The sequence below is a fragment of the Hemitrygon akajei genome, chromosome 12, assembly GCF_048418815.1.
Source record: "Hemitrygon akajei chromosome 12, sHemAka1.3, whole genome shotgun sequence".
NCBI classification, from domain to species: Eukaryota; Metazoa; Chordata; class Chondrichthyes; order Myliobatiformes; family Dasyatidae; genus Hemitrygon; species Hemitrygon akajei.
Window position 1 is genome coordinate 46,736,882 of NC_133135.1, and position 144,179 is coordinate 46,881,060.

The window sequence follows — 144,179 nt, forward strand, 5'->3', positions numbered from 1 at the left end:
AGCCTCCCGCAACCTCCGCTTTGTTGTCCTTATCTCAAGAGTCTTGCTATTTAGCCACTGCCTGTATGCAGGTAAAAAGAGGACAGCCAGGTGGTCAGATTTCCCAAAATGCAGACTAGGGATGGAATGGTAGGTATTCCTAATCATAGTGTAACAGTTTGCTGTCAAACTAGCAAACCAGTAAGTGTTGCAGCCATGGCTCTGTTTCTAAACAGTTCACCAGCATATTTTTTTTTATTGTTGCTTCATTTCTACCCATGTTATTACCATTGTCAAGCTACTCACCTGAGAATTCCAGAGACAAACACAATTGATCAATAGTCTAAATGTTGATTATGAAAACCTTGTGTAGCATTCCAAAAGAGAAATGCAAATTCTGCATGATTGCTATTTATTGCTGGCATGGGAATTTTCTCTGGAAAAAAAATCCATGTTGGAGTTTGGGAATTTTTAGCTTACACCAATTAAAATATAAAAAAATCAAGCCCTACTTATAATGCAGCCTCACTTCAGTGCACAAAGACATACAACTAACAGTGTAACTTGGTGGTTGATTGGATTTGATGTTTGATTGGATTTACACTTGATTGATTGTTTTGGACAACGAATGTGAGACTCTTAACCTACTGGCAGTAGACGCATATATGCTCCAGCTTGCTGTAAAGCTGCACTTCAAACAGACTGTTTTGTTTCCTTGGAATGACCTAATGTTGGCATATTGAATGGTCTTCTTTGTTCTCATTTAACATTAAAAATTTCTGCACTGTTGTGAAAGATTGATTGCTTTAAAATCAGAACCATAACTGTAGTCTGATTGTTGATATTTTAGAGATAGCCAGACAATTGGCTACTATTATACAGAATATATTATATGTTGCTATACAGCAGCTTGTAGTTTATTAACATGATACTAGCAATGCATTTATAAATTCTATGTACATTTTTATGAAATTTCAAAATGATTTATTTAATCAAATTAAAGAGACTTGCTGTTGTGTTATTTGCATACTAAATTTTTATATGACAACTTTTCACATTTTAGATAAAATATAATGTTGTCAGGAAATAGAGCTTAATTATAAATTTGTGTGCATTTGTTATTAAAATCAGTTTTAACTCTGGACCTCCTCTGATATTAATTATTATTTGACTGTATTTATCACAATGGGACATTTTATAAAGTATGAATCCACCATTATTTTCTGTTCCAATTTCATACTCAATGGCCTCCATCTCCTAACCCTTTAGCCAAAACCATTTTGGAAGCATCTTTGCCACAAAGATTGAAGTGATTCAAGAAAGACTATCAATACATGCTCAAGGGAAACCCGAAGTGGGCAAAAAAGTACCAGCCTTATTATATTGTCATTTCTTACCCTAACACAATCTGTGTAGATGGATAGAATTCACACCAAGCATGCAGTTTACCTTCAGAACAGATTTCCCCTTTATTACAATCTGATGTCAGCAGGGGAGTCACTCATCCTAGAACAAGTGCTCCCATTCCAAAGTTTTCATTATTCTTAAACTATTTTTGTCTACCCCTTCCCCCCAGTCTGTCTCTACCCCACATGTACTGTGTATACAGAGCTGAACCTTTTGCTGTGTCAAATATCACCACCTATGTGCCACGTGAGCCTTCAAGCTTAAATGCCTTGTGTGCTGCATAAGCTGTGTTCAGCTCTGTCTTTTACCCTGCATGTACAATGGCATGCTCCCATTCTGCAGTTTATGGAGTTGTTAAACAAGCAAGCAGGCATGAATTTACTATAGTTCAGTTTAGCCCGCAGGTTGTGGTTTGGGCTGGTTTGAACTTGATCCAGACTTTCTATCCATGGTACAACTGTGTCGAGTCCTCCGATAAATCTCTGCTCCATGGTCATCCCCTATTCTCTATTACTGAACCACAGAACCAAGAATTCTATATTCCCTACTACACTTTGGATCAATATGCATATACAATCCATGGGCTATATACTGTCTATGACTTGAAAAAGTCAGAACGAGCACAGATGTTAAATCTTATATAGGAGATCTTTGTCAGTGTATCAACATTTTTGCTGAGAAGCATTATTGGCTTTGGTTGCCTGCATCAATTGATCTATTGGTTGGTCTTCAACGCTGCTCAGTGAAGACATTTTTTTAAAAATGAAGATAACATCAGATAGGCAATCTTTCACTTGAGGAAAATACATCACAGAAAAAGTATTTTTTGAAAAAGTATCAAAAGTTAAACATTTCTAACGTTATGTGACCATTTGTCTTTACAGATGATTCAACATGATCTGTAAGTTTACCATTTTTCATCCAAATGGATGTTATTTTTGGTAACTGAAATTTAGTGCTTTAACATTGTCTATAAAATTTTTAAGTCCTTGGGTATAATCTTTACTGCTGAAGTAGTTAAGCTCAGAGAGTTAGTCAAGGAAAGTTTTATGAATTAAAAGTACTTCAAATATGGCTGGTGAAAGTATTGCCTTTTCATTGCCTCTGGAATAAATTCTATTATAACCTTTTGTAAAATCAAGTACATTCATTAATTGTAACTCAAATAATAAAGTTCTTAGAATCATAGAGCTATACAGCACAGGCAAAGGCTGTTCCACCCATCTAGTCTATGCTGATCAATATGCTACATCCAAGATAGTTCTATTTACCAGTGTTTGGCCTGTAACCCTCTAAACCTTTTCATTCCATGTACCTGTACAACTATCTTTTAAAAGTTGTATTGTACCACCCTCAACCGTTTCCTCTGGCAGCTTAGTTCCTGCTTAAAAAAAAGCTGTTCCTCAAGTTCCAATTAAATCTTTTTCCTGTCACCTTCAACCTATGCACTCTAGTTCTTGTTTCCCTGACTCTGGGAGCATGATTGAATGTATTCACCCTCATTATTTTATACACCTCGATTAGATCACCTCTTACAATAAGGGTAAGGAGAAGGTATGTGCAAAATCCTTGCTATGATCTAACTAGTTTTCTGACATAAAATGGAATAAGGAGTAAAGAAAACAAAACTTAGTGCAAAAACACAAAAAAATACAGATTTTTTTTATCAGTTATCCACTTTTTAATATATGTGCATATTAAGAGAGTCTATCCACTTGTTATTGGTGTTCAGTAGCATTATTTTTGATAAGTCTCTTGCAGATCACTGTTGACCAAATACTCAACTGGACCAGCCCTATAAATATTATGGCCTCAACAACAGATTAGACACAAGATGTTCCAGGTTGAGTGACTTGCTCCCTGACATCCAAAGTGCTTGGGCTGATGAAGAGAATGTTAATATAAATACAAAAGACTTAAATGACATGGTAAAGCTATTCAGCAATTGGGTCTTTCTGGAGATATTAAGTTTATATTGTCAATCACATAATAGAGGTTAACAAACTAATTGTTATCCAGATTCCATTACATATTGGTTACAATACAATAGAATATGCTTTATTAGCTACAACCTGACACATGAAAATAATAAGTAAATAAAATTATTGCTAGCCAATTTCTTTGAAAATGACTGAATTAGTAAAGGCCCTGTAAATACTTTAATTACTGGTATAACCAACTAAAATAAATGTGGGGTTATGATAAATACTTGTAAGCACTGTGTGTATGAAAGTAAAAGTCATGTAAAATGTGAGGATATACTTCTAAAATGTTCTACTTACAAAACCCTTTAATGATTTAACAAATCAAAAAGGAAGTAGTTTGTTGAGTAAGAAAGAATTTATTTCTTTATGAAGTATTGATTATGTAGAAAAGATGTAGGAAGAGTTGCTTTGAAATCCATCTCAACTTAGCTTGTTATTTTAATCAAACCAAAATCTCAGTCCATTTTATGGTATCTTCCTTTAATGGGATTATGTTATGTCTGAATGGGCTGTCACAAAAGCATTTGACCATCTTAATAAGATACAAAAACAAACTGCTGTTACCAACACATTTCAAAAGCCCTTCACTAATTTGCTGAGAGTTTCCCATGTTTCTGTTTTTATCTTAGATTTTTGGAATCTGCAGATTTTGGTTCAAAAGATTACTTATATAATTTGCACATAGTGTATACACTTTTTTTTACTACTACACTGACAATCACTGCTGTGCTTCTTCATGAGTACCAAAGACACAGCAGACAGTGGGTGGTAGCTTCCATTTAATCTCAAACTCTGAAACAACAGTTTTTGGTGTCCCAAGTAAGACCTACAATTTTGAACTATTTAAGTGCTTCTCAAAAAGAATTCATGAAAGTAGTCATATTCTATTCTCATGCCATGGATGCACTCGCTGGAAATTTCATAATTTCATGGTCATGTAGACTCTGAACTTCCTCGACACTGGATCTTTTCAAACAGTTGCAGCTGTGACGCTTATCCCTTAAAGGCTGCAATTTTGGTGAAATGATCGTCTCTAACTAGTTATCAGTGGGGAGAAATTAGGACCCAGGCACTGGGATTTGCTCAGGCTCAGACTGCCGGCTTTCCAAATGTAGGGCAGCTCTCATGCCATTGAGACCCTTAATACGGTACTTAACAGAATGGCAGAAAAGGCTCTCATTTCCTTAATGTGCAGTGAGATGTGGACACAAGAAGATTCCTCAAGGCCAATAACATGTTTCCAGGGGGAGCATATGAGTCCTTTGCCAACCATTTTCAATAACCAGCACTAAAGATCCTGGAGAACAAGGGCTACTTCCCTGGCTCCTCACACAAATTCACACCCCACCACAGGATCACGGGCTGATTACAGCATGGAAAAGAGCTGTTTGACATCCACAGTCAGCAACCCCTGAACAGAGGAGCCATGGATCATACGGAACCATGCATGGGGTTTCTTCATCGAGGGACATCTCAGGATGAGTCTGCAAAGTCATAGGCCCCAAAGCAATTCGGCGATCCTCTTCACTCTCCTCTGTTTCTACATTCACGCAAATAACGTTATAATTTTAAAAGTGTAGTGAATTACCTGGTGAATATTTAAAGCATTTTGTTGGGAAGAAGAGGGAGTCAGAAAAATAACAGATCAGACAGGACAAGAAATGTTAAAACAAAATGAACTTGGAACATTAAACTGGAAGAATGTAAAGGAACTGAGTACAATTGTTTTTATTTGTTCTATTTACAATATTTTTAAGTCGCTAAAAAAAAGCATTATTTTAATTGAGTTACTCCTGGAATTAATTATCTTTGTTCTTGCAAAGCTGGTGTCGATTTAATTAATATGTTACCTGTAATCTTATATGTTTGAACCTGTCAATAACAGAAAAGTTAATTCTTATGGAGTTGTTGCCGTTAACCTACTGTTACAAACAAGTATTTCACTGAAGAGGTACAAAACCAGTCCGTAAGTAATCAACACGACAAAAATTATCCAAAGTATCCCCAGCAGAAGACATTAACTGCCAGTAGGATTAAAGCATTTATATCACACACATTTTTCCAAAAGGGTTCTTCTTCAATGCTCGTTAAGCGTTCCCGTATGGCATCATTTTCTTCTTCTGTGAGTTCAGGCTCCTCCTGTACTGACAGGCCACAGAGGCAAAAGCATGTTTTCTTCCACCTAGAGAGTGCAGCTGTTTGAAGATAAAGAGGTACACCAACATCAAATGGAGCAACAGCATCAAATGTAATGCATTCATTCTCATTAAGGGGTAGGAGCATGGAGTTTCCCCATAAAGCCCTTCTTCCCTTTGTACCTGATGTAAGATCATAAGATATAGGAACAGAATTAGGCCCTGTGGCCCATTGAGTCTGTTCCATTATTTTATCACGGCTGATCCAATTTTCCTCTCAGCGCTAATCTCCTGACTTCATGCCCTGACTAATCAAGAATCAATCAACCTCTGCCTTAAACATACATAAAGACTTGGTCTCTACAGCTTCCCATGGCAAAGAATTCCACAGATTTACCTCTCTCTGGCTAAAGAAGTTCCTCCTGGAATTTGTTGAGATTACAAGTAGGATAGATAAATCGGATGCAATGGATGTTGTATATTTGGATTTTCAGAAGGCCATTGACAAGGTGCCATACATGAATCTGCTTACCAAGTTAAGAGCCCATAGTATTACAGGAAAGTCACTAGCATGGTTAGAGCATTGGCTGATCGGTAGGAGGCAGCAAATGGGAATAAAAGGATCCTTTTCTGGTTGGCTGCCAGTGACTAGTGAAGTTCCGCAGGGGTCGGTGTTGGGACCACTTCTTTTTATACGGTATATCAATAATTTAGTTGATGGAATAGATGGCTTTGTTGCCAAGTTTACAGATGATACAAAGATTGGTGGAGGGGCAGGTGGTGTTGAGGAAACAGGCAGGATGCAGAAGGACTTAGACAGATTAGGAGAATTGGTAAGAAAGTGGCAAATGAAATACAATTTTGGCCATGCACTTAGTAGAAGAAATAAATGTGCAGACTATTTTCTAAATGGGGAGAAAATACAAAAAATCTAAGATGCAAAGGGACATGGGAGTCCTTGTGCAGAACACTCTAAATGTTAACTTGCAGTTTGAGTCAGTGGTGAGGAAGGCAAATGCAATGTTAGCATTCATTTCAAGAAGTCTAGAATATAAGAGCAGGGAAGTGATTCTGAGGCTTTTTAAGGCACTGGTGATGCCTTACCTTGAGTATTGTGACCAGTTTTATCTACAAAAAGTGTGCTGGCTTTGGAGAAAGTTCGGAGGAGGTTCACAAGGATAATTTCAGGATGGAAAGGATTATAATATGAGGAACGTTTGATAGCTCTGGGCCTGTAGTCACTGCAATTTAGAAGGATGAGTGGGCATATCTCATTGAAATCTTTCAAATGTTGAAAGGCTTGGACAGAGTAGCTGTGGAAAGGATGTTTTTCATGGTGGGGGAGTCTAGGACAATAGGGCACAGCTTCAGGATAGAGGGGCATCCATTTAAAATGGAGATGCAGAGAAATTTCTTTTGCCAGAGGGTGACAAATTTGTGGAACGTTACCACACGTAGTTATGGAGGCAAGGTTGTTGTGTCTATTTAGGGCAGAGATTGATAGGTTCTTGATTGGCCAGGGCATCAAAGGTTACGGGGAGAAGGCCGGAGAGTGGGGCCGAGGAGGAGTAAACCTCATCTGCACTCTTTACAGCTTAATGGCAGTAGGGTGACCAAAACTGCACTACTGTGAGAGAGTGCACCAGTGACCAGAAACTACATATCAGTGCAGAGTCTGGGTAAGCACATCCCTGACTTCCCAGAACTGATCCATCATCAACCAGGTTTATAAAGAAGTGATGGAATTCTTCCTAATTACCTAGATGAGTGTGCTTCTGTCAACTGAAGAAATTCAACACTACTCGAGACAAGGCAGCCCACTGGATCACTATCCTTCATTTTAAACATCTGTCTCTTATAAGACAGTCCAATAGGCTTAATGACTTGCTGCATTCCAGTTCAGTGGGTTCTGGGATGGCCGATGAAGCCAATGTGGGACCGTAGACTCTAGGAGGAGCTTGATATCGTGACCTGCTGGGTGGACTGTAAGATTGTGCAGTCCTTCCACTTTTTAATACGGGCTTCCACATGCTTCCCCCTCACTGTAAGAAGTTAAGGGCCAAGGATTCCCATGATGTTACTCTTTTTCAAAGAAACCTTCAGTGTGACCTTGAATTGTTTCCTCTTATCTATTTGATTATCTCTTACCAAACCAGAGTTCAGAAGTTTAATTCATTTCCTCTATTTCATTCTGCTTCTTCAAAATCCCTGTCCTTCTGCATCCACAAAATCATTAGATAAGAAAGCAGACTGTCTGCCCTGCTATTGACTGAGATCCCAAGAAATACATTGCTTTGCTATGCTCTTACAACATTGCACTGCATTATGAAACAGTGCAATATTTTGCAGGACAATCTGTAATTACCTAATTTCTATTGCAGTCTTCAATATGCCATGATGTCTTCTATTCTTTATTTACATTTGATACTTTTATTCATTGATCCACCTCCCACCCTTTCTTAGCTCATTGTTTTTGTAATAGTTAAGTGGGATCTGATATAACTGAACCACCAACTACAAGTGTAAATGCTGCTTCAGGAAGGAAACATGGAGAAAGGGCAATAATAGAGGAAAAATTAGGTAGGTAATATGCATACAATAGCTGCTTTCTTGGTACCTTGGTACCATGACCATATGTTCATGGTCTTCTGCTAGTGTGGCCCATCCACCTTAAGGTTCAACTTGTGGTGGGTTCAGAAATGCTCTTCTGCACACCAGTGTTGTAAAGTATGGGGGTTTTTTTGTCCACAGAACTGCCCATCACTGGATTTTTTTTGTGTGCTTTGCACCATTCTCTGTAAACTCTGAAGACTGCTGTGCACGAAAATCCCAGGAGATCAGCAGTTTCTGAGATACTCAAACCACCCTATCTGGCACCAACAATCATTCGATTGTCAAGGTCACTCAGATCACATTTCTTCCCCACTCTGATGTTTGGTCTGAACAACAACTGAACCTCTTAACCTTGCCTGCCTGTTTTTTATGCATTGAGTTGTCTCATGTCTGGCTGATTCGATATTTACATTAACAAGCAGTTAATGAAAAGGTACCTAATAAAGTGGCCACTGTGGGTATTTTCAAAGAGTAAGTGCCTTATGTTCCTAACCCTGTTCACTCAGTGGTTGAATTTTGTGCTTGGGATTGTGGTGATGCAAGCAGTGTGCATGATGAATCCTGTAATAAAAACAGCAACTGGCGGGGAAACCCAGCTGTCAAGCAGCAGGTTAACAGAAACGGAGTTAACATTTCAGGCCATAGCTCTCCAAAACTTCTTTACCTGTTTCTTGCAGTTCATCGTCCTCTGTGATAGATAATGATTCAGCGCTTCTGTCAATCAGCTCGGAGATTGTCTTTGGCTGGTTCCAGTTATCGTCCAAGTGTTTTGTAGAAATTTTGATGTTTCTAGTCCACCAGGTTAATCGAATTAGCTTTGAAAATATAAGTAATTCTTATTGTGTGAACTAAAGAGATCAGTAAACTTTATGTACAGTTGACAATTTTGCAAAATAACAAAAAGACAGACTTACTTACTGTGTGTTCTGTAATGTTATTGAGAAGGTACTGGCCATATATTACTGCAGTAAAATAAGGAGGTTGTGTTACCTCCGGATTCAATGGGGGAAAAGGTTGAGTAGACGGAAATTAGAGAAAAGACACATTGTAGCAATGGCAGCTCAATATTAAACAATTTCAGGGAACTGTCTTTTTTTTTGTTCTACACAGTGTTCTCTCAGCTCTAACAGCCTAGGTTCAACCCTGACCTCGGTAAGTTACACCCTGTGCTGTCATTTCCACATGAACAGCAAATGCACTACACTATTTTGAAAAGCACACACAGTTAGATCATTACTTCATTTAGAAAAATTCTTGCGACTGTAAACAGATGATAGGGTTGAAATAAAAGCACAGGTTTTATGTCTGCAGTTCTATAAGAGGGTGCTATGGGAAGGGGCTATATATTCCCAAACCTCTTTGCTTCTCAATCCAAATTAGTTGAACATTTATCTGACTTACTCTCCCAATCAAAATAAAACATCTTGTACTTCACCATACTGCGCTAGCCTGCAAAGATATTCACTTTGCAGTTTTAATTTTAGGAGCTAAAACTTCTATTTTGATCTCTGCAAATGTTGTTACCTATTTTTGAGTCAATATTGAGCATGAGTTGCCCACTTTTTTTTTGCCAGTACAGGAAACTTCTGTAACCCGTTAATATCAATTTTCTATTTTATAGCTATATTTTGATCCTATACTGCTACCTGCCCATTTATTCTATAAGATATGCTCTTTGCCATCATTTACTTACTTGGCACATTATTGAAATTTTTCTTTTTGTAAAATTTAAAAAAAAATATTTATTAAATTTTAGAAATTACAAGGAATAAATGTAATAATAAATTGAAGCTTTTCTGAAAACAAAATATATAACAGGTCCACTCTACTATCTGCCAATGTATTTTCACATTAGGGTAAATTTACTGATTGATTGACCATGAGCTCTCTCAGAAATCATTGCTATTTTATTTGATATCCTCCATCTTGAGATGTTGTATTATCTTGCCCATTACTGACACTAAGACAATTGGTCTGTAGTCCATGAATTAATTCTTTATTGGTCGAATAATTGTTATATTCTGCTGTAATCCTGGAACTACAGATATTATTCCAAATTTCAAGAAAAATAGTGATGTTTTAACTTCAGGAATAGTGAAGGAAATATTCAAATATTGTGTCAGTTCAACAACTAAAATCTGCTTATAAAACACATGTAATATTCTTTGTTTGGGATATCAAATCAAATTAATTTTTCAATACACCAGTGAAATAGTTGAAATCAACATGAAACCTTTCATTGCAATTGAAGTAATTATGTCACATCAGTGCTGGTACCTGTGAGACAGTAAAAACTTAAACAATTGGAGCAGAAGGCCCCTTATCCCCTGAATCTGCTCCACCATTCAACAACACAGTTGACTTTCCACATCAGCTCTACGAATTTGCCTAGTGTCTAGACGTATATCAGTCACAGTCTTATATGTACTCATTACTGAGCATTCCCATTCTTCCAGGACAGCAGAAACTCATGTGGAAACAACATTTCAGCCTACCAAGTCTGCACCAACCATTGTTTTAACACGTCCTATATTAACCTATTTTATCCTTCCCAAATTCTCATCAACTCCTTCCAGATTCTGCCACTTGCCTACATATGGGGCATTTTATTATGGTCAATTAACCTATCCACCAGTACAAAGGAAACTAGAACAGCCAAATGGGAACATGCAAACTCTACACAGGAAGCAAGAGGTCAAGGGTGAACCTGGATCACTGAGGTTGTTTATCTGCATGACTGTTGGAAGAAGATTAAAATTAAGCAGATGCTAAAGCAACCACACTTGAACAATTAATGGTGGTGCATGGCAATAATGTAACTTGTGGAGGAAGAGACATGCAAGGATTCAAGTGCTAAAGAAGAGCAGTCACCATTATTTACCTATTTACACGTTTGAGGTATAAGTATTTCTAGAAGCCTCTGCATGAGCTGAAAGTAAATGTACTCGTACACATTACCCCTTCAATTCCAATTGCTGGAAGTCTTTGTTTGGCTGAGGTAGCTCTGCAGACTAGGATGACCATGTGACAGAAAGGTGTAAGCAATGGGAGATGGCAACCTTAGGGGCCAGTAGCAGCTGATGAGCTGCCAGGCATTGAAGATCTCTGCCTGATAGCCACCAACATATATTGTGCAACTTCACTGACAGTAGAAGTAACAGCTGTAGGGCTGCCAGACTGCAAGAAAGTAAAACTTGTTTGCCCGCTTCCCTTAAGCAATGTCACACATGAGTTCAGCTCTACAGGACTCGGATGAGGACAGGGGGCATTATACACACAAATGTGGTTGAGCATGAATGTTGAGATGCTGGTGTCTGGTCTGATATCTAATAAAACCCTCATGAAATGTCCTTTATATGATTTATATGAGGCCCTTACTTCCAGCTTGTAAATGGTAGCAACCGCACATAAATAATTACATAAATAATGACACAGCAAGTGGTGGCTGACGACAAGAAGGTACACAAAGGGCTACCACAGGAGTCCAGACTGCTGCCATCATGGCTCTGGATGAAGTGTCTGAAGGGCCTTGAGGGTTCCAACAGGTTATTAAGTTTCTTGGGGTCCAGGTCATGTAAGTGGAAATGGTCTTGTAGAATAAAAATCTTCTTTTCTCTCAGGATGACCACATACATACATGCCAACTTTTCCATTTCCAGTCAACCAGCTGATTTATATGGTTTATATTGTTTACAAAAATTAAATCCAGCATTCAACTTGAGTTAGGCATTCAACTCTGGGAGAGTAACTCAGATAACAACTGGCTCACCTAACCTCACTCTTCTTAAAATCTTCTCCTGATTAATATTCCACCTTCAGAATTGATTTGCTTCAGTTACTGAGTCACTCAGTTCACCTTTGACTTATCTTTTGTCTTTTTACACAATTGTGATTAATGCAACCTTAAGCTCTAGCACCATATCGAACCCGTCATCAGAATCTGACACTGCATCAATAAAATGTTTGTATATGAAAACTAATAGAAACATTCCTGTACTGAGAAAATAAACCAATTACAAAGAACAGAAAATGTGCAGATGCTGGAAATCTGAGCAACACACACAAAATGCTGGAGGAACTCAGCAGGCCAGGCAGCATCTATGGGAAAAAAAAGTACAGTTAACGTTTTGGGCCGAAATAAACCAATTAGTGTTTTTTTTTCAAAATAAAATCTAACCCTATTAGAGTGCTCTGGATGGACATCAAGGTTAAAATAGATCAAGGTTAATCAAGGTTAGTCCTGGACATCAGTTCAGAGGTGATGGTTAACTGATGTTAATGGTTGATTTTAAAATTGAGTGGACCAAAGAAAAACTAGTCTGTGTCTTACAAATAGCACAGCTACAAAATATAAGGAAAACATGTTCATTTAATTTTTTTATGGGGATCCTCTAGGGAATTCTAAGCATGATCTTGGAATACCTTACTGTAGTAGACAAACTAAGGAAGAACTTAAAAGGTGGATTTTTTTGAGAGATGTACTAATATATCAATATCCATCACTTACATTTTCTTCCTGGATTGCTGGCGTCAGTAGGCTGACGACGGTGATAACAATTGCACTTATTCCACATAGAATCAAAGCAAAGTAAAGGTAATGCACGTCTTTGAGGAATGATGGTCTTTTATCCTCTTCACCACATGATGGCACTCCGTAGACAAACTCCATGACCATTCGAACAAGGCCCAGAATCAGCCCAACCATCAATCCCCAAAAAGCACCCTGTAACATATATAAGAAAATCTCATCAAGATGCTTTAACTACTTATTAATCTCTACTAAAGAATCCAGGTATAACATATACACTCAATGTACAATTTCCTTTAGGAAAACAGGTTGAAATATTATTATTTCAAAGAAACCCTGCGTGCATTTTATTGCTTACACATGTTATAATCTTTATGCTAGGAATGTAGTTACATAGAATGTGACATGCTGTTCCTAATCAGTCAAGAATTTTCCTGTTTGGCAGACTAGTAAAAAATTTAGGTCAATGTTCATGAAAATGATCGACTTTCATGATTATCCGCGCCAATACTATAAATATAATGTGTCATGATGATTTCATGATATCCTTTATACTGAGCGATAGCCTACTGTTTGCTGGAGTGAGAACATGTTAGATCATTCTGCCTTAGAGCCTTTTAGTTAATTCAAATGCAACCTAAGCTGTTTTATAATCTATATCTTCTTAAATATGACTCTGGCACTTATCATTAAAAGGAAATTGGATGAAGGATCCATAATCTCAAGTAGGCAGTTGGCCTCAGGGGTGTCAATCTGAGTATATATTAAAACGGATGGTATTCAGCACTATTCTGTGAAACTGTGGGGGGGAAATACTCATAGAAATTGATTTAAAAAAGGATTTGGCATGACTGTATTGAAACAATAATGTTTAAACATGAACTTGAATAATGGCCACTTAGCAGGATTACTCAACAGTTGGACACATAGGAAGGAGATAGAAAGTCTGGCTGAGTGGTGCTACAGCAACAGCCTCTCACTCAATGTCAGCAAGACCAAGGAGCTGATTCAGGAAGAGGAAAACAAAGATCCATAAGCCAGTCCTCTAGGGGATCAGAGGTGGAGAGGGTCAGCAACTTTAAATTCCTTGGTATTGTCATTTCAAAGGATATGTCCTGGGTCAAGCATCATAAGCGCCATTATGATGAAAGCACGGCAGTGCCTCTATTTTCTTAGAAGTGTGTGAAGATTTGACATGTCATCTAAAAATTTGACAAACTTCTATAGATGTGTAGTGGAGAGTATATTGCATCACAGCCTGGTGTGGAAACACCAACGCCTTTGAATGGAAAAGCCTACAAAAAATAGTGGATACAGCCCAGTCCATCATGGCAAAAACCTTCCTCATTGTTGAGCAAATCTACATGAGGCACTGTCGTAGGAAAGCAGCATCCATCATCAAAGACCCCCACCTTCCAGGCCATGCTCTCTTCTCATTACTGGCATCAGGAAGGAGCCTCAGGACCCACACTACCAGGTTCAGGAACAGCTGTTGCCCCTCAACCATTAGGCTCTTTAACCACAGGGGATAACTTCACTCAGATCCACTTGCCTCATACTAAACTGTTCCCACAACCTATGGACTCCCTTTCAAAGACCTTCATCTCATATTCTTAAGATGGCAGAGAAACATCAGTTATAATTGATGCCTATACCTGGCTGGAAGCCCAGGAAGACTTTATTAATCTCAGGGTTGCATATCATTTCATATATGTACTTTGATAATAAATTTATTTTGAACTTTGAATAAGTTTGTACATTGCATGCTGGGTTATGGAATGGGGTAATACTTATCAGGAACATTTCTAACTCCAAAGAAAGTGTTCTTTCAGCAAACTGGATTACTTTAAGTCTTTGTAGAGCAGTTTATGTTGATATTTATACATTTTGAAATGCATCATTTATGAAGATTTAATTCTGGTTTCAGCAGATTTTCTACATTAATGGGCTATTAAATGACAGTAATTGCAACAGCTCTCACTGGTACTGGTTCTCACCGGCTCATTGACTCTTGTCCAGAAGACTGCCATAATGAAAAGTGCTGTGATAGGTGGTGCTAAGTAGCTGGTAACAGACTGAATGTAGTCAAATAGCTGGCCACTGTTGGCTTTCTGAATAATAGGGATCCATACTATACTGACAGCAACCATGAAAATAATAAATACCCTGCAAAACAAATAAAAACAATGACAGGTTAATTAAAAAATAATACTTGGACACAGCCAAAAGCTCTCTGCTTCATGTCCATTCAACCACCTTTATTTCAAGACACTTCTGTAATATTGATCAATGCATTACCAATCACTTCTTGTTACAAGCAGCAAATATACATATTCAATTGGAGAGAATTTCTCTTCTGCAGTTATGGAGTTTTTGAACAATAAAGTCCTTGTATTACAACTGCACAAATAATTGCCCATGAACCGATATGCAAAAGAAGTAGTGTGAAAGATACACATCAACAGCCCCTGTTTATACTGAGTTTTAAAATCTCAAGGATCCCACAAAATAAGAATATGTAAAATGGGCACTGAGCCCAGAGAAAGAGTTACCAGGAGGCTTGTTGATAATATTGAGAATTTAAATTCAGTTAAACAGAGTAAATTCGGAACAAAATGCTGGTATCAGAAAATAATCACAAAGCAAGCAGTTTGTTGTGAAATTCAATTGATTCATTACGTTCATTTGGAAACCAGCAGGCATATCAGGTTAAATTCAAGCTGGACATTGGAAGCAATATGTGAATGGTAAGTGAATGAACAGAAAAGCTAGAAACGATTGTTTATAATCAGAGGGTCAGACAGCATCAATGGCCAGAGGAAAAAACTTATTATTTTCAGGTTAATAACCATTCATTACAATGTACAAAAGGCAGAATTATAGCAGGTTTCAAATGCAGAGTAAGAAGAGGAAGGCTAGAACAAAAGGGAGTCAGTAATCGGGTGGAAGGCAAAATGATAAAGATCATGCAAAAATTGAGTATTGTTTTAAGGAAAACAAGATCAGTCTAGAAAGGGTATAAATGGCAACAGCAGAATCATTGCCAATAAGAAAATGGCTGAAATAAGAGAAACATGGTTTCCTTTGCAGACGCTAGCAGATATATCATCAGACAGACATGTTCAGTTGCCTGTCTGATAGATAGATAGATAGATAGATACTTTATTCATCCCCATGGGGAAATTCAACATTTTTTCCAATGTCCCATACACTTGTTGTAGCAAAAACTCATTACATACAATACTTAACTCAGTAATAATATGATATGCATCTAAATCACTAACTCAAAAAGCATTAATAATAGCTTTAAAAAAAAGTTCTTAGGTCCTGGCAGTTGAATTGTAAAGCCTAATGTCATTGGGGAGTATTGACCTCTTCATCCTGTCTGAGGAGCATTGCATCGACAGTAACCTGTCGCTGAAACTGCTTCTCTGTCTCTGGATGGTGCTATGTAGAGGATGTTCAGGGTTTTCCATAATTGACCGTAGCCTACTCAGCGCCCTTCGCTCAGCTACCGATGTTAAACTCTCCAGTACTTTGCCCACGACAGAGCCCGCCTTCCTTATCAGCTTATTAAGACGTGAGGCGTCCTTCTTCTTAATGCTTCCTCCCCAACACGCCACCACAAAGAAGAGGGCGCTCTCAACAACTGACCTATCTCACTGCAGCATCTCACTGCAGACATTGAATGACGCCAACCTTCTAAGGAAGTACAGTCTGCCACTCTCCTCATGCATGTGCAAGTACACCATTTCACCAGTACATTTCCTTCTACAAATGAAAAATGCTGATGCAAATCTGAGAAATAACTCCCTGCACTAAATGTCCGTAGAATCAGGCCTTCTGCAGATTTTGCAGGTGCATTGAAACAGATGGCCTGCACACCTATTAGCTAGAAATGGTCCATATTAAGTAGTTAAAATGGAGTCCTAAGGTAATGGACCTCTATGCACTTCAGTGCTTGTGCTCAGTAAAATGGAGTGTGTAGTCTCATCACCTGTTGGGTACTGGTGCCAGCTCAGTTCGTGGAAAAGTTTTCAGATCCTGTTAGCTTCCTCACACTCTCTCTCAAGTGTGGACAGAGAATTGATATTCAATAGTGAGTGAGTGGCTCATCTTCTAGCATTCCAAAACCTTTTCGACTTCTACAAAGTAGACAGCAAGAGTGTGATGGAATACTCTGCATTTGCCTCGATGAAACCATTTTCTTCAATTCCTAATAAGCTCAATTCCATCATGACAAATCATCACAGATCATGCCTTTATTTTCTCCTCTGCTGGTGCACAATGGCTGTGTCTACCATCTATAAAATGCAGCCAGTTATCATGCAGGTTCTCTTCCTGATTTGAAAATATAACATTTATAATGCTCTCTAGAAATCCAATTCTAATTCTATTCAATTTTTTTTGTCAATTAACTGCATTTCTCAACACAATGCAAAATATAACTATCCTCCAATTCCACTTGCGAAGGATATTAGGCAGGGTTTATAATGGGCAGGTTATTCAATATCTCACACTTCAGCCTGGCAAAGTTCATGATTTTGGTGACTGAAAGAAGCTACAGAAAGTTGTAAAATTAGTCAGTTCCATCTTGGGTAGTGTCCAAGACATCTTCAAGGAGCAGTGCCTCAGAAAGGCAGTGTCCATTATTAAGGACCCCCATCACCCAGGGCATGCCCTTTTCTCATTGTTACCATCAGGTGGGAGGTACAGAAGCCTGAAGGCACAGACTCAGTGATTCAGGAACAGCTCCTTCCCCTCTGCCATCTGATTCCTATATGGGCATTGAACCCATGAACACTAATTCACTTAAAAAAAATATTACTTCTGTTTTGCACTATTTTCAATCTATTTACTATACATACATATAATTGCTGTAATTACTTGTTTATTTATTTTTTCTTTCTATATTATCATGCATTGCATTGTACTGCTGCTGCTAAGTTGACAAATGCTGGTGATAATAAACCTGATTCTGTTTCTAATTCTAACTCTGAATGTTCCACAATGCCAAAGATACCCTGTTAGTTCCAGCAAATAAACTTTTTATTAGGACGACTAAAGGGAAATGTCAAGAGGGGAAATAATTGTGATGAGAAAGTGATTATACACCTGGATAAGTGGGATACCTTTTAATATCTTGATGAAGAAGCTATTTTCCACTTGTACCTTTCTAATGTACCATCAGTAGATCAGCACCACAGCATGCCTGCAAGAGACTGATGCCAATTTCAGGCCAGAGCGGAGCATAATTGCCCTTCTACATCCATGTCTTATGTTCATGGACTGGTTGCACAAGATAGTAGAACTGTCTGCTGATCTGCCAGTTAGCAGTTAGCGTCGGTGTGGGCAGCGGAGCGGGAGTAAGGAGTGCCCGTGATCGACATACGACTGGAGATCGGAGGATCAGCCGTTGTAGGTAGGCCGAGACCCTCGGACCTACCTGGAGAATACCTGAGGAGGAAGGTAAAGCTGCGCAAGCGCGGGTGACATCAGCGACGAGCGCGGGCTTTAAAAAGCGGCCCACTTTCAGGAGCGGGCAGCATCGGTGCGGGCAGTGGAGTGCACAGTAGCAGAGTGCTGGGCTTTGGCTCAGCGGGCTTCGGCGCAAGAGGACTTCGACAAGAAGCTTGTTTTTCATTTATTCTGACTAATCTAGGATCAGGTAATGGGGGAGACAGTTAGAGCAGTGGTGTGCTCCGTATGCAGTATGTGGGAGGTCAGGGTCAACACAGTTGTTCCTGATGACCACACCTGCAATAGGTGCATCCAGCTGCAGCTCCTATCAGACCGAGTTAGGGAATTGGAGCAGGAGCTGGATGAACTACGGATCATTCGGGAGGCAGAGGCAGAGATAGATAAGGGTTATCGGGAGGCAGTCACACCGAAAAGACAGGAGGTAGGCAAATGGGTGACAGTCAAGAGAGGCAGGGGGAGCAGACAGAGAGAGAAGAGCACCCCTGTGACCGTTCCCATCAAAAATAAGTATACCGTTTTGGATACTGTTGGTGGGGATGACCTACCAGGAACAAGCTGCATTGGTCCTGTCTCTGGCACTGAGGTTGGACCCTTGACTAGGAAGGGGAGGAGGGAAGAGAAGAGAGCGGTATTGATAGGGGATTCTATAGTCGGGGGGTGGATAGGAGATTTTTTGGGGAAGATCGGGAGTCTTGGATGGTATGTTGCTTCCCTGGTGCCGGGGTCTGAGACATCTCAGATCGGGTGCAGGTTATTCTCGAGAGGGAGTGCAAGAATCCAGATGTTGTGGTCCATGTAGGGACCAATGACGTGGGTAGGATGAGTGAGGGGGTCCTGCTTAGGGAGTTCAGGGAGTTAGGTGCAAAGCTGAAGAGCAGGACCTCCAGGGTAACAATCTCAGGATTGCTACCTGTGCCACGTGTGAGTGAGGCAAGGAACAGGAGGGTTATAAAGATTAATACGTGGCTGAGAGGATGGTGCAGGAGGGAGGGCTTCAGGTTTGTAGATAATTGGGCTTTGTTCCAGGGAAGGTGGGATCTGTTCCGAAGGGACGGTTTACACCTGAACTGGAGCGGTACTAACATTCTTGCAGGGAAGCTTGCTAGTGCTTCTTGGGGGGGGTTTAAACTAAATTTGCAGGGGGCGGGGATCCAGAATGTGAGAGAGGATAGCGAGAGGAAGAATAAAGGACAGGTGGGGACTACACGGTTCCAGAATATTAAGTGTGTAGTAGAGGAAGGTGGGGCGGAACAAGTGATAAGGAGGGCACATGTACAGAGGGATGGTCTGACGGAACATGGAGTTAAATGTGTTGAAAGAATAAGTAAATTTAGGAAGGACAACAAAATTCTAGGGCGTATAGCCCGATGGGAGTTCGGGGAGCTGGGTTAAGCACAATAGGCAGCGAATCAAACAGAGAGAGGAGAAATGGGTTAAAAATTCTATATCTGAATGCACGGTGTCAGAAATAAGGTGGATGAGCTTGAAGCCCAGGTGCGAATGGGTAACTATGATGTTGTTGGGATAACGGAGACATGGCTGCAGGGAGATCAGACCTGGGAAATGAATGTACAAGGGTATACGTGCTATCGTAGGGACAGAAATGTGGGCAGAGGGGTGGGGTGGCCCTGTTGGTGAGGAATGAGATTCAGTCCTTTGCAAGGGGGGGACATGGGTCAGGAGAAGTAGAGTCTGTGTGGATAGAACTGAGGAACAGTAAGGGCAAAAGGACCCAAATGGGTGTTGTTTACAGGCCACCAAACAGTAGCATGGATATTGGGTGCAAGTTGAATAGGGAGTTAACATTGGCATGTGGCAAAGGTAATGTCGCAGTAGTTATGGGGGATTTCAACATGCAGGTGAACTGGGAGAATCAGGTTGGTGCTGGACCACAGGATAGGGAGTTTGTAGAGTGCCTACGGGATGCATTCTTGGAACAGCTTGTACGAGAGCCGACCAGGGACAAGACTATTCTGGATTTAGTGTTATGTAATGAACAGGATTTGATAAGCGATCTCGCAGTAAAGGAGCCATTAGGAGGTAGTGATCACAATATGATAAGCTTTTATCTGCAATTTGAGAAGGATAAGGGCAGCTCGGAGGTGTCAGTGTTGCAGATGAACAGGGGAAACTATGGAGCCATGAGGGAGGAGCTGGCCAAAGTTGACTGGACAGATAGCCTAGTAGAAAAGACAGTGGAACAGCAATGGCAGGTATTCTTGGGAATAATGCACAAGGTGCAAAATCAGTTCATCCCCCAGAGAAGGAAGGATTCAAAGGGGGGAAAGGGGACACAGTGGTTGACAAAGGAAGTCAGAGATTGCATAGCATTAAAAAAAAAGGAAATATGACAGAGCTAAGGTGAGTGGGAGGACAGATGATTGGGAAGTTTTTAAGGAACAACAGAACTTAACTAAAAAGACAATACGGGGAGAAAAAATGAGGTACGAACGCAAGCTAGCCAGGAATATAAAGGAAGATAGCAAAAGCTTTTTTAGGTATGTGAAGAGAAAGAAGATAGTTAAGAACAATGTTGGGCCCTTGAAGAATGAATTGGGTGAAATTGTTATGGGAAACAGAGAAATGGCAGAAGAATTTAATGAGTACTTTAGATCTGTTTTCACTAAGGAAGACACAAGCAATCTCCCAGATGTATGGATGGGCCAAGGACATAGGGTAACAGAGGAAATGAAACAGATTGACATTCAGAAGGAAACGGTGATGAGAAGACTGATGGGACTGAAGGCTGACAAATCCCCAGGTCCAGATGGTCTGCACCCTAGGGTACTAAAGGAGGTGGCCCTGGAAATTGCGGATGCATTGGTAATCATTTTCCAATGTTCCTTAGATTCAGGATCAGTTCCTGAGGATTGGAGAATGGCTAATGTTATCCCACTTTTTAAGAAAGGAGGGAGGGAGAAAACAGAGAACTATCGACCTGTCAGCCTGACATCGGTGGTGGGAAAGATGCTAGAGTCCATTATTAAGGGTGAAATAGTGGCATATCTAGATAGCAGTGATAGGATTGGGCCGAGCCAGCATGGATTTACCAAGGGTAAATCATGCTTGACTAATCTGTTGGAGTTTTTCGAGGATGTAACCAGGAAGTTAGACGGGGGAGATCCAGTGGATGTAGTGTACCTCGATTTCCAGAAGGCATTTGATAAGGTCCCACATAGAAGATTGGTGGGTAAAATCAAAGCTCAGGGCATCGGGGGGAAGGCATTGACATGGATAGAAAACTGGTTGGCAGATAGAAAGCAAAGGGTAGCGGTGAATGGGTGTTTCTCAGAATGGCAGGTGGTGACTAGTGGGGTGCCACAGTCCTGGTGAGACCACACCTGGAGTATTGTGTACAGTTTTGGTCTCCAGGGTTAAGGAAGGACATCCTGACTGTAGAGGAAGTGCAGCGTAGATTCACGAGGTCAATTCCTGGGATGTCTGGACTGTCTTACGCAGAGAGGTTAGAGAGACTGGGCTTGTACACGCTGGAATTAAGGAGATTGAGAGGGGATCTGATTGCAACATATAAGATTATTAAGGGATTGGACAAGATAGAGGCAGGAAATATGTTCCAGATGCTGGGAGAGTCCAGTACCAGAGGGCATGGTTTGAGAATAAGGGGTAGGTCATTTAGGACAGAGTTAAGGAAAAACTTCTTCTCCCAGAGAGTTGTGGGGGCCTGGAATGCACTGCCTCGGAAGGTAGTGGAGGCCAATTCTCTGGATGCTTTCAAGAAGGAGCTAGATGGGTATCTTATGGATAGGGGAATCAAGGGATATGGGGACAAGGCAGGAACCGGGTATGGATAGTAATTGATCAGCCATGATCTCAAAATGGCGGTGCAGGCTCGAAGGGCCGAATGGTCTACTTCTGCACCTATTGTCTATCGTCTATTGTCTATTACCACAGACATCCTCAAATGGCCACATCCTGGCAAGTGCAGCCAAGCAGGCAACACTGGTCCTGGTTACCTTGCTATTACTCATGCAATAACATGAAGTTACATGAGAATGCAACAGCATGAATTTAATTTCATAGTATTATGTGAGAATATTCATGATATTTTTCATTGTTGCTCGCTGCCGCTTATGCGCGGGAGGGGGGAACTGGGGGGGACTTTGGGGTTCTAACATTTAACTGTCGTTCATCCTTTGGGGCACTCCTCTGTTTTCGTAGATGGTTGCAAAGAAAAACCATTTCAGGATGTATATTGTATACATTTCTCTGACATTAAATTGTACCTTTGAAAGTAAGTTCATGGGTATACTGCCACAATTTTTAATTTTTCTTGCAAACCCTCCAGCATAATTGTGTGCAAGGCATTCATATATCTATGTGTCGACTCTGGGATGGTTGCAGGTATTACTGTTCTTGAAAAGAGAAGCATCCCCAACAAGGTCTGCAAAGCTGAGGTTCACTGTACCTCATCTGCAAACATTGGGTCATAGATGGACAGAGAAGAGAACAGAGATTTCCCATCACAGCCAGACAACCTAACATGCTGCTACTGGAAATGAAAATCAGCAGAAATAAAGGAGACGGCTGGCTTGTAATGGACGAAGTTGAAAATCTATTCTTTTTTTATGTACATTGTTTGGTGCTTTTACACAAACCCTTTTTGAATACGACAATGAAGCTCTCAGCTGACTGTTTAAATCATGGTACACCAAAAACACTCACGAGTTACTCTTGGGCAAATTAGTGACTCCAATTCATGTTTACCCTCCCCAACCACACGATGGGATGGTAAAGGAGCTGAAATACTCCCTTTTTTATCGGTTATCAGTCTTGCTGAAATGAAAAGGTACCTGCCGACAATCATCAGCTCCTGTTCAGTGGCATTTGTGCGAAACCTCTGCCAGATATCCAAGGTGAAGAGTGTGCTGCTGCTGTTAAATATAGAGGTGAGTGAACTCATTAAAGCAGCCATCATTACTGCTATCATCAGCCCCCTCAAACCTGGTTCAAAACAAACACAGAAAGAAAAAATAATCATATTTAGGTCATGTTTGTCAGGATCGAGCGTAGTAGAAAAGGCGGACAATATCACAATTTTTGTAATGTCCCTATTATTAGGAGATTAGGAGAACGGACGAAGGAGTGGCAGATGGAATACAGTGTCCAGAAGTGTATGGTCATACATCTTGGCAGAAGAAATGTAAGGGTTGGCTATTTTCTAAATGGAGAAAAATACAAAAAAACTGAGGTGCAAAGGGACTTGAGAATCCTTGTGCAGGGTTCCCTAAAGGTTAATTTGCAGGTTGAGTCTGTGGTGAGGAAGGTACATGTAATGTTAGCGTTCATTTCAAGAGGACTAGAATATAAAAGCAAAGATGTAATGTTGAGACTTTATAAAGCACTGGTAAGGCCTCACTTGAAATATTGTGAGCAGTTTTGGGCCCCTTATCTTAGAAAGGATGTGTTAAAACTGGAGAGGGTTCAAAGGAAATTCACAAAAATGATTCCAGGATTGAATGGCTTGCCATATGAAGAGCATTTGATAGCTCTGGGCCGGTATTCACTAGAATTCAGAACAATGACGGGTGACCTCATTGAAATCTATTGAATAGTGAAAGGCCTTGATAGAGTGGATGGGGAGAGGGTGTTTCCTGTGGTGGGGTGTTCTTTTAGAATGCAGATGAGGAGGAATTCTTTATCCAGTGTGGTGAATCTGTAGAATTCTTTGCCTCAGGCAGCTATGTAGGCCGATTTTTAAAGTATATTTAAGGCAGGGATTGATAGATTCTTGATTGGTCAGGGCATGAAGGGATACAAGAGATGGGGCAGGAGATAGGGGCTGAGAGGAAAACTGGATCAGCCATGATGAAATGGAGAAACAGACTTGATCCACCAAATGGCCCAGTTCTGTTCCTGTGTCTTATGGTCTTAGATATCAATAAATAGATATCAATCATTGTCCTTTTCATAATTTCAAGCACAAATGATCAAATCACATGTCTTATACAGAAGAATTTATTGTTGGACAAATTGCTCTGTGTAATTAATTCCCCTATATCAGACACCCATTCACCTGTTACATTTAGTCTGTATTATTTGTTTCAGTTTCTGTGTGAGGTTTTCAAGGTGGTAGCAGATTGATGAACAATCAGATAGATAGATAGATAGATACTTTATTCATCCCCATGGGGAAATTCAACTTTTTTTCCAATGTCCCATACACTTGTTGTAGCAAAACTAATTACATACAATACTTAACTCAGTAAAAAATATGATATGCATCTAAATCACTATCTCAAAAAGCATTAATAATAGCTTTTAAAAAAGTTCTTAAGTCCTGGTGGTAGAATTGTAAAGCCTAATGGCATTGGGGAGTATTGACCTCTTCATCCTGTCTGAGGAGCATTGCATCGATAGTAACCTGTCGCTGAAACTGCTTCTCTGTCTCTGGACGGTGCTATGTAGAGGATGTTCAGAGTTATCCATAATTGACCGTAGCCTACTCAGCGCCCTTCGCTCAGCTACCGAAGTTAAACTCTCGAGTACTTTGCCCACGACAGAGCCCGCCTTCCTCACCAGCTTATTAAGACGTGAGGCGTCCCTCTTCTTAATGCTTCCTCCCCAACACGCCACCACAAAGAAGAGGGCGCTCTCCACAACTGACCTATAGAACATCTTCAGCATCTCACTACAGACATTGAATGACGCCAACCTTCTTAGGAAGTACAGTCGACTCTGTGCCTTCCTGCACAAGGCACCTGTGTTGGCAGTCCAGTCTAGCTTCTCGTCTAACTGTACTCCCAGATACTTGTAGGTCTTAACCTGCTCCACACATTCTCCATTAATGATCACTGGCTCCATATGAGGCCTAGATCTCCTAAAGTTCACCACCATCTCCTTGGTCTTGGTGATATTGAGACGCAGGTAGTTTGAGTTGCACCATATCACAAAGTCCTGTATCAGTTTCCTATACTCCTCCTCCTGTCCATTCCTGACACATCCCACTATGGCCGTGTCATCAGCGAACTTCTGCACATGGCAGGACTCCGAGTTATATTGGAAGTCTGATGTGTACAGGGTGAACAGGACCGGAGAGAGTACGGTTCCCTGCGGCGCCCCTGTGCTGCTGACCACCGTGTCAGACCTACAGTCTCCCAACCGCACATACTGAGGTCTATCTGTCAAGTAGTCCACTATCCAATCCACCATGTGAGAGTCTACTCCCATCTCCGTTAGTTTGTGCCTTAAGATCTTGGGCTGGATGGTGTTAAAGGCACTAGAGAAGTCAAGGAATGTAATCCTCACAGCACAACTGACCCCCTCTAGGTGAGAGAGTGATTTGTGCAGCAAATACGTGATAGCATCCTCCACTCCCACCTTCTCCTTATACGCAAACTGAAGAGGATCCTGGTCGTGCCTGGTTTGTGGCCTCAGATTCTGTATTATCAGCCGCTCCATGGTCTTCATAACGTGCGACGTCAAGGCAACAGGTCTGAAGTCATTCAACTCCTTTGGTTGTGGTTTCTTCGGTACCGGGACAATACAGGATGTTTTCCACTGTCTGGGTACTCTTCTCTGCTCCAGGCTCATGTTGAAGATGTGCTGTAGTGGTTCTCCCAGCTCAGTCGCACAGGCCCTCAGTAATCGTGGGGAAACTCCATCCGGTCCAGCCGCCTTGCAGTGTATAAGAACAATCAAAAGATATTGATTTTAATGGTCAATTTCTATATTTTTCTAAATTTGGAGTATTACTCCCCATCTGCAGAAACATTTGCTACTTTGTTTTGGTTATTTGAGCCAGAGAGAAGGGATATTGCCCAGCTGAGATTTAACCCCTTGTCTGCCACATTGCTTCAAGGTCTTCAAGAGCAACTTCTCCCTAACAAACTTTTGTTTCAAGTTATCACTTGGTTACATTTAGCAGTGGTGTTCTTGATAGTGAAGGTTACAGGTGGGAGAAATACTTATAATGCAAACATAGTCTTCTCATTTGGAATGATATTGTAAGTTCTTGATTTTAGCAAAGATGGATGGAGACCAAGCAGCTACTCATGTGCCACTTTGGCAAACAATGACAGACAGACATACTTTATTGATCCCGAGGGAAATTACACCCACAAGGGTTTGAATGATTTGCCTGGTTCATTCCTCATGGGAAATGGGCACCTTAATCATAAGGGTGAATAAATGGAGGCTGAAATACACTTCAGGAATAATTGTGAAATAAACGAGCAAGGTGCTGTGTTTATAATGGGAGCTGACAGGTTGAGCAGGTGACAAGAATAGATGCACCATTCATCGGTATGCAAGATGGTAATAAATACAGCCTCACCTACAGGCATAAGTTCCACTACCAGCTTGGGGTAGGCAATGTTTGAACATCCTACTCTGGCTCCACAGACTGACTCACAAATGTCAGGATCCACACAGCCCACCTGATCTGGAAATATTCAACGTAAATTATTAACAAAGGAAATACTTCAGAAATTCAAGTGAATACCTTCTATACATTTTAAAACAGTTAACGCTAATAGAGTTGATGCTAAAGTGATAACATCAAAGTTACCTGGGACCTGGTACTTCCACAGAATGTGCTGAATAGTTTTTTTCTCTCCATTGAAAAAATGAAACATCGTTATTCCTCCTGCCACATATTTATTCATTAATGTACTGTACATAGATATTATAAAGATACTTAAATATTTAATTATCTTTCTGTGGAAAAACATGGTTTACAACAATAATAATTGCCTGACAGTTTTATACCAAAATCTCCAAAACACAAATTTTATATACACCTGGATACAGTGTTCTGCTGATCATGCCAGGCCAGACAATGAAGAACATGGGCAACATCTTCAGATAACCTCCCAAAACTGATCCCCCTTTGGCATGGGAAAGAGTTTTTGCTGAAAGGGACCTCTGTACGATTACCTAATGAAAGGAAACAATTGTAAGTAAATTATATGTAAATTACAGGACAACATATCAAGTCATTAGGGTCTGTTAGCTGCAAACAGCCAGTATTTCTACAGTAGGGGTGATTCCAATGCCAGCCACCATATTGGATTGGATGACCAAACAGCTGCTCGAGTAGCCAAGCAAAGAGGTTTCGGCATTGGTCAGTGTAAATAACATCACTTCAGGACTTACATAGTATATAGGATTCTGCTCTCATTTAAACCTATTGAATTTTGAAAAGCCTAGATAGAGTGGATGTGGAAAGGATGTTTCCAATAGTAGGGGAGTCTAGGACCAAAGGGCACAGCCTCAGAATATAATAACATCCCTTTCGAACAGAGATGAGGAGGAATTTCTTTAGCCAAAGGGTGATAAATCTGTGGAATTCACTGCCACAGATGACTGTGGAGGGCAAGTCTTTGGGCATATTTAAGACCGAGGTAGATAGGTTCTTGATTAGCAAGGGTTACATGGGAAAGGATCAAAGGGTTAATAAATCAGTGATAGTGGCATAGAGGTGCAGAATTGATGGGCCAAATGGCCTAATTCTGCTCCTATGCCTTTTGGTCTTATGAATCCAACACCACACTAGATCTACAAATACTTCATTGAATGGGGAGAGTAGGACTGGAAGGAAGAAAGGAAAATAGCATGTAATGTCTTTTTATTAAATAATTGCTTCTATATTTTCCATTATTTACAAATTCTTTCAAATGATTTATTTAATTCCATGTCAGAAAGTTCTCCGGTGGAGGCATTTTACCAGCTTCCAGACTTTCAAAGGAGGATCACCTTCAAGTCTTGTACTTCCTCATTTTTATCACTCTGCCATGTTTTCTGAGGCCTTGCCACCATCCAAGACTCCATCACCTGGCTCTTGGCCAATCAAGACCCCAGAAATCATTCTTCCTGATCCAAAGGAGGTGAGGTTGTAGAATGAGGAAAGGAAATAATGAGCCAGGACAATAAATTCGATATAAACAACATTGCTACTTTTCCTATGGTTTGCTCTACCTGCCTTTAGGACAATGAGACATTGACTCTCACATTATATCATCATACATCCTCTGAATGAATTAAGTTCAAAGTTCATAGTAAAAGTTATTGTTAGAGTACACACATGTCACCACACACAACCCTGATGTTCTTTTTTTACAGGCAAATTTATAGAACAGTAACTGTAACAGGATCTGTAAACTGTAAATATCAGGAACTAAAAACTGTAAACAAACTGTGCAAATGCAGATAAAAAAATAAATAGCGAACATGAAAAAATGAGATAAAAGAGTCCTTTAATGAGTGTAGTTACCCCTTTTGTTCAGGAGCCTGATGGATGAGGGGTAGTAACAGTCCTTGAACCTGGTAGTGCAAGTCCTGAGGCTCCTGTCCCTGAATGCAGCAGCAAGAAAAGAGCATAGCCGGCGGGAGGGGGGTGGTGAGGATCTTTGATTAGCTTGAATGAGTTCTGTTGTAATTTAGTGAACTTTAAATGGCTTAGTGTTTTCACTCTGAGCTAACAAGCAGAAAATACCAGTTCCAACAATAAACATCTCAGGTCATCGTCATTTCAGGGTCAGTAGGAGTCACTTCCATTGGCAATGATGTTGGGTATATTCTTAACATTTCTAACAAATGCTCGTTATGATAAGGAAGAAATATGGTACAAGTTAATTCACCATGTATCTGCTATTATCATCTGCATTAGTTTAAAGCCATACAACAAGGGACATACAAGGAAGTCCAGATTGCCATCAATAATAACACTGATTTAACACAATAGAGAATCTGACTTGTTTAATACCTACCCTTTTCCAAGAAACAACATATCAATCTTAATTTACTCATTAGGGCTCTAGCAGTATGGGAATACATTTGGCGTATGTTATGAATGGACAGCATATTTGTTCATTAAACAGGAAAACCAAAATGTGAAAAAGGAAAAAAAACACTGCATAATTAACTTCCATAATGATTGTGAGATATCTAACCATGTGGAGATCAAATCATTTTAATTGCTATTAAATTTTCCATGATGATGTCCTTAGACTATTGAGATTTACCTGATCAGTACACCAACACCATGTGGCAAGTACTGTGAGTCCAAATATGAGTCCAGGCCAAGGAATGTCAGCACTGACCGGGTCTCGAAACATGTGGAAAGCATCAGCACGTGGAATGTGACATGAAGTATTTGCCACAGTAATGTTAGGAATTGCTTGAAAGTACTTTTCTTCCAACCCTGAATACCAACCAACTTTGTTTAAACCTGAAATCAAAAAGACACATTTTATTTCCATGTACCAAGCAAACTTTTATTAATAAATTCATAAATTTCATCTGAAAGTTACAACAAAGCACTACTTCTTAATATCTAGAATATATTTTACATTATGAATATGAATAAGTCATAAAATAGGTTCTAATCTGTCTTAAAGACCATGATCTTGCTATTATACTTGAACAATTTCAAAATATGAGTTTACTGAATTTATGCAGAAGGCCATGGTATGGATTAACTAACAGCTCAGAATAAGTTACATCTAAATATTAATATTGGCAAGTCAGTTCACTTGCCACCTTATCAATTGCAACTGGTTGCACTTAGTGTGAAAAGTGTTACTTCAGTCAGCTGACAACATTCTTAACGCAGAGTAGTTGTTTCTGGGATCGGATTTCTCTTCAGAACAATTGGTAAATTGGAGATAAGGAACGATGGGAGACAAAAAAAGGGATTAAAGAAGAGCAAGAGTAGGCCAGCAAAGCAGCAAAGACTAGAGTGAAGGGGAGTGGGGTTTGGTGCAAGTTTGTGAACAAAGTAGAAAATAAGCTCAGAATTATAGAATAGTAAAGAAGCATGGATGAGGGTTTCGTTGGCGGATTATATATATATATACATACACACACACATGCACATATATATAATGTGACTATAAAAAGTATTCAGCTCCCTTGGAAGTTATCATGTTTTATTGTTTTATAACATTGAATCACATTGGATTTAATTTGGCCTTTTTTACAAACGTTTGTACATCGATAGACAGAAAAAGACTCTTTTGTGTCAAAGTGCAAACAGATCACAACAAAGTAATCTAAAATAATTATAAATATAAAACACAAAATAATTGATTGCAAAAGTATTCACCCACTTCAAGTCAGTATTTAGTAGATGCACCTTTGGCAGCAATTACAGCATTGAGTCTGTGTGGATAGGTCTCTATCAGCTTTGTACATCTGGAACCTGCAATTTTTCCCCATTCTTTCTAAAACTGCTCACGCTCTGTCAGGATGGATGGGAATTGTGAGTGAACATCCCTTTCCAAGTCCAGCCACAAGTTCTCAATTGGATTGAGGCCTGGACTCTGACTTGGTCACTCCAGGACATTAACTTTGTTGTTTTTAAGCCATCCCTGTATAGCCTTAGCTTTATGTTTGGGGTCATTGTCTTGCTGGAAAACAGATCTTCTCCCAAGTCGGAGTTCTCTTGAAGACTGCATCAGGTTTTCCTCCAGGATTTTCCTGTATTTTGCTGCATTAATTTTACCCTTCCAGGGCCTGCTGCACTGAAGCATCCCACAGCATGATGCAGCCACCATCATGCTTCACGATAGGGATGGTATGCTTTTGATGATGTGTGGTTTTTTTTATTATGTCAAACATAGCATTTAGTCTGATGGCCAAAGAGCTCAACTTTGATTTCATCAGACCAGAGAACATTCCAGCTGATTTCAGAGTCTACCACATGCTTCCTGGGAAATTAAAGATGAGATTTCATGTGTGTATTTTTCAACAGTGGCTTCCTCTTTGCCACTCTCTCAAAAAGCTGTGATTGGTGAAGACCCGGGCAACAGTTTTTGTCTGTGCAGTTGTTCTCATCTCAGCCACTGAGGCTTGTAACTCTTCCAGAGTTCTCATAGGTCTCTTGGTGGCCTCCCTCACTAGTCCCCTTTTTGCATGGTCACTCAGTTTTTGAGGACGGTTTGCTCTAGGTAGATTTACAGCTGTGCCATATTCTTTCTATTTTTTTGATGATTGACCTAACTGTGCTCCAAGGGATTTTCAGTGACTCCAAAATTCAATGGCTGAGGCTTTGAATGACTACTTTGTGTCAGTATTCATGGTGGAGGACACGTCTAACATGCAAAAGAGAGGTTATGGATGTGATGGAAGGTGAAGACCTCAATACAATAGCTCTCACTAAAGAGGTAGTGCTGAGCAAACTTGTGGGCCTAAAGTCCCCTGGTCCTGATGGAATGCATCCCAGGGTACTGAAGGAAATGGCAGAAGTTATAGTGGAGGTTTTGGTGATAATTCTCTGGATTCTGGGCAGGTCCTAGCAGATTGGAAGATGGTGAATGTCCTGCCACTGTTCAAAAAAAAAAGTAGGCAGAAGGAGGTAACTATAGGCCACACGAGTGAATCTGCAGATGCTGGAAATAAATAAAAAACACGAAATGCTGGCGGAACTCAGCAGGCCAGACAGCATCTAAGGGAGGAGGTAGTGATGATGTTTCGGGTTGAAACCCTTCATCAGGAGTGAAGTAACATGGGATGGTCGAGGGGGGATAAGAAGTGGGGGGAGGGATGAAGTGGAGAGCTGGGAAGTGATAGGCTGGAGGGAAATGGGCTGGGGGAAGGTGAAGAATTATGGGAAATAAAAGAGAAAGAAAGGTAGGGCTGGGGGGAGATTGTAGTGAGAGGGGAAAAAGAGAGAGAAAGAGAGCCAGACTAAAATTATAGATAGGGATGGGGTAAGGGGGGGGGGGGGGGCAGGGGTATCAACGGAGGTCTGTGAGTTCACTCCTGATGAAGGGTTTCAGCCCGAAACATCGTCACTACCTCCTCCCATAGATGCTGTCTGGCCTGCTGAGTTCTGCCAGCATTTTGTGTTTTTTAACTATAGGCCAGTTAGTTTAACATCTGTAGTTGGAAAAATGCTTGACGCTATCATTACAGAAGAAATAGTGAGGCACCTGGAAAGAAATGGATCCATCAAGCAGATGCAGCATAGATTCAGCAAAGGCAGGTGCTGTCTGAGAAACTTACTGGATATAATGAGGGGATCAGATGGATGTTATTTACTTGGATTTCCAGAAGGCAGTAGATAAGGTGCCACATAAAAGACTTATCCATAAGATAAGAATGCATAGAGTTGGGGGTGATGTATTAGCATGGATAGAGGATTGGTTAACCAATAGAACGCAGACAGCTGGGATACATGGATACTACTCTGGTTGAAATCAGTGCTGAGCAGTGTGCCGCAGGGATCAGTTCTGGGCCCGCAACTACTCACGATATACGAGAGGTAAAGGGAAAAGGAAGTGAGTGCAGGGCCCCCTGCGGCCATTCCCTTCAGCAACAGGTATACCCCTTTGGATACCTGTGGGGGATCTGAGCAAGGCAGCAACAGTCAGACCAATAGCACTGTGGTTGGCTCTGAGCCTCAGAAGGGTAGGGTGAAGTGAAGTGGAGTAATGGTCATAGGGGAGTCAATAGTTGGAGGGACAGAAAGGAGATTCTGCGGCAGCAAAAGAGACGCCAGGATAGTGGATTGCCTCTCAGTTGCCCTAGGATCCAGGATGGCTCTGAATGGTTGCAGAATATTCTTGAAGGGGAGGGTGAGCAGCCAGAAGTCATGGTACATGTTGGTACCAATGACATAGGCAGGAGAGGGGTAGAGTTCCTGCGAAGTAAGTTTAGGAAATTAGGAAGGAGGCTGAAGAGCAGGACCTCCAAGGTGGTAATCTCTGGATTACCCCCAGTGGCACATGGAAGGTCAGAACAGGAAGACAGCAGAGATAAATGAGTGGCTGAGGAGATGGTGCATGGGGCAGAGTTTCATGTACTTGGATCATTGGAACCTTTTCTGGGGAAGGGGCGAACTATACAAATGGGACATGTTGCACCTGAACTGGAGGGGAAGCAATATCCAGGGAGGGAGATTTGATAATGCTATTGGGGAAGGTTTAAACTAGATTTGCAGGGGGTGGGAACTGAAGTGAAGAGGCAGAGGATAGGTTGGTTGGCGCACAAGTAATGACAGCTAGTAAGGAGTTTATGAGGAAGGATAGGCAGATGATAGAGCAAAGATGCACTCAACCAGATGGTATGAGATGTGTCTATTTTAATGCAAGGAGTACCATGAGGATGGCGGATGATCTTAGAGCATGGATCAATACGGGGAACTATGATGTCGTGGCCATTACAGAGACTTGGATGTTTCAGGGGCAGGAATGGCTGCTGAGTGCGCCAGGCTTTAGAAATTTCAAAAAGGACAGGGAGAGAGACAAAAAAGGTGGGGGAGTGGCACTGCTAATCAGAGTTAATGTCACGGCTGCAGAAAAGGAGGAAGTCACGGTGGGATTGTTTACTGAGTCATTGTGGGTGGAAATCAGAAACGGGAAGGGGGAAGTAACCCTACTGGGTGTTTTTATAGACACCCAAAATTGTAACCGAGACATTGAGGAGCAGATAGGGAGGCAGATTCTGGAGTGGTGCAATAATAATATGGTTGTTGTGACGGGTGATTTAACTTCACCAATATCGACTAGTATCTCCTTAGAGCAAAGGGTGGAGTTTATTCAATGTGTTCAGGAAGGTTTCCTGATGCAATATGTAGATAAGCCAACTAGAGGAGAGGCTGTTCTTGATCTGATATTGGGAAATGAACCTGGTCAGGTGTCAGTAGGAGAGCATTTTGGAGGTAGTGTTAGGCAGGAATTTGGAAACATAAATTGGGAGTAGATGCTGTCAGGGAAATGCACAGCAGAAATGTGGCAAATGTTCAGGGAACATTTGCATGGCATTCTGCATAGGTATATTCCATTGAGGCATGGAAAGGATGTTAGGATAAAAAAAAACCATGGCATACAAAGGATGTAGAAAATCTAGTTAAGAAGAAAAGCTTACGAAAGGTTCAAGAATCTAGGTACAGCTAGAGATCTAGAAAATTACAAGGGTGCCAGGAAGGATCTCAAGAAGGAAATTAGGAGAGTTAGAAGGGGCCATGAGAAGGCCATGGTGAGCAGGATTAAGGAAAACCCTAAGGAATTCTACAAGTATGTGAAGAGCAAGCGGATGAGCCGCGTGAGAATAGGACCAATCAGGTGCAATAGTGGAAACGTGTGCATGGAGTTGGAGGAGGTAGCAGAGGTACTTAATCAATATTTTGCTTCAGTACTCACGTGGAGTGGACCTTGGCAATAGTGGGAATAACTTACAATGGTCTGAAAGGCTGGAGTGTATAGACATTAAAAAAGAGGATGTGCTGCAGCTTTTGAAAAGCATTAAGTTAGATACTGTAAAAAAAAAGCCTCAAAAAGTAAACCAGGAAATTATAGGACAGTAAGTTTGACATCGGTAGTAGGTAAATTATTGGAAGGAATACTAAGAGATAGGATCTACAAGTATTTGGATAGACAGGGACTTGTTAGAAACAGTCGGCATGGCTTTGTGCGTGGTAGGTCATGTTTAACCGATCTATTAGAGTTTTTTGAGGAAGTTACCAGGAAAGTGGATGAAGGGAAGGCAGTGGATGTTGTATACATGGACCAGTAAGGCCTTTGACAAGGTCCCGCATGGGAGGTTAGTTAGGAAGATTCAGTCGCTAGGTATACATGGAGAGGTAGTAAATTGGATTAGACATTGGCTCAATGGAAGAAGCCAGAGAGTGGTAGTGGAGGATTGCTACCCTGAGTGGAGGCCTGTGACTAGTGGTGTGCCACAGGGATCAGTGCTGGGTCCATTGTTATCTATATCAATGATCTGGATGATAATGTGGCAAATTGGATCAGAAAATTTGCTGATGATACAAAGATTGGAGGTGTAGTGGACAATGAGGAAGGTTTTCAAAGCTTGCAGAGGGATATGGACCAGTTGGAGGAATGCGCAGAAAAATGGCAGATGAAGTTTAATGCGGACAAGTGTGAGGTATTGCACTTCGGAAGGTCAAACCAAGGTAGAACATACAAGGTAAATGGTAGGACACTGAGGAGTGCAGTAGAACAGAGGGATCTGGGAGTACAGATACATAATTCCCTAAAAGTGGTGTCACAAGTAGATAGGGTTGTAAAGAGCTTTTGGTACATTGGCCTTTATAAATCAAAGTATTGAGTATAAGAGTTGGAATGTAATGGTGAGGTTGTATAAGACATTGGTGAGACCGAATTTGGAATGTTGTGTGCAGTTTTGGTCACCTAATTACAGGAAGGATATTAATAAGGTTGAAAGAGTGCAGAGAAGGTTTACAAGGATGTTGCCGGGACTTGAGAAACTGAGTTACAGAGAAAGGTTGAATAGGTTAGGACTTTATTCCCTGGAGTGTAGGAGAATAAGGGGTGATTTGATAGAGGTGTATAAAATTATGATGGGTATAGATAGAGTGAATGCAAGCAGGCTTTTTCCACTGAGGCTAGGGGAGAAAAAACCCAGAGGTCATGGGTTAAGGGTGAAGGGGGAAAAGTTTAAAGGGAACATTGGGGGGGGGGGGCTTCTTCACACAGAGAGTGGTGGGAGTGTGGAATGAGCTGCCAGATGAAATGGTGAATACGGGCTCACTTTTGACATTTAAGAAAAACTTGGACAGGTATATGAATGAGAGGGGTTTAGAGGGATATGGCCCAGGTGCAGGTCAGTGGAACTGGGCAGAAAAATGCTTCGGCACAGCCAAGAAGGGCCAAAAGTCCTGTTTCTCTGCTGTAATGTTCTATGGTTCTATGGTTAAATCACTGGGACCGGATGAGATATACCCCAGGATACTGTGGGAAGTGAAGAAGGAGATTGCTGAGCCTCTGGCGATGATTTTTGCAACATCAGTAGGGACAGGAGAAGTACCAGAGGTTTGGAAGGTTGCAAACATTGTTCCCTTGTTCGAGAAAGAGAGTAGAGATAACTTGGGGAAATTATAGACCAGTGAGTCTTCAGTGGTGGGCAAGCTGTTGGAGGAGATCTTGAGAGGCAGGATTTAGGAGCATTTGGAGAGACATAATGTGATTCAGGATAGTCAACATGGCTTTGTCACGGGCAGGTCAAGCCTTATGAACCTGATTGAATTCTTTGAGGATGTAACAAAACACATTGATGAAGGTAGAGCAGTGAATGTAGTGTATATGGATTTCAGTAAGGCATTTGATAAGGTTCCCCATGCAAGGCTCATTCAGAAAGTAATGAGGCATGGGATCCAAGGAGACATTGCTTTGTAGATCCAGAATTGCCTTGCCCAAAGAAGGCAAAGGGTGGGTGTAGATGGTTTGTATTCTTCATGGAGGATGGTGACCAGTGATGTTTCGCAGGGATCTATTCTGGGGCTTTTCTGTTTTGTGATTTTTATACATGACCTGGATGAGGAAATAGAAGGGTGGGTTAGAAAGTTTGCTGATGACACAAAAGTTGGGGGTGTTGTGGATAGTCTGGAGGGTTGTCAGAGGTTACAGCGAGACATCGATAGGATGCAGAACTGGGCTGAGAAGTGGTAGATGGAGTTCAACCCAAAAAAGTGTGAAGTGGTTCAGTTTGGTAGGTCAAATTTGAAGACAGAATATAATACTAATGGTAAGCTTCTCAGCAGTGTGGAGGATCAGAGAGATCTTAGGGTCCATGTCCATAGGACACTCAACACTGCTACGCAGGTTGACAGTGCTGTTAAGAAGGCGTATGGCATATTGGCCTTTATCAACCAAGGGATTGAGTTCTAGAGTCATGAGGTAATGTTACAGCTTCATAAGATCTTAGTTAGACCCTACTTGGAGTACTGTGTTCAGTTCTGGTCACCTTATTACAGGAAGAATGTGGATGTTACAGAGAGAGTGCAGAGGAGATTTACAAGGATGTTGCCTGGATTGGAGAGCATGCCTTATGAGAATATATTGAGTGTACTTGGTCTTTTCTCCTTTGAGCGACAGGGAATGAGAGGTGACCGGATAGAGGTGTGCAAGATGATGAGAGGCATTGATCGTGTGGATAGCCAGAGGCTTTTTCCCAGGGCTGAAATGGCTAACATGAGGGGGCATCGTTTGAAGTAGATACAAGGGGGATATCAGAGGTAAGTTTTTCACACAAAGGTTGGCAGGTGCATGGAATGCACTGCCAACGAAGGTGGTAGAGGCGAATGCAATGGGGTTTTTTAAGAGATTCTTAGCTGGTACATGAAGCTTAGAAAAATAGAGGGCTATGCGGTAGGGAAATTCTAGGCAGCTTCTAGAGTAGGTTACATGGTCAGCACAACATTGTGGGCTGAAAGGCCTGTATTGTGATGTAGATTTCTATGTTCTATGTTCTATGATATACATTAACGATCTGGAAGAGGGGACTGAGAGTAGTGTATCTAAATGAATGGGCAAGGGTCTGGCTGATGGAATACAATGTTGGTAAATGTGAGGTCATCCACTTTGGAAGGAAAAATGAAAAAACAGATTCTTATTTAAATCGTAAAAAATTGCAGCATGCTGCTGTGCAGAAGGACTTGGGAGTGTCTGTGCATGAATCACGGAAGATTGGTTTGCAGGTGCAGCAGGCTATCAAGAAGGCAAATGGAATGTCGGCCTTCATTGCTAGAGGGATTGAATTTAAGAGTAGGGAGGTCATGCTGCAACTGTACAGGGTACTGGTGAGGCCACATCTGGAGTACTGTTTGCAGTTTTGGTCTTCTTATTTGAGGCTTTGGAGGTGGTGTAGAGGCAGTTCACTAGGTTGATTCCAGGGATGAGGATGTTAGACTATGAGGAGAGATTGAGTCACCTGGGGACTGTACTCGCTAGAATTCAGAAGAATGAGAGGAGATCTTATAGAAACATATAAAATTATAAAAGGGATAGATAAGATAGAGTCAGGAAAATTGTTTCCACTGGTATGAGAAACGACAACTAAGGGACATAGCCTCAAGATTCTGGGGATTAGATTTAGAATGGAGATGAGGAGGAACTTCTTTTCCCAGAGAGTGGTGAATCTGTGGAATTCTCTGCCCAATGAAGCAGTGGAGGCTGCCTCAGTAAATATATTTCAGACAGAGCTGGATAGATTTTTGCATAGTAGGAGAATGAAAGGTTATGGAGAAAAGGCAGATAGGTGGAGATGAGTCCATGGTCAGATTAGCCATATTCTTATTGAATGGTGGAGCAGGCTCGATAGGCCAGATGGCCTACTCATGCTCCTACTTCTTATGTTCTTATGTTCTTAATTTTCTTGTACCATCTCCTGACATGTGCTTTTCAATAATCTTTTAGCGGAGTTGCTTGAAGTGTTCTTTTGTCTTAATGGTGTGTTTTTTGCCAGGATACTGACTCACCAGCAATTGGACCTTTCAGATACAGGTGTATTTCAGTTGAAACACCTTGACTGCACACAGATCTTCAAAAACAGATCTCCATTTAACTAATTATGTGACTTCTAAAACCAGTTGGCTGCACCAGTGATGATCTGGTGTGTCATATTAAAGGGAGAAGGGGATTAATTCTTATGGAATCAATAATTTTGTATTTTACATATGTATTTAATTTGGATCACTTTGTAGACATCTGTTTGCACTTTGACATGAAAGAGTTTTTCTGTAGATCAGTGTCAAAAAAGCCAAATTAAATTCACTGTGATTCAATGTTGTAAAACAATAAAACATGATAACTTCCGGGGGGTGGGATGCTGAATACTTTTTATGTATAACATATTCCCATTTCATCTCGTAAGATAGTTTTAAATGAATGCGGCTTCTCCATATTAAACTTAAGAAAACATTCAGTGGGCTTAATAGATTGATAAATTAATAAGGTAGCTGAGGAGATCATATTTTGCCTGGTTGACGAGTTAAGACGTAAGAGTCACAGTCTCAAAATAAGGGCTAGTTCAAATAAAAAAAAGACATTTCATCTCTCGGTGGGGAACCTTCGGCATTCTCCACCTTCAGAGGGCTGTCGGAAACAAGTCATTGATTTCATTTAAACCTGATTGCTTTCTGATTGGATGATTCAAAGCTTGTGGGTTCAGAGCAGGAAGATGGTGCTGAGGTGCAGGATTAAAAGGCAGTCAAGGCTTAAACATTGAGCGCCTTCCACCTCTTATATCTTGTACTTTTTATTGCTTAAGATTCATCAGTAACCTGTTCCAGTGTTGCTTTAGGCCATATAGTTGACAAGGTTGCTGGTTAGATTATTTGTTAACCATTGACACCCCTGACAGTCTGTTTGCGTAGACTTTGCTGTGATCTCAGATTCCTACCTCCTGATCAAACCCACTGATACTTATGCCTGTAGGAGAAAAAACTCAGGAGGAGATGTACCAATGAATTCACTCAGTTCCTGTTCTCATTCCATCTCTAAAGGAAGCCCTTTTTGCATCTGGTGCATTTAACTACTGAAGTGCTGGTAGTATTAGCAAACCCTCAGTTTTCCTGCTTATTCCAACTCTTCCTCAGATAATGAGCTGAATTAACCCAAAGGAAAGGCAGCGGTAAATCAGCTTGAGGTAGCCTCTGTTCCTTCCCATGAAGAAAGAGCTACTACTTTGATATTATTTCATAATCTAGCAAATGGAATATTTTAGGTCTCCATCTTAGCTTAAAGTTAAAAAGTAAACAATTACGGTATGTGCTGTTTTTCTTTATGGTCACCCTTTCAGTTAAGTGCAGCATTTCAATGTTTGTTGGAAAAAGAGATGCTGCCATCAGCCTCCCTCCATAACAAATGAGCCTCAAGCCATGGAAAGGAATTGTGTTAACCATGGAACAATATCACAGTTGGAACCAGTAAGATTTGCATCTCCCCTGTTCTCTACCCTAATCCACTCTGGTTTGTTTGGTAATCTCAAACTCCACTCTGTTAGCAGAACAGCATTACTGACCCTTTAAATGTTTAAGTGACGTAGGCAAAGTATATCCTCGTGGAACATATTTCAGGGGAACTGCTAACCTAATGAAAGAAGAACCCTTAAACATTAATGATAATTACAATGACAATGAATGAACTACAGATACCTTTAGGCTGGTTAAGCAATATATATAAACTGGTAAATTAATAATTAATTACATTGATATTAGCATGCCCTCTCTATTTAAACATTTACACATGACAATCCAGTAATGTACACAGAATATCCGAGGACATTTCCACCCCTCTTATCTATAGATATTATCTTCATAATGCTGCTTTTGTCTCCCTCTGTATTTTAACAACTTCTTCTTGCCCCTTTTCCGTCTATTTCTTCAAGTGACGAAAGAGATGAATATTGATGAAAAAGTTAATATAGGCGGCTGGTGGAATATAGTGGGGTAGGATCTGCCAGAAAATAATGGATTCATTTTAGGCTACAGGTCCGGAGTGACAAAGAGATCTCGGTGTCAGCATGCAGTTACTGACAGTAACTTACAGGGGAACCTTGGTTAGAGGGAAGAGAGAATACTGCTTAGGGCACTGAAAGGTCAGGATGTAGTAAAATAGAGCATTATATATAAGCATGAATCTTTGGAACTAACAATAGTTTTGTGACTATATCCTTGGCAATTTTTAGAAAAATATAGATTACAATTGCACTTTAACTCTAGAATACAAAAATTAAAGGCAGACATTCATACAGGTTCACTGCTGAAGTCACATTACAACTTTGTGACTACTTTTTACCATTGGAGAGCAGGTGGTTATTGTGCTGCAATGCCTTAGCGTGAGGGAACTCTGCCAGTAAATCATGTTTCAAGCAGAATGTCATTAGAACTATCATCATTTCAGGACCTTTAAGTGATTCTGAAGACAGATGAGTGGAGGGCAGTGATTGTTGATCTAAGAGGCTAGGAGTGTGAATGGGATAGAAAAAAGAAATAGGTGAGATCAGTCTTCCCCGGGTATTCTACAGAGGGATGGCCCACAAACACTACTATTAGGGAGACATGGGGGTTTATTGCAAATTGCACAAAAGTGGCTGTGGGCAGTTGAGACAACTTCATGCATTTGGAAGTATTGTAATAAAAAATAAGAAAAAAAGAGTTTGATGATAAATTACATTATATGACATACACATAAATACCAGATTGGATTTTCAATATACTGATACAATGCAATATAAATACCTTTTATGATTTATCTATCTGAGTATGTAGTTTGAAGCTCTCAGACTGTTTATATTAAAAGCTTATTAATGTTCAGCCTAAAGCCTTCAATTCCGGCTGAAAGATAAATGGTGGATGTGCAGGCTTCAACGTCACTAAGCTGAATCTGCTACTCAATATGGATGCCTTCATTTCCATAATATTTCATAAAAGTTTATGTTTTTTCATACAAAGAACTCACCAATGAACATAAGGATAAGTGCTCCTGCCACCATGATCACAGTCTGTAGGGCATCTGTATATATCACAGCGGTCAAACCACCTGCCAGTGGGAAGGCAAAGGACCCATTTACTGATTTTTCAAACACATCATCCCAGATTGTATGCAATAAATCTGACATAAATGTAGTCATGTTACTCCCTGAAGAATTCAAATGAAGATAAATCTTTCTGAGCTCAGGTTGTGGATCTGTGTGCAATATAGATTAGTTTTCAACTTCTTTTCATTTCATTTATGACTAGCTACTCTAAGACTCCAACACAGATTTCTGATGCAGCACCAACTATAATTACCTTGTTACATCCCTCTTACATTTATCCTATTTTCTCTGCATTTCCATTTCCCCTTTTCACTACAACTTATCTGTACACTCAATGCAGTTTACAGTGACCAGAATTTAGGAGAATCAGTGGGCACCTCATTGAAAACTATGGAATATTGAAAGACCTAGATACAGTAGGCATGAAGAGGATGCTTCCTATAGTAGGAAAGGGCACAGCCTCACAATAGTGCATCCCTTTAGAATACAGATAAGGAACAATTTCTTTAGCCCAAGGGCAGTGAATCTGTGGAGTTCATTGTCACAGATGGCTGTGGAGGCCAAGTCTTCCTTTAGCTCCAGATGGCTGTTCATGTATTTGTATTTCTGTACATTTCTGGAATTGTCTGCTGAAGAAACGCCTCAGAGCAACTCAGTCATTTATGATCTACTGATGCTCCCCCACCCCCCCCCCCCCAGTTCTTCTTCATAATAATGTTCTTGAAAATACCATGTAAATAAAAGTAAAAATCAAACTCGTATCTATCTCTTGAGCTCCATGTATTAGTGCACCAACCCATCGTAACATACTGATAAAAAATGCATCAATGCTGAGCAAAGTTGTCAACCTATAAAAGTTTAATCGCATTTAAAATCTTATTATAACGCCTAATTTAGGTTATGAATTGGCATATGTAAACCAATTTAGATTTAAAATATTCATAAAGAAATCAGTGAGCATCATTTAACTCACAGTAATTTTAAGGATTTCAGGAACTTAATTGCATACTGCTAACAAGAGGAAAGGCAATTGATTTGAAACATAAGCTCTTTTATCCCCACAAATATTCCCCGACCTGCCAAACTTTTCCAGCATTTTCTGTTTTTTATTTCAGATTTCTAGTAGCCGTAGTGTATGGAAAATTTGAAACCAAATTTAAAATGTAGAAACTGCTCTGTAAATTTAAAAGAATATCAAATAGAAAAACAAAAGAAAACTTGATTGAATCAGAAGAAGTAAACACAAGGAATGTTTTTGAGCGTCAATGGAATAAAAAATTAAAACTGGTGAGACACAAATGGTGCTGTTGGTTTGTAGTAGCTTTTTTGGGGTTATTACCAAAGATCGATTTCATTCCATTACGCATAAGAAGTAGAAATGAAATATTATTTTCATCTCACTTAATTTTGACATCTAAATATTATACCAATTGTGACTTTCACTTGAACTTTTATACTCATGGGGTGGATAAATTAAATCAAATCCTTAGAAAGAGGTGACATAGGATCAGAGGATGTAAAATCCTTGTGGACAGAGTTAAGAAACTGCAAGGGTATACAGACCCTGGTGGGGATGGGAGTTTTTTATACAGTCCCCTGAACAGAAGACAGGCTGTGGGATACAAATTACAACAGAAGAGAGGAAAGGCATGTAAAAAGGACAATGTTATGATATGGATTTCAATATACAGGTAGATTGGGAAAATTAGGTTGGTGCTGGATCCTAAGAGATGAAATTTGTAGAATGGCTATGAGATGGCTTTTTGGAGCAGCTTGCGGTTGAGCCCACTAGGAAAAAAAGAAAATCTGCATTGGGTATTGTGTAATGAACTTTAATTTGATTCTGGAGCTTAAGATAAAGGAAACAGTAATCATAATATGATATTACCCTACAGTTTGAGATGAAGAAGCTAAAGTCAGATGTATCAGTATTTCAGTGGAGTAAAGGGGGTTACAGAGGCATGAGAGAGGAGCTGGCCAAATTTAATTGGAAAGGCACACTAGCTGGGATGATGGCAGAACAACAATGGGTGGAGTTTCTAGGTGCAATCAGAAGGTACTGGATAAGACCATAAGATATAGGAGCAGAATTAGGTCATCGAGTCCGTTCCACCATTTCATCATGGCTAATCCAATTTCCCTCTATAAGACCATAAAATATTTATATACTAAAGAAAAAGTATTCTAAAGGAAAGATAAGGCAACCATGGCTAACAAGGGAAGTCAAGCCCAGTGTAAAAGCAAAATAGAAGGGCATATAATGCAGCAAAAACTAGTGGGAATTCGGAGGATTGGGTATCTTTTACCATAAGGAGAGAAAAGATGAAATATGAGATAAGCTAGCCAATGATATAAAAGAGGATACCAAAAGCTTTCCGTGATAGATAAAGAGTAAAGGAGAAGTGACAGTGGATATCAGACCACTGGAAGATGGTGCCACAGAAGTAGTAATGGGGGAGAAATAAATGGCAGACAAACTTAATAGGTATTTTGCATCAGTCTTCACTGTGGAGGACACCAGCAGTAGGAGAAAAAATTGAGAGTGCAAGGGGCAGAAATGTAGTTATTATTACTGAGGAGAAGGTGCTTGGGAAGCTGAAGGATCTGAAGGTAGTTAAGTCACCTGGACCAGATGGACTACACCCCAGAGTACATAATATCTACATTTTTCTTTTCATTTGACTTTCTTAAACTGATCAAAATAATACATACAATGCGTTGGGAGAGCTCAGCAGGTCAGGCAGCATTGATGGATGGGAATAAACAGTTGCCGTTTTGGGCTGAAACCCACGTCGACGGTTTATTCCCATCCACAGATACTGTACTGCCTGAGCTGCTGAGCTACTCCAGCACATTGTGTGTATTACTCTAGATTTCCAGCATCTGCAGAACCTCTTGTGTTTATAAATACTCTTCTATTCAGTTAAAGTGTTATATAAGATTAACTATTGCATGATTCCCTTTGGGTTTAACTATCCAATCAAAACTCCAGTTATATGTGTACTTAAATAGAAGTCTTTGAAATACCTATTATTCTTGACATCATTCCATTGGGTATTTTCTTTCTTCGCTGACAATAGAAAACTAAGTACTTTGCGTCTGTCTATTGTTTGCTAGCAGTATCAATAGATTATTAGTGAAATTCCAATGAAAGTACTACATCAGCTACTTATCTCCAGAGCTGCTTAGCATCTACTCTTAATTGAAAGTTAACAAGGTACATATTATTGCTTTATTTTCTTGTTATATTTTATGAATTAGTTAAATCCAGGTTAATACTACCAAGTTATCCGCATTGCAGACTCTGATATGAGAAGTTTGTTTGAATATTGTAACATCTTTGTGCAAGGTTCAAATGAGGTTTAGAAGAGTACAAGGTGATTGGGTTGTAACAGCTAATACCTCAGAGTGACTTTAACTGGGTGGATGTGGAAATGATGCCTGTTCTTGTGGGAGAATCTAGAGCTAATGGTTAGGGTTTAAACATAAGGGGTATCAACAGAAGACAGAGATGAAGCGATATTTTTACTTTCAGAGTGTTATGAATCTTTGGATTTCTCCTCCTGAAAGATGATGGAAGTAGAATCCTTGATGATTTCAAGGCAGAAATGAATGGATTTCAGATGAGCTCAGGACTGAAGGGTTATTGCGAACAAGCAGAAACATGGGGGTGAGGATACAGATATATCAGACATGATCTGTTTGAATGATAGAACAGGCTTAAGGGGCTGAGTGGTCTATCCTTGTTCTTATATACACATTCATATATTTAAACATCAGATTTACTTAAGCCATCAAAATTGCTTAACAGAATTTAACCAAATATTAATACATATGATGAACCTACTGATACTTTCCAGCTGTATCTGAAGATTAACGATTAGCTTGATTTGTCACATGTAGATTGAAACATCGAAACCTACAGTGAAATGCGTCGCTTGTGTCAACAAGCAACAGAATCTGAGGATGTTCAGGCGCCAACATACACATCCACAACTTACTTTCTCTAACCCGTTCATCCTTGGAATGTGGTAGGAGACCGGAGCATGTGGAGGAATTCCACATGGTCACAGGGAGAATGTACATACTCCTTACAAGCAGCAGCAGGAATTGAACCTCGACTGCTGGAACTCCAAAGCATTATGCTAACCAAATGAAAATTCGGATTGAAAATGTGCTTTTTCTGTGGAGAAAATCTTTTTGAACTAATTCTGCATAATGACTAACTTAATTTCCAGTAAATGGCAGGAACTTAAATGAGCTTCCTGTCAAGAGATGAAAAGCAAACTCCGCAAGCTTAAAGCAACAGTTTAAAGGCCATGGCAATGGAGGTAGAACAGAGACACATTGCAGCTGTTCTTGCTCTGTTATTGCCAATGATTTTCAAGAATACAATCACAAATGACATTATGCTGCATGATTAACTTCTTCACAGAAATATTCCATAAAGGATCACTTGAAAAGGCCCTTACAACAAGTAGCCATTTCAATGTAAAGAAAGAGTTGTTTATGATTCTTAAGGCAGCAATTTATTATCTGGAAAGGTGATTTGATTTCAGAATTACTGGCTGAGGATATTTCCTTTGTACATTTAACAGATTCCTTTCTGGCTTTAATGGCTCCTCTTTTGATTATTGTTTATGGTGCTAAATGAAGAAATCAAGTTATGTAATTACCAGCAATTGTGTAAATGGCAGTTACTGCCAGAAGAGTTACTGTAGAAATGTAGAGATTCCAACCCAGTGAGACTTGGATAAAAAGTGCTCCAGAGAAAATGTCAGTCTGAAAGAAAGATTTCAATTAATACATAAACAATAATATGATCTACATTACGAATATACTTATTGAAGACAGAAAAAGCATGAAAATTGAGGAATCCATTAAAAAAGACATTCAGATTTAAGTTACTGGATAAAGAATGATTAAAACAAAACACTAATCAAATGTATTCAATATAAAAAATAATACTTTACCACATTTTGAAATTATTAATACTTATTATTGCGTACAATGTGCAACTTACATGAGATTACTTATTTTATCTAAACAAGTTCAACATCCTCAAAATGTTTTTGATATAAACTTAATAAATAATGAATTAGCATACCACTTCATAAACCTCATGGGTAAATGAGTTATTCTTAATTTCAAGTGCTTAGATATGGATCTAGTGACAGCTTGTCTTGTGAAAATCAGGAAAATGATAATAGCTCCATACCATTTTGAAGACACAACCAGGATTATTTCAATGCATGGCAAGTTTACTCCCAAGATTATCCATCTCTTCAACAATCATTATGAGAATTATTTGTAGAATTATTCACATTTTATTATTGTTGACCACAACACATGTATTCAAAGCTTTGTCTAGTATAACTTGCCCAATTGGTAAGGTATTAGCAATTGCACTCTTCTCTTCTAAGGTGAATGTATGAGGGAGAACTTGCAGTATTTAACCTAAAGTCATTTAATTCACCATTTATCATTTCATAAGGAATTGTCAAATATGGAAGTTTGCAACTAGCTAACCTGCCTGTGTTGTCGCTGTGGATATAATTCCAGAAAACAAAATATTGGAATGATTTCTATATAACACGTAAACAGTGGTCTGTAGCAAACTGTATTTTCTGCTGATCATCTCTTCACTATAATGCCCACAGACATGATTTGATTTGCATTTCTTCCCATGAATATGAACCATGCTCAATCAGCTGACATACAGCAGTATTTTACCCTGCTTTAGCATTTCAAAACAAAAAACAATCACATAATGGAACATATTAAAGGGCAAACTGACATGGTGAAATTACAGACATCTCTGGCGGACGGGTGCTGAGTTTTCAATAACCAAAATGCAATATTTTTCATGGTAATGGACACTCCTACAACCCTCAACAATGTTCAGTAAATTTATATTACAAGAGATAAAGGTTCTCCAGGCACTTATAATATTGTCTCACTTACTTACCGATATCTTAGTAAATATATACAGGATTAAAGATAATACAGACATGTAGATTTGGATTCTTTGTCCTCCAAACCTTTTCTGTAAATACTCAGGCATAGTAACCACACCAGCAGCAATGTACACTGGAACAAAAATCCAGCCGAGCACCACAAGAAGCCAAGTAGCCTAAAGTAAGATTATATATAATTAGAGAGATCAAGTCAGATTATCTTCACATTTAGAAAAAAACATTAATTTGATAAATGTTTATTAATTCCTAGCAATAATTATTAAAAAGACATTGTATAAAACTAGAAATTTGCACCATAGGAGCACACTTAGTTTGTAATGCCTTCTAAGAATAGTGTTGCTTAATTCCCTATTCCTGCTTTATGATTATAAATTTACCAGCTTCTCATCTTTAATTACTTTTTCAGCTCCTTTTAAAATTACATTGATCCAAATTTCAACACTATTTTGGTGAATCATTCGTGTTCCTGACAACCTCAAGTCATAGTCAATGAATTATACAGCATGAAAACCTTTTCCATGCTGTCCTTTTACCATCTACACTAATCTAATAATCTGCATTGTTTCTGCTGCACCCTGCCATGTCCACACACTGCATTCAATTCTAATCACCCTTTTCTCCCTGCTTCACCCTATGGCTTTTATACATTCCTTGGTTAATTGCCTTTCTGCTCTGTCCATCCCTGCTTCTGGTTCACACTCCGCAGTCCAGTAGGACATTACCATTTCAGGTCTACCTGATTTCCATCCAGCCTTTACCCTATCAGGTCCACTTGAACTTCTCAATGCCATCTCCTTTTCTAGCTCGCTTGAGTTCCACCCTGTTGTCACCATTTCAGGTCTAATTGAGCTCTTTTGAGATGAAAAACACTCATCTTTTTTTTTACACAGTTCTCAATTACAGTGGATTCTGGTTAATTGGCCCATCAGTTACCTGGGGCAGCTGCCTATTTGGGACAACTCTTAGTGAGCAAAAACTAATTGAGAAAATAGCTGGGATTTTCTTCTTCTTTTTGGGACACTATGCCCCTTAATTGAGGCAGGAGACTGTTGCTGAACAGCTTCTAACATTTGGGGCAGTCATTTGTGTGACTGTTAGACACAAGCTCACTGTAGTTTCAAGCATTCAGGTTTGGAGATGCCAGAAATGGCCAGGAGTGAAAATGAAAATGTTAAGAATTATGAAGAATTTGAAGGCATCAATAATTATCTTGAATGTTACAATGAAAATGAAGATTTGGAGTAGGCAATCATGAAAAATTGAATGAAGGCATCTATTATCTACACAAAATGTCTGTGATGACTTTGTTCATTTACAGTGGTCAAAGGAACACAGCAGCATACACTCAGCTCTCACCTGAGGCTGCAAAGAGCTGTTGGCATGTGATAGTGGGCACACCCCAGTATAGCGCTTCTACAGGCAGAATAAACCAGTTGAGCGTAGTCGGCGAGCCTTGTACCCCGGTATGATAGGGACATGCCTGCCCTAGCATGCAAGGTCAGCTCTGACAGACTGGATGGATAAGATCTAAGTAAGATCCAACAGACAGGAAGGCAGTTCTGCAATGCTCTGTGGAGAGCAAAGGGCATGTCAAGACACAGCAGAAGCCATGTTCAACACTGCAACCAAAGTGGACCCCAGAGTGATGACGTACGTACCATTGGATACGGACATCTGGGGTCGACAGGATGGAACCGCCCCAGTGCAATGGATTTTCCACTTTAAAAACTCTCCTCCACAGGTTTCCTGTCATTGTTGGATAGCCAGACAACCACTAAATCAACTATTAGGAACAAATCACAGTTTTATATATACTATAGTAGTATTGGTGGTGTTCTAATTTCTTCTGTATTTCACTTAAACACATTATTTGTTCCTCAGTTAAATGGTAATTTGTCTTTTTTTATACCTTTTTAACTATTCCAATAAAACTGCAGCTAAGTGGGGCAGCTAATTCACTGGGCCAAAATGTACTGGTCCCAATGTGTCCCAATTAACCGGAATCCACTCTGACTTCATGTGCTCATTCATATCCATCTGATGGAAGTACACAAAAATCTGATTTCTGGCTATTCATCCAATCGCTCCAAAGAGTTCTTCTCTTTCATTCCAATAAAACATGGTCTTAAAAATCTTTATGAGTTCACCTCTTAATGCTCTCTTTTAAGAAGGAGACATATATAACTATTTCAACATCTCCCCTACACATTGCTCATCTCTGGTAATGTCCTGTGAATTTCTTTTGTGCTGTCTCTAAGGATTACTCTACTGACAGGCACCGGGCCTAAGAACAGTGCATATCCCTCCTTACTCAGCAATTATCCTGGCTGTGGCTTCTGTAATTGGATTCTGAGTTGGGATAATGGTGTGTAAAATGATTACAGCAGAGACTGAAAATGATTAACACAGACAGGGAATGCAATCCTTGCATAAATTTGTCTGACACCATCCCCTAGGATCAAGGATGGCTTGCAGTTCATTGGGTCTCATGGTCACAAATGAGGCCATTATAAGACCTATAGACTTGGTCATATGCTCAGCAAGGATGCTAGATAGTTTGGGAGATGGTGAATTCCTTCCATTAGGGCTTTTGTGTACTCCAATCAGATGGATATGTGAGCACATGAAGTCAGAGTGGACCTTAAATTTCTTCCTGAAAGGATTTGAAAGCATTCTTTGATCATTTCTTTCGTCCACCTGCATTCTTTTTCCCTGATGGATCCCAGAGTGAAAATGTCTACTTCAGCCATCTGGCATTGAGCTTGCATGTACCATAACCTGCAGATGGGAGATGAGATCCCTTATATTGGGGATGCTGGTCCATCCATGGCAAGATGCTGATACTGGTCCACTTATCTTGCAAGTGGACATGGAGAATTTTGCACAGGCAGTATTGCTGGTTTCTCAGTGCTTTTAGCTGTAGATATCTCTTATTTTTAAGGATGTAGGAGGGCAGATATCTCATCTGCCTGATAAACAACATTCTATACGCCAGGTTTGAGGTCTTGAACTTTGAACCCTCTTTTGCTTAGATGGCCAAGTACTTACATTGTGACAATGCTGAATTACATCATCAGTGTTTGCTTTCATGGAATGTTGGCTCTGAGAAGTGGGAAGTTGCCCATGTTTTCCAAAGTCTCCTTGCACACCTTTATCATCTTGATAAAGGTGGATATATTCAGAGAATATTTGTTTTATGGCTGCTCACTTGTACATTCAGGTGACCTAATTTGGCCACCAAACATGAACATATATAAGCATTGTGTGCACTCTGTGATACGATAGACAATACTGAATGACTCTGATACTGATATATGTGAAAGCTTATCAATTTGTCCTGTAAACTGACTCTACTCTAGCAGAAAATGAGGAATAGCTGTGCAGGGATGATGTTCTATCTGTGGTACTGAGAATAGGTCCATTGTGGAATAATTGGTTATGGTCTGGCTTATGTGCTGCCATGTAGCAGATGTAAGGTAGATTTGAATATCAATGGGTAGCCAGATTTGAAAAGAATGCTCCAAGATCCTTCTTGCTTAAAGGAGCCAAAGACCTTTGGGAGGTCAAAAAAGCCATGTATAGCATTTTTCTTGGAGCTGGTGATCAGGGAAGATCATATCCATTGCAATATGGGAGGGCAGTCTTTGACCACTTAATAGCAGGTAATTGAGCAAAATACTGACAATATTTTCCCTATGACAGTCAGGAGAGACAGGCTGACTCCGCTGTACAATGTCTCAGAGGTTCCTTGGCAAGTTACATGAGAACATAAGAAGTAGGAGCAGGAATAGATCATCTGCTGGAGAGTCAGTATCCTGGCAAAAACTACACCATTAAGACAAAAGAAGACCCCAAGCAACTCCGTGAAAAAGTTATTGAAAAGCACAAGTCAGGAGATGAATACAAGAAAATTAAGAACATAAGAAATAGGAGCAGGAGTAGGCCATCTGGCCTATTGAGCCTGCTCCACCATTCTATAGAATGGCTGATCTGACCATGGATTCATCTCCACCTACGTGCCTTTCCCCCATAACCCTTAATTCCCCACCTGTGCAAAAATCTATCCAGCCTTGTATGAAATGTATTTACTGAGGCAGCCTCCACTGCTTCATTGGGCAGAGAATTCCACAGATTCACCACCCTCTGGGAAAAGAAGTTCCTCCTCATCTCCATCCTAAATCTACTCCCCCGGATCTTGAAGCTATGTCCCCTAGTTCTAGTCTCACCAACCAGTGGGCAACTTTCCTGCCTCTATCTTATCTATCTCTTTCATAATTTTATGTTTCTATGAGATCTCCTCTCATTCTTCTCCTCTTCCCACACGAGTAAGATAATGTTGTTTATTGTGAATGAAATTCTTCTCAACCACGATTTAGCGCTTCAGCAGAAATACCAAGTGACCCCTAGGGCTTATTGTTTTTCAGTTGTCAAACAGCCAATATGACTTCATGTCATATTTAGGTGTATGGCAAATGAGACTAATACAGGAATGTCAAATTCTTCCACAGGTAGATTAAGTGATGTTCGTCGGAACAGGTGCGTGGATAGTCTGTGTGTATGCAGGGATTTTCTGTGCTTCTAATGTATAACCCCAAGGTTCTCAATACCACCCAAGGTGCTTTTTTCACTTTGAGAGATATTTCCAAGATCTAGTGTGGTAGTTAAAAATCTTCAAGGAGACTTTGAGCATATCCTTGAATCTCATCCTTTGTGCACCTGGTAATCACTTTCCATGACAGATTTTGGAGCAGAATGCTTCTTTTTGAAGTCTGCTGTCAAATAGTAGCATTGTGGCACTCACTACAACATGGGTACTGTATCAAAAAATTCTAAAAATCATTGACACTTCTGAGTCACCAGTGTGGAATATATTGAGATATCTTAATAAAGACAGTATTGCAAACTAATGTGAAGCAAATTGAGTGATATGGAAAGGGTGTGGGTACCTAAAATTAGTCAGCTGATGGGTCACTTTGTATTTCATAGCAATAGTTGCCCGTAGATTAAGCTGTAGCAATGAAGAGCTCAGCAATAAAGTTGAGACACCCGTGATACATCTGACAAGACAAAAATATGTCTGGGTCTGTTGTTTCTGCGTATGGATAGTGCTGTGTTGGTTTGATACTGTCCGATTATCCTGCTGCTCTGTAGCATTTCCATTGTAAGGCCATGTTTTTTTGTGGCTCTGGAGACATGCTGATTCTAGGCTGGTGCCCATGACTGAGGCGTCGCGGGAGAACACGGAACATCGGGAGCAGCAGGTTAGCTGCCATGGGTTGTGAGCCCGGAGATCTGAGCCTTTCTGGGGCCGACACTATGGCGCAGGGTTCAGAAAAAGCGACGCAACAAACTTTTAACATTGTAAATCAGAGAGTTGTTTGTTATGTCTCCCTTCTTGCTGTGAAACGGAGAAAACTTTTTCCCTTATTAGGGACAGAGAGAGAGCCTGTGGTGTGTTGAATTACCAGGTGAACGACTAGTCGTTGGGGTAAAACAAGTCTGTGTCTTTATTGGTGCTTTGCTGCACGCTTGAGTGCTCGGTAGAGAGTGCTGATGATTTTTTGCTGGTGGGGGTGGGGGGTCGTTGCCTTGCTGCTGTTTGTGTGTGGGAGGGGGGAGCTGGGGGAGACTTTGTAGTTCTAACATTTGACTGTCATTCATTCTCTGTTTTCGTGGATGTTTGCGAAGAAAAAGAATTTCAGGATGTATATTGTATACATTTCTCTGATATTAAATGTACCTATTGAAACCTAAACTGGTTCCTCATTAATTGCTACTTCCAAGTTTAACACACACTTTAAAGCAATTTTTGTAAGAGTAAAGAAAATATCGATGTTCATACTCATCCTATAAAGCCCCTTAATTATTTTAAAATATATTTTATCCTCAGGCCTGTTTTCTCAGAGGTGGGATTATCCAAAGCAGAACTCCAAGCTGTCAGCAATTAGTAAACAACAGGTTTCTACTTTGTATGTGGCATCCATCATACTTACACTTGGTGGCCATTGTACTAGATGCCTCCTGTACCTAATAAAGCGGCCACTGAATATATGTCATTTAAATAAGCTTGAATGAACATTTGTGTATTAACAAAATGTTTTTATATATAAGCTGTGCTTTGAATATTAGGTTAAAGTAATTAAGTTTGTTATTTTCCATGGATTTTATACAAGGATCTGCAAAGGTAAAGACTTTCTAATCCCATTTTGATTTGTTTGCACATTCTTCAATGCAAGTGAAAATATTGTCCTTCCAATGGAGCAATTAATTCACATTCAAATAAACATTATATCATGACAAGGGTGCAGAGCTGAATAAATTCAAGGATTTATTACTATAAGATTTGTTGATTTTATTTTGTAGCTGCTAATGTTTAGAAAGAGCAATTGATTTAAAATTTAAATTGAAATTTCGATGAATAGATTTTGAACTAAGATCAAGAATACAGTGGATGACAGATTAATTTAAAAGTATATGCTGTTTATGAATTCGATTTTGTGTGCGCTTTGGAAATATATCAACCAAACCTACATTCCATTCAAAACCACCAACAGCAATGCCTCCTGCAGCTCCAGTGCCTGCCAGACCGATAAACAGGCCACTCCCAACATTACTGGACATTAGAGAAGCCCCAATCTGTTCATGAAGCAAAAACAAATAGAATCAAGATACTGCACTGGTTCCAGTGTTAACCATGTCATTATATATGCATTTCCTTGTGACTTGTATCATTATTCAATTATTTGATTACAACTCTAAGCATTTATCCAACTACCGGTAATATAAACATTTGCTGGCATTATCTATTTTCTTTAGTGTGAAGATAAGATTTCCTGGATTTCCTGTTATTAATTTACCCATGCATTTTATCATCATTATCACAAAGACAGTAGAGCCAATGTCATTATTTCTAGCTTTTATAACTACTTTATCTTGTAAACTTCATAACAGAAAAACAAATAATAATGAACCTGATTCAGGTATGGGCAAGTGAATAAACAACTAGAAGTTCTTTAATTTGCCTAACTGATGAAGCAGCTTCAAACTAAAGTCTGGTCTAGAAAGCAGCAGCCTTTACAAAGGAAGCATAAAAAGTAAACTACTTTTTTAACAGACTCTGAGATAGCAGTAATATCTCTTCCAGTTTTTTTAATCAGTTATTTATCTTCCGTGTTTATTTTTTTCTGGCAGCTAACATGAAGTAGTCAGGGCATTATTAGAATGCTACAAGGGTGAAAACCCAATATACCCAGATGCAGTGGCCTATACAGGATGTAACGTTACGGAAAGGAAGTTCCGAAGTTCTACATTAAAATTTTCAGGAATTAGCAGGTGAGTTAAAAAGTATGACTTCTTAGGTAGTTACCTCAAGACAATTCTCATACTGTGCATGAGTGAATATGGCATTAGAAGGAATAATTGATTGCCGGAAGTAAAATGTTTCTGGGAGTTTTTCAGATACCTGGGCTAATGTGACCATGTTTGAGGCTGAAGGACGTTGTGGATGGGACCAATACTGCTGAGAAGATCATCGGGGTCCCTCTTCCACCCATTAGAGATATTTAGCAGGAGTGCTGCATATGCAGGCCCTTAGCATTGTCAATGACCCCTCCTTTGACCTCCTACTATCAGGCTGGGGGTACCGTAGCATTCGGACAAGAAATGTTAGGATAGGAAACAGCTTTTCCCCCCCCAAGGCTGTAAGACTACTGAACTCCCTGCCACCACCCTGGTCTAATCATGTATGAAGTGCCAGTAGCATTATACTGTTTACTTTTTAACTTGCATCATATATGCACCTTATTAGTTGTTAATTTATTTGTGGCAATATTACTTTATGTGTTGTGTGTGAGTTAAATGTATGTGCTGTGTTGTGCACCTTGGCCTGGAAGGATGTTGTTTCATTTGGCTCTATGCATGTGTACGCATGAATGACAATAAACTGAACTTGAACTTGAATACTTGCAGAAAATGAAACATTAACTGAAAAGGGTTTAAATTATTCTGCCGGGGATGAACATTGTGATAAAATATTACAGAGGTAAAACATGGTTTAGGCATTAAAGAGAGCTAAATAGCAGCAAAGAATAGTTCAGAAATATGTAGGACCAGCCAAACAAATATCAGACAGTCTAAAATGGGTTGGAATTGAATGAGGTGACATGTAAGGTTGGCGAGCTGCACATACTGCATACAGTAGAAAAATAACAACATGGCTGAGACTGTTATTCTGGAATTCCTTGCGTAAAACACACTGCTGTTTTACTCTTTGTGGAAAGCACTACATTAAGTATTTCTCTTAGACAAGCACTTGGACATCTATTCTAATATCTTGAGGTCTGCAGTGGCATAGCAAAACTATTAATCGTTTGACTTGGAATATAGAGTGTCAAGATCAAATCCCCATGGGGCAGATAGGAACTTAACCACAAATGAATTAAAATAATCTGGAAATAGTGATCATGAAACAATCAGATTGTTGTACTAGTTTTCCCTAATATGCTTCATTAAAGATAATCTTACAATCTCTGGCCTAGATGTAACTCCAGATCCATTGCATGCTGTTGAGTCTTGTTTATAATTGTCCATAAACTGAGCAGTTTTGAAGCAATAAGCATTGGCCTTACAAATGATAAGACCAATGCAAATATGTGGCTCCTTATTTTGTTTAATAATATTCTATGGCTTGTGGCAATTCATTTCATTAAATGCAACATAAAAGTTAATCTTATTTAGGGCAAAGGGCTGAAGAGATGGGCAAAAAAAGATCAAGGTCAGATTAAAACTGAATTAGGTTTAAGAAGGTTTCATTACGCAGTAGAAAATAAAGTTTACTATAGGCAACTACATTGAAGATTTAAAAAGAGAGCAAAGAGTTAGCATAAAACCTCATAACACAAAAGATAAGTCACCCATAAATATCTTAAGAGTAAACCAGTGATTAGAGTCAAAAATCTAGACAAAAAGGAGTGATTAGAGACAAAAATCATATTATTGAAACAAAGGGCTTGGCTGAAGTCTGGTACGACAACATTAGGTACACCTTCAGTAAACAAAGATGATGCTACCAATACTGTAATAATGGAGGAGGCAATAGCAATATTGAATTCATTAAAAATAAAGGAGCTATTTAACAGAATGGGGATACTCAGAAGTGGAAAAGACACCTTGGGTAGGATGCATCCCAGAATGTAAAGGGGGGGGGGGGGGGAGGGAGGAATCTCCTTCCTATACAAGGGAGTGATGCCAGAGGACTGAGGGACACAGCCTCAAAATACAAGGATGTCCCCTTGGAACAGATATGAGGGGGAATTTCTTTAGCCTGAAAAAGGTGAATCTGTGGAGATCATTGCCACAGGTGGCTTTCGAGGCCAAGTCACTGGTAAATTTGATAGGGAGAAAGTAAGGTCTGATGTAGCAGTACTTCAGTGGAGTAAGGGAAATTATAGTTGTAAGAGAGAGGAGCTGGTCAAAGTAAATTGGAAGGAGCTGCTGGCAGGGATGTCAATGACCAGCAATTGTGTGTGTTTCCGTTAAAAATGAGGAAGGTGCAGGACATGTGTATTCCAAAAATGAAGAAATACTCAAATGGTAAAATAGTACAATCGTGGCTGACAAGGGAAATCAAAGCTACTGTAAAAGCAAAAGAAACAGCATACAACAAAGCAAAAATTAGTGAGAAGATAGAGGATTGGGAAGTTTTAAAAAACCTATATAGAGCAAAAATCATTGAAGGGAAAAGATGGAATATGAAAGCAAGCTAGCAAATAATATCAAAGTGGATAGCTTAAGTTTTTTTCAAGTATGTTAAAAATAAAAGAGAAATGAGAGTGGATATAGGACTGCTAGAAAATGAGGCAGGAGAAATAATAACAGGGGACATGGAGATGACTGCAAAAATGAGTATTTTGCATCAGTCTTCACTATGGAGGACACTAGCAGTGTGTCTGATGTAGTGTGTGAAGGAGGAGAAGTGGGTGCAAGAGAGAAGGTGCTCAAAAAGCTGAAAGACCTAAAGGTACGCAAGTCACCTGGACCAGAGGAACTGCACCCCAGGGTTCTGAAAGAGGTAGCATTAGAGATTGTGGTGGCATGAGAAATGATCTTTCAAAAATTATTGGACTCTGGCATAGTGCCAGAGGACTGGTAAATTGCAAATGTCACTCCACTCTTTAAGAAAGGAGGAAGGCAGCAGAAAGGAAATTATAGACCAGTTAGCCTGACCTCAGTGGTTGGGAGGATGTTAGAGTCAATTGTTAAGTATGAGGTGATGGAGTATTTTGTGACACAGGACAAGATAGTACAAAATCAGCAGGGAAAATCCTGCCTGACAAACTGTTAGAATTCTTTGAGGAGATTACAAGTAGGATAGATAAAGGGGATGCAGCGGATATTTTATATCTGGACTTTCAGAAGGCCTTTGACAAGGTGCCACACATGAGACTGCTTATCAAGTTAAGAGTCCATGGTATTACAGGAAAGTTACTAACATGTTTAAAGCATTGGTTGATTGGTAGGAGGCAGCAAGTGGGAATAAAAGGATTCTTTCTTGGTTGCCTGCCAGTGACTAGTGGTGTTCCGCAGGGGTCAGTGTTGGGACCACTTCTTTTTATGCTGTATATAAATGATTTAGATGAGTTTGTTGCTAAGTTTGCAGATGGTATGAAGATTGGTGGAGGGGCAGGAAGTGTTGAGGATATAGGTAGGATGCAGAAGGACTTAGATTAGGAGAATGGGCAAGAATGTAGCAAATGAAATATAATGTTGGAAAATGCATGGTCATGCATTTTGGTAGTAGAAATAAATGTGCAGACTATTTTCTAAATGGGGAGAAAATTCAGGAATCTGAGATGCAGAGGGGCTTGGGAGTCCTTTAGCAGAACACCCTGAAGGTTAACTTGCAGGTTGAGTCAGTGGTGAGGAAGGCTTATGCCATGTTAGCATTAATTTCAAGAGGTCTAGAATACAAGAGCAAGGATATGATGCTGAGTCTTTATAAGGCACTGGTGAGACCTCGCCTTAAGTATTGTGAACACTTTTGGGTCCCTCATCTTAGAAAAGGTGTGCTGGCATTGGAGAGGGTCCAAAGGAGATTCACAAGGATGATTTCAGGAATGAAAGGGTTATCATATGAGGAACGTTTGATGGCTCTGGGTCTGTACTCACTGGAATTCAGAAGAATGAGGGGGGATCTCATTGAAACCTTTTGAATACTGAAAGGCTTCCTAGACAGAGAAGATGTGGAAAGGATGTTTCCCATGGTGGGAGAGTGTAAGACAAGAGAGCACAGCCTCAGGATAGAGGGGTGCGTTTTCAAAATAGAGATGCTGAGAAATTTCTTTAGCCAAAGGGTGGTGAATTTGTGGAATTTGTTGCCACATGCAGCTGTGGAGGCTAGGCTATTGGGTGTATTTAATGCAGAGATTGATAGGTTTTTGATTGGATATGGCATCAAAGGTTACAAGGAGAAGGCTGGGAATTGGGGTTGAGGAGGAAATAGAAAAAAAGCATCAGCCATGATTAAATGGCAGAGGAGACTCGATGGGCCAGATGGCCTAATTCTGCTCCTATGTCTTATGGTCTTATATTTAAACTGGAGGTTGACAGGCTCTTGAGTAGTAAGGGGTTCTAAGGTTACAAGAAGACAGGACAATGGGTTTGACAGGTATAAGTCACCCATGAATGAAATGGCAGAGCAGACTCGATGGGTTGAATGGCTTAATTCTGCTCTGTATCTTATGGTCTAGGAATTCAAATATTACATTCACTATGGGGAAAGAGCAGTGAATAGAAATAATCTGGAACAAGCATGATAGCTGAATGGTCTCCTCTAAAATTTGAAAATATCCTTGACAAGACTACACATAAAAGTTAGTCTATTTTTTGATTAAGTGTTAAAAAATCTTGAGATTTGTTTGCTTACTGGCTGAAAGCAAACAAATCTCAAGGTTGTATAATTTATACATTCTTTGATAATAAATGCTCTTTGAAACTTCGGAAAAATTGTAACATTTAGCAAGACAAAATGCACAATACTATCACTGATTGAACACTATACTAATCCACAACCAATATTAACTTACTTCAGAAAAATAATTATATTTATGAACTTACAGGCCACCATGTCATAGATTTTCCTGCAAGGAAATATCCTCCCACAGTGTTCCGGTTGGCTCTCATAGACGACTAATATAGAAAGATTTGAGTGTCAATTCTCTTAATCAAAGTCCAAAATGAAAAGGAAAATAGACCAGTTAAAAATAAACTGTAGGCACCAAGGCCTTTGGAATACACTTAAGATTTTATATTCAGAAATCACGAACTGTTTCAAATCAATGTTATTAAAGTATTTCTTCAGCTTTCTAAATTCATATTTGTTTTTATATTTCTTTAAATTTTAGTTTAATCAAATGAGCCAAGAAATAACCAGCATGCATAAACTTACTCAGCAAAAATTATTGTAATCTGTTTCTCATATTTTGCCTTAATTCCAGCATAGAAGTTCAATCAATAAAATTTTCACAAGCTTAATTTTTAGAGTATTATAACATAAAGATTAATTTTGGTTCAAACGTTTAAATGCAATCCATATGTAATCACTAACAACGTAGCAAGTTTTGAGAACATAACAAAAGTTTGGCAGTCAGCAGTTGATTTTATGCATGTCATTGAAATAATATATACCAATAAAAATAAGAGCTAAAGTTATAATAAAAGACAAATTTAGGCAAAATTAATGTTATTTCAGGCAACTAATTATGTCACTTAGTTACTCTAAATTAGTAACTGCTGCAGTTTGTTTAGAACCATATTGTACTATATTGACATATCAAAATACACCAAAGGGTTTTTAAACTCCAGAGGTGATAATACATTCAAGTTCAAAAGTATAAACATCAAGTGGAAGACATTTAAACACTATCTAAAAACACCACAGTTCAAGGGTACAACTATCACATTTTGAGAACTGCTTATTCCAAAGTACTCTGCACTCACCCATATTCCAACACACATAACAAATACAAAGTAAATAACAACCACAATAATGTCTGGTATCTCCAAAGCAAATATTCTCGAAACTCTGGGTGTCGGTTCCATTCTGTAGTCTCACTATTGAATTTTGTAAGCTGTGTTCTTTTGAAATTGAACTTTGGACACATTTAATTATTAACATATTGAAGTAAGGGTGTTACAATCATTGCCAAGATGTAACAATCGCTTTTTAAAAATAAATCTGACCATATCAAATTCAAGCTTCTCATGAAAAGCCCATTGTTTCAGTTGTACATTGCTGTCAAGCAAAACAACTCCCTATTAACATGGATCCAATGCAATTTCAGGTGATGACAGGAAATTAGTTTGAAAATATTTTTTAATTTAGGAGCTCTAAGCATAACTAAAATTGAGACAAAACAAATTTATGAATCTTCCCAGAATTGTTACTTTTCAGATGCCATCATCAAACTACTAAGCCAAACAATCATGCAAGTTTGAATCTGCTCATTTTCCAAATCATGTTAGTAAATTTGAAGATGACTCCAAAATTGGTGGTATAGTGGACAGAGAAGGTTATTTAAAATCACAACAGGATCTTGATCAATTGGGTAGGGAGCCGAGGACTGGCAGATGTAATTTAATTCAAGGTATATGTGAGGTTTTGCATTTTAGTAAGAACCAGGGCCAGACTTAACACAGTAAATGGTAGGGCTTTGTGGAGTGTTGTAGAACAGAGACCTAACAGTGCAGCTGCATAGTTCTTTGTAAGCGGCAACACAGGTAGAGAGCATGGTGAAGGTGGCGTCCGGTGTTATTGATTGTATTGAGTACTGGAGTTGGGATGTCAGCTTACAGAATCAGAATATCACTGGCATATGGCGCAAAATTTCTTGTTATGCGGCAACAGTACATTACAATACATAATAATAAAGGTAAAATACAGTAAGAGTATATATATTTAAAAAGTTAAATAAGTAGTGCAAAAAAGGAGTGAGGTAGTGTTCATGGGTTCAATATCCATTCAGAAATCAGAGAGAAAGAAGCTATTTCTGAATCGTTGAGACTGCAAAAATGCTCATGAGAATATTATTTGTACTGGAGGGCTTGGGTTTATGAGAGTCTGTATAGGCTAGGACCTTTCACTCTGGAGTGTAGGAAGCCAAGAGATAACTTTATAGAGCTTATTATCTCATGAAGAGCATAGATGAATTTAGTGGCCAGTCTTTTCCACAGGGGAGCCCAAGACTAGAGGGCGTAGTTTTGATACTACTGCTCAATAGTCCTGATGAAGGCTCTCGGTCCAAAACGACAACTGTTTACTCCTTTCCATAGATACTGCCTGATCTGCTGAGTTCCTCCAGCAGTTTGTGTCCTGCTTTGATTTTCCAGCATCTGCAGATTCTCTCATGAATGGGTAAAAACACATTTCCTTTCAGTTAAAGATGCCTGTTTCTACCTTCCTCATCATGTCGACCTTTCAGAGGTTGGCTGTTTCCAAACACTCTTATTTTATTAATACTGTTTCTCATATCCAAAGCATATTGCTGGAAAGCTGTCTCAGCTATGCTTTCACTGGGTGTCAATCTCATGCTCTTTTTCATTGCACTATTGTTCTGCTCTTCTTAGCATCTTTAGCAAGCCGAGCATCCTCCCAGCACGTCAGGATTTTTGATATCCTGAGCAGAGAAAGAGTACACAGGTACCTGAGGGCAACTTTCTCCCCTCCCCACATGCAGTACAGAATGTGGCAATAAATGGAACAAGCTGCCAAAGGAAGTGGTAGAGGCAGGTAGAATTATGACATTTAAAAGGCATTTAGAAGGAAAGGTTCAGAGGGATATGAGCCAAATGCAGAATGCTATTAGCTCAGTTCAGCAGTTTTGATAGTTTAACTGGTAATAAAGGGCATTTACATATTTCTTACCTCAACAATTTTAATATTTTTAAGCATTATTCTAAATTTGTATTTTTAAAACTGCAATAAATCTATGCTTAAGTAGATATTACAAATATAAGACTTCTGGGATACAATTTTCACTTCCTCCTATTTCACAATGTTTGGAGCTTGTTTACGCAATCATCAAAGCAGTGATAACAAATATTGGCATTCATTCAAATATTCTCCAAACTTTAATGAGAGTCCAGTTTCAAACAGATTAGTCAATTCGATTTCCATATTTTTACCATCATATATTCTATAGCATGTGTAAACTTTGGCATTCTTTGGCCTTTTTTAAACTGCAAATGAACTAACAGCTCCTATGCAGATGACTTATCCATGTAATTAATTTTCCACCATTCCGTTTTTGTCACATTATCAGTGTTAAAACAAGATCATACTTCAGTTCTAAATGTGGCATGATTTATGTTAATGAGGCTAAACCATTCACAGCACTCTCCCATCCTAATAAAAGAAAACAAGTAACACTGATGTTAGAATCCAAGTACAGAAATGCTGGAAGAACTCCTGAGTTGAGGAACATAAGTAGAAGGAGAAACTAGTCAATGCTTTTGATCAGCAACTCTTCCTCAGAACTGATGTGATGCTGGGGAAGGGTCAGGGGACTGACCTAAAACATTGACCGGTTTCTTCTTCCACAGATGCTCCCTGACTAGCTGAGTTCTTCCATCATTTCTGTAACTGTTTCTATCCTAGTAAAGCATTATTCAACAGATCACAAAGTATGAGACTGTAATCTTAGTACCAAAACTATTATTCATTTACTAAGATTGCATTTATTATACATATTGTTCTATCTTTAGAATAATAAAATGAAATTAGCTGTAATATTTCAGTTAAATGGCCACAACCAGACTATGTAAGTTTCTTCCCCCAAGCTATCAGACTCCTCAATACCCAGACCCTGGACTGACACCTACTTACTACCCTATTGTTTATTATTTATCGTAATGCCTGCACTGTTTTGTGCACTTTATGCAGTCCTAGGTAGGGCTGTAGACTAGCATAGTTTTTCTTTCTCTGTGTTGTTTTTTACGTAATTCAGTCTAGTTTTTGTACTGTTTCATGTAACACCATGGCCCTGAAAAACGTTGTCTCGTTTTTACTGTGTACTGTACCAGCAGTTATGGTCGAAATGACAATAAAAAGTGACTTGACTTGACTAATAACATTGTAATGCTCAAGCCAATTTAACTAGTTCTTCATGGCACTGAACAATTTATCAAAATACATGCATGTCAAACTCCTATAATGTAGGCAGAAAAGGCATAGAAAGCATAATTATATAAACACAAGGCTGTAATGCTATGGCTTTATATGGTATTGGTCGAAATGCACTTGGAGTATTACAAGTTTTGGGCCCACAAAAGAGATTTTACAGATGCAGGAAATCTTCAGCAATGTGCACAAAATGCTGGAGGAACTCAGCAAGTCAGGCAACATCAATGGTTGGGAGCAGACAGTTGACATTTCAGGCTGGAACCCTTCATCAGAACTGGAAAGGAAGGGTGCAGAAATCACAAGGTGGGGGGGGAGGGGAAGGAATCTAAGCTGGCATATGATAGTTGGAGACCAACAACTTATTAATATTCAAAAACATTTCTCCTAGCAGTTGGTGTAGAAATACAATAAGAATCCATTGCTTTATTTTCCATGTTCATATAGAAATATGAAGTTCACTAAATCATCAACAAATTTATTGAGACTTATATATGATATATGAGCACCATCAATCTGCCGTTCTAGTGCCGTTGACACATCAAGCCTTTCACTAATGGCTTTGCCTTTCTAAAACCCAACAATCTGAAGATTATTTTTTCTTCCAGAATTTGCTGTAATTTTCAACTTTAAATTCATCTTCAAGTTGCTCTTCTTTTACTTTGACTTTCTTGGGGCGACGTTTGTGCATTCTTGCTTTCCGTTCAGCTTCTGATAGAAGAGAAACATCCACTGGCATCTGTAACAAATCATTTACAGAGTATTCTCAAAATTATGGCAAACAACCCAATACCTGTGTCACAACAATACTCATAATGTACTTACAAGCATATGATGTAAATTGTCAAAGGATATATTTTGTGTCGAAATATTCTTCACAGAGGCTATTACACCCGTCTCTCGGAGCAATCCCATTCCTCTAATGTATTACTATTCTCTCCAACATACCCATCAATTCCTTGGCAGTTCTCCTAACACCTACCACTACTAGCGTTATTGAAAATAATCAATTCATCCTAACAACCTATGTAAGAGAAAACTGAAGAACCTAGAAACCCATGCAGTTATTAGAAGAATGTACAAATATATATAAATCTTCTTTACCTACCCTTGCATTTTCAAAGCAAAATGCCCATATCACCTTGAACCCCTTTGTTTTTGCATCCCATTTAGAATTGTGCTTTCTGGCGTACACTTTCTCTTCAGTCCTCCTACCAATATTCCTCACAATTAAATTTCATCTTTCCATTTCACCAGCCTATCTGTCTCCTCAAAGGACTACAAAACACAAAGTACACTGCAGATGCTGTGGTCAAATCAACACGTACAAACAAGCTGGAGGAACTCAGCAGGTCAGGCAGCTTCCTTGGAAATGAGCAGTGAACATTTCGGGCCGAGACCCTTTGTCAGGACTATCCTCAATGGACTATCCTGCCCACAGCTTATTCCATATCAGGGTTTTGGAATGCATGGTAGGAAAACAACACAATATAAATGATAAATTATATATTTTAAGAAAATTTATGATATTCACAGGCACTTGCACACATCCCTTTTACTTTGTAGTGCCCAGTCTCAAGATTACATTAAACTAACAACACTGAACATCTGATCTGTAAAAAAAAATTAGTTTAATGAGGACGTTTAACTTCAAGTATTATTTAAAAATTAAATTAGTTAAGTTAAAAACTGTAAAAATGCCCTAATGAAAGAAACTGAAGTATGGACTTGTGGTACCTTATCACACTCGTAGGAGAGTCTCAAGCTAAGAGGTGATAACAACATGATAAAGGGCCAGTCATTTAAAACAGAAATAAACTTTAAATTTTTTTCTCTTGGAAGTTGGTAAATCTCTGCCCCAGCTGGAAGCTGGATAATCAGGAGTGTTCAAAGTAGAAGGCAATAAATAATTTTTAGATGCGGAATAGTGTGTTTTGGAGAAATGGTGCAGAAGAGAAATCGAGGCTAGCACAGATCAGCCACCATTGTTACGATATACTTGTACGTGCACTCATGAGCAGACAATTAAAGTTGGTGCGCATGCGCTGTTGTTTGTATCTGAAATATCTGTCTCAAAACATGGTGGCAGCGGTGGTGCTCAGAAAATTGCTTTTTCTCAACCGCAGCGCCCGATTTTTTGGCAGCATAATAATAGCGCAACTCTGAAACATCGGAGGGCGAGTGTAAGTGTAGAGAAGTATCAACCGAGACGAGCAACTAGCCACAAATAGAGATGGGTGTAGAAGCAACGCCCAGAGGTGAGACAGCAGAATCTCAGCGGCACCCAGCACCCACGGGCGACCCCGTGCTGGGGAACCATGGTCGGGTCAGAAGTCCTCCCCCAGTCAGCAGCATTTGCCTGCCACCGGCCATGACGTTCAACCGCGGACTGATAGACGAATGGAAGACATGGCGGCAGATGTGGACTAACTACAGTGTCGTGGCACAACTGCACAAACAAGTTCCAGCATACCAGACGGCATTATTTTTGCATACAATTGGACCATCAGGACTTAAGGTCTACAACAGTTTTGTGTTCACAGATGAGGCTGAAAGCCAAGACCTTACAAAGATTTTAGCTGCATTTGACAGATATGCTATCGGGGAGAAAAATGAGACATGTGAACGGTACTTGTTCAACAAGCGGCAACAAGAACAAGGTGAGACCTTTGAATCGTTTCTTGCTAGCCTTAGATCTCTTGCAAAGGCATGCAATCTTTGGTTGTGTATGTCATACAGTCTGCTGAGAGACAAGATCGTACTGGGCATTAATGACTCTCAAACCAGAAAACGCCTGTTACAAGAGAGAAAGCTAACGCTCAATAATTGCATTGACATCTGTAAAAGCACAGAAATGGCTGAATCACACCTACAAGCATTCAGTACAGCTGGAGATAGCAGGTCCACTACTGTCCATGGGATTAAACCTCATGCTAACAAGAAAGGTTCAAAGCATCCTGGACAGAAGGCTAGTGCTTCTGGTGGAGCAAAAGGCACCTTGAACAGCTGCAGAAGTAAAGTGAACCCTTGCAAGTACTGTGGCACAGAACATGTAAGAGACAAGCAACAATGCCCAGCATACGGACAGGTGTGCAAGGCTTGTGGCATTCAAAATCACTTTGCAAAGGTATGCAAGCAGAAGCCTGTGCATAGGGTGGAAGCACAAAGCGATGACCAAACCGACAGTGACAGCAGCAGCGAGTTTATTGACAATGTCATACTGGTGGTCAACAGTTTGAAGACAAAGGATGATGTATTCGCACAGATGCTCATCAATGGAAAGCCAATAGATTTCCAAGTCCACAGCAGGGCGAGCATTAACATTTTACCTCGCAAATACTTGGAGGGAGTAGATCACACACCAAGACAATGCACAAAAAAGCTGATGATGTGGAACAAGACCACCATGGATGCAGAAGGGATGTGCAGAGTGAAAATGCATAACCCCACGACGAACCGCAAATATTCTGTCAAATTTGTCATGGTCACTAACAACTTTACAACATTGCTGGGAAGCAGGGCCAGCCAGCAAATGAAGCTGATTATGATCATCGATGACAACTTTCGCAGAGTGCATGTATCTACACTCAAAGAAAAACAATGCACACCAGAAGAATGCTATGAAGAGGTGTTCTTTGATGCGCTCAGGGAGCTTCCGGGTGCAGCCCATCTACAGATTGGTGCGGAAGTTCAACCCAGTGTTATCCCACGACGTCCACCTCATGCTATGAAGCAGAAAGTGAAAGCTGAGCTTGATCAACTGGTAGACCGCAAGGTGATAGCTCCAGTCCATGAACGTAGAAGGTGGGTTAGCCAGCTAGTGGTTGCAGAGAAGATGCATTGACCTTTGAACAAAGCACTGAGGAGAGAAAACTACCCCCTTCCGGTAATAGAGGACATTTTGCCAGATTTTGACCAGTAAGCTTGATATGAGTTCTGCATTCTGGCAAGTGAAATTGGACAGTGAATCAAGCGTGCTCACCACCTTCAACATACCTTCTGGGCGGTATAGATGACTCAGACTTCCGTTTGGAATCAGCGGGTCATCAGGCGCTGGAAGGATTACCGACAATGATCTGCGTCACAGATGACATTCTGGTGTACGGAAAAGGGGAAATGCAGGGAAGGGCAATCGCCGATCATGAGGTGAAACTTGAGCAGCTATTACAGCATTGTGCAGAGCAGCATATCAGGCTCAACAAGAACAAATCTGTCTTCAGAGCAACAGAGATACCCCTTTTGGGGCATCTCATCACAAGTGAGGGACTTCAGCCAGATCCTAAAAAGGTCGCTGACGTTCTCAACATGCCAGCACCCACAGATGTGCAGGGAGTGCAGCGATTGATCGGATTTGTCAACTACCTGAGCTGTTTCCTACCAAGTCTCTCAGATACCTTGAGCCAATAAGACAGCTGACAAAGCCAGATGTAGCATGGGAGTGGTCAGCTGAGCAGCAAAACACTCTCTCCAAGACCAAGCCGATGGTATCTGCAACACCGGTGTTAGCATACTACAATTTTAAGGAAGAGCTAACCATCCAATGAGACGCCAGCAACAAAGGCCTAGGGGCAGCACTCCTCCAGAAGAATGCAAGCAGAGCGCTAACGGACACAGAAACGCTTTACGCAGTGATCGAAAAGGAAATGCTCGCAATCGTTTTCGCACTTGAGCATTTTCATCAATACACTTTTGACCGCTTCACAAGAGTACTCTGCGGTCACAAACCCTCAAAATGATAGTTAAGAAGCCATTGGTGAAGGCACTGAAGCGCCTACAGGGAATGCTTCTTCGCCTGCAGAGCTATGATTTTGACATCACCTACTATCAAGGAAAGCTCATGCACCTCGCAGATACGCTATTGCGAGCAGTTAGCGGTGCTCCAGGCCAGGAGAATATCTTCGACAAAGTCAACATGCTATTGCACCTGCCAATCCGCGATGAGCTACCAGAGCAACTCGCACCTTACTATAGCTATAGGGATGAGCTTGCAGTCCAAGATGGCTTAATCTTCAAAGGTGAGCGTGTCATCATACTGCAAAGTGAACAAAACCAAATGAAGGAAAGAATTCATTCGTCACACTTGGGCATAGAAGGATGCTGCAGATGCACACGCGAACGTCTTTTCTGACCAGGCATAAGCAGTGACATCAAGCAATATATTGCTACATGTGATGTCTGTCGCACATACGAAATGAGTCAGCAGAAAGAATCGCTTATAAGTCATGAGGTACCTGCTCGGCCATGGGAAAAGATAGGTACCGACCTACTTACATTCGAAGGAAAAGAGTACCTCATCACAGTTGATTACTACAGCTATTCCTTCGAGGTAGACCTTCTTTGCGATATGACCAGCGCTGCCGTTATTCGCAAACTGAAGGCTCACTTTCAAGATATGGTAGCCCAACACAAGTGGTTAGTGATAATGGGCCACAATACACGTCAGCGGAATTTCACAGATTTGCATGAGAATGGGATTTTGAGCACTTGTGTGGCAGTCCTGGAAATAGCAAAGCAAACGGAAAAGCTGAATCAGCAGTTAAAACAGCTAAGCGGATCCTCACAAAGAGCAACAAATTGCGAGCAGATCCCTACCTTGCACTTATAGACCAGCGCAACACACCTTCGCAAGGGCTCAGCACGAGTCCTGCCCAGCGTCTGATGAATCGCCACACAAGCACGCTCCTGCCTACAACAGCGAGTTTACTGGAACCAGAGTCGTACGCAAACACGAGCATACGAAACAACGCGTCCAGCAGCAGGCCGACAATTACAACAAATCAGCCAAAGATCTTGCCCCACTCGACGAAGAGGATACTGTGCGCGTGCAACCCCTGGTGCAAGGTAAAAAGAATTAGGAGAAAGCAATTGCGTGTCGGCGCCTTGATGAGCGTTCATATGTAGTTCAAACCCCTTCTGGGATCTACTTCTACGCATACATCTACGAAAGACGGCCGAGGAACCGCCTGAAAAGCACATTAACAGGCAAAATCAGGTCAAACAACCAAGATCAATGATCACAGTGTGCCTACCGCATCAAATGCACACAGTCAAACACTAGCAGAGGCTAGTGATACAACACAAACGTTGAAACATGCAAATAACAAACAACAGGACTCAGACAAAACAGTAAAAACTCGTTCTGGCCGCACAGTGAAAAGGCCACAATATCTAGAAGACTTTGTCCTACATAGAATAATTGTATGAACAATAAGTGTGTTGCCTTTATGGCATTTGTTTAGTTTATAATATTTTCGCTTAGTAATTCATTTGTTAGCATTTTTTAGTTAAAGTTAGGATTGTTTAAAGTAAATTCGTTGTCTGTGATATATCGTGGCATGCGATGACGTCACATCCGGTTTCGCCGCGTCTTGTGGGAAAATACCGGTTTGGAGAAATGGGAAGGAGGGGGCTCACATGTGCAAGATCAGCGCAAGAAAAGTTGTCTTCTACGCATTAGAAACATAGTGAAGCAACGCCGTAAGTTCATGAGATAATCAATATGTTGAATTAAAATGTTAACGCTGATTCCGTTAAAAGTAATGACGGTTGATAAGGTTTATGTTTTCGTTAGTTAAAGAGTTGGGATAGTTTGTGTTGAAGTGTATTTAAAGCAGTCAATGGCGTAGGTAGATTCTGACTGTATGCTGCATTTTAATGTAATGTAGTTGTTGTAGTTTACTTTTGCAAGTATTTACGATGTAAATGTGACTTAAGAAGGAAACAAATACTGTACAAATCTTGTATTGTTTTATCAACAGTTTTCACCATACGTTAATGTGGAAGAGTGAACAGTAAACGGTTAATCTTACTGCGATCCTGCTTTCATTGACGACGGTTTACCTCGGTGTTTAGTTCAGCGTTCTCTTACACCTGAGCGAGAACACTACGATAAGACTGTGACACTATTTGGCATTTTAATGTCATGTTTATACTCAAAGGAGGACCATGTCCTATTTGAGGTTGTGTAGTTTGTAGTTTGAAGTTAAAGTCGAATTTTAGTATGTTTTATATTTTGTATATGCTCTTACAAACGGAAATAATGAGTGGTATGTATTTGTGACAAGCATAGAGACATAAGGCAAGATTAATGAATGCTTTGAAAGTTAATTCCATGAAAATATACTGGAAAGCAGACTCCAGAGAAATGAGTTTAATTGTTAAATACAATTGTTCCTTTTCTTTGTTTTGATATAAAGGGGGATGTTAAGATATACTTGTACGTGCACTCGTGAGCAGACGGTTAAAGTTGGTGCGCATGTGCTATTGTTTTTATCTGAAATATCTGTCTTGAAACAGCCATCACTTAAAATGGTGGGGCAAGGTAGAAAGGCCTGGTGGCATGACCCCTGTTCCTATGTGAGTGTGTTCTAGCATATCATTTCTTGGAAATATTGTGAAACTCTTTTAAACTTTAGACCATTTATAAAAAAAAACTAATTAAACATTAATTGGTAAATCCTTACAGTGATAATTCTTTTGGGCTCCTTGTATCGGATATTGATAGTAGATCCATCAGGTTGAACCAGCAGAACAGGATACAGCCTGGTGTAGACTTGCCTTCCAACGCGAACTACTGAAGTTCTATTTGAATTGTTTCGTTTGGGCAGATTTTGCCAAGGACATGTGGCAGGAAGCAACCTTTCAGAAGCATTTAACTGTAAGAAACTATTAAATGTAAAAAAATCGTCAAAAAAATTTAAGTAAAATATTACCCAAACAGTTTAACCACAAACTTCATTATACTCAAGCCCGTGTGAGCACTTCTATCATGATGAAGTTTTAGATTTAAATATTTATTGAACTGATATAATTATAATTGATTTCTGAAGAGAAATTCTGTTCTGGCTCCTTTGATTATACCAAAGCATACAGTGTTACCAAACAGTCATAATTTTTCTAATACTCCTTTGGGAAATAATAGGCTTGCATTTATGTATCAATTTGCTCTGTCTCATAACCTTAGTAGGCTATAGGCCAAGTGCTGGTAAATTGAATTAGTATAGATATGTGCATGACCTCTACATGGACATGATGGCTAAAAGTTCCACTTCTGTGCTGAATTACTCAATGACATCCCACAGCATAATACGGTAAAGTGCTTTCAAAGTGCACGTTATCTCATAGCAGACAATTAGTGCATAGCAAGCTACCATAATCCAGTAAGGACTAGATAAATAGACCATTTAATATTTGTTTAAGAATTAATAATGAGATTACTGAAAGCAACTCACATTCTTTAAGATAATATTCGGAATTTTTGTCAACCTAAAACATTATAATAGCAAAACATTCCATACAAAGTATAACATCTCCAACTATAGGAAGGATGACATTAAGTTGGAAAAAGTGCAGAGAAGATTCACAAGAATGTTACCAGGACTGGAGAACTTGAGTGACAAGGAGACTGCAACTGTTTTTTTTCCCTTGAGCCTATGATGCTGAGGGTGAGTTTATAGAGGTATATAAATCATGAGGGGCATACACAAGATGTATGGTAAGTTTTGTTCCTCAGGGCATGGGAGTAGAAGGCATTGGTTTATGGTGAGAAGGAAAGGTTTAAAGGGGCACAACTTTTCACACAGGTGGGAGAATGAGCTTCCAGAGAAAGTAGCAGAGGTTGGTAAAATTTAAAGTTTAAAATCGGACAAGTACATGGACAGTAGAGGCTGGGTTATGGGATAATCACAGGCAAATAGGTCTAACTCATGTAGATATCTTGGTTGACATGGACGAGTTGGTCTAAAGGGCCTGCTTCCATGAGACACAAGACTTTAGATGCTGGATGCTGGGGCAACAATCTACTGGTGAAACTCTACAGAGGAAAGGAATTGTTAATGTTTTGAGCTGAAACTTTGTATCCTGATTTGGGCTGAAATGTCAACAATTCCTTTCCTCCCACAAATGCTGCTCACCTGCTGAGTTCCTCCAGCAGAGTGTTGGGCCCATTTCTGTCTTGTACGATTCAATGACTGTACTGCTGCACCAAACGAGATATCAGGCTAAGATCTAATGTAATAAACACAGCGGATTTATATTACAGTCAACCATTTAATGCATTGGCATTTGGCTCATTTAACACATTTACCAGCATTGCAATAAGATGAAATTAAACTTTTCTATTACTCAATTTTCTATTCTAAACTTCTTTAAAATTCAGAAATATGAAAGGTGTAATCACTCTGGTGGGATTATACTACAGACCCCCAATATCCACTGGGACATTGTGAAACAGATATACAGGCAGATTAGGGGAAGGAGCTAAAACAGCAGGGTTGTTGTAGTGGCTGACTTCAACTTACCCCACGTAGACAGGGGTAAAAGATTTAAACAGGGCAGAATTTGTTAGGTGCACCAGAGGGATCCTTAAATCAGTAAATAGATAGTTCAACTAGAGGAGGGGCTATACTGGAACCTAGCCAGGTGACAGACACGTCAATGGGAGAATGCTTAAGAAAAAGTAATCATAACACACAGTATCTGCAGATTTTCTCTTGCTAGTGATCACAACTCCTTAAGTTTTAAGATAAGGATGAACCTCATGGGAGAGTATACAACTGGCCCAAGGGTATTAGGCAGGATCTAGGAGTTAATTAGAAAAAGCTGTTTAGGGGCAAATCTACACCTGGCAGGTGGAGGGTGTTTAAAGATCAGTTGCAATTGACCTGAGGGCATATCTGCAACAAAGGATGCAAACACACGGCAGAAGCAGGAGATGAAGTTTAACTCCAAGGATCGTGCCGCAGAAAGACTTTCATTCCCCCCCCCCCCCCCCATTCGATGCCCTCAGCAGCAGACCAGAGTTCCGGTGGCTCTCTGACTTTGTGCACCGAGGTTGGGCACTACTGCGACTAATATTCTTCACTTCCAGCGCTGAGTCCGCTCTGCGCAATCCGTTACCGCCGATACTTACGGTGCAAACCACCGCAGCCGCGCGCTCCACGGGGCCGCCATTTACCGACTCCGGAAGCGTTCAACACGAGAACCCGGTCCCCAGCGCAGCAGAGGCTCGGAACTGAGGTTCCCACCTCGTGGCCCGGCCCGGCCCGGCGTGGTAATTAACCCATTCCTGATACCGCCGTGCCTTCGGAAGCCTTCATGTTTATTGCTATGAGTTTTACCAAATGCGTGAATACAAATGATGCTTTTGCATGGAAAACCTGTTCCCTGCAAAAGAATGTAGAATACTGATATTGCTAACTGGTTTATTGTCGTAATTGACCGGTTCGATCTCGTTCTGTTTCCAAGGAGACATTGCTGTGATAGCAACACACGCGAAATGCTGCCGGATCTCAGCTCATCGGGCAGCGTCTGTGGAAATGAATAAACAGTCGACAGGACTGGAAAGGAAGAGGGAAGGCGACAGAATAAAAAGGTGGACAGAGGGAAGAAGGGATAGCTAGGCGGTGATAGGTGAGGCCAGGTGGGTAGGCAAAGTAAAGGCAGACATCCCACCCTGCAAAAACTCATTTCAGGGAGGTAGCACCACCACCCCGCTCCCCCAGTCGCCCTCCAAGGGTGTATGTATACAGGACATTTGATTATGAAAGAACACAATATTTGATCACATATTGAAACTATTTACACACACATACATGTTGAGTATTTTGTTGGCAGCCTCAATGCTAATAGCTAAATGCTAATGCAAATAGCTTTTCTATTTCTTTTGCTGTACTGTGATGTGGCTTGGCGGATCTGAGCATTTTTCCAGAAGTCTCAACCTCATAGCAATCTGTGTCAATGAATATGTTAATTTTGCAAGACATCAGATTCACAAGTGAGACAGCTGACTTCTGAATTCTGACGCACCATGCTGAATGCCCTTTCTACATCACAATTAGAATTTGGCAGCACCAAAAGCAGCTTCATCAACTGGCAGAGCTCTTTGAATCTCAACTGCCCTGTGCTCACAGATTTTACTTTGGACAGCTTCCCCCAGAACTCATCAACTGGAAAACCTTTGTAGTTTGGCACCAGTCCTTCAAGGTTGGTTGAGACATAATCCAGGACTTCCAAGTGGAGCTGTTCTCCTGCATCTGCCTTGATCACATTTGGAAATCTCTCTGACAAAGTCAAAATCTGCTCTGGATTCACCTCATCTTGGCTCCTGTATTAACCACTGACAGACTTTCCAAGATTTTGTCTCTCATTGGGAAATTCTCCAAGATTTTTTGAAAGCACCTGACAGGTTATGCTCAACGATGAAAGATGTAAAGTACACCTCAGCTCTAGTGGCCATCTCTGTCAGACTTTGGTTTTCTGCTGAAGAGAACTGTGAGCAGCCTTCCCTGCACCTAGCCTCCCCAATATGTTGTGGTCCCTAAAAGAAATAAAATCATAAGGTGTATCCTTATTATATTGTCTTATGCAGAAAATGTGGCATTAAAATATGTGCTTATATTATCATGAAGTTGTTTTTTTATTCTATTACAACTTTAAGCAAGACTACAGGGAGTTTGGCCTCATCACGTAGGACAGTAATAGAGTAGCTCCTTAACAGCTAGCCAGCTAGTTTAAATAATGTTAGCTATGCTAATGAACAAATGACATCTGTTAAACTCACCTCAACATGTCTTTTACAGTCATTTAACCCACCTTGGGCAAAAGAAAAGTCACTGTTGCAAACAGTGCAGCGAACAACACTGTCATTATTTTTGACCCCTATTAGGCAGGGGTACACTTTAGTGTAGTCTGGGGTGAAGTACATTTTATATTTTCTTTTTTTGGAACACTGCCATGGCGCAGCAGGACACTAAACTGAACTGATGGACATTAAAATAGAGAGAAAGGTCGACTAGAGCCAGCCCACAGAGAAAACTGATAGGTCTACTTAGCACAAAGAGAGACCAATCAGGATTCATCCTCTCTCTGTCTCTCAAAAAAACCAGTTTCCGGGATATTCTATATAATTTGCAGGCGTCAGGGAGCTGCTATCAATATGTGGGAGATTCCCAGAACTTTTGGGAGAGGTGGGATGTCTGTAAAGGGTAGGAGAAGAATTAATCTGGTAGGAGAGGTGAGTGGACCAAAGTTTCAAAGTACATTTATCATCAAAGAATGTATAAGTTTGCTTACAGGCAGCCACCTGTAACAATTAAGCCACCTAACACAATTAAAACAATAAAATAAAGACCAGCACCCGATGCATGGAGAAAGGGAAGGGGAGGGGCTGAAATACAAATTATGCAATCAATGGAAGTGAGCAACAACATTCCGAACCTAAATGAATCCTTAGATCCGAACCCCGGAGTAGGCCCCAAAGCCTTGGTATCTGTTCATCATATTAACGGGCACAGAGCACAGCAACCAGGGCAGTCTTCATTGCCTCGGCCCCTTGGAGCGAGGAGTGAATATTGCAGAAAAGTGAGTGATGTCTTTCCAGTCTATCTGGGCCGGCATTCAAATTGTCCAAAATCGTCACATATCTTGTGCTAGGACCTGGCCCCGGCATTGTGAAACACACCGTGTCGAAACCCCGCCACCCAGCAACTCCCTTCGGGCCCAGCCTGAAGCTGCTCTTGATTTCTCCAAATCAGCTCGGCACCCAGAGTGATCCAACTTCACACCTGGGCCAATTGTACAGGCACTGGAACTCCTCTGCCTTGATGCCTCCAAATAGCTCACTCCATCTGCGTTGATTCTGCAATGTACCAGCACGGTTTATCCCTGGAATTTGCTTCACCTCCACTCGTCTCTTTGTTGTTTGTGGTGATAATGTAACACAATTTACTTCAGAAAAGGTGCTACTAGTAATGTTTTTAGTCATTGTTTTTGCCTTTTGAACTGCTGCACATGTTCGGTAGCACCGTCTTAAACTGGAACCATAGGAGAATGGGACCCGGGGGAGGTGGTAGGAGGGTGCGAAGAGGTAAGAGACCAGAGTGGGGAATAGGAGAGGAGGGACATTTTTTTACTGGAAGGAGAAATTGATATTCATGGCATCAGGTTGGAGGCTATCCTGACAGAGCTGTGTTCACTTTCATTGTCATTTCTAATTGGCAGCATTAGGAAGTTTGAATAATCTGATGCTATGACATCATCATATGTTTTGTATATCTAAGGTAGTGTTTGCAGTTGAATATTTTTATTTCTCATTAGCAACTGTTGGATCAATTAAGAGGACGTCCATTGCTATTTGTTCTAAGCATTCTTTTGTGTTTATGCTTCATCTTGACAGGCTTACTCTCATCTTGTCAATGTGGCTTTTGATTTAAAAGCTGAACAAGCTTGCACCCTCTAGGTTAAAGTAGCTCATTCAGTATGTACAGTATGCACCATTCTAAAATGTGTTGCCATTCGTTATTCAGTCGACATTCACAGTGATTCCCAAACTTGTGTTCTCCAACACTAAAAGGAACAACGGCACTTAGTAAATGAAACCACCACATGCAGGTTCCCAGCCAAAGTCACACATATATTTCAGCTCCTTAATTATCACTGGGTTTAAATCAAAGAAATGTGCTGTCAACAACATTTTGGATTATATTAACGTGAAGAATTGAAGTAGTTAAAAAATTCAGCACTTTCTCAGGAACAACTGGAGAACCACTCCAGTGATGCCAACATTCCATGAGGGAATAAATGGAGGCATGTGTATTACATAATGTATTTAAACTAATTGCATCAACCATTCCAGCAGGAAGTGAGTTCTGCATTCTCACCACCTGCTGATTAACAAAGTTTTTTTATGAACAATTTATAATATTTTATGTACAGGCAGTCTCCGGGTCACGAATGACTTCCGTTCCTGAGTCCGTCTTTAAGTCGAATTTGTTCGTAAGTCGGAACAGGTACATCCGGTATTATTTAGCGTCAGTTAATTGAAATGTTGGTCTTTGTATATAGTATATATTTTACCGTCAAGGAGACAGAAAACTGCAGATTCAGCAGCAGCCGCGAGCAGCGGGTCCTCTGCTCCCCCGGGTCCTAAATTCCACCCGCACTGAGCCAGGCTAAATGGGACAAGTAGGGGCGGTGCTTACTGGAAAAGGTGGGGGGTGTGGTCAGGGTGAATCTTGCTAAGAAATATTTAAGCCAAATACAAAGTTACACACTCAACACAGTGTTAACTGCAATGACTTAAAATGGCAGACGGCGTCGTGATCTGACTTAAAATAGCGGACGGCGTTCTCCCTCCGTTCGTAAGTACGAGTTGTTTGTAAGTCGAATGTTCGTAACTCGGGGACTGCCTGTACTTTCGTTTATAATGCCTAGATTTGGGCTGGCCCAGGTATAACTGGCTGCTAGGAAATCTAATTAGATAAAACTGTTCTAAACAGGAATACTTGATGATTTCCTGGGAGCTGCACCCAAAAGGTCACTACCTTTTCAAGTTCCTAGGCATCAACATATCAGAGGATTAAACCTGGGCCCGGTTCAGGGAGCAAACATGAGGAAATCTGCAGATGCTGGAAATTCAAACAACAACACACACAAAATGCTGGTGGAACACAGCAGGCCAGGCATCATCTATAGGGAGAAGCACTGTCGATGTTTTGGGCCGAGTGCTTCTCCTTATAGATGCTGCCTGGCCTGCTGTGTTCCTCCAGCATTTTGTGTGTCCCGGTTCAGGGAAATTGGATAGGTACATGGATGAGAAGGGTTTGGAGGATTTTGGGCTGGGTGCAGGTCAATGGGATTAGGCAGGTTAATGTTTCAACACAGACTAGATAGGTCAAAGGGCCTGTTTCTGTGCTGTAGCGTTCTGTGATTATATTCTATCGATATTTATTTAATGTATTTTGGTGGTCCATTCTATTGGGTGAGATCTTTCTTTGATTCTATTACGGTACTGGATTTATTGAAGATGCCCACAAGGAAACAGGTCTCAGGGTTGTATATGGAAGCACATACGTACCTTGATAATAAATTTACTTTGAACGTTGACTTAGGTGGTGGAATTGATAGTTTTGTGGCCAGGTTTGCATATAATACGAAGGTAGGTGAAGATGCAGGTAGTGTTGAGGAACAATTTGGACTGCAGAAGGATTTGGACAGATTAGGAGAATGGGCAAAGAAATGGCAGTCAGAATATAATGTAGGGAAGGGTGTGGTCATGTACTCTGGTAGAAGGAATAAAGGCATAGTTTATTTGCTTCAGATATCAGAGGTGCAGAGGAACTTGGGAGTCCTCATGCAGGATTCCCTAAGGGTTAACTCGCGGGTTGAGTCAGTGGTAAGCAAGGTAAATGCAATGCTAAGATTCACTTGGAGAGAATAAAAATATAAAAGCAAGGATGCAATGCTGAGACTTATAAGCCATTGGTCAGACCGTACTTGGAGTACTGTGTGCGTTTTTGGACCCCTTTTCTAAGAAAGGATCTGTTAGTGTTGGAGAGGATCCAGAGAAGGTTTATGAGAATGATCTGGGAATGAAAAGGTTAATGTATGAGGAACATTTAATGGCTCTGGGCCTGTACTCACTGGAGTTTAGAAGAATGAGGGGAATTACATTGAAAGCAATGAAGTATTGAAAGGCATTGATAGAGAAGACATGGAGAGGATGTCTTCTATCCTGGGGGACTCTGGAACCAGAGGGAACAGCTTCAGAATAGAAGGATGTCCCTTTAGAACAGTGATTAGGAGGAATTTCTTTAGCTGGACAGCAGTGAATCTGTGGAATTAATTGACACAGAGAGCTGTGGAGGCTAAGTCATTGGGTATAATTAAAGCAGAGGTTGATAGGTTCTTGATTAGTAAGGGTATCAAAGATCATGGGGAGAAGGCAGGAGAATGGGGTTGAAAGGGATAATAAATCATCAATGATGTAATGGCAGAGCAGGCTCGATGGGCTGAATAGCCTAATTCTGCTCCTACAATATGTCTTTTGGAATGAGACTGCAGAATGTTGTAGACTCATCCAGCCTTCTCATGGGCACTACCTTCCCCACCATCAAGAAAGTCTTCAAAATATAGTGTCTCAAGAAGGTAACATCCATCTTTTAGGACCCTTACTATCTGCGCCATGCCCTCTGTTCATTGCTGCCAGCAGGAATGAGATGCAGGAGTCCAAAGCTCACATTCAGTGTTCCAGGAGCAGTTTCTTCCTCTCTGTCATCAGATTTCTGAATGGTCCATGAATTCATGAACACTACCTTGTTATTCCTCTTTTGCACTATTTATTTATTCATTTGTTTGTTTGTTTGTTTGCTTCATTTAGTTATTTTTATGCCATGCATGTACTGCTGCTACAAAGCAATAAAATTCACAGCGTAGGTCAGTGATAATAAACTTAATACTCATTCTGTTTTCTTTCAGTGTTGGGTGATTGAAAGGTAGAACAGGATCATGGCAATTTCTTGGCCTTTGCGTATAAATCCACTCAGTATGAGGAAATTTGGTCTAAATTGTCCAAGGAGTGATTATTACTGGGCAGTTCCAGAATAACGAGATCTTTCCAACATAACTGTGGACCAGGGCTCCTATCAGGTTAGTCTCTTACTAATCTTTCATGCTTTGGACTCTATGTACTATGTCTTATGATTCCATAAAACCCTCTTTGTCAAGATTGTGTATCTTAATTTTTGAAGGACCTTTTGCACAGACCTGAACAATCTCTCCCATGTTCCTCCATGATGTGAACCAGCCGGAGGGTTAAAAATCCACTTAATTCATTTTGAAGAACATCACCTAGGTGGTGAATGATTTTAATTTTCAATGATTTCTTGCAACTCACGCTCAGCTCCAACAAAGTGTGACACATGCAGTTCACGAATCTGTTCTCATCTTACAATAAAGTGTTGGTGCATTAACAAAGGAATCTGCATAAAGAAGGTGCCACATCAATGTGAACAGCTCATAAAGCTAGACAGGTAAATATGAGCCCATACTTCTTCACTGTACTCTTTCTGATGTTCACCTCAAAGGGTCCAAAGTAGTCCACTCTTACACGTGTAAGCAGAGGTTCATCTGGAAAGACCCTGTCCAGAGGCAGATCTATGTGCTGGCATCCTGGATCTGCGTGCTTCAGTCAACAAACAACACACTGAGACAGGATTCTTATAGTTGTACTAACACCAGGAACCCAGTAATTTTAGCAGCAGCTGGTAACATGTTATTATGGCCACCATGTCCCACTTCTTGTTGTACATGCCACAGAATGAGATCTGAGATATGAAGATCCTTTGCCAGTATAACAGGATATTTAGACTCTTCAGGCATGGATGCCCTACTAAGTTCTCCACCAACTCTCAAGGCACCACCTTCAAGTACTGAAGTGATCGTGTAAATATGGCTGTACTTTTTCATACTTTCTTCCATTTGCAAACCTGAGAATTCATCTGGAAATCTCTATATTTGCAAAACCCAATGATCTCCATTTCAGCTTTTCTGAGCTTCTCAGTTGATCTGACTTATAGCCTTTTCAATCTCTTTCTCTCCAAAGAATACCCTTGTTATTTGTCATCCAAGTCAAACTGAGTAAGAGTGATATTCAATTGCTTCCTCTTCCAACTAAGAAACAAGGACAGGTTCTTAAATCTAAGAATCTAGGCCACAGTCATCCTCAAACACACCCAAGATGAGAAGTGATGGATTATACATGTTAAGGCATCCAACTCCTCTTAAATATGCATTGTAACACTCTTGATTTCTGGATCATCTACCCGAAGTTCTCCAAAACAATCAGGATTCACAGGCCATTTCCTTTCAAGCTGAAGAAGATTCTGAGGCTCTGACACTCATGGCTCTCATTCTTCATGAGTGCTTTCACCTTCAACCCTCTAGAGGTCACATCTGCTGGGTCGCTTGAAGTGTTTCCATACCTTCATTAAGATGATTGTGAGACTTTTCAGAATTTCTTAAGCTTTGCAAAGATGGTTCACAGCCTAGAAGTTTCATTCACAGAAGTGCTATCAGTCCAAAACATTGAGTCATGAAGCCGCTTGTGCAACCCCTTTTTCCATAATGTGTCCATTGGCTTGGTATTGTAGCAGCAGTGAGCTCCATACGAGGGATGGAAACTGACTTCAACAAAACTACCCAGATTTTCCCATGATAAAAGCACAGTGCACCTGAGAACGCATATTGTGCAACAATAGGTAGGTCACTGCTCCAAAGCCATCTTCGCCTGTGTCTGTAAAATGGTGTAACTGTGCAGCAGTAGCTTAAAAAAAAAAAATCCAGGAGCTTCAAACATCTAAAAACCTTAAAGTCTTTCAATTGGTAGAGTTCTTCCAGCCAGCTTGTCCACTTATGAACAACTGATGTTGGTATACTGTCATCTCAGTCAAGTCCTTTCCTACATAAATATTGTTGGATCTTCTTAGGAGATAGCACACCAGACCCAAGATTCCTAAAAGACCATAGATGGAACTAACTGTGGAAAGGATCCCACTTCTTGTGAGTGGTCTATCTTGGATCATGATCTTAAACTTGAAAGTAGCAGACTGCATGCACCATTGCACACCCAGTACTCTCTCTGCTGAAAGTATATCTTGATGCAAATTCAAATCCTTTATGACTTTCACTCTTTGCTCTTCTGGTATCACAGTTAACACACTATGTCTGTTGCTTATCCTTTTCATTAGTCGAAAGGTGCCTCTAGAACAAATGGTCCAAGGTCATGATAGACACGACTTCTTCCTCAGAGGACACTGACACAAGACAATCATCAACGTAGAAGCAATGCAAAACCTTATCCACTGTCTCATGGCTGAACTGTCCTTCTGTGCATTTCCTAAGAGTGAAAATTTTACAGCTCTGTGATGAAATTGCTCCAAAGAGATGTACCAGCATTCTAAAGTCTACCACATTTTTGCCAAGATCACCATCAGGCCACTAGAGAAACCCTGCAGCTCGGCATCTTCTGCTGGCATCCTAACCTGATGAAATATTGATTCAATATCTGCCATAATCACCACTTGTTCTTTTCTGAATCTGATTATGACTCCAATCAGTGAACTAGTAAGATCTGATCCTTGTAAAAGGTGAGTATTAAGTGTCATTCCCTGAAAAGTCGCTTCACAGTTAAACACAACACAAAGTTTCCTTTTTTTCTAGGGTGATCAACACTATATCCTTCAGTGTGAAATGACGAATCCTTCTTAAACCTCTTAGATTTAGAGCATGCTCTTCAGCAATCTTCCTATTATTCAGCGTGTTAACCACTTTTTTCAAAGGGAAGCTAATCTGGTAGTACTCATCCATCAGTCTTATGGAATTTGTAACCAGCTCCACAAACTTGTGATCTTCTCTTGACGAACCAGGTTGTTCGCTTTGACTGCATTCAGGGAAGTCTGGCTTGAACTGCCTCTGTGAGTATGCTCATCCAAGTTCAAAACTGAGATCTTGTTCACTGTCAGCTCTGGCTGTGCACAGTCTCTTCCATTACCATGGTCTCCATTCAGTGGTCTATTCACAGGCCAGCCCAGCATTGTTCTAATTGCATAGGGCTCATCATTCATTCAGCAAATCACTTGCAACGACTGTCTGGCAAATAAATGAACTTGTTTCAGATGAGACCATTAATGGAAATCGCTCTGACGTGGAATGTTCCCAACATGGACAGGCATACTTTTCTGTGTGAAGCCAAATTTGGAATATTGTGTACAGTTCTGGTCACCTAACTATAGGGAGGATATCAGTAAGATTGAAAGAGAGCAGAGAAGATTTACTAGGATGTTGCCGGGTCTTCAGGAGTTGAGTTACAGGGAAAGACTGAACAGGTTAGGACTTTATTCCTTGGAGTGTAGAAGAATGAGGGGGGATTTGATAGAGGTTTACAAAATTATGAGGGGTATAGACAGAGTAAATGGGAGTAGACTCTTTCCACTTAGATTAGGAGAGATAAATACGAGAGGACATGGCTTCTCGTAAAAGAGGAAAGGGGAAAGGTTTAGGGGGAACATTAGGCGGAACTTCTTCACTCAGAGTGGTGGGAGTGTGGAACGAGCTGCCATCTGACGTGGTAAATGCAGGCTCACTCTTAAGTTTTAAGAATAAATTGGATAGATACATGGAGAGGTCTGGAGGGTTATGGACTGGGTGCAGGTCAATGGGACTAGCGGAATAAAGTTTTGGCACAGATTAGAAGGGCCAAATGGCCTGTTTTCTGTGCTGTAGTGTTCTATATATGTAGATAGTAAGTAGTTCACAATAGTTTTCACCATCTAAGCCAGCCATTTCCAATCCAGAAACAGTGTAGCTACTCACAATCTTCTCTTGACCCATGGTGCGTAAGATAATGCGTGTGCCTTTTCCTGTGCAGTTGAGCTTGTTCATGAGACTAACTGTGCAGAACACTGCTGTGATTCCTGGATCTAGGAAAGCATAAGTAATCGCTGTCTTTTTACCCTTCTTAGACTTCACTTGTACTGGAACTGTGGGAAGTTTACAATCATGAACACCAGCCTCTGTGAGGCCATTGGATACCAGGACACTACTCACTGCTGGGTCTGATTCTTTCATGGCTTGTTTTGATTCTGCACCCTTTTCGTCAGAGTGTATGTGAAATATGCTGGGATGCTTGCCTCTGCATACCTTGCATGAAAGACACTTCCTACAATCCTTGCTGATGTGTTCCGTACACAAACAGCCAAAGCAGACACAATTTTCTTTTAAGAAGGCAATCTTCTCACTATGAGCCCTTTTCTGCAGCTGAGGGCACAATGTTTGTTCACTCTTGTAGAACAGACAAACCCTTTTGGCTAATGAGACCATTTCCCTTCCATTAGTTCCAGGTTCAGTTTTAGCTTTAATTCTCACAGTGGCCCAGTAGTGGAAAAACTGTTTCCTTTAGCCTTAGGATGAAATAGCGACTTAGTTTTGTTTACACCTTTGCTTATTGCTGGTCATGTTCCATCCTGTTTATTCCCAATCACCGGATGTGTAGCAACCTTTACTTGCCCCTCTATAAAACCAACAACGTCAGTGAATGTAATCTTATGGTAATACCTTTCTCGCAGTTCATAGACCATGGTTTTCCATTTATCCTTAAGCATATAGGGTAATTTCTTTATGACATTTTGGCTTTTCTTCTGTCCCTATCTATATAGGAACTCATACCATAGGACTGTTTTTCTGGAACACTTCTAGCAGTTGCCAAACTTGAAGCCCTTAGCACATTAACTTTGGCCACCTGTGCAGCAATTTCTACCTGCAACCTCAGCTGTTCCTTCCTTTTCCATAGCTGTTCCTTTTGCTCTTCCTGTGCATATTTGTCTTTCAACAATTGTTTGTCCTTCAATGCAGCTAAAAAAGCCTTCATTTTAATGTGTGCAGAGGAGCTATTAAATACAGAAGATATTCTGCCTGCAGCAGAATTTCGAGCGCTGACATTTGACACACTGCTGCTTGGGTTTACGTCATCCTGTGGGTCCTCTGCCATAAGTGTAATCAAAACATGACGTGGAATTTGATAAGCATGGTCTGATGGAAGGTGTGACACATATTCACTTTTTGTAGCAACATGGCCTTAAATATAACATGTTTGGTTCAACCATTGTTCCACATTCCCTATGAATGCACTACAATAGTGATCAATGTGTGTAAAACATTTATTATGTCTTTACTGCTTGAACTTGGAAAGTACTGAGATTAGCATGTGATATTGCATAGCAACAACTTCACAGAGATTAGTCAAGTCCTCAAAATGATATTGCACTTGTAAGGCATTTTCTTTTAATTTTCGTAAGATTATTAGTTGGCGGTATTAAACCTTTAATTTTGCTCACATTTGTTTTATACTCCTTTTGAAGACTTTCAATTTTACCTGCTAAGGCTTTCAAATTAAGCTTAATTTCTCTTTTACTAGCCCTGATGTGAGCTTCGCTGACTTCAGTTCCATATTTCGAGTCACTCATGTTACCTTTTCCTTATTGTGCTACTCACAATTAATTGACGTTCAAATGTCAGCAACTGGAATGTTTCAGCACTTCAATAAAACAAAGCGACGAACCCTCAGGCAAACACCACACGATTGAGCAACAGTCCCCAATGGATGGGCAGCACTGACCATTCAAAACTGTATTCAAACCACAGACACACAGATTGAATCAACAGAAGGTCGTGTTGGTCTCAGTGTTATGATCCAGTTGTGCCAATGGGTCTGAGGCAATCCTTTGCTATAGACTGGTGTTTGTTTGGCATAACTATTTTTTTGTTCACAAAATGTAGTGGTTACTTTAAAACAAACTAAAACCACTGAGAGACTAAGCCAGGAGATTCACACTGTATGATGCACTTCCAAAATAACAAAGTTCCAAAATCAAAAAAGGAATGTTTGATCCTTTATAATGAAACCAGGAAAAACAAACAATCTTGAAGCAATAAAGATCTAACAAAACTAAATTAGTGATTTAGCATTCAAATTATCAAACTAATGAAGTTAGCAGTTGGACTATCATATTTAAGCAAAGTTAGTGATCTAGTTGGTGTTTCAAATATATCCCAATTAGCATAACAACTAAGCAATCGAACCACAGTAAATTTGAGATTAACAAAAAAAAAACCCATGGCTTACTCTCTCTTAATTAGACTAAACTAAACTAAGCATGAATGTGTAACTATACTCATTTGCTTCTACCATGCCCCAACCCACATGACAGATGACCATAATAAGCAGGCCACAAAATACAATACAGACAGAAAATAGATACGTGGCTCCTACACCAAAAGTAGGGTGAAATTGTGGATAGTGAATGGTGAAAGCAATGACAAAATTGGTTGCTGGTGCCCAAATACAAACATTCCACTTGCATGGCTGTGTTAGTGTTGCAGAAGAAAATCTCTTTTGCTCAGTTCATTGTTTCAATGGATCTCTCACAGGTAGTCCTCTTTGTCCCATATGTCAAGGTATCTGGCCTTCGCTAACAGTTAATGTTTCTATGCTTTGGTGTGATAATTGTAATTTTTTTCCTTACTCTGGCTACACTCTGGTTTCCTTGAACCATCAAAAACCATAAGACAGAGGTGCAGAATTAGGCCATTTGGCCCATAAAGTCTACTTGGCTATTTCATTGTGGCTGATTTATTATCTCTCTCAACCCCATTCTCCAGTTTTCTCCTTGTAACTTTTGATGCCCTGACTAATCAAGAACCTTTCAACCTCTGCTTTATATATGTCCCATGACCTGGCCTACACAGCTGTCTGTGACAATGAATTCCACAGATTCTCTACCCTCAAGCAAAAGAAATTCTTCCTCATCTCTGTTCTAAATGAATGTTTCACTATTCTAAGGCTGTGCCTCTGGTCCAAAACATTCTCTTCACATCCATTCTATCTAGACCTTTCAATATTCAATAGGTTTCAATGAGATGCCCCTCATTCTTCTAATGTCCAGTGAGTAAACGCCCAGAACTATCAAGCACTCTTTGCACATTAAACCTTTTACTCACGGAATCATACTCGTGATCCACCACTGGACCATATCCAATGCCAGCACATTCTTTCTTAGATAAGGAGCACAAAAACTGCTCACAATACTCCTAGTGTGGTCTGACCACTGCCTTACAAAGCCTCAGCATTACATCCTTGCTTTGATATTTTATTCCTCTCAAAATGAGTGCTAATATTTAATTTGCCTTCCTTATCACCAACTCAATCTCCAAGTTAACCTTTAGGGAATCCTTCACGAGGACTCCCTTGTTACACATCACACCTGCCAATCTTAACCGTGCTACAAGATCATCTACCTTATTCTGTATACTGCTTCTATTCAATTATAACACCTTCAGTCTTGTACTCATCACCATGATCAATTTTGCCCTGTTACCATTCAACTCATCCCACTGTCTGCAATATGGCCCTATCATCTTCTTGTCTGTCCTCATAGTCTGACTACACACTGTATCTACTTGTATATCGATTGCCCCATCCTCAGCCCTATCACTCTGTTTCTCTTCCCCCTGACAAATTAATTTAAACCCTCCCCAATAACTCTAGCAAACCTACCAGTAAAGATATTGGTCCCACTTGGGTCAAGGTGTAACCCATCCTTTTTGTACAGGTCGTACCTTCCCAGCAGAGATCCTAATGATACAGAAACCTGAAAGCCTATCCCCTGCACCAGTTCCTCGGCCACACATTCATCTGCCAATTCATCCTATTCTTTCCCTCACTGGCACATGATACCGGCAGCAGTTGAGAAATTGCTACCCTGAAGGTCCTGCTTTTCAGCTTTCTATGTGACTCCCTATATTCTGTCTTCAGCACCCCTTCCCTTTTCCTACCTATGTCATTGTAACAATATGTACCACGACTTCTGGTTGTTCACTCTTCCCCTGTAGAATGCTGTGAACCAAATCTGAGACATCGCTGACCTTGGCACTTGAGAGGCAACAATTATACCAGTACCTATGAAGAATAATGTGAGCTGCCTTAATGACTGTTGCTCAGTAGCACTCATGTCTGCAGTGATGAAATGCTTTGAGAGGTTGTTCATGACTAGACAGAACTGCTGCCTCAGCAAGGACCCGGACCCATTGCAATTTGCCTATCACTCCAATAGGTCAATGGAAACTCAATGGCTCTCCACACAAACCACCTGGATAACACAAACACCTATGTCAGGATGCTGTTATACCGACTGGTGGCACAGCGGCATCAGCACTGAACTTCGGAAGCGAAGACTCCCAAGTTCAAACCCAGTCGGCACCCCCGAGCACACTTACCATCCGTGCCAGGTTGAGCATCAAGCTAACCACTCGGCCTCGTTAAAAACAAAGGCCGAGTCAGGAACATTGAAACCGTGACCCGGTTAATCCAAAAGGAGACCAATCCTGATACTACGTGCCAGACAAGAATGGCTGACTGTCTGGTGTGACAAGCTATGAATGAATGAGGATGCTGTTCATCGACTATAGCTCAGCATTTAATACCATCATTCCCACAATCTTGATTGAGAAGTTGCAGAATCTGTGCCTCTGTACCTCCCTCTGCAATTGGATCCTCGACTTCCTAACCAGAAGACCACAGTCTGTGTGGATTGGTGATAATATCTCCTCCTTGCTGACGATCAACACTTGCGCACCTCAGGGGTGTGTGCTTAGCCCACTGCTCTACTCTCTATATACACATGACTGTGTGGCTCGGCATAGCTCAAATGCCCTCTATAAATTTGCTGATGATACCACCATTGTTGGTAGAATCTCAGGTGATGACGAGAGGGCGTACAGGAGTGAGATATGCCAACTAGTGGAGTGGTGTTGCAGCAACAAATTTGCACTCAATGTCAGTAAGACGAAAGAGCTGATTGTGGACTTCAGGAAGGATAAGACAAAGGAACACATACCAATACTCAAAGAGGGATCAGAAGTGGAGAGAGTGAGCAGTTTCAAGTTACTGGGTGTCGAGATCTTTGAGGATCTAACCTAGATCCAACATATCGATGTACTTATAAAGAAGTTAAGATAGCTGTTCTACTTCATTAGGAGTTTGAAGAGATTTGGCATGTCAAAAAATACACTCAAAAACTTCTAAAGATGTACCATGGAGAGCATTCTGACCGGCTGCATCACTGCCAAGTATGGGGGGGGGGGGGGGGGGGTTGCTACTGCACAGGACTGAAAGAAACTGCAGAGAGTTGTAAATCTAGTCAGCTCCATCTTGGGTACTAGCCTACAAAGTACCCAGGACATCTTCAGGGAGCGGTGTCTCAGAAAGGCAGCGTCCATTATTAAAGACCTCCAGCACCCAGGACATGCCCTTTTCTCACTGTTACCATCAGGTAGGAGGTACATACAGAAGGCTGAAGGCACACACTCAGTGATTCAGGAACAGCTTCTTCCCCTCTACCATCTGATTCTTAAATGGACATTGAACCCTTGGGCACTACCTCACTATTTTTAGTATACAGTATTTCTCCTTTTTGCATGATTTTTAATCCATTCAATGTACATATACTGTAATTGATTTATTTATTTATTTTTTATTATTATTGAAGAGAAAAATAAATATTATGTATTGCATTGAACTGCTGCTGCTAATTTAGCAAATTTCACGTCACATGCTGGTGATAATAAATCTGATTCTGATTTTTCTTCATGTCCACAAATTTTTCTGTCTGCTCCCCTTGCTATAGAATCCACTATCAGTACTGCACTCCTGTCCTCCTCACCCACCCCACCTTCCCTTCTGAGTCACAGAGCCAGACGCTGTGCCAAAGACATACTGCCAATCCTATCTTGGCTAAATATTCCAAGTCAACTGTCAGGATCAGTTGGTTTGCCTCCCCCAGGCCAAATGAGCCTTTGAATACACTTATTCATACTAACAAATAAATCAGAAACACTCAGCCGGTCAAGCCAGCTCTTCCATGTAAGAAAACCTGTAATAGACATAATTTTAAATTTTTTTAAAAAATCTATTGATATTCCAAATTTCCAGATCTGGATAGCAGACTCGGGTCACAAGTGCAGTTCCCTTTTAAGAAAACAGAAACAAAAGGGATCTGGGAATACTCGTCCATAATTCATTGATAGCAGCATCACAAGTAGATAGGGTGGTAAAAAGTGCTTTTGGCACGTTGACCTTCATAAGTCTATGTACTGAGTACAGGAGATAGGATGTTATCTTGAAGTTGTGTAAGACGTTGGTGAGGTCTACTTTGGTGTATTGTGTGCACCTACCTACAGTAAAGATGTAAACAAGGTGATGCACCATCAATAACTCTGAGACGTGGGTTAAGGTAGGCTTTTATTGGCTGGAAGAAAGCACAAGCAGCAAGTGACCATCACACAACATCCTGGAGACTGAGGAAGGGTCTGTGGCTCCCATCGCCTTTATACCCGGGTCTGTGGGAGGAGCCACAGGAGCAGTCAACGGGGGGTGGGGGGGCATGTCCAGACAGGTATATGTAGTTCACCACTCAAGGTTTAAAGAGTACAGAGAAAATGTACAAGGATATTACCGGGAGGTTTACAGGGACCTGTGGGAGGAGCCACAGGAGCAGTCAGCAGGGGGGTGTGTCCAGACAGGTATATGTAGTTCACCACATTCACCCCCCCTTTTGTTTTAAAAGAGAGTCCCCATGGGGCGAAGTTTCTTACAAGTATATTTACAGGTTAAGTCTATCAGGTGGTCGAATCTGTAGCACCGGCTGTGATTGCACAGGTGCCAGTGGTGATTGCACCGGAGACGGTGGTTGTGCTGGTTCCGGCCTGACTGGAGGTGTCAGCCCACTAGGCGTCAGTGATCCCTCATGCGTGTGCGAGGCACCTGGTATATGCGTGTGCGAGGCGCCTGGTATAGGAGTGTCATGAGGAGTCTGTGTAGGGCTCGGTGTGCGCAGTGTCACCTCGGGTACAGGGTTCATAGTTACCGTGGAGTGTTCGGGGTAGTGGTCTGCTGCTCCTGCGGGCGCCAGGTCGCGGACGGAGACCGTGTCCTCCCGCCCATCAGGTAAGACCATGTAAGCATACTGGGGGTTAGCATGCAGAAGGTGAATCCTCTCGACCAGCAGGGAGTATTTATTGCTCCTCACATGTTTCCAGAGCAGCACTGACCCCGGGGACGTCAGCCACACTGGTAGGGTGGTCCCAGTGACAGACTTCCTGGGAAAAGAGAGCAGGCGCTCGTGAGGGGTGGCATTGGTGGACGTACGTAACAGGGAGCGGATAGAGTGGAGTGCCTCGGGGAGGACCTCCTGCCATTGAGAGACTGACAACCCCTTTGACTTAAGGGCTAAAAGTGTGGCCTTCCACACTGTGGCATTCTCCCTCTCCACCTGTCCATTTCCCCAGGGATTATAGCTCGTGGTCCTACTAGTAGCAATGCCCCTAGCCAGCAGATACTGGTGCAGCTCGTCACTCATAAAGGAGGACCCTCTATCACTGTGGATATAGCAGGGATATCCAAACAGAGTGAAGAGCTGGCGCAGGGCTTTTATGACGGACGTGGCAGTGGTGTCGGGGCAGGGGATGGCAAAGGGGAACCGCGAGTACTCATCGATAATGTTGAGAAAGTAGGCATTGCGGTCAATGGAGGGAAGGGGGCCCTTAAAGTCAACACTCAGTCGCTCAAAGGGGCGGGTGGCCTTGATAAGTTGCGCCTTTTCAGGATGGTAGAAGTGCGGTTTGCACTCAGCGCAGACTTGGCAGTCCCTGGTCATCGTCCTGATGTCCTCAAGGGAGTAAGGCAGGTTCCGGGCTTTCACGAAATGGTAAAATCGGGTGACCCCCGGGTGGTAAAGATCTGCATGGATGCTGCGCGCTGGCACACGCTCCCCGGGATAGGGCATCAGGGGGCTCATTGAGCCTTCCAGGCCGGTACAGGATATCATAGTTGTAGGTGGAGTGTTTGATTCTCCACCGCAAAATTTTTATCATTTTTGATTTTGCCCCGCTGTTGGTTGCTGAACATGAACGCAACTGAGCGCTGGTCAGTCAGCAAGGTGAACCTTTTGCCGGCGAGATAGTGCCTCCAGTGCCTAATAGCTTCCACTATGGCCTGGGCTTCTTTCTCCACCGCGGAGTGCCGAATTTCAGGGCCTTGAAGGATACGAGAAAAGAATGCTACTGGCCTGCCTGCCTGATTGAGGGTAGCAGCCAGCACAAAGTCAGAGGCATCACTCTCTACTTGGAAGGGAATGGTCTCGTCCACCGCATGCATCGTTGCTTTGGCAATGTCCCCTTTAATGCAGCTGAAGGCCGCACGGGCCTCGGCAGAGAGGGGAAATGTGGTAGACTTGGCCAGGGGGCAGGCCTTGTCTGCGTAATGAGGGACCCATTGGGCGTAATAGGAAAAGAAGCCCAGGCACCGTCTGAGGGCTTTGAGGGTGGTGGGAAGACGGAGTTCTAACAGGGGGCGCATACGGTCAGGATCAGGGCCAATGACCCCGTTCTCCACGACATACCCAAGGATAGCAAGTCAGGTGGTTCCGAACACACACTTGTCCCTGTTATAAGTAAGGTTCAGGGCTTTGGCCACTTGGAAAAATCATTGGAGGTTGGCGTTGTGATCAAGCCAGTCATGACCACAGATGGTGATGTTATCCAGGTAGGGAAATGTGGCCTTCAGTTGGCACTGGTCCACCATCCAGTCCATTTCCCTCTGGAAGACAGAGACACCATTTGTGACACCGAATCTGACGCGCAGGAAGTGATAGAGCCTGCCGTCCGCCTCGAAGGCGGTGTAGGGGCGGTCCTCCGGGCAGATGGGGAGCTGATGGTAAGCGGATTTCAGGTCTATGGTCGAGTACACCTTGTACTGAGCTATCTGGTTGACCATATCCGCGATGCGGGGTAGGGGGTACACGTCAAGCTGCGTAAACCTATTGATAGTCTGGCTATAGTCCACGACCATCCTATTTTTCTGCCTGGTCCGAACAACAACCACCTGGGCTCTCCAAGGACTTGTGCTTGGCTCAATGATCCCCTCCCCGAGTAGCCGCTGCACCTCCAACTGAATGAAGGCCCTGTCCCCCGCGTTGTACCTCCTGCTTTTATTTGCCACAGGTTTACAGTCGGGGGTCAGGTTGGCGAACAGCGGTGGGGGAGGGATCTTGAGGGTGGAGACGCTGCAAGTGGTGTCAGTAGCGCAGCTGTCGGCATGGTGCTGGGTGGGATGTGTTGGTCGGTGTGTGTGTGTGGTGAGTAGCAGGGTATATGATGAAGTCCCACAAAACTGAGGGTTCCTGACAGTGAGTGGTGGGAGGGGCCTGTCATATGCCAAAGTCACACTTTTTAGGTGACTCGGGAAGTCCAGCCCCAATAGCACAGGTGCGCACAGTTGAGGCATGACCAGTAGCGCAAAGTCCCAATATTCTGTGCCCTGCGCCACCAATGTCGCTACACAACCCCCCCCCCGGATGTCTGTGGAATGCGACCCAGAAGCCATGGTGACCCTCTGGCTTACCGGCCGTGTCACAAGTCCGCAGCGTTGCACCGTGTCTGGGTGAATAAAACTCTCAGTGCTGCCCGTGTCAAACAGGCAGTTAGTCCTGTGCCCCTCCACTAGGATGTCCATCATTGACCTTGCGAGCTGGTGTGGAGCGCTTTGGTTGAGGGTTACGGAGGCCAGAGTTGAACCGCTGTCTTGGTGCCTAGTAAACACCCGTGGGTCGGAAGCAGGGCGAGGTGGCGCCGACAAAGATGGCTGCCCCCATGTCTCACATGAGGCAGGCAGGCAAGATGGTGGCGACCACGATGGCGACCCCTATGCCTCAAACGTGGCGCTGCACGACCCTGCTCGTGGTTTAGACTTACAGACCTTGGCGAAATGGCCCTTCTTTCCGCAGCTGGAGCAGGTCGCTTCTCGGGCCGGGCAGCGTTTTCGGGGGTGCTTCTCGAGTCCGCAGAAGTAACACTGCGCAGACTTGCGACTGGCAGCAGCTGTGGTCGGTTTCGGGGAGTTCGTGGACTCGCAAGTGGCAGCAGCAGTGGTGGATTCACTCACAGGCGGCGGGGTCTGCAGCGTCCACGGAACCGGCGGGGGATCGTGCGGCTGGACAATGTCAGCATTGTGCAGAGCAGCCTCCAGCGTGTCGGCCAGCTCGATTGCTGAGCGTAAGGTAAGATCGGCATTTTCCAGCAGCCGCTGGCACACGTACACTGACCTGATCCCCGTAATGAAGATGTCTCGTACCAGGAGCTCCGCATGCTGTTCCGTTGTCAGTCCCTTGCAGTCGCAGGCCAGCACGAGTGTCTGCAGGGCCTGGACAAACTCCCCGCTCGACTCTCTGGTCCGCTGCCGCCGCGTCGCTAAGTGATGTCTTGCGTAGATGGTGTTCACCGGCCGCAGGTACTGTCTTTTGAGGGCGTCCAGTGCCCCTTGGTAGGTCGGCAGGTCCCTGATAAGGGAGTAAACTTTCGGGCTGACCCTCGAAAGGAGGATTCTGTGCATAATAGCGGGCTCAGTCACGGGAATCTGTTCCAAGTATGATTGGAAGCATGCAAGCCAGAGTTCAAAGGCAAGAGCTGCTTCTGAGTCTTGAGGATCAATGTCCAATTTTTCCGGACGTAAAATGCTTTCCATGTTTTAAAACTTCCAGCCAATAAAATTGATGCACCATCAATAACTCTGAGACGTGGGTTAAGGTAGGCTTTTATTGGCTGGAAGAAAGCACAAGCAGCAAGTGACCATCACACAACATCCTGGAGACTGAGGAAGGATCTGTGGCTCCAATCGCCTTTATACCCGGGTCTGTGGGAGGAGCCACAGGAGCAGTCAATGGTGGGGGGGGGGGGGGCGTGTCCAGACAGGTATATGTAGTTCACCACTCAAGGTTTAAAGAGTACAGAGAAAATGTACAAGGATATTACCGGGAGGTTTGAGTTATAAGGAAAGATTGAAATCGTTAGGACTGTATTCCTTTGAATGTAGAAGATTGAGAGGAAATTTGATAGAGGTATACAAAATTATGAGGGGTACAGATAGGGTTGATGCAAGCAGGCTTTTACTACTGAGGTCAACTAGGGCTGTAACCAGAGGCCATTGGTTAAGGGTGAAAGGTGAAAATTTTAAGGGGAACATGAGGTGAAACTTCTTCACTCAGAGGGTCATGAGAGTGTGGAATGAGCTGCCAGCACAAGTGGTGCATGTGAGCTCGATTTCAATGTTTATGAGAAGTTTGGTTAGGTACACGTATGGTAGGGATATGGTCCTGGTGCAGGTCAATGGGAGTAAGCAGTTTAAGTTGCTTCAGCATAGAATAGATGGGCCAAAGGGCCTGTTTCTATTCTGTCCTTCTCTATGACTCTAAATGAGAATGCCATACCAACCTACATGTATGATTGAAACACAGAGGCCTTAGACTTCCACTCTTGACTATCTCCCTGGTGAATATACAGTATCTGGAAAATAACCTTAGAGTAAGTTTGCCATACCAAAGGGACATTAGTGACTGCTGAGTGCTCTGCTTTATGGAAACATGGCTCACACCTGCAATTTTGTACGTAGTGCTGCAGCCCAATGGCTTCACCATTCTCCACAAAGATGGGACAACTCAGTCTTAAAGATAGAGGAGGTGGAGTATGGCTTATGATTTTAACTCAGGCCAATGTTAAGCAGGCACTGGAGGAGCTGAGCAACATATTGAGCAGGAATGAAACTAGGCACATTGATCCCATACCTATCAGTGTGGGAGATTTCAACCAGCCAGCTTGAAGAAGCCTCTGAACAAATATCAACATCTCACCTGTGAAACCAGAGAAGCCAATGCACTTAACCACTGGTATACCACCGTTAAGAATGCTGACTGTGCCATCCTATACCCACGGTTTGTAAAGCTTCATCAGACAGAGATTAAAGACCGCAGCATCAGTTGTGAGAACCAAGAGGTATGGTCAAGGGAGGCAGAGGAGCACTTACAGGACTGCCTTGAGAAGGTGGACTGGACAATATTCAGTGATTCATCTTTGAGTCTGAATGAATACACCATAGTTGTTACTGAATTCTTCAGAACGTGTGTTTTCATGTTTGCTGTTGTGTGCTGGGGCAGCAGTCTGACGGTAACAGACACCAACAGAATCCACAAACTCATTCGTAAGGCCAGTGATGTTGTGGGGGTGTAACTGGACTCTCTGACGGTGGTGTCTGAAAAGAGGATGCTGTCCAAGTTGCATGCCATCTTGGGCAATGACTCCCATCCACTCCATAATGTATTGGTTAGGCACAGGAGTACATTCAACCAGAGACTCATTCCACTGAGATGTAACACTGAGCGTCATAGGAAGTCATTCCTGCTTGTGGCCATCAAACTTTACAACTCCTCCCTCGGAGTGTCAGACACCCTGAGCCAATAGGCTGGTCCTGGACTTATTTCCACTTGGCATGATTAACTTAATATAATTTAATTATTTATGGTTTTATATTGCTATATTTCTTCACTATTCTTGGTGAGTGCTGCTGTAACGAAACCAAATTTCCCCTCGGGATCAATAAAGTGTGTGTGTGTGCGTGTGTGCGCGCGCGCGCGTGTGTGAGTGTGCCTTTGAAAACATTCCAAGCATACCCAAACCAAAAGCCATGGATGAACTAGGAGGTTAGTAGTCTGGTGAGGGCTAGATCTGTGGCATTCAAGAATTATGACTCAGAACTATACAAGAAATCCAGCTATGACCTACAGAGGGGTATTTTAAGAGTGAGAAAACAGATATGATTGAGGTTAGAGACAGAATAGGATGCACATAAGCTCTGGCGGGTTTTATAGGCCATTACAAGGCAAAACCTAACAAAATGAGTGGCTGTGATGCTTCATTCCCAGATGAGCTCAATGCTTTTTGTGCACATTTTGGAAGAGAATAAAACTACATCTGTGCGAATCCCTGCAACATTTGGTGACCGTGTGATCTCTGTCTTGGAGGCTGATGTCAAAATATCTTTCAAGGGCTTGAATCTTCACAAAGTGCCAAGTCCTTAATGATTCCTTTTGAGTACTGTCATGGAAAGTGAGTCTGTAAGTTTTAGAAACAGTTCAGTGTTGAGATGAGTGAAGTTATCCACACTGGTGGGGAGCCTCATGGTTGAAGTGTAATGACTGTCCTTGAACCTGGTGCTGTGGGACCTAAGCATCCTGTAGCTCCTTAATGGTAGCGGTGAGAAGAGAACATGGTCTGGATGGTGGGGTCCTTGATGGCAGATGCTGTTTTTTGGTGGCAGCGTTTCTTGTAGATTTGCTCAGTGGTAGGCAGGGTGTTTCAATTACCCTACAGCTCATGATCTCAATATTTTGTTTTGTATTTGCAGTTTGTCTTCATTTGAGCATTAGTGTTTGTTACAAGGATGGATTGGGAATGGACCCAAGTGCAGGACACAGACACAGAGGTAGTATAAACAGAACAGTGTTTATTGATAGTTACTAGGAAGGCCAGGGAGCGAGGACAAAAATGTCAAAATGGATGTAAATGTTGATAACAAACCGGTAAAACCTGGACTAGGACTTGGACTCGGACTCGGACTTGGAACTTGGATCTTGACTTGTACTCGGAACTTAGATCTTGATGTGGACTCGGAACTTAACTGGGACTCAGCCTGGACTCGGAGCCTAGAATTGGAAATGAAGCCTGGAACTGGAACACAGAGCCTGGAATTGGAACACGGCTTGGAGCCTGGACTTGGACATGGACCATGAGCCTGGACTTGGACAATGAGGAGACAGACTACCCAACTCAGAGTAGTGGCAAACGGCTGGATCTGCTCAGCTGGAAGGACTTATACAATGAGGAGACAGAATACCCAACGGAGTAGCGGTAAATGGTCGGCCTACTCAGCTGGAAGGACTAGAACAGCAGGCTCTCGACTTGAGCCAAGAACAGCGGACGACAAACTCTCAACTTGACCCATGAACTGCGCACGGCAAGCTCCTGACTCGACGCAGTCTCAGCCGGCCATGAAAACGACAGAATTCGTATCTTACTTGGAGTAGTGGCAAAACGGCTGGCAAATCCGCTGGACATGAAAACGACTGAATTCACAAGAGGCCACGGCACTGAAGCAACTAGAGTCCACAATTCTCGGCAGCTCTGAGATGAGCATAGCCACCTTGCTGAGATGACTGGCCTCCGGTGACTGGTTACCGGTGACGAACTTCTGATGATGGTCCAGCCCTGAGAAGCTGTAACCCGGAGCCTTTTATGCTGCCGGTTCGAAATGAAGATCAGGCACCTTAATCAAGGTGCCTAACGGAACATGGGGAAAAGGAAATAACTGGAATGAGGAGTCCACAGACCGGACTGTGACAGTGTTAGTTTGTAATTTTTCATTGATCCTGTTGTGTTTCTTTGAATCTACTGCAAATATCAGCAAATAAACAAATCTTAGGGTAGTATATGGTGACACATATGTACTTTGATAATAAATTTACTTTTTGAAATGATGGAGCTAAGATTCAATGCACGTGATTTTCCACACTACAGGAAACTCACTCTCATGCTTTGAATGATTCTTGATATCACTACCTATTGAGGACTCACAACTGTCCAGTTAGTTACAATTGTGCTTCTTGTGGGAAACTTAAAATACTGAATAATTATTTGGTGTTTACAAGCAGGCTGCTTGGAAGGCTAAAATGAATCTTCCATGGAACACAATAAATACAGCCTCAAATTAGAGAAGTCCATAATAATTCACAATGTAATTGATTATCTCAATACATCTGTCAAATGGAGCTGTGATATTTTTGCTGCTTGTTTCCACTTCACCCTGAAATTTTTTAAGCAATAGGGAAGTCATGGCTGCATTAATAGAAATAATATGAACATGTATAACGCGCATGCACACTTTCCTTCAATCAATTCTATCAACAAATCAGACCAAAACCTGATGTGGACTCAGTCATCAACCATAAAGTGGAATATCCTAGTTCTCTCTGCAGCCCTGATCAACTGCCTGAACATGCATGCCTTGTTTTTTTTTGTATGATTTTTCTGATGGATAAAAAGTTAAAAATTTGACCTAATCTTTTCTCTCGCCTTGGAATCACCCAGCAGAGTGACCGTGTAAACCAGCTACTATCTCCAATTTAATGCGAACGTAAGAGATTTTGCTGATGCTGGAAATCTAGAGCAACACACAAAATGCCGCAGGATCAGCATCTCTGCAAGTCAAGCAGCATCTCTGTCAGAGAATTCCCTCCATAGATGTTGTCCGATTTGCCGAGTTCCTCCCATATTTTCTGTATGTCCAATTAAATGTAGGCAGGTTCTTTAAAATTTTGCTTATCCTATCCTGAAATGAATATGGTATTTAAAAGTAGTAATTTCTAAATTCCATTTCCAACCTCACACAATCTCTCAACATCTGCACGATGATTATTACACAACAGATTCCTGCCCTGTGATCTGAACCCTTGAATGTAAATTTTAGTTTTGAAAAATCTTGTAAAATATGTTCTACTAAGCCATTTTCCTGTGGTGATATGGTTAATCTGATCCAAGGTATTGCTACGTTTTGTGATTTTTAATTTCTTATAAGCTTTTTTTAACAGTCACTTACTGAGAGCATGCTAACAACCTAAAATTTCAAACATAGACATTTACGAGGAAAACAAACAGCTATAAAGTAAGTGGATGTGCTGACGCCATTGATTTCAATTAAAGATGCAGAATGCACCACATATTAACCATCTTTTATAGCCTGCAGGCACCACTAACAGTCAAAAGTATTTTTTGTCTAAACAGCCTGGAGGGAGATGAGAGAGGAGTGTTTCGTGAACATGAGGGTTTGAGTGGAGAGGGAGAGAGAATGAAGGGAACTGGAACATCAAGGGAAAGAAAGTGATCGAAAATGTTGATGATAATCATTTAGAAAAAGAACTCAGGAGCTGGGAAAATCATTCAAGAATCTTTGGAGAGGGAAGGGGTCAAAGGGAGGAACATAAGGTCAGTAACCAAATTCAAAAAGAGAAAAACAGAAGCAGAAATGGGCAACGCATCCTGTGGTACCTGCTTAATTCCCTTGTACAGAAAAAAATTATCTCAATCTCAGTCTTGGATATATTCAGTGACTGATCCTTCACAATTTACTAAGCTATGAGAATTCCAAAGATTCATCATCTTCTGGATGAAACATCTCTTTCTAAGCTTAGTCTTTAATGGCTGTGATAGCGACCCCTGAGAATTTTGTATGTGTCAATGAAATAATGAGAGCACATCTTATTCTTCTAAACCCAGTCTAATTATTTTCATTCATAGACAACTAGATGCCTGAGCAACCCCTCCATGCTGCACTCCTTCTATAAGAAGTATATTCATTCTTAGGGAGATAACATTGATAAATAGTTATAGCTAGCCCCTAGATAATTACAGTAAGACATCTCTAGTATGATGTACAAATCTTTCTGTAATAAAGTCCAACACACCAATTACTTTCCTAATTGCTTGTAGTACCTGTATTATATCTTTCAGTGCATGATATAAAAGGACATCCAGGTTGTCTGAATTTCAGTACATTTCAACATCTTGTCATATTAAAAATATGTTCCACTATTTTTCTGACAAAATGGACAACCTCACACTTCTCTGTATTGTCGTCCACAAGCACAGCCTTGCCCATTCACTTAGCTTATCTTTATTCAGCTGAGGCTTCTCTCATATCATGCCTCCTTATTGCCAGAAATTGTGAAAGACTGGGCTCCAACTGATCCTTGCAGCCCCTCTCTAGTTATCGCCTCCCAAACAGAAAGCAGTGGGGTGGATGATGGAGAAATTGCCTACTGGGATGGACATGGAAACAAGATTGTATTAAGCATATGGAACTGAAGTAACAACAATAAGAGTATGAGGACACATCAAGAGAAGCTGAAAACTAAGGTGTAAAACCAAGGTCTTTATTGGGCCTTGAGTCATGGAAAGCCAGAATTCCAATTCAGCAAAATGTTGAAGCCACTTCTCAAGAAATCCTGTATTCCCATTGAAAACTGGAAGAATCTTGCCCACAACCACTTGATATCTAACGCACCAGGTCAGGTCTGGTATTGTCACTGCAAAGTCAACTCTAAAACCACAGCTGAGGCAAGGAAAATAATATGCTCTAATCTCCATCTGGCGAGTGGGTTGTTGCCCAGATGTGATGGTCTACCATTCCTGCACTGTGATCCTCTCCCACACCACTAGCTAGCATCACCGACTAATTGTTGCATCGCATTTTACCTTTCGAGATACTGATTAGTCTTTAAAGCACAGAATATTTTACTACATCAAATATATACAGAATAGAAACTGTTTGTGTGAAGACCAGTGGTAATATACTACTATCATTTATTGGAAAGAAATATATTCAATTTTTTTCAGTGGGCAAGTCTCAAGCAGTTTGGCAGGCAATATGAAGTTTAAAAAGAGCTTGGGGCCCTTCAGAATGTTTGACAGGCTGCAGTCATAATGATCTATTAGGCATTCAGTATGGCTGATAAAAAGAAGCAAGGTATTAACAGGGTGGCTATTGTTGAAGTGGACGATGTTAGAGTGATCAAGCTTTGGCTCAAGGAGCTTCACCGAGAACAGGCATAGGCTCTAAGTAAGCTTTTTTTTTCTTTCTTTGTCTATTAGTACATAGCTGTGTCGTGAAAATGGGTCCAGGTATGTTCTTTGTATGAGATGTTGGAACTTTGAGAGACTTCCTGTCTCTCTGATAACTGCATCTGTATGAAGTGCAGCTCCTTAGAGACTGTGTTAAGGAACTGGAGCTGCAGCTGGATGACGTTGGGCTCATATGGGAGAATATGGGTGATAGATAGCAGCTACAGGGAGATAGTAACACCTAAGTTGCAGAAGGCAGTATCTAGGTGACTGTCAGGAGACAGAAAAGGAATAGACAGTTTGCGCAGAGCACCCTTATGACCCCTCAATAATAAGTATACCACTTTAGATATTGTTGGTGGGGTGGGTGGAGAACCTAATGGGGAAGTCACAGCACCTGGGTCATAAAGTTATAGAACTCTAGAGCAGAGAAACATGCTCTATGGTCTGTCTAGTCCATGCTTAACTGTGGTTCTGCCTAGTCCCATAACTTGCACCTGGACCATAGCCCTCCATACCCATACCAATCATGTACCTTTTGAAATTTTTCTTAAACGTTGAAGTCAAACCTGCATCCTCCACTTCCGCTGGCAGCTCATTCCACACCCTCACCTCACTCTGAGTGAAGAAGTTCCTCCTCATGTTCCCCTTAAACATTTCACCTTTCACCTTTACCCATGACCTTTAGTTCTAGTCTTACCCAACCACAGTGGAAAATGCCTGTTTGCATTTACCCTATCAGTACCCTTCATAATTTTCTGTACCTTTATCAACTCTCTCCTCATTCTCCTATATTCTAGGGAATAAAGTCCTAATCATAATTGATTTAGGAACCTAACCCCCACATTATCAACACCTGAAGATCCAGCATATTGCTAAATTCATCTGAATTGATTGTGGGTTTAGGGGGAAGGAAAGACTCAATTGAGCTTATTTCCACTGACTTCTCAATATCTTGGTTAGCAATATGTTTGAAGGTGATGAAGATCCAACCAGGCAGGGCTGCATGTCAACAAGGAAAGCAGGAAACTGGAGACTGTGAACTGGCATAAATATAAGTGCTTGTGGGTAGCATTGGCTCTCACGCAGACACATAAAGGGTTTTGGAAACACAGAGAAGGACTGGTGGTTGCCTCATGCAAAATGGCACCCAAGAGGTGGGCAGTCACTTGGGTGTTGTAAAAAGCTCAGGCAGTGAGTGGGTGGTACAGAGACGAAATGCATCTCAGACTTGGCATTGGGACCCTCATGCCAGCTGGGAGCTGGAGCTGTCTGCAAACCAACTCTGAGAGACTTGACTAAACTGCTACTGTTTTAACCAATGCCAATATATCCTTTGGAATGATTTGGCCTTTTGTAATTAATCAGCTTGTGGGCCTAAGGCCTGTATTGTGCTGTAGGTTTTTCTATGTTTTAGTTTATCAATTGCTGGGAAGAGCGCAACCAAGCCAGGGAAGTAAATAGTGTAAAGGAGCAGGATTAGTTTGGAGTACATTTGGCTAAGGTAATTAAGAAGCTATGAAGGAATATTTGCTTTATCAGCAAGGCATAAAATACAAAAGCAGGGAGTCAAGAGACGCTTGACAGGAAGGGTTGATAGGTAGTTGGGGAAGTGATACAATCTGTGTGTATTCTTGTTATGTGGACTTAATGCCATCCTGAATACTCCTCTATTTTGAGTGGTCATGGGCCAGGGTTTCACAGTGCATATTTTCAAGGAAACTTTGAGAACCCTTGAATCATTTCCTCAGCGTACCTAATAATCTCTTGTCATGACGGTGCTCAAATATCTGTTTGATAGCCTGATGCTGGGCGTGCAAATGTTGTGGCTTGCCCATTATAATAATCATAACTTGATTAAAGAGCACTCTTTGTATAGGCAATGTAGTTCAAAGTGTTATACAATGTGATAAAGTGCAAACATGAAAATAAAAATATAAATAAACATGAAAATAAAAGACAAGAAGATATTAGCTTAAATAAATAAGTTTTGAACGGATGTTTAAAAGTGTCACTAGGTCTGTATCCCTTATAGTTTTAGGCATTGAATTCTATGGTTTAGAGTTGTAGTTCAACAGGCAAAGAACGTTCTTTTCTCTTAGGGGATCACGTATCTTTGGAACCCTCTTTGGGCTTTTCCTGGGATGGACTGGGCTGTATACACTACTTTTTTGTAGGCTTTTCTGTTCAGGGGCATTGGTGTTTCCATACCAGGCTGTGATACAACCAGTCAGGATACTCGATGCATCTGTAGAAGTTTGTCAATGTTTTAGATAACATGCTGGATCTGTGCAAACTTCTAAGAAAATAGAGGCACTGCCGTGCCTTCTTTGTAACTGTACTTACGTGCTGATTGCAGGATAGATCCTCTATATGATAAAATATATAATATATAAGGGTGTCACAGTTGCATAGTGGTTAGTGTAAAGATATTACAGCTTGGGGCAGTTCCAAAGTCCAGTGTTCAATTCTGATGCATCTGTAAGGAATTTGTATGTTCTCTCCGTGAATTGTGTGGGTTTTCTCCGGGTGTCCCGGTTTCTTCCTTTAGTCCAAAGATGTACTGATAAGCAGGCTAATTGGTTATTGTAAATAGTCGTGTAATAAGTGGGCTGCTGGGTGGTGTGGATTGTTGGACTGGAAGAGCCTGTTTCCAGCTGCATCTCTAAATAAATAAAAATAAGTAAATAACAAATACTTCTGAAAACAAATTCATTCAATTTTGAAAGAGTATATTATTAATTTGAACACATCGTTCCAGTTAGAGTGCCTTGAGAAAGTACTCAGTCCCCACAATTTTATTGTCTCATTTTCTAAACTTAAAATATATCGAAGTAGGATTTTTTGAGCTTCTCTACAATACATTGTACGTCATGTCAAATCAAAAGAAAAATTCCGAAACCTGCAAACAGTTTACAAAAAATTGAAAAATAAAATTGTGAAGCTGAAACAATATTTATCCCCTTTGTAATTACTATGCTAACTTCCCTCAAGTGCAATACTAAATATTACCTTACTAACTCACCAAATTTGCTGATATAGAAAATTGAAGGATCATCTGTTTTCAGTGAATTTGTAAGAATAAATACCCCTTCTCTGTGTAAGATCCAACAGTATGGTAGATTTTCAACAGACTAAGTCAAAATGAAGTCAAAAGAGCAATCAAGACAAGTCTGGGAAATGATAATTAAGAAGCACAAATATGGGGAGAGGTACAAGACCAGCTTAAAGGCACTGAACATATATCAGAACTCAGTGCAGTCCATCATGAGAAAGCGGTAAAAATCTGTAACACAGCCACACTGCCTAGGTCAGGCCACCCTTCTAAACTTGGTCACTAGAGAAGAACAGTCACTCTGAGTGAGCTGCAGAAGTCAATGGCTGCAGCTGGAGTTGAAGTTCATGCTCTACAACTCTAAGGCTTTGCACAGAAAGGGTATTTATGGAAGAATGGCGAGGAAGAAGCCCTGGCTAAAAAAAAGTGCATATCCTTGCTTGTAAAGGTTTTGCAAAGTGTCACTTAGAAGAAACTGTAAAGATGTGGAAGAAGGTCTTGTGGTTGGATGAGACTGAAGTGGAACTTTTTGACTTCAACAGAAAACAGTATGTGTGGTGCAAATCTAGTACTACACATCAGCCAGGTAATACCATCCCTAATGTAAAGTACGGTGGACGTAGCATCATGCTATGGGGATGTCTTTCAGCAGCAGGGGCTGGAAATCTGGTAAGGATTGATGGGCAGATGAATACTGCTAAATGCAGAGAGATCTTGGATAAAAATCTGCTAGCCTCTGTTAAAAAGATTGAACTAGGGAAGAAGTTTGTCTTTCAGCAGGACAACGACCCAAAGCACATTGCCAGAGCAACAACAGAGTGGCTTCAAATGAAGAAAATTAGTGTCCTTGAGCGGCCCAGTCAGAGTCCTGACCTTAACCCGATTGAAAATCCCTGGCAAGACCTCAAAATTGCTGGCCACCACCACTCCCCAATTAACCTGGAACAGCTTTAGCAATTTTGCAAGGAGGACTGGGCAAATTTTGCTCCATCAAGTTGTGCAAATCTCATAGAGACTTATCCAAAAAGACTACTGGCTGTAATAGCTGTGAGAGCTGGTTCAACTCAATACTGAGCTAAGGGGGGGGTGAGTAATTTTGAACTGCTGATATTTTAGTTTTTGAATTTTTATTTTTTCATGCTTTACAATTTTCCCTGCTTTTGGGCTGTAATATGATAAATGGGGCACATAATTAATAAATAAAAATTCTCTGTTAAATTGATCAAAATCCATGGTTGTAATACTTACTAATGTGAACAAAGGGTTGGGGGCTGAGTACTTTTAGAAGGCACTGTACATACTAAAACAAATCAGACTTCGCAATTTCACCACGTCTCTTAGCTTTAGAATAATTTTGTTCAAGATGTCAACGTGATTTCAGCATAGCTGAACAGATGGGGAAGGTCATTATCAATTAACGAGTACTCTGAGTAATTACTATTAATCATAAGAATGAAATGCATTAAAATTGCAGACATGATCAAGGTATGAAGCTCTCTTACATTAACAGCTGGAATTGCACACTGATGAATTTTGTTCACTAGATTCATTGGGTCTGTTATAATTTGCTGACCTTGACATTTTCTGAAAGAGTCCTTGGATATCTAGTCCCTAAGCAATTGGAAAAGTGGGTGAGGCAATGGATTTTCACAGGCATATGTTTTGCTGTTTATTTGTTTGACATAGATGATGGCAAGCTTGGGTGATTTAGTAGGCACATGAACAAATGACTACTTGGAAAAGCATGTTATTTTACAATCTATTATAAATTCATCTGCAAGTGACATCCATGACACTTTGGACTGTAATTGATGTTCCTTAGCTCTTTTTTGCTCTGTTTACCACACCCTGCTATCGTGGACACCCCGTGTAATACTACCATCACTTCTTATCTGGACAATGCGAATGTGCATCAATTTCTGTATAATATTATGGTAATTCTTGCACTACCATTTTATTAGTGTGAACTTGGAAATCTTGTAATTAGAACATAGAACATTACAGCACAGAAACAGGCCTTTTGGCCCTTATTGGCTGTGCCGAACCATTTTTCTGCCTAATCCCATTGACCAGCACCTGGACCATATCCCTCCACACACCTCTCATTCATATACCTGTCTAAGTTTTTCTTAAATGTTAAAAGTGAGCCCACATTTACCACTTCATCTGGCAGCTCATTCCACACTCCCACCACTCTCTGTGTGAAGAAGCACCCCCCCCCATGTTTCCTTTAAACTTTCCCCCCTTCACCTTTAACCCTTGACCTCTGAGTTTTTTTCCCCCTAGTCTCAGTGGAAAAAGCCTGCTTGCATTCACTCTATCTATACCCATCATAATTTTATATACCTCTATCAAATCTCCCCTCATTCTTCTATGCTCCAGGGAATCAAGTCCTAACCTATTCAACCTTTCTCTGTAACTCAGTTTCTCAAGTCCCAGCAACATCCTTGTAAACCTTCTCTGCACTCTTTCAACCTTATTAATATCCTTCCTGTATTTTGGTGACCAAAACTGCACACAATACTCACCAATGTATTATACAACCTCACCATAACATTCCAACTCTTATACTCAATACTTTAATTTATAAAGGCCAATGTACCAAAAGCTCTCTTTACTACTCTGTCTACCCGTGATGCCACTTTTAGGGAATTTTGTATCTGTATTCCCAGAGCCCTCTGTTCTACTGCACTCCTCAGTGCCCTACCGTTTACCTTGTATGTTCTACCTTGGTTTTTCCTTCCAAAGTGCAATACCTCACACTTGTCTGTATTAAACTCCACCTGTCATTTTTCAGCCCATTTTTCCAGCTGGTCCAAATCCCATGCTAAGATAAATGATCTTGTAGTGCAGTTAGGGATAAGCAATTATGACATTGTGGGTATCACTGAGTCATGGCTTAAAAAGTTCATAGTTGGGAGCGTAACATCCAAGGATACACATTGTATCAAAATGACAGGCTTGTAAGCAGAGAGAGTGGAGTGGCTCTGTTTGTAAAAAAATTAAATGAAATCCTTAGAAAGAGGTGTGCAATCAGAAGATGTAGAACAAACACAAGGAAACCTGCAGATGCTGGAAATTCAAACAACACACACAAAATGCTGGTGGAACACAGCAGGCCAGGCAGCATCTATAAGGAGAAGCACTGTAAACGTTTCGGGCCGAGACCCTTCGTCAGGACTAACTGAAAGGAAAGATAGTAAGAGATTTGAAAGTAGTGGGGGGAGGGGGAAATGCGAAATGATAGGAGAAGACCGGAGGGGGTGGAAATAATTGAATTATTTTCAATTATTTTTAATTTAATTTCAATTACTTTCTCTACAGTTGGAGGCTGAGGGGAGATCTGATGTAAGTTTATAAATTTATAAGAGGCATAGATATGGTCAGGATCTTTCTTTTTTCCTCAAGTTGAATGTAAATACTAGAGGATATGAATTTCAAGTGCAAGGTGTAAAGTTTAAAAGATGTATGCAATGTATTTTTATTACACAGGGAGTGGTGGTTCCCTGGAATGGACTGCTAGAGGTAGTGGTGGAAGCAAATATGATAGTGGCATTTAAGAGGCTTTTAGATAAATACATGGATATGCAGAAAATGGATCATATACAGGTGGAAGAGATTTAGCTTAATATGGCATCGTGTTTGGCACAGGCATTGTGGGCCAAAGGGTCTATTCCTGTGTTGTACTATTTATGTTCTATGTTTAATTAATCTGCTAACACTTGGCAGAACAATATGGAACAAGAAACAGTTAACAGTTTAAGCTTTGGACCCTCTGTCAGATCTGTTTTAACGTCCTCTTTATGGATTTCTGGTTAAAGTAGAGCAGTATTTGATGGGCTAGTGTGGAATATCTGAATGTTTTCCTAATAATTTTTGCTTGCACGGATATAATGTATGTAGATGTCTGCAGGTAGTATCATGTTCTAGTTCTATTGTCTAGAGAAACCTTTTGGACCAGAAGCAAAATTATAGCATTATAAATGCCTGATTGTTATGTTGTTACTTGCAAAATAAAACAAAAACAAATTTTCAATGTACTAAATAAAAGTTTGCAATTATCTATAATGACACTTGAAACAATCAGAATGATTATTTTGAGCATCATGCACATTAACAATTCTCCAGGAAAACTAGTGTTTATTTAGTTCCTACACGCTTGCATATTCGAAATCAGAATGTTTATAATATTACCTTAGGTCACAAAAAAACATCAGTAAAAACAAATTACAATCCTACTCAGCAACAGAAATTTAATGAAGCATTCCAATATTTGATACATTCAGTTTTTAGTTGATAGCTTCCACTTGAATCTAATTTATACAGTTTGAAATTGTTTTATGCTTGAATAGTTTATTTCATTCATCTAGCTCTTTATTATTGTACATAAAAATTAATAAACTCTTTAATAACTAAAATAGCATTAATCCAATTTGGTACGGAACCTATTTACTGTGAGGCAAAACGCTGAATTTGCCCACACTAATGCACAAAATCATTGCATCTAAGTCTTAACAATTGGGCCTCCGGCATTGATATAATATAAAATAAAGGCAAACTTGATGCAGGAAGGAAACTGGTTGTATTATTAGTAGAATAGAATCTGTAAGACCTTGAATGTCCTTGATTACAAAATGGAAGTCGAAGCTGCAGTGGGATGGAAGCAAGAGTGACAATCCAGCCAGTCCTCTCTGGCCCATTCCTTCCTTCCTAACGAGTACAGCAGTTGAGGGTAGAAGATTTAGGTTACAGTCATGGCATACACTTTCTCTCCAGGTCTTTCACTTTTTTCTGTATCAAATCATCAAACCTTGGAAAGGATAACTTGCCTATTCAATAATGTGCTTCCCAAATACTTGTAAAATTTTATGGTACAGATCTGTTATATGTTGGAACCAGGACTGAGAGTGCCAATCTAAAATGTTATGATATTGTGACATTTTCCATTAAAGGTAAACAATTCATGCCTCTAGTTCACAGTCAATGCTGGATTAAATATGCCAGCACCAAATGGATCTAAATGTAGCATCTGAAACATCACCCAATGCGTTATCACCCGAATAAATCTATATTAGAGATGACAATCCTTACAACATTGCCCTGTAAATCTATTGTAGAGACAGCATTCAAATTGCATTTTAACTCCACAATAGCAATAATAATTGATGTAAAATCAGAGATCGTTAGACTTCATCATGTCAGGCAGCAGCTGTGGGGGCTAATACAAAATTATGGGCTTGAAACATTAACTCCATTTCTCTCTACATGTCTGACATCTGACCTGCTGTGGGTCTACAGCAAATTCATTTTTTTCTTATTCAAAGCATCTACAAGCCTTTTCCGCAATATAGTATTTCCATTTTATATAGAGTTGTAAATTTTATAGTATGGAAAAGGCATGAATTGTTTACCTTTAATGGAAAATGTCACAATATCATAACATTTTAGATTGGCACTCTCAGTCCTGGTTCCAACATATAACAGATCTGTACCATACAATTTTACAAGTATTTGGGAAACACATTATTGAATAGGCAAGTTATCCTTTCCAAGGTTTGATGATTTGATTTGACCAAACTTGTACAAGCCAGCCAAGGTGTATTGCTAAGTTAGCCCCTTCTACATTTGGCCCATTCCCCTCCAAACATTTCCTGTTCACGAATCTGTCCAAATGATATTTAAACGTGTTAATTGCACCCACTTCTACTACTTCCTCTGGGAATTTGTCCCATACATCCACCACCCTCTCTGTGTGAATATCTTGCCCCATCAGGTTCTCTTTAGAATTTTCCCCTCTCACCTTAAGCATACATCCTCTTGTTTTAGACTTCTACCTTGGGAAAAAGACTATAACTATCTTGTCTATGCCCCTCATGATTTTATAAATCTCTATCCAGTCACACATCAGCATCCTTCGATCCAGTGAAAACAATCCAAGACTGTCCCGAACCTCCTTATAAAAAGTCATTAAGAAGGAAATGATGGAATACAAAGCTAACCAATAATATTAAAGAGGTACCAAAAGTTTCTGCAGATATATAAAGTGTAAAAGAGAGGCAAAAATAGATATGGGACTGTTGGAAAATGATGCTGGAGAGGTGGTAATGGAGGACAGGAAAATGGCAGACAAGCTGAATACGTATTTTGCATCAGTTTTCACCATGGTAGACATTAGCAGTATGCTAGAAGTTTAAGAGCATCTGGGGGCAGAAGTGACTGAAGTCGCCATTACTAGGAAGAAGGTTCTTGGGAAATTTTAAGGTCTGAAGATAAATAAGTCACCTGGACCAGATGGTGTACACCCAGGTGTTCTGAAAGAAGTGGTTGAAGAGATTATGGAGGCATTAGTAATGATCTTTCAAGAATCAGTTGACTCTGGCATAGTTCCAGGCGACTGGAAAATTGCAGATGTCACTCCACTCTTCCAGAAGGGAAAGTGGGAAAAGAAAGGAAATTATAGGCCAGTTAGTCTGACCTCAGTGGTTGGGAAGATGTTGGAGTCAATTATTAAGGATGAGGTTTTGGGGTACGTGGAGGCACATGATAAAATAGGCCATAGTCAGCATAGTTTCCTTAACAGAAAGTCTTGCCTGGAAATTCTGTTGGAATTAATTGAAGAAATAACAAGCAGGATAGATGAAGGAAAATTGGTGGATGTTGTGTACTTTGATTTTCAGAATGCTTTTGACAAGGCATCACACATCAAGCTGCTTAATAAGCTATAAGCCCATAGTATTCCAAGAAAAATACTAGCATGGATAGAGCATTGGCTGACTGTGTGGCAACAGAGGGAGTTGCTTTGTTGGCTGCCAGTGTCTAGTGGTATTCCACAGGGGTCTGTTTTGGATTGCTTCTTTTTGCATTGTAAGTTAATGATTTTGTTGATGGAATTGATGGCTTTGTGCCATGTTTGCAGATGATACAAAGATAGGTTGAGGGACAGGTAATTTTGAGGAAGTAGAGAGGCTACAGAAGGACTTAGAAAGATTAGAAAATTGAGCAAAGAAGTGGCAGATTGTGGTGAACTACATATACCTGTCTGGACACGCCCCCCGCTGACTGCTCCTGTGGCTCCTCCCACTGACCGTGGCTCCTCCCACAGACCCCGGTATAAAGGCGATTGAGGCCTGAGCCCTGCCTCTCAGTCTCCAGGATGTAGTATGGTGGTCAATTGCTGCTTGTTCTTTCTTCCAGTCAATAAAAGCCGATATCTCGCCTCACGTCTCAGAGAGTTATTGATGGTGCATCAATTTTATTGACTGGAAGTTTAAAACATGGAAAGCATTTTACGTCCGGAAAAATTAGATCTTGATCCGCAAGACTCCAAAGCAGCTCTTGCCTTTGAACTCTGGCTTGCATGCTTCCAATCATACTTGGAACAGATTCCAGTGACTGAGCCTGCCACGAAGTACAAAATATTACTATCTAGAGCAAGTCTGAAAGTATTCTCCCTTATCAGGGACCTACCGACCTACCAAGGGGCACTGGACGCCCTTAAAAGACAGTACCTGCGGCCGGTGAACACCGTCTACGCAAGACATCACTTAGCTACGCAGCGACTGGAGAGTCGAGCGCCGTGTTTCTCCGAGCCCTACAGACACTCGTGCGAACTTGCAACTGCAAAGCTCTGACGGTGGAGCAGCATTCAGAGCTCCTGGTAAGAGACACCTTTGTTACGGGGATCAGGTCAGTGTATGTGCGCCAGTGGCTGCTGGAAAATGCCGATCTTAGCTTACGCTCGGCGATCGAGACGGCCGACACGCTGGAGGCTGCTCTGCACAACGCTGACACTGTCCAGCCGTGCGATCCCCCGCCGGGTCCGTGGATACCTCAGACCCCACCGCCGCCGGTTCCCGCAAGCGAATTCGCCAACGCCACTGCCAGTCGCGATTCCACGAACTCCCCGAACCTGACCACAGCTGCTGCCAGTCGCAAGCCCCCGCAGTGTTACTTCTGCGGACTCGAGAAGCACCCCCGAAAATGCTGCCCGGCCCGAGAAGTGACCTGTTCCAGCTGCGGGAAGAAGGGCCATTTCGCCATGGTCTGTAAGTCTAAACCACGAGTGGAGTCGGGCAGCGCTGCGTGTGAGGCATGGGGGCCGCCATCTTGGTCGCCGCCATCTTGCCTGCCCGCCTCGTGCGAGGCATGGGGGCCACCATCTTGCCTGCCCGGATGGGGGCGGCCATCTTTGTCGACGCCAACACGCCCCACCCCCGACCCACTGGTGCTTACCGGGCACCAAAATGGCAGTTCAACTCTGGCCTCCGTAACCCTCGACCAAAGCGCCCCACACCAGCTTGCAAGGTCAATAATGGACATCCTGGTGGAGGGGCACAGGACTAGCTGCCTGTTTGACACGGGCAGCACTGAGAGTTTAATTGACCCGGACACGGTGCAATGCTGTGGACTCGTGACACGGCCGGTAAGCCAGAGGGTCACCATGGCTTCTGGGTTGTATTCCACAGACATCCGGGTGGGTTGTGTATCGACATTGGTGGTGCAGGGCACAGAATATCGGAACTTTGCGCTACTGGTCATGCCTCAACTGTGCGCGCCTGTGCTATTGGGGCTGGACTTCCAGAGTCACCTCAAAAGTGTGACTATGGCATATGACGGGCCCCTCCCACCACTCACTGTCAGGAATCCTCAGTTTTGTGGGACTTCATCATATACCCCGCTACTGACCGACCCACACATCTCACCCAGCACCATGCCGACAGCTGCGCTACCGACACCACTTGCAGCCTCTCCACCCTCAAGATCCCTCCCCCACCGCTGTTCGCCAACCTGACCCCCGACTGTAAACCTGTGACAACTAAAAGCAGGAGGTACAGCATGGGGGACAGGGCCTTCATTCAGTCGGAGGTGCAGCGGCTGCTCAGGGAGGGGATCATTGAGCCAAGCACAAGTCCTTGGAGAGCCCAGGTGGTTGTTGTTCGGACCAGGCAGAAAAATAGGATGGTCGTGGACTATAGCCAGACTATCAATAGGTTCACGCAGCTTGACGCGTACCCCCTACCCCGCATCGCGGATATGGTCAACCAGATAGCTCAGTACAAGGTGTATTTGACAATAGATCTGAAATCCGCTTATCACCAGCTCCCCATCCACCCAGAGGACCGCCCCTACACCGCCTTTGAGGCGGGCGGCAGGCTCTATCACTTCCTGCATGTCCCATTCAGTGTCACAAATGGTGTCTCTGTCTTCCAGACGGAAATGGACCGGATGGTGGACCAGTGCCAACTGAAGGCCACATTTCCCTATCTGGATAATATCACCATCTGTGGTCATGACTGGCTGGATCACAACGCCAACCTCCAACGATTTTTCCAAGTGGCCAAAGCCCTGAACCTTACTTATAACAGGGACAAGTGTGTGTTCGGAACCACCCAGCTCGCTATCCTTGGGTATGTCGTGGAGAACGGGGTCATTGGCCCTGATCCCGACCGTATGTGCCCCCTGTTAGAACTCCGTCTTCCCACCACCCTCAAAGCCCTCAGACTGTGCCTGGGCTTCTTTTCCTATTACGCCCAATGGGTCCCCCAGTACGCAGACAAGGCCCGCCCCCTGGTCAAGTCTACCACATTTCCCCTCTCTGCCGAGGCCCGTGTGGCCTTCAGCCGCATTAAAGGGGACATTGCCAAAGCAACGATGCATGCGGTGGACGAGACCATTCCCTTCCAAGTAGAGAGTGTCACCTCCGATTTCGTGCTGGCTGCTATCCTCAATCAGGCAGGCAGGCCAGTAGCATTCTTCCCTCGTACCCTTCAAGGTCTGAAATTCAGCACTCCGCGGTGGAGAAAGAAGCCCAGGCCATAGTGGAAGCTATTAGGCACTGGAGGCACTATCTCGCCGGCAAAAGGTTCACCTTGCTGACCGACCAGCGCTCAGTTGCGTTCATGTTCAGCAGCCAACAGTGGGGCAAAATCAAAAATGATAAAATTTTGCGGTGGAGAATCGAACTCTCCACCTACAACTATGATATCCTGTACCGGCCTGGAAGGTTCAATGAGCCCCCTGATGCCCTATCCTGGGGAGCGTGTGCCAGTGCGCAACATCCATGCAGATCTTTGCCACCCAGGGGTCACCCAATTTTACCATTTTGTGAAAGCCCAGAACCTGCCTTACTCCCTTGAGGACATCAGGATGATGACCAGGGACTGCCAAGTCTGCGCTGAGTGCAAACCGCACTTCTACCATCCTGAAAAGGCTCAACTTATCAAGGCCACCCGCCCCTTTGAGCGACTGAGTGTTGACTTTAAGGGCCCCCTTCCCTCCACCGACCGCAATGCCTACTTTCTCAACATTATCGATGAGTACTCGCGGTTCCCCTTTGCCATCCCCTGCCCCGATACCACTGCCACGTCCGTCATAAAAGCCCTGCGCCAGCTCTTCACTATGTTCGGATATCCCTGCTATATCCACAGTGATAGAGGGTCCTCGTTTATGAGTGATGAGCTGCGCCAATACCTGCTGGCTAGGGGTATTGCTACTAGTAGGACCACAAGCTATAATCCCCAGGGGAATGGACAGGTAGAGAGGGAGAATGCCACTGTATGGAAGGCCACACTCTTAGCCCTTAAGTCAAAGTAATTGCCGGTCTCTCAATGGCAGGAGGTCCTCCTCGAGGCACTCCACTCCATCCGCTCCCTGTTATGCACGTCCACCAATGCCACCCCTCACGAGCGCCTATTCTCTTTTCCCAGTAAGTCTGCCACTGGGACCACCCTACCGGCTTGGCTGACGTCTCCAGGGCCAGTGCTGCTCTGGAAACATGTGAGGAGCAATAAATACTCCCCGCTGGTCGAGAGGGTTCACCTTCTACATGCGAACCCCCAGTATGCTTATGTGGTCTTACCTGATGGGCGGGAGGACACGGTCTCCGTCCGCGACCTGGCGCCCGCAGGAGCAGCAGACCACTACCCCGAACACTCCACGGTAACTATGAACCCTGTACCCGAGGTGACACCGCGCACACCGAGCCCTACACAGACTCCTCATGACACTCCTATACCGGGCATCTCGCACGCGCATATACCAGGCACCTCGCACACGCATGAGGGATCACTGACACCTAGTGGGCTGACACCTCCAGTTAGGCCGGAACCAGCACAACCACCGTCTCTGGTGCAATCACCACCGGCACCTGTGCAATCACAGCCGGTGCTACGTAGATCGCAGCGACAGATTCGACCACCTGATAGACTTAACCTGTAAATATACTTGTAAGAAACTTCGCCCCATGGGGACTCTCTTTTAAAACAAAGGGAGGGGGGGTGAATGTGGTGAACTACATATACCTGTCTGGACACGCTCCCCCGCTGACTGCTCCTGTGGCTCCTCCCACTGACCGTGGCTCCTCCCACAGACCGCGGTATAAAGGCGATTGAGGCCTGAGCCCTGCCTCTCAGTCTCCAGGATGTAGCATGGTGGTCAATTGCTGCTGTTCTTTCTTCCAGTCAATAAAAGCCGATATCTCGCCTCACGTCTCAGAGAGTTATTGATGGTGCATCACAGATGGAATACAGTGTCAGGAAGTGTATGGTCATGCACTTTAGTAGAAGAAATAAAAGCATAAACTAGTTTCTAAATGGAGAGAAAATTCAAAAATCTGAGGTGCAAAAGGACTTGGGAGTCCTCATGCAGGATTCACTAAAGGTTAATTTACAAGTTGAATCTGTGATGAGGAAGGCAAATGCAATGTTAGCATTCATTTCAAGAGGGCTAGAATGTAAAAGCGAGGATGTAATGTTGATACTTTATAAAGCACTGGTGAGTTCTCACTTGGAGTATTGTGAGCAGCTTTGGGCCCCTTACCTAAGAAGGGATGTGCTGACATTGGAGAGGATTCAAAGGAGGTTTACAAAGATTATTCCAGATATGAGGAATGTTTGATGGGTCTGGGCCTGTATTTACTGGAATTCAGAAGAATGAGGGGTGAACTCATTGACACCTATTAAATATTGAAAAGGCTCAACAGAATGGATGTGGAGAGGATGTTTCCTATAGTTGGGGAGTCTAAGAACACAGCTTCAGAATAGAGGAATGTCTATTTAGAATGGACATGAGGAGGAATTTCTTTACCTAGAGAGTGGTAAATCTGTGGAATTCATTGCCACAGGTGGCTGTGGAGGCAAAGTCATTGGGTATATTTAAGGCAGAGGTTGATATGTTCTTGATTAGTCAGGGCATGAAGGGATATGGGGAGGTAGAGATAGATAGATAGATACTTTATTGATCCCTAAGGAAATTACAATGTCATAGTAGCATTTCAAGTGCACAGATATAAATATTAGATAAGTAGAAAGAATGAAAAAATAAGTTGCCACGAACCAAAAAACAGAAGGGGGGTAATCATTTCCTCTGCTCTTGGCTGACTCATTATGGAGCCTAATGGCCGAGGGTAAGAATGACCTCATATAGTGCTCTTTGGAGCAGCACAGTTGTCTTAGTCGATTCCTAAAAGTGCTCCTCTGTTCAGCCAAGGTGGCATGTAGAGCATGAGAAACTCTGTCCAGAATTGCCAGGATTTCCGTGGTCTACCACAGCCTCCACCGTGTCCAGTTTGACCCCTATAACTGAGCCAGCCTTTCTAATCAGTTTATTGAGCCTGTTGGCATCACCCGTGTTGATGCCATTGCCCCAGCACACTGCCACGTAGAAGATTGTACTGGTGACAACAGACTGGTAGAACGTGTGAAGGAGAGGCCTGCAAACTCCAGAGGACCTCAGTCTCCTCAGGAAGTAGAGGAGATTCTGGCCCTTTTTGTACACAGCCTCTATGTTGGTGCTCCACTCATGTCTGTCCTCCAGGTGCACCCCCAGATACTTGTAGGTCCTCTGCAGATCTACATCCTCACCATCAATAGTAACAGGGAGCAATGCAGGCTTAGTCTTCCTAAAGTCCATCACTATCTCCTTCGTCTTACTGATGTTAAACTGCAGGTGATTCAGCTTGCACCATTTGACAAAGTCCTCCTCCAGGGCCCTGTATTCATCCTCCTGTCCTTCCTTTATACACCCAACTATTGCTGAGTCATCAGAGAATTTCTGCAGATGACAGACTCAGTGTTGTATCTGAAGTCTGAGGTATACAGGGTAAACAGGAAGGGAGCAAATATAGTCCCCTGTGGGACCCCAGTGCTCCTTATAGCTATGTCTGACACACAGCTCTGAAGCCTCACATACTGTGGTCTACCAGTCAGGTAATCCATTATGCAGAATATAATAGAAGTGCATTGAATTTAGCTTTCCCCCCAGCAATGAGGGCTGTATGGTGCTGAAGGCACTTGAGAAATCAAAAAACGTGATCCTCACAATGCAGCCCTGCTTATCCAAATAGGTGTGGGTTCAGTTCAGCAGGTAGATGACAACACTGTCGACTCCAATGTGCTCCTGGTAGGCAAACTGCAGGCGATTGAGTGCTGATCTGACCAGGGGTCAGAGGTGAGCCAGGACCATCCTCTCTATGGTCTTCATGATGTGTGAGTTCAGGGCCACTACAAGAAAGGAGATTGGAGCTCAGAGAGAAATGGATCAGCCATGATAAAATGGCGGAGCAGACTCGATGGTCCAAATGGTGTAACTCTGTTCCTATATCTTATAATTCAAGCCAGTCAGACCCAGCAACATCCTTGTGATTCTTTCTGCACTTTCTCTAGCTCAATCACACCTTTCCTAGAATATTCCTCTCACTAACAGATGTCTGGATCAGTTGACAAAGCATGGCAACTCATAAATGGAAGCTGAAGTGGAAAAGGGAAATTGGTCAACAATGCTAAAGCACAAGTTAAAAAATATGTGTAGGAAATGCAGTTGCAACCTGAAGATTTATTGGTAATGGTAATTTTTAATGCACTTTTGTGTTTATGTCAAAAATATCAAGTAGAAAAATAAGTAAATTTGAATGTTTTAAAGCATATATGTCAAACTCAAGGCCCGCGGGCCAAATCCGGCCCGCGGTGGGATTATCTTTGGCCCGCGAGATAATATCTAATTACTATTAAAGCTGGCCCCAGTAATCGAAGCGCCTATGGCGTATGATATGGCTAATGCTGAGTTTATGCAGGTACCAGGTTTTCAGGGTTTTTAGTGTTTATTCGGCAGTCTTGCTCGGCAGTCTTCTTCATAAGAAACGGAATTTGTAAAGTGAAACACTTTGTAGTTATAGCAGAGACTGAGACACATGAGAGCAGGCTGAAAAAACGGAGGCAACGAAAGCTGCGTTCGCACGCGTCCGACTGATCCGGCCCGCATGAAGCTGCATTTTGAGTTTGACACCCCTGTTTTAAAGCATGTCAGTAGTAATCTATTTACAGCACCACCTTGTGGATATATAGATGCATTTAACATTGTTACAACTACTATTCTCTCTTGTTTAGTTTAGGTGAATAAAAACACTGACATATTGACCTGTAATTCAAGAGGAGGTCTGCCAGTATCCTATGGTGAAACAGCATGAGCATCATAAACTTGGATGAACCTTGCAAAAATTCAAGGCTTGTTTTACAATTACTTCTAAACTTTATACATAAATTACAACTAGACAAGCAAGTTCAAAGGTAACACTGATATGTCATTCCAGTAACCAAGGCAGTTAATTATAGCAACGTGTACGGAGTGGTGGGGCAGAGAGGAGATGAGTCCCTGCTTATGTCATTGTTAGGAAGCAAATTAAAGTCATCCAAAAGTGTCTGACCTTGTACCTTGTGTCTGAAAACTGGGAAATTCAGATTTCTCCTAATGCTCCAGATTAAAGGTCAAGAACATATGTAAAGCTGATGTGAGGCATAGTATTACTGTCCTCAAATGAGTGTATATTTTCCTTGGATTTCCTCTGAAATGAAAACATGTAGAGCTACTGGATATTAAATGGCAAGTGTTCTTTGATTTACACATGTATGGTCTTCTGCCAACTTTGTGTTAGGCAGCATTCAAGCAGAGAGATACAGTTACATTACAGGCCAAGGACTCTTCATGTAAGTTGGAAAGGTGAGAATGTAAGTGTGTCCTGTTGCAGAGAGGAGGGGAGAGCAGAAGGAATGTTTGTGATAGGGTGAAGACCAAAGTTGTCAAGGTGAAAATTACTTTAAAACCCAGAGTTAGATGCTGAGGAGAAAAGAAGAGTACACAAAATGAAACAGAAAGATACAGCCCGATGTGTGGTGAGGGAAACAGAATCAGTTTTCCTTTTTTAAGCTACAGATTTGTACTATGTCTTTGCCACTTCTGCTCCATATATTCCACTAACCCGAGTCTCATGCTTAATTAATGCTATTGTTGAAAAGTGATTGATTAACAATTCAGCCAGCAATTAATTTTCAAATAGAATCATGGTATATTTTGCATCTGTCTTAAGATGTCATTTGAAGAGCTCATCTAATGGTGTGGCACACCCACTCGGATGCCTGCACCTCCTCCCTCACTACCATTCAGGGTCCCAAACCGTCCTTCCAGGTGAGGGGACACTTCACCTGTGAGTCTTCTGGGATCATATACAGTGTTTGGTGCTCCTGGTGTGGCCTCTTGTATATCGGTGAGACCCGACGTAGATTTGGAGATCGCTTCTCCGAGCATCTACACTCTGTCCACCAGTACAAGCAGGATACCCCTGAGGCCACCCATTTTAATTCCACTTCCCATTCCCATTCCAATATGTCCATCCATGGCCTCCACTGTTGGGATAAGGCCACACTTAGGTTGGAGGAACAACACCTTGTATTCCATTTGGGTAGCCTCCAACCTGATGGCATGAACGTCGAGTTCTCAAATTTCCAGTAATGCCTCACCCCCTTCACCATTTCCCATCCCCTTGTCCCTCCCTCATGTTATCTCCTTGCCCATCCATCACCTACTGTCTCTTTCACCAATCAACTTCCTAGTTCTTTGCTTCATCCCTCCCCTTCCAAGTTTCACCTATCACCTGGTGTTTCTCTCTCCCCTCCCCCCACCTTTCAAATCTACTCCTCAGCTTTTTTTCTCCAGTCCTGCCGAAGGGTTTCAGCCCGAAACATCGACTATGCTTTTTCCATAGATGCTGCCTGGCCTGCTGAGTTCCTCCAACATTTTGTGTATGTGGCTCGGATTTCCAGCATCTGCAGATTTTCTCTTGTTTGTGACATCCAGTCGGATGTCAGCTTACGTCTCTGATATCGGATTTGATCATGCTGTGTACTTAGACAGATGTAACAGTACTTATTCTAAGCCAAGGCTGACACCTACCTAGGCAACATACTCAGAATATGGTCACTACTGATAAGACCGATATTTATTTACCATCATCATTAGTTGGTCCTGGTAGAACCACATAGGCCAAGGAAGTTCACCAGTGCCTCAACATCCTCAGAACACTGAAGAAGTTTGGAATGTCCCTCCCCAATTTTTACTGATAGAAAGCATCTATTTGGATACATCATGATCTAGCACAATAACTGCTGAAGACTCCGAGAAACTACAGAGAGCTAGGGACACATCCTGGAAATCAGCCTCCCTTCTGTGGACTCGGTCTACACCTCTCACTGCCTTGGTAAAGCAGATAACACCCGGTCCCCATCCACCCCAGACATTCCCGCCTCTCACCCACCATCAGGCAGATGCTACAGCACATACCACCACACTGAAGGACAGTTTCTATCCTACTGTTATAAGACTTTTGAACAGTCCTTTAATATGATAAAGTGGACTATTGACCTCACAATCTACCTTGTTATGACTTTACACCTTATTGCCTACTTGCATTGCACTTTCTCTGTTAGTGTGACATTTCATTCTGCATTCTGTTGTTGTTTCACCTGGTGCTATCCCCATGCACTGTTGTAATGAAATGATCCATACGGACAGTATGACTGACTAAACTGAGTCACACAGAAGCTGTAACTGGGAGTTATAAAAGTCATTATCAAGCACAACATATCTTTTGGAGAAAATCTATCTCACCAATGTTGCCACATGTTCAATAGTTCAATAGTTTCATTTCATAGCAGAGAAACGTATACATTATACAGCCTGAAATTCTTGTTCTTCACAGACGTCCATAAATACAGAAGAGTGTCCTAAAGATTGAGTGACAGTAAAAGCCCCCCCCACTCCCCAACTCTCACACACAAGCAGCAGCAAAGCAACGACCCTCCCCCAAAAAAGACCATGATCTGTGACACAACAAGAACTAATTGTTCACCCTGACAATTCGACATACTGCAGGCTGTCTCTCTCCCCAATAAAGGGACAGTGAGGTGTCACCCTTTCATCGAGAGAGGGGAGACATAAATAAAACAGCTTGCTGATTTATGACGATAAAGTCTGCCATGTCGTTTTTTTTCCCACGGTCTTAACTCAAGAATTGACAACAAACTCTCCACCACTCAAAAAGAGAGAGTAGGAGTACGCGATTCACCGAGTACAGAGCCCCTTGACAGACAATCCGCTGTTCCCAAATTCCATTTTCTCCTGCTTCAGTCGGTAACACCAGCATAGAGTCGGCTTGTCCACAGGGCCACGAAGCCATGCTTGTCTTCTATGCCACATCCTTGGGATATCCAAAAATAGCTGGTCGTTAGCCCCCAGGAGCAGCTCCCACCACCACAAAGAACTGAAGACTGAATGTACCTCTAAGTCAGGGTCTCCAACAGAACCCTATCCACTTTGAAAAGGAAAAAGAGAGACATTAAAGATAGAAATTAAGCTGTTTCCACAGAAGAGCTGAAAGGAGTCACTGTTAAGCACCATTGTATCACCACCCCAATGTTTTATACTTTACAAGCTCAAAGAGGACAATAAAAAATTAACTACAATTTCAATAGGTATAATAACCTATTTAACCTACTTCATTTACTTTGAAAGCGATCATGTAACTGCAGAATTACATATTTACAATGGCAGCACAGCCCAACTAGCAGAAATCCCTTGAATATCCATTACTGGTGGTTGGTCCCACGACTTCTGAGCACACACTCCAGATGCCTAATATCTTTTGTTTCAGTGTTGAGGGATGGCTGCCTAAATATACAACCAGCTAGAATATTATGTGATTAAACAGATCTTTCCTGAACTATGCAGTAAGTGGCAGAGATACAAGCCCTTTAATGCCTTTCCTGATCTCACCCTGAAGTTTTCAATGACCACCAGTTAATATGAGCATTCTGCTGTTGTTTTCCACTGCATGGTTCCTTTGTTACACAGTCAGATTGTCCCATATGCAATGATTGGTTTGGAAGATCCCAGAGTATCATTGAAAGTTAAATAATGAACAATTTTTATTTCTTGAAGACTGGATCTTATTTTAATATTCACTATCCCATAATTTTGTTTACTGTATCTCCATACAGTTGACAATGATAAAACGATTTACCAATTCATTATTTTTTTCTGAAGGTAGATCAGAGTAGGGTGTGTATATTTGAAGTATTTTCACAATGCTTTTGATTAGGGAATATATTGTTTCAGAAAAACCAGCAACAGAATGGTGAAGGATATACTGTATAGAAGAACTTTGAAGTGATGGTACCATATCCCTTGCAGCCCTTTCCATCTGCAACAATCTGTCAAGAAGTGAAATGCAAATTTTGTTTATGTAAAGTTTTCTGTGAGGTTATACCTCTTTGACTTCCATATACAAAACTGATAAAATACATTGTCGACAATTTTCCTGAGCTTTGTATGGATGTAGAAAGGACCAGGCAAAAGTGGGAAGAAGAAAACACTGTAGAAATCCTTAGAGCAGCAGAATTCTTTGCTTGCAAAATAACTAAAACGGAAAAAGATACTATGCGTGAGTATCTATAGGTCTTGTATTTCCTATTCTCCAATGCACTGCTACATTTCTTTCCATTTCAAAATTTCTTTTCCCCTTCAATTTTATCTACTTTAATTTGCTTTTTTGAATTTCTTGTGATGATCCTGAGTTTTATTTGGAGCCTCTCCAATGCCAGCACAATATTTTAAACAACAACTGTTTACAATATTCAAGGTGAGGCCTCACCAGTGCCTTATAAAGCCTCAGCATCACATCCTTGCTCTTGTATTCTAGGCCTTTTGAAATGAATGCTAACATGGCATTTGCCTTCCTCACCACCGACTCAACCTTCAAGTTAACCTTCAGGGTTTTCTACACAGGGACTCCCAAGTCCCTCTGCATCTCAGATTCCTGGATTTTCTTCCTGTTTAAGAAATAGTCCACACGTTATTTCTACTACCAAAGTGTATGACCATGCATTTTCCAACATTGTATTTCATTTGCCACTTGTTGCCCATTCTCCTAATCCATATATGTCAAACTCAAGGCCCACAGGCCAAATCCGGCCCGCGGTGGAATTATCTTTGGCCCGCGAGATAATATCTAATTACTATTAAAGCTGGTCCCAGTAATCGAAGCGCCTATGGCGTATGATATGGCTAATGCTGAGTTTATTCAGGTACCAGGTTTTCAGGGTTTTTAGTGTTTATTCGGCAGTCTTGCTCGGCAGTCTTCTTCATAAGAAACGGAATTTGTAAAGTGAAACACTTTGTAGTTATAGCAGAGACTGAAACACATGAGAGCAGGCTGAAAAAACGGAGGCAACGAAAGCTGCGTTCGCACGCATCCGACTGATCCGGCCCGCATGAAGCTGCATTTTGCTCAATCCGGCCCGTGACCTAAAATGAGTTTGACACCCCTGTCCTAATCTGTCTAATTCTTCTGCATCCAGCCTGTTTCCTCAACACACCTGACCCACCACCAATCTTCATATCATCTGAAAACTTGGCAACAAAGCCATCTATTCCATCATCTAATTCATTTATATACAGCACAAAAAGAAGTGGTCCTAACACCGCCCCCTACGGAACACCACTAGTCAATGGCAGCCAACCAGAAAAGGATCCTTTTATTCCCACTTGCTGCCTCCTACCAATCAGCCAATGCTCTATGTTAGTAACTTTCCTGTAATACCATGGACTGTTAACTTGGTAAGCAGCCACGTGTGTGGCACCTTGTCAAAGGCCTTCTGAAAGTCCAAATATGCAACATCCACTGCATCCCCTTTATCCATCCTTCTTGTAATTTCTTCAAAGAATTCCAACAGTTTGTCAGGCAGGATTTTCCCTGCTGACTTTGTACTATCTTGTCTTGTGTCACAAAATACTCCATCACCTCATCCTTAACGATTGACTCTAACATCCTCCCAACCACTGAGGTCAGGCTAACTGGTCTATAATTTCCTTTCTGCTGCCTTCCTCCTTTCTTAAAGAGTGGAGTGACATTTGCAATTTTCCGGTCCTCTGGCACCATGCCAGAGTCCAATGATTTTTTTGAAAGATCATTTCTAATGTCACCACAATCTCTAACACTAGCTCTTTCAGAACCCTAGGGTGCAGTTTAACTGGTTTGGGTGTCTTATGTATCTTTACGTCTTTCAGCTTTTTTTTTAGCACCTTTTCTCCTGTAACAGTAACTGCACCCACTTCTCTTCTTTCACACACTACAGCATCAGGTATACAGCTAGTATCTTCCTCAGTGAAGACTGATGCAAAATACTCATTTATTTCAGCAGCCATCTCCTTGTCCCCCACCATTATTTCTCTGGCCTCATTTTCTAGCAGCCCTATATCCACTCTCATTTCTCTTTTATTTTTAACATGCTTGAAAAAACTTTTGCTATTTACATTGATATTATTTGCTAGCTTGCTTTCATATTTCATCTTTTCCTTTCTAATGGTTTTTTTAGTTGCTCTCTATATGTTTTTAAAAGCTTCCCAATCCTCTATCTTCCCACTAATTTTTGCTTTATTGTATGCTGTTTCTTTTGCTTTTACAATTGCTTTGACTTCCCTTATCAGCAACAGTTGTACTATTTTACTATTTGAGTATTTCTTCATTTTTGGAATACACATGTTCTGCACCTTCCTAGTTTTTTTCCAGAAATGCACACCATTGCTGCTCTGCTGACATTCCTGCCAGCAGCTCCTTCCAATTGGCCAGCTCCTCTCTCATACCACTGTAATTTCCTTTACTCCACTGAAATACTGCTACATCAGACTTTACTTTCTCCCTATCAAATTTCAAGTTGAACTTAATCATATTGTGATCACAGGTTCCTAAATGTTTTTTTACCTTAAGCTCCCTAATTGCCTCCGGTTCATTACATAACACCCAATTCAATATTACTGATCCCCTAGTAGGTGCAACAACAAACTGCTCTAAAAAGCCATCTATTAGATATTCAACAAACTCACTCTCTTGAGATTCATATGAAATACACAACACTCCTCTTTGGGATAAGTTTCTGCTGTGTTGAGCTTTCTGTCCTTGCTTCATCCTACGGAGTCTCAACCTATTCTCCTGAAGTGAGGCTCAATGAAAATTCATCATGTGTTTCTTCCAGAAACACTCGCATTGTATAGAAATTCACCCGTGTAAAGGCAGAGAATCCTGGTGCTGTTTCATTGGGAAAACCACAGAAAATGAAAATGTTTCCCAAAGTTTAGAAATAAACACCCTGCAAAGTCCTTGGAGAAAACCACGGTCTTCAGCAGGCAGTATTTGTGATGAACAAGAGAGGAAGGAAAGATCCACAATGGCCCCTTCCTCCATAGCCACTGGAAACTGCAGGAAGTGGAGCTGAGAAATGGAAAATCTACCAACACACCTGATGTGGTGAGCAGAGAAGGTGTGATTCATGGTAGTTGTGATAGGAATTAATAATCCCTTTCAAGTTACTGATTTCGGGGTCTTTACGTTTCCATCATTTTTGAAAGTGATACTTCTTGAGTAGGGGAGGGAGAGGTGTGGGAATGAGGAAGTAAATTGTGTGAATAAGGAGAATCTTCTCTGTTTCTTACAATTGCTTAATCCTCTCCTCAAGCTATTGTAATTTTTATTCCTTTCAGTGTTTCGTATTATTTCTATGAAGGTAGTTGTTTCAAACTCCACGACTGCCATCGTCCTTTTTAATATTTTGCTATATTAAAGGTTGAACAAGTTAGGTCTCTATTCATTGGAGCGTAGAAGGTTGAGGGGGGATTTGATCAAGGTATTTAAAATGTTGAGAGGGATAGATAGAGTTGACGTGAATAGGCTGTTTCCATTGAGAGTAGGGGAGATTCAAACGAGAGGACATGATTTGAGAGTTAGGGGGCAAAAGTTTAAGGGAAACACAAGGGGGTATTTCTTTACTCAGAGAGTGATAGCTGTGTGGAATGAGCTTCCTGTAGAAGTAGTAGAGGCCAGTTCAGTTGAGTCATTTAAGGTAAAATTGGATAGGTATATGGACAGGAAAGGAGTGGAGGGTTATGGGCTGAGTGCGGGTAGGTGGGACTAGGTGAGATTAAGAGTTCGGCATGGACTAGGAGGGCCGGAATGGCCTGTTTCCGTGCTGTGATTGTTATATGGTTATATGGTTATATATTACTGTGGGCCTAATGACATGCTTTATTGTTCAAAACATAGAACTGTACAACACAGGAACAAAGTTCAGCCCACAATGATTTACCAAACTAATTAAACTAGTAATTAAATGCCTAACTAAACAAACCCCCTCTGCCCACACAATGTCCATGTCTCTCCATTAGCCACATATTCATGTGCCATCTAAGAGCGTCTTAAATGACATTGTTGTGTTTTCCCCCACCAGCCCCATGCAGTCTAAATTATAGTAAAGCATTCTCTTTCTGTTTAACAGGATTATGATAAGTCCTGAAAGAAAAGTTTGTTGTGAGCATATCTGACAGTTCATTTATATTTTATCTTGTGAAATTACCAGCATCAAACTGTATTAGTTTGTTTGTAGCACGTGTTGCATCTTGGTGTGAGATACATTGAGTAAGGGAAGACACTGTACTGTTTACTTTATTCTTGTTCTTTCCCTTGTTTTTTTTATCTGCAACTACTGTCATACTTCCAGGATATATAGAAGGGATCATTCTTCCTTAAGAGATTCAAAATCAATATTTACAATAGTCCCCTGACACTGATAAATGTTTTGAAAAGGGGAGAGAGCAAAATTTTAATCATGTCATTCCCACAAGAGCCATGTTCTTGGGTGGTGGTGGGGGTGGGAGGGGTAGAACAATCAAAGTTCAGAAAGAACTTCAAATTAGACCATGGGATAATTAATTAATTTTGAATAGGGCAGATAAAGTGGTTGTTCTGTGAAATTTGTAATGAAGCCATTGATGTTTGCACAGCAGAAAAGAAAAGTGTGAACAGTTTATGCTTCTTTATTGTGTTTAATGCAAACCACTTTCAAAAGAGCTGTGAAAGTACTGGTATGTACATTTCATACTGCAGATGGAATCTCTGTCATAAATCTAATTTGAATAACATTGTGTATAAATAGGCAGGAACATGAATGTACTTTGTGAGATAAGTTAACCTAAGATTATTGTTTACAACAAAAAATATTCATAATATTTTATTAATAGAAGTAATTTGTATTTACATACAGGATTACCTTTGACATAGACTTACCAAGTTATCACAAATATATAAACAGTAAAAAGTAACACTTCTGCCAAAGGAGATAGTAGGAGAGTAATTACAATGTTGTTACAGCAGAACTTTCCAGAGGATTTTAATGGAGAAGAAAATGGAATATAGGAAGGAAGTATTAATGTTTGGAACCTAAACAGATATCGATATGTTTATCAATGGAATAGTGACCAAAGGGCAATATAACACCATAAGAAATAAAGCCAGGAATAGGTCGAAGAATGGTTTGAATTGGGCTGCTATTCCATGATATCATTATTGATCCACTTTCTAGCCCAAGTCTATATCTTTCTAAAGCATATATTGTTCTAAGCATCCAAAGTATAGATTTCCAAAGATTCACAACTCTCTGAGTGAAAATATTTCTTCTCAGGTCTAATGACTGATTTTCTCTGGCAAACACGAGGAAATCTGCAGATGCTGGAAATTCAAGCAACACACACAAAATGCTGGTGGAATGCAGCAGGCCAGGCAGCATCTATAGGGAGAAGCACTGTTGACGTTTTGGGTCGAGACCCTTCATCAGGACTAACTGAAAGGAAAGATAGTAAGAGATTTGAAAGTAGGAGGGGGAGGGGAAAATGCGAAATGGTAGGAGAAGACCGGAGGGGGTGGGGTGGAGCTGAGATCTGGAAAAGTGATTGGCAAAAGGGATATAGAGCTAGAGAAGGGAAAGGATCATGGGACGGGAAGCCTACAGAGAAAGAAAGGGGGAGGGGAGCACCAGAGGAAGATGGAGAACAGGCAGCGTGATGGGCAGAGAGAGAAAAAAAACTAAATATATCAGGGATAGGGTAAGAAGGGGAGGGGCATTAACGGAAGGTAGAGAAGTCAATGTTCATGCCATCAGGTTGGAAGCTACCCAGCCGGTATATAAGGTGTTGTTCCTCCAACCTGAGTGTGGCTTCATCTTGACAGTAGAGGAGGCCATGGATAGATATATCAGAATGGGAATGGGATTTTCTCTTCTGAGATCAGTCTCCAATTTAAAACTCCTGGTTCTGGACCCACCTGCTGGAGGAAGTGGCCTTTCAAATTTGCCCAAGTCTCTCAGAAAACTAAATGATATAAATGTGGTAACATGTTATTATTCCAAATTCCAATACATTTTGTCCATCTTGCTTGATCTCTCAATTTAGTCTAACCCACTCGTGGCATGTATCAATATCACATAGACTCCTAGAGCAAGGGGCTTAGATGGAGTAGAGTTTGATAGGTGTGTTCAGGAAGGTTTCCTGACATAACATGTAGATAAGCCTACAAGAGGAGAGGGTATACTTGATCTGGCATTGGGAAATGAACCTGGTCAGCTGTCAGGTCTCTCAGTGGGAGAGCATTTTGGACAATTCCATATCCTTTACCATAGCATTAGAGAGGGACAGGAACAGACAATTTAGAAATATGTTTGATTGGAGTAAGGGGAAATATGAAGCTATCAGGCAGGAACTTGGAAGCATTAACTGGGAACAGATGTTCTCAAAAAATGTACAGCAGTAATGTGGCAAATGTTCAGGGAATATTTGCATTGCATTCTGCATAGATATTCCAGTGAGACAGGGAAAGGATGGTAGGGTACAGGAACTGTGGTGTACAAAGGTTGTTGAAAATCTAGTCAAGAAGAAAAGAAAAGCTTACAAAAGGTTCAAAAAACTAGGTAATGATAGAGATCTAGAAAATAATAAGGCTAGCAGGATGGAGCTTAAGAAGGAAATTAGGAGAGCCAGAAAGGGTCATGAGAAGGCCTTGGCGAGCAGGTTTAAGGAAACTCCAAAGGCATTCCATAAGTATGTGAAGGGCAAGAGGATAAGACATGAGAGAATAGGACCAATCAAGTATGACAGTGGAAAAGTGTGTATGGAACCGAAGGAGGTAATGGCGGTACTTAATGAATACTTTGCCTCAGTATTCACTACGGAAAAGGACCTTGGCAATTGTAGGGATGACTTACCATGGACTGAAGAGCTTGAGCACGTAGATATTAAGAAAGAGGATGTGCTGGAGCTTTCGGAAAGCATCAAGTTGGATAGGTCACCGGGATTGGATGAGATATATCCCAAGCTACTGTGGGAGGTGAGGGAGGAGATTGCTGAGCCTCTGGCAATAATCTTTGCATCATCAATGGGGATGGGAGAGGTTCTGGAGGATTGGAAGGTTGCAGATGTTGTTCCCTTATTCAGGAAAGGGAGTAGACATAGCCCAGGAAATTGTAGACCAGTGAGTCTCACTTTAGTAGTTGGTAAATTGATGGAAACGACCCTGAGAGGTAGGATTTATGAACATTTGGAGTGGCATAATATGATTAGGAATAGTCAGCATGGCTTTGTCAAAGGCAGGTCATGCCTTACAATGCTGATTGAATTTTTTGAGTATGTGACTAAACACATTGATGAAGGTAGAGACGTAGGTGTAGTATATATGGATTTCAGCAAGGCATTTGATAAGATACCCCATGCAAGACTTATTGAGAAAGTAAGGAGGCACGGGATCCAAGAGGACATTGCTTTGTGGATCCAGAACTGGCTTGCCCACAGAAGACAAAGAGTGGTTGTAGATTGGTCATATTCTTCATGGAGGTTGGTAACCAGAGGTGTTCCTCAGGGATCTGTTCCGGGACCCCTTCTCATCCTGATTTTTATAAATAACCTGGATGAGGAAGTGGAGGGATGGGTTAGTAAATCTGCTGATGACACAAAGGTTGGGGGTGTTGTGGATAGTGTGAAGGGCTGTCAGAGGTTATGAAGGACATCGATAGGATGCAAAACTGGGCTGAGAAGTGGCAGATGGAGTTCAACCTAGATAAGTATGAGGTGAATCATTTTGGTAGGTCAAATATGATGGCAGAATATCATATTAATGTTAAGGCTCTTTGCAGTGTGGAAGATCAGAGGGATCTTTGGGTCTGAATCCATAGGACACTCAAAGCTGCTGTGCAGGTTGACTGTGTGGTTAAGAAGGCATACGGTGTATTGGCCTTCATCATCTGAGGGATTCAATTCAAGAGCCAAGAAGTAATTCTACAGCTGTATAGGACTCTGGTCAGACCCCACTTGGAGTACTATGCTCAGTTCTGGTCACCTCACTACAGGAAGGATGTGGAAGCCATAGAAAGGGTGCCGAGGAAATTTACAAGGATGTTGCCTGGATTGGGGAGCATGCCTTATGAGAATAGGTTGAGTGAACTCGGCCTTTTCTCCTTGGAGAGATGGAGGATGAGAAGTGACCTGATAGAGGTGTATAAGATAATGAGAGGCATTGATCATGTGGATAGTCAGAGGCTTTTCCCTAGGGCTGAAATGGCTAACACAAGAGGGCACAGTTTTAAGCTTGCTTGGAAGTAGGAGATGTCAGGGGTAAGTTTTTTATGCAGAGAGTGGTGAGTGCATGGAATGGGCTGCCAGTGATGGTGGTGGAGGTGGATACGAAAGGGTCTTTTAAGAGACTCTTGGATAGGTGCATGGAGCTTAGTAAAATAGAGGGCTATGTGTAACCCTAGGAAATTTCTGAAGTAAGTACATGTTCAGCACAGCATTGTGAGCTGAAGGGCTTGTATTGTGCTGTAGGTTTTCTGTTTCAATGTTTCTATCACATATCAGGGCTATATGGCTCAGAAGTCATGGTCATCTTCGACTCCGACATGGCTCCCAACAGAAGTTTAGTGATGGGCACTAAAACTCCACATAATGCTCCACGTGTGGTTTCTTGTACATTTTGGTACATGTTACTGGAATCCTTTCTTTCATGTGTACTTTAAACTGTAAAAGCAATCAAATTCCACATTTTGTAAACAAGCATATTTAGGCTTTGCTGTTAATTGACCTTTCCTCATTTCTCACTATTTCAAAATATTTTGTTTTGCTACACCACTTCCCAACTTCTTGTACTCTCCTTTAACTGTCTATATCCTATTTGCATCCTCTTCATAGCTCACTGTATCACCAGTCAATTCTGTAGCAACAGGAAGTCTTACATTCCACTCTGTCATGTATGTTGTGAACAGCTGAAGTTTCCAGGATTGATCCCCAGAGCATCCTATTAGCAGCAGTGTGAAAATGGTCAATTTATTCTAGCTGTTTTCTATTATTAACCAAAGCTTTGTTAATTGTCTCATGTTTGCAATCCTGAGAAATTCAACATTGTAGGAATTTTTTATGTGGGTTTTCATCAAATATTTTTGAAAATCCAGACTCATTAAGTTCACTGGTTCACCTTTAACCAACCTGTGTTTGAAAGAAAACTTTTCTGTTCCAACCCGTTAATCTTCAGGCCACACCACTCAGAGAATAGTGCTAATATTATTTTGTGACTGTATGGTAGAGCTACAATGAAACTAGACAGCAGCTTCTTCGAGCTCATCTATGGAAACATCTTTATTATCTATCCTTAATGTCTCTTTTTTCCCTTTTCAAAGTGGTTGGGATGCTGTCTGTGCCCTTGACCTGCAGCTACACTCAAGAGGCAGTTTTTCATGGTTCCCACTCCTGAAGCACACCAACCAGTCATTTTTCAATATCCCAAGGGTGCAGCCTAGAAAGTGTGCATGCCCCGTGGAAAATTCTCTCTGGTGCTTTGCGGCCCTGTGGACAAGTGATTCTATGCCACTGTTGCCAACGGAAGTGTCGTGGGAGAACACAGAATTGTGTGAGCAGAGGATCAGCTGTCGGAGATCTCTGTACTCCATTGCTCTTTCTCTCGATGGTGAGCAAGAGTTTGCTGTCTATACTTGGGAAAACTCAGGAAAAAAAGTGACTTTAACATTCCAATCGGTCAGTTGTTTTTTTTGTTTTGTTAGTCTTCCCTCTCACTGGGCGACACCTCTCTGCCCCCTTATTAGGGAACGAGAGACCTTGTGGCATGTTGAATTGTTGGGTGAACAATTGGTTTTTGTTGTACTACAGATCATGGTCTCTCTTGGGGGCTTTGCTATTGCTTGTTTGGTGGGTGATGGGTGCTGATGCTTTATGCTGAGGTAAGTGGGGGGAAGGGGAGGGTTAATGCTCGCTGCTGCGTGTGTGTGGGAGGGGAGAGTAGAGGGGCCTCTGGAGTTCTAACATTTTTACTGTCACTTTCAGTGGATATCTGCGAAGAGCAAGAATTTCAGGTTGCCCTCTTACTTTGTCTTAATAATGGATTTTATCAGTAGCTAATGTCAGTACCTCAAGAAGGTAACATTCATCCTAAAGGATGCTCTCCATCCAGGACATACTGTATTCTCATTACTACCATCAGGGAGGAGATACAGGAGCCTGAAGGTACACACTCAAAATGTTAGACACAGTTGCTTCCTCTCCAGCATGAGATTCCTGAATAGTCCATGAACACTACTGCAGTTTGCTCTCTTTTCGCACTCCCTATCTATCTATCTTAAACATTTCTTTTTATAAATGATAGTAATTTGTATATATTGAATTTTACTGCTGCTGCAATACAACACATTTCACAGCATATGTCAGTGATAATAAACCTGATTCTGACTCAGATTCAGAAGCTAACTGGCCTGGAGCCCATGCATTATCTTTACCTTATTTCATGAATTATTTGCATCCTCGCGATTGGAATTGGAATTACCGTAGATTCCGGACTACAGAGCGCACCTGATTAAAAGCCGCTGGCTCTAATTTTAGAAATAAAATCAATTTTTTAATTGTAAAGGCCGCATCGGATTTTAGGCCGCACCGGATTTTCGGCCGCAGGTGTCCCACGTTGTAATATGAGATATTTACACAGAAAGATATTACACGTGAGGATTTTTTTAACTTTTAATTAAATCCATATGGTAACAAAAACAAATACATATTGCAAATGCTTTTTTTCGAACCGTGCCCATACGCGGCTACTTTTAAATATACGTTGCGTATACTTCTTTACTGAACAACATTCCAATATCTCCTAACGACTGGTAAAAAATATATATATTGCAGCCTACCAGGAAAAGTTATTGATCACCTTTAACTTAAAAGCAGCGTTCGCTCAGATCCAAAGCCGCTCGCGTAATGCGCTCCCCCCCTCCTTTCCGTTTATCGCAAACGGCATTTTCCCACAAGACACCGCGAAACCGGGTGTGATGTCATAGCATCCCGCGATGTAGTACAGAAAACAAATATAGTTAAAACTCTTCTAACTTTAACTAGAAAATGAATTACTAAGCGAAAATATTATAAACTAAGTAACTGCCATAAAGGCAGCACAATGCTTCGAGTGTTTTCCATGTTGATGAGGGTGAGTACAAATGACTGATTTACAATAATTTAATTGTGAAAGTGCGCTTGATTTATCGTACAATTTCATTGGACCTCTGTGAACTACTCATCAATTTTATTGGTCTACTGTTATGAGGCAAAATGTTTACGAGGCGGCATGAAAAAAACCATGCATTAGCCGCTTCGGATTAAAGGCCGCAAAGTTCAAAGCTGTTCAAAATGTGGGAAAAAAGTAGCGGCTTAAAATCCGGAATCTACGGTAGCTTTTTATTGACATATATACTAAAGTACAGTGAACAGAGGAACAGAGAAGTGCTGTGCAGGTTGACAATAAGGTGCAAGATCATAATAAAGTAGACTGTGAGGTCAAGAGTGCCCCTTTTCATAGTAGAGAATCATTTAATAGTCTTATACCATGGGGTAGAAGCTGTCCTTGAGCCTGGTGGTACAAGTTTCATCCAAAGGGAGAGGAGAGAGGAGAGAATGTCCAGGGCGCTGAATGTCTTCAATTAGGCTGGTTGCTTCACTGAGGCAGCAAGAAGTATAGACCAATGAGTCCAGGGAGGGGATTGTGTTTTCTGCGATGTGCCGAGCTGAGTACACAACTTTTCCTTCCAAGTCATTAGGACCAAACTGGAATCTAGGAAATTTTGGAAGATTGTTGAAGTATCCATTATCACTGAACTATCCTTTTTAACTACAATATCAGATCTAAATGATAGTTTGGCTTCTGATCCTATTAACTTTATCAGCTTTTCCTTTTTATTGATCAGGAGAATTATTGCCAGTCATTTCAATTATTCTACTTGGAATATAATTGCAAAACCTAGACACGATTATGCCTGGGAATCACCTCAGATCCAGCATGGATCCAAGATCCCATTGCATTCAGAGAGTATTATTTAAAAAAGGAAGAGGAAACAAATTATATTTTAGAGTTATATTTTTAACATTGACTATATTTGTAATTGTTTTTTTTGATATTGCTTTCTAAGATATATCTGAAACATTGCTCTTTTCTGTTCCACAGGTGCAGCCTGACCTGCTGAGTATTTCCAGCAATTCCTGTTTTGTTATAGGAAACTTTAATGCTTCTGTAGTACTATAACCATCCTGAAACTTCCTGTGATCAGTTTATGGAACTGGATCTGCGCTGACCATAAACCACCCATTCTACACTAATCTTATATTTACTTCTCATTATCTCCTCCCATATTTTTCCAATCTGCTGCAGACTAGGACAATTAATCTACTAACCTACATATCATTGGAAATCAGAGGAAACAGGCTCAGATACAAATGGGCAAGTCATGAAGGAGTTTAAACAAGGAAGACAATTTCAAACCGAATGCATTTGAGAAGCAGGGTACAAAATAGACAGTATAGTAAAGGAAAGAAGAATGAGACTTGTTACAGGGTTCGGATAAACTGAACTTTCTGCAGCACTGAGAAGGTAAGTGAGGTGAAGAACAATGGTAGGATAGCACAGTGGCTTTGCAGGCAGTGCTTATCGCTCCAGGGATACAGGTTTGCTCCAGACCTTCAGGGAAGTCAGTGTGGAGTTTTCACGTTCCCCTTGTGATCTGGTCCATTTTCTCAGGGGTCTCTGGTTTCTTCCCACAGGCCAGTTGTTCAGCTAACTTGCTACTGTAAATTGCTTCTAGCTTAGGTGGGTGGTAGAAGAATCCAAAGATTGTTAATGGACATGTATGAAAAAATAGAGCATAGAACATAGAACATTACAGCACAGTACAGGCCCTCTAACCCAGTCTAAGATCTTTCTCCCACATAATCCTCCATGTATCTATCATCCTTGTGCCTAGCTAGGAGTTTCTTAAATGCCCCTGATGCATCTGCCTCTTCCACCATCCCTGGCAGAGCATCCCACACACTAACTACTCTCTGGAAAAGAAACTTACTTTTGACATCATCCTTGTACTTTCCTCCAACCACCTTAGAATTATTCTCTCTTGTATTAGCCATTTCCTTCCTGGGAAAATGTCTATAGCTCTGATCATCTTGTACACCTCTATCAGGCACCTCTCATTATCCTTCACTCTAAAGAAAAAAACCCTAGCTTGCTTAACTATCCTCATAAGACATGCACTCTAGTCCAGGCACAATCCTGGTAAATCTCCTCTGCACCCTCTCTAAAGTTTCTACACCATTCCTGTAATAAATTATATACAAATAAGTAGGGGAATAGATTGATGGATTACTCTCAGGTTCCAGATTGGCCAAACGGCCTCTCATCATAGGGGATCAAACGGAAGTGTAAGTGGAGGTCACAGACATCTAAATGATAAAAGTAATGAGCCAGAATGGATATTATGCTGATAGATGGGTAGTTCATAAAATTTGTTTGTATGCTAATGATTAAGGCTAGAAACCCAGTAATTGCATAGAACAAGCAGGCAGAACTTTGAAAAAACCAGGGCAGAGATGAAAAGATAGTTATGTTTTCTTTAAGCTTTTAAAATTATAAAGCCATTCTAGGACTTTTGTAAAAAAAATGGAGTGCCAAAAGTTCATGGGTATTCTGTTAAGCTCCAGCTGCCTTATGTGACATTTGTGCTTATCCCACATCATAACAACTATGGGGGTCACAATTGGGGGTATCAAACAAAACTTCTGAAATGCAGCCTTATCTTTGATGGTGGTTATTGTTAAATGTGCTATTATGTATTATTAATCAGTAGATGGCAGCATCATCCTGCTTAATAATATGAGTGGAACATGTCAGGTTTGACAGCACTCTACAGGAAAAAGAGTTCATTTTTTACATATGGATTATTTACCAAAAATCCTTTGTTGCTCGTGCCTTGTCTCCCTACCTGCTTTTACCATTTCCTTTTTTTCAAATTTCAGAATTCTGACAATTTTATTTACTTTTTTATGCAAGTCCACTATTTCAAATTGAAGCGACATAGTAAAATGGCACCTCTTTTAAATCATGAGAATACCAGACCATTTCTAAAAACACCCACATTCAGTCCCAACCACCAGAACATGTGTGTCGGCAGAGAAGTGTTTTCTGACATAGTATGGGAAAGGTCAACTATCATACTTTTAAAATTATGTTTCCTAGGCTTGACTATTTGTGATGACATGGCTTTACCCTGAACACTCAGGTTAGCTCCATTTTCCCATAGCCATGCATTGGGAGGTCATTTGGCCAATGGATATTACTCCTAGATGTTCTCCAATGTAATCTAGAAATGTTTAGATAACCTAAAAGATAAGAAAGTTAATTACTCTGTTTAACATTTTTTTTACTTTGGTAATCAAGATAAAAGCCGGCTGGTGGCGTAGTGGCATCAGCGCTGGACTTTGGGGTGATAGGTCCCAAGTTCGAATCTGGCCGGCTCCCTTGCACGCTCTCCATCCGTGCCTGAGTTGAGTGTCGAGCTAGCAACTCGGCCTTGTTAAAAAAAAAACCTGCAGAGGGATGGGCTCTGCCAGGTTTCAGATGCCCAAGACACGCCGTACGATGAGCAATCACCAAAAAAAGAACAGTGCAAAACGGTTGTCATGATGGCATCCCGACGACTCTACCAGGCGTTACGGGCGCGCACGCACACATACACACACACACAATCAAGATGCAAGGGGAATATCTGTTGTGCACTACAGATATTAAATAAATAGATAATACAATTATTAGTTGTAGAATAACTTCAAAATTGCACGTGCTAAGGAACGGCATGGTAGCATTGTGTTTAGTGACCCAGGTTCATCTCCACCCACTGCTTGTAAGGAGTGTGTACATTCCTTCCATGACCTCGTTGGTTTCCTCCTGGTGCTCTGGTTTCCTCCCAAAGTCCAAAGACGTACCGTTTGGTAGGTTAATTGATCATTGTGCCATGCTGCATCTCAGTCAATCAATTAATTAAGTATTACATCTGAAAAGAATATGCAAGACAATGAAACACAAATATATAGAGAGCTTTCCTATTTAGAAGTGCACCTTGAGTTTCTGTGCCTATGGAAGCTTAAATAGAGTTTCCCCTTGCTGTGTACCTGAAGCTTGGAAAGAAAGTTGTGGGCGTGTAGAAAGATATCATGGAACATGGGGGATTTCCACTTATATTTCCAAATAAAGGTGTGGGCTTGCTGTAGTGCAGAGTCATAAAAGAGGTGCTCTTTTTCTGAACAGAAACCTGGTTCCAAGAAAGCTTTACAATGGGAATGAAACAGAATGCCATCTCTGTAGCTTTCAGTAGCTTCTTTATGTTGTAGCATTGAAGAAGTTGATGATAACATTTTAGACAGGTTTTTGGTATTTCTGGCCAAATAGTAGAGGGATGAACATGTGTAACTAATTAAGAGTCTGACTAATGATATATTCCATAAGAAACTCCTTCCATAAAAGGGTAACTTTTGTTGAGAGTCAATAATGAAACAGTGGTTGAATCGTATCATTGGGATAATGCAAAAGTGGCTGAAACACTTTATTTACTCATGCATGTATAAGGGATTCTCTTTTATGCTAACTGCTAACGCTGATAAAATAGCTTCTCTGTAGTGTTATAATAAAATGGCTTCTCTGTAATGCTAACTGCTGAGGTAATGGGCTCTCTGTAGCTGCGATGTTTGGGTTATAACTACAGATAATGGGGAACTAACCAACGGGCGACATGTTATTCTATCTTGCATGTCTGGAAACCGAGTTGGTTCATGCATTTTACAGGCGAGGCGAGCAAAGAGGGAAGACGAGTGAGGGAAGCACTCGGTGATCATGGAGCGGCGGACACAGAAATTCAAGGATCTGAAAGCGGAGGTCGTTTATGGAAGGACACCAGAGGCGTGAGCTCCAACGATTTTATTTTCTGTGCACGAACTGATACTTTTAATAAGAGTGGCACCTTTGTGTTTTATAATTTTGTTTCTCTATTAATCACATCACAAAATAAGATTTATAAAGTGTAATCATTTAATCGCTTATTGTGTACTGTCTGATTTTTGCATTGGGGGTATGTACTGGGGTACATTACACAGCATCCACACAAACTTGATTACTCAGTTTGGCGGGGCTGAAGGCCACTTCCCCTAGATGAATCTGAGCTGAGCGAGACTGAGGCTTACATTTGGGGGGCTTGTCTGGGATTTGATCCTATTGGATGCTGTGTGAGCACCCTGTTTCAATTAGTGTTGTTATGGATGCAGCCGAGTTCGAGTACTGGCGTGCAGCTGTAGGTCTGCCAGGGAGTAATGCGTGTGTGTTGAGTGGGGTAGAGGTTAGTACCCCAGATGAAGTGTTACTTCGATTTTTGAGTATGGTTAAAGCTGTTGGCAAAGTTGAAATCTTATCGCGAAAGTATGATAAAGAGACAAGATCAGACCTGATGTTGGTGCAGACAAGCATGGATGTACGGGGGTGGGGTGGGGTGGAGCTGCCAGAGTTTATTGGTGACCCAGCAGAGGTGGGACCATGGCATGTGCAAACTGTCAGGGAGGGAGGGGCCAGAGCTCAGTGAGCTGACTTGCCAGCAGCTAGGGGCGGAGATCTGAGGGAACGAGTCCTCTCGTTACTGAGGGATGAGGAGAAAGAGTGGTCTCACGACCAGACTGTGTAACAGTTTCCTCCCCCAAGCCATTAGACTCCTCAATTCCCAGAGTCTAGTCTCACAAACACACACACACACACACACACACACACACACACACACACACACACACACACACACACACACACACACACACACACACACACACACACACACACACACACACACACACACACCACTCTACTCCCTTCGCAACTTTTGCTCATTTCTTTCTCAATTCCTGCTAAAACATTGTTTACATTTACAATTACATCATTTATTATTATATTGTAATTTGCCCTTTACTGTGCCTGTTGTCTTGTTTATTGATTATTGCACTGTCTTGCACCATTTTGTGTACTTTATGTCATCCCGTGTAGGTCTGAAGTCTAATGCAGTTGTGCGTTGTTTCACATAGTCTAGTGTAGTTTTGTGTTGTTTCATGCAGCACCATGGTCCTGGAGGAATGTTGTTTCGTTTTTACTATGTACTGTACCAGCAGTTATGGTTGAAATGATAATAAAAAGTGACTTAACTTGACTTGAGATTTGGAAAGTTTGATTAGTTCCCGTCCCCCAGTGAAAGGTAAGATTCTGAGTTGGCATCTGCCATTACCTCCCTGGTGGGAAAGGCAGAGGGGCCCCGCCAGAAGCTAAGAATTTTCTCTGGAATAACGCCCACCCCTGAGGGTGAAGAGGGTCATGAGACATGGGTGGAGCAAACCTTGCAGTTGTTAGATGAGTGGCAGTGCTCGGATGATGAAAAGCGAAAAGAGATTGGTTGAAAGTTTGCGGGGGTGGCGGCTGAGGTAGTACGAGTCGTGGAAGTTAACCAGCCCTCGGCTTCTCTTGCTGAGTATCTGGATGCCTTAGAAAGTGCGTTTGGGTTAACGGGAAGTTCCTGGGAGCTCTTAGGGGAGTTTCAAAACATGTGTCAGGAGAAGGGTGAGAAGCTGTCTGCATACCTTTTCCAGCTAGAGAGGCGGCTAAATGGTTTGCGGCGCTGGGGGTGGGGGGGGGGGGGGGTGGTCATTCAGGTGGCTGAGGTGGATCGGATAACTAGGGGCACCCAGGCTGAGGACAAGATTGTTTGGAGTCTCCGGCAGTCCTATAAAATGCGCCCCCCCTCCCTCGATCGTTCAGCTGATCAGAGAGGTGCCGAGGGATGAGAATGCGTTGGGCCCGTGGGAGGACTCTGTCAGCAAGGTGAAATCCTCAGTTGTGGCTCCTTGTGGTGGAGTGACTGGAGCCAGCTCCATCCGGGAATTGGTAAAGGAGGTGGTGGCAGAGCTGAGAGCTGAGAGGTCATGGGGGTCCAGGGTGGGTGTGGGCCCTTCTATGATAGGACCAGTAGGGAGGGCCGCCCCTCAGGGGGCAGACCGCGCAGACGGCTGCGGGTGGCAGGCGTTCTGCAAGAAGAGGTGCAGCTGGTAGTGTGTGCTATAACTGTGGGAAAGAGAGACACTTTCGGTGGGAGTGTGAGCGGCAGGAAGCCCCTCGGGGAGCGAGCCCCTGGGTATCTAAGCAGGGAGAGAAGTCAGGAAACTTAGAGGAGTCCAGTGAGGAAACGGCCTGGTGCCTCTGGGGGAACACGTTCCCAGGAATGTACCAAGGAACCCCCAAAGACAAAAGACCCTATTCCTGATGGATTAGTGGAACCCCGGTCCAGCGTGTCGCTATGGATGGAGGGAATCTATGCTAAAGCCATTCTGGACACCAGGTCACAGGTCACGATACTGTACCATTCGTTCTACAACCAATAGATGAAGCATTTTCCCTTGACCCCATTCAATGCACTGGAGATTTGTGGTATCAGTGCTGGTGATTACCTGTACAATGGTTATTTGTCAGTGAGATTGGAGTTTTCGGAGGTCGATGTGGGAGTGTCTGAAGTTCTTGAGACATTGTTGTTGATCCAGTTGAGACAGGCGGCATTTCCATTCTGGTGGGGACTAACACCCCTCTGGTACGGAGGTTCAAGGGGGCCTGTAAGGAGAAGGCGGGGGAGAGCTTTTTGGGGACCCGATCTGTATACCCAGTGTTTTGAGCTGTGTTTGAGGAAGTGTGTGGCTGCAGTGGGCCAAATACTGAATTTAAGCAAGGGACTGTGTGGTGCACCCAGATGAAGCCTAAGGTGATTCAGCCAAGGAAGGTGGCGAGAGTGATGGGGACCTCCAGACTCCCCAGAGTACCGGAGGGCAAGGCCCTCTTAATGGACGCTCCAGAAGACCTTGAGGGAGAGTCTCAATTTCCAGCTGGGGCGCTGGTGAGGCCCGAGTTGCAGAGGCCCTCAGTTGTACAGGCAAGCAGGATGACTGTGATTGTCAGGAACACTACGAAGAGGGAGATCACCTTTAAGAGAGGGATGCCCCTGGCACATTTGTTCCCGGTGACAGTGATGTCTAGCACCCCCGTGAGACCCACTGGGGAGAAACTATTGGAAAAAAGGGAAAAACTGACCGCTGGTGCCTTTAACTTTGGGGACTCTCCTGTGCTGCCGGGTTGGAAGCAGAGGCTGGTGGAGAAGATGTTGAAGCTGGAAGGTGTCTTTTCCCGTGGCGAGTTTGATGTGGGTTGTTCCAAGAGCAGTCAGCACACTATCCACGTGACTGAAGACACCCCATTTAGGGAGGGGTGGTGGCGACTGGCCCCTACGTATGTGGAAGATGTGCAGCAGCACTTGTGCAAGTTGAAGGATGCTGGGATTATCACAGAGTCCCAAAGCCCCTATGCATCCCCAATAGTAGTGGCTGGGAAGAAAAGTGGGAAGGTATGCATGTGTGTGGACTACAGGACTCTGAACAGGCACATGGTCCCGGACCAGTATATGGTCCCAAGGGTCGAAGACATGCTGGCCTGTCTGAGTGGGGCGAAGTGGTTTAATGTGCTGGACTTGAGGAGTGGATATTATCAGATCCTGATGAGTGAGGCTGATAAAGAGGAGACGGCCTCTTAAATGCATTTATTTTAATGCTAGGAGCATTGTAAGAAAGGTGGATGAGCTTAGAGCATGGATTGATACCTGGAAATATGATGTTGTAGCTATTAGTGAAACATGGTTGCAGGAGGGGTGTGATTGGCAACTAAATATTCCTGGATTTCATTGCTTCAGGTGTGATAGAATTGGAGGGACAAGCAGGGGAGGTATTGCGTTGCTTGTCAGAGAAAATATTACAGTGGTGCTTTGGCAGGATAGATTAGAGGGCTCATCTAGGGAGGCTGTTTGAGTGGAATTGAGGAATGGGAAAGGTATAGTAACACTTATAGGGGTGTATTATAGACCACCTAATGGGGAGCGAGAATTGGAGGAGCAAATTTGAAAGGTGATAGCAGATATTTGTAGTAAGCACAGGGTTGTGATTGTGGGAGATTTTAATTTTCCACACATAGACTGGGAAGCCCATACTGTAAAAGGAATGGATGGTTTGGAGTTTGTAAAATGTGTGCAGGATAGTTTTTTGCAGCAATACATAGAGGTACTGATTAGAGAAGAGGCAGTGTTGGATCTTCTGTTAGGGAATGAAATAGGTCAGGTGACGGATGTATGTGTTGGGGAGCACTTCGGGTCCAGTAATCAGAATGCCATTAGTTTCACTATAATTATGGAGAAGGATAGGACTGGACCCAGGGTTGAGATTTTTGATTGGAGAAAGGCTAACTTTGAGAAGATGCGAAAGGATTTAGAAGGAGTGGATTGGGACAATTTGTTTTATGGGAAGGACGTAATAGAGAAATGGAGGTCATTTAAAGGTGAAATTTTGAGGGTGCAGAATTTTTATGTTCCTGTTAGGTTGAAAGGAAAGGTTAAAAGTTTGAGAGAGCCATGGTTTTCAAGGGATATTGGAAACTTGGTTATGAAAAAGAGAGATATCTACAATAAATATAGGCAGCACGGAGTAAATGAGGTGCTTGAGGAATATAAAGAATGTAAGAAGAATCTTAAGAAAGAAATTAGAAAAGCTAAAAGAAGATACGAGGTTGCTTTGGCAAGTAAGGTGAAAATAAATCCGAAGGGTTTCTACAGTTATATTAATAGCAAAAGGATAGTGAGGGATAAAATTGGTCCCTTAGAGAATCAGAGTGGACAGCTATGTGTGGAACCAAAAGAGATGGGGGAGATTTTGAACAATTTCTTTTCTTCGGTATTCACTAAGGAGAAGGATATTGAATTTTGTAAGGTAAGGGAAACAAGTAGGGAAGTTATGGAAACTATGATGATTAAAGAGGAGGAAGTACTGGCACTTTTAAGGAATATAAAAGTGGATAAATCTCCAGGTCCTGACAGGATATTCCCTAGGACCTTGAGGGAAGTTACTGTAGAAATAGCAGGGGCTCTGACAGAAATATTTCAAATGTCATTAGAAACAGGGATGGTGCCGGAGGATTGGTGTATTGCTCATGTGGTACCATTGTTTAAAAAGGGCTCTAAGAGTAAACTTAGCAATTATAGGCCTGTCAGTTTGACATCAGTGGTGGGTAAATTAATGGAAAG

The 144,179-nt window shown here is 41.6% G+C and overlaps 2 protein-coding genes across 2 annotated transcripts; both read right to left on the bottom strand.

Moving 5' to 3' along the window:
• Positions 1–3,043: 3,043 nt before the first annotated feature.
• LOC140736972 (sodium/glucose cotransporter 4-like) lies at positions 3,044–62,337 on the bottom strand. The gene is made up of 14 exons (XM_073063039.1): positions 60,365–62,337; positions 59,483–59,554; positions 53,900–54,004; positions 47,359–47,523; positions 46,067–46,172; positions 41,312–41,392; positions 29,111–29,316; positions 26,888–27,023; positions 26,422–26,529; positions 22,940–23,090; positions 14,645–14,813; positions 12,627–12,842; positions 8,784–8,934; positions 3,044–5,566 (listed from the first exon to the last, which is right to left on the bottom strand). The coding sequence occupies exons 1-14, from the start codon at positions 60,464–60,466 to the stop codon at positions 5,361–5,363; spliced, it is 1,974 nt and encodes a 657-aa protein (XP_072919140.1). The 5' UTR covers positions 60,467–62,337; the 3' UTR covers positions 3,044–5,360.
• Positions 62,338–62,471: 134 nt separating this feature from the next.
• mrpl55 (mitochondrial ribosomal protein L55) lies at positions 62,472–73,584 on the bottom strand. Its single transcript, XM_073063040.1, has 3 exons — positions 73,453–73,584; positions 71,006–71,207; positions 62,472–64,281 (listed from the first exon to the last, which is right to left on the bottom strand). The coding sequence occupies exons 1-3, from the start codon at positions 73,491–73,493 to the stop codon at positions 64,135–64,137; spliced, it is 390 nt and encodes a 129-aa protein (XP_072919141.1). The 5' UTR covers positions 73,494–73,584; the 3' UTR covers positions 62,472–64,134.
• Positions 73,585–144,179: the final 70,595 nt, after the last annotated feature.

What these genes read in the sequence shown, in the direction of transcription:
- LOC140736972 (XM_073063039.1), bottom strand. Translation starts at nt 60,466, where the DNA reads ATGGAACCGACACCCAGAGTTTCGAGAATATTTGCTTTGGAGATACCA. An exon ending in ACTTATCCTTATGTTCATTG is followed by an intron (nt 29,317 to 41,311) that starts GTGAGTTCTTTG and finishes TTTTGATTTCAG; the next exon opens with GTTTAAACAAAGTTGGTTGG. An exon ending in CAGCAATCCAGGAAGAAAAT is followed by an intron (nt 8,935 to 12,626) that starts GTAAGTGATGGA and finishes ATATTTTCAAAG; the next exon opens with CTAATTCGATTAACCTGGTG.
- mrpl55 (XM_073063040.1), bottom strand. Translation starts at nt 73,493, where the DNA reads ATGGCGGCCCCGTGGAGCGCGCGGCTGCGGTGGTTTGCACC. An exon ending in CGGCTGCGGTGGTTTGCACC is followed by an intron (nt 71,208 to 73,452) that starts GTAAGTATCGGC and finishes TACATTTAATAG; the next exon opens with TTTCTTACAGTTAAATGCTT. An exon ending in AGCCCAAAAGAATTATCACT is followed by an intron (nt 64,282 to 71,005) that starts GTAAGGATTTAC and finishes GATTTGTTACAG; the next exon opens with ATGCCAGTGGATGTTTCTCT.